Below are 144,179 nucleotides of genomic sequence, written 5' to 3' on the forward strand. Positions count from 1 at the left end.
ATTATTTGAAAATGAGACAAAATCAAGTTGAAAAATTGAAGCAGAAAATGCATAAATATTCATGATCGAAATTAAATTAATAATGATTAAAATGTCCGACAGCGGACAACTCGCCGTATGTTGTTTACATACACGACGGCGACAATCTGCAAAAATCTCAGCACTTACTGTAAGTAACTGTTGTGAAACGAAAGTGAATTCAGTGTGAATCAGTACTCAACGAAAATTTATCTTTAGGTAAAGATTGCAATACAACGATTACAGAACATAATTATAGCGATCGATGTACAGACGAACGGTACATTGACTTACATTTCTGAACGGCTCGCAGACGCTGGACGATTCCCGGTCCGGTTGCAGGTCTCACCGTGCTGTGTGTAAATACCGTACTCAGAAAATATAGTCGGCATCTTTACTGCCGCTCGCGTTCACAAATTTAGAACTCCGCCTGTCCCTGGTACTGTATACACGTTTTTGCAACTATGTGATATCATTTGGCTGGCGATTCCATAGAAAGATCACGAAATTGTCCACTAGAAAACTCCCTGCTCACACAAGTACGCAGCCGACACTGGCCGATGGTACTAAAATCTAACTTCGCGCCGATCAAGCCTCATGACGATAACGGAAGTGCGATCTATAAATCATTACGCGATTGATAATGTAGTCCCGTTTTTAAATGCTGGAATTGACTCTACATCTGCACCAATCCGTTATATTTCATACTTAATATAGCATTTAATTTATTAGTTTAATGAAAATGGTTATTTTTATGATAGAAAGAGTAAAAAGAGAGTAAAAATTCTTTCAGCACGAAGAATCAATATCAATGCGCGAAATGACCTTGATGAACCGTGACCGGAGAGTGTAAACATGTCGGCTGCTCGCAGCTGATACACAGGACGTGTTGGACGTCGGTGAAGCGGCGCTTTGAATTTTCGTACAGCGACTCGGGATTGAGTGTAATCCTAAATCTCAAATTTGTGCTCGGCAATACAACTCTAACGCTGAAAACATGGACAAAAGCCTTTTACCTCGACCCATGTTATCAGAAGGCGAGATTTTGTCAGCGGCATCGATGGGACAGACTGTAAGCTGCAGTGCATTGTACGTACCGTATACATATTACATGTACTATATTGATGGGATGAATAGCTTGGAGCACAGCCACTACTGTACAGATTTGCAGTAACAAAAGTCTACGACGTGTCCTTACAGACCATCATCAAACGCACATTTCGTTCGAAACTGTTTGCATTTTGGTATCATTCGCAGAAAATACAGGGTGTAACTTGCAAGACAGACAAGTCCCTGTTTCAAAAATTTGTTTCCCTAAAAATTCAGTTTTCGATCCAACCATAATTTACCCAACCAGATTGTCAAAGGGCACTTTTATTACATCATGTCACTACAGTATATACTATAGATGCACTCTATATCCATGCAATGCTTTCACCAGCATAACTGAAGCTGTTCATTATCTAGCATTACCAGTTATTATAATTTAAAAGTGGATTGTCTGTTATGAAATAAATGAACATAAAATATAAATGAAAGATCAATTTTATGTTTGCTTACACATGACTGGTCACGAAGTGCAACAGTACTCAGTGTGTAGTGTGTACTCCCTGGTAATGAAATAGTGGGAAATATGTCAATCATGTGTTGCTGCATATTTGCAGCAATAATCTGGTTTGCCGCAAATTTGCAGCAACTTAGTCGTTTACCGCAAATTTGCTGCAATGACTTAAGGGTTTGCAGGAGGGTCACATCTACCTGCAAACTTCTGCAACTCCTTCCTGCAAGCTATATGCTTGCTGCATATTTGCAGCAAACTTACGGCAAATTTGCAGTAGAAATAATTTTCGGTAAGGGCGTACACAACTATCAGTGTCAGAATGTCCAGTTGCAAAGCTTTCTAAGTGACTATAAGTAAAAAACAAAACTTTATGGAAATATTTGTGGCATTTTAAAAGTTCAATTTGAAAACACTGCCAGTGTAAATGTGGCAGTGTTATTTTTCTGAGTCCTAAGTAAGTCTTGCAGTTTATCAGTACAATATAGATGTGAAAAGCAATTTCAGATTGTATAGCGTTGTGATATCATAGGGCAAGATTAATGTATGTTTCTGAAAAAATCAATGTAAACTGATGAGATATGTTGTGGATTTAGTGCATTACAAAGGTCATTTCACTACAAATGTTTTGCACAACAACATTGTGCAGGTAAATGTGCCCCCTCCCCCCCCCCCCCCCCCCATGCACCCAACCCAGCTGAGAATTTTGAATGACCCTGTTGTAGCTTTTGACGTTTTGCCTCTGCCTGCAATTGATTGATGAGAAATAATTTCACTGCAATTATATATACAAAGTTGTGTATAAAATATGTTTATGGTGTTGTCAGCAAATTACCTTTCGCTAGCTTACTTTCAAAAAATGGTCCTACAGGTATAGAGATAACATAATGAGATATCATGAATTCTTGACAAATTTTCGTTTGACATTTACGCAAAACTTTTCAGCAGCTTGTACAGTAGTTTCTTCATGTATCATGCCAGGCCACAGTAGTGAATAGGGCTTGTTCCCAATGACATCACAGATCTATTATTCATATGCAGAAAGAAATATTTTTCCAAATTTTTTGATATGACTATCAGAAATCAGTGTACAATGAACTCAAATTATGATGCCATCTTTTTATTATGTCAACACATGAGGGAGGGATAAACAAAGCTGTATTTAACAAAAGCACTTTATAGTCTCTGAAAATTTTGTCAGCAGAACCAAATGTCCCACATGCAATGCCATGTTTGCAACCAACACAGCCAACATCTAAGTGTCTACCTTGTGTTAGAGCGCCACCATGGGCAGTTGACATACTAGAGAATAAAGTGTTGGGGGTTCCCCCTTGCCCTAAATACTACAGCATTACAGCTTGTGATGTTTGTGGATCTACCACTGAGATTACGCACTCAAGGACATCATCTTGATAACCAGTGCTGTTCAAGAAGTCGACTGGATTTCAGGAAGGTTAGCTCAATAAGACAGGTTAGGGACTGGTCGTTTCTTCGGCCTGGGGGGGGGGGGGGGCGGTGGATTCATGGGGGGGGTCACCCTGTTTTTGACTTTGGTGATAGGGGGGGTCACCATGTTTTTGAAATGCCCAATAGGGGGGGTCAGTGTGTTTTTGAATTTCAACACAGGCTCATCATTGCCTAAAATGCATCGTGTCAGCCACAAATTTCATCCACTTGCATTTTTCGGCGCGCCCTTCGGGCGCGTAGCTTTAATAATCAGACATATTTTTCAGCATGCCCAACTGTAACATATCAGGCATACATATATCAGAGATATATGTTCAATATTTTTCAGCATGCTCTTCAAGCGCATTACTTTAATATATCAGACATTTTTCAGCACAATTCCTGTGCATTACTTTAATATACAAGACATATATATCAGAGATATCAGGATGTTTCATATTTTTCTCCGCGCCCTTCGGGCGCCATACTTTAATAAATCAGAGATATATGCCAGAGATATCTTGATGTTTGCTAAGTGAAAGTGTACTATTATGAATCTGCATTTCATATGAAAAGCATGACAAATTCCTGATACTTTTCTGTTCTCTCTTTGAGAATTCAGTATGAGAAAGCAACATGCACAAATATCAATGTTACAAGAAAAGGTCATCTCAGACTCTGCACACATCAGATTTGGCTAAAATGCCTCTCTATGGTTCCTCAGGAGATTTAATTGGATGGCTGGCAAGTCTTAACACCCATCAAAGTTTTTGATTTACTGCTTTTTCCTGTTTGATATTAATGATTGACATCCATTTCTGTACAACAGTTCAGGACATCTGGTTAAGCATAGAAAGTGTGAAATACATTAACAGCTCATTCAAATGTACTGTATTCAAACTTTAAGATTGACACTTTGAAATTCCTATCTTACAACTGACATGCCAACAATTTCATTAAAACACAGAATGACATTAAAATATAAATGTATGTAAAATATAACATATAATATAAATATATATATATATATATATATATATATATATATATATATATATATATATATATATATATTACAGTATTATATTATTACATATTACAGTTGTCCGTGGGGGGGGGGGGTCACCCTGTTTCAAATTGGAATGGGGGGGTCACCCTGTTTTCAAAATTTGGAATGGGGGGTCACCCTGTTTTCAAAATTTGGAATAGGGGGGTCAGCCACTTTTTGACGTCGGCAAAAATAATCCACCGGACCCCCCCCCCCCCCAGGCCCGAAGAAACTGACCAGTCCCTTAGATAAAAAATTAGCATAAACTCTGATTGATGTATCTGGAAGTGATATTCAAGTTCTGCTAACTCACATTACATGTCCCCTAGAAAAGAATTGATTTGCATAGCTAATTTGCATAAGTGGTTTTTCTTTTCAAAGTTTCAGTGTTGCTCAAAGATATCTATATCTTTAGACATCCACACTCATCATCAAAATCATTCACTCAATACTTGGACAATGACTTAAAACATTCAATTTGATTTGTGTCATTTCAAGTGGTTCTCATTTCAGAATGTGATATGTATGTACATATTTTTACACATACATTCAGTAGCCAGTCAGTCAGCTGTTTTGTCAAAAGTTATACCTCCAGATTTGTGTGTCTCATGTTCTGTCAATCCAACCTTTCACTTAGGTATGCATGTATATTGATGGGCAGTGTCTAATTTTAAATGTCATTTCATTGTGATGTGTGAGTGTGTGGATTTCATAAACTTTTTTACTCTAAGATGGTTGTAAGAACATGGTGACTCAAACACTGCTCTCTGTTGATTAATTTACAGTCAATGATTGAAAACATGAAAGTTCTGTCTGCCTGTAGCCAAAATTTTAACCCATTGATACAAAATTACAATTTAGAAGTATCAATTTTTTCAAAATTTGTTGCAACTTTTACATGCTCATACAAAAGATAGAAGAACCTCAAAGTGCAGTGATTGCTTTTGAAATATGCTCTTTATTTCAGACAGAACGTAAATCAATTTAAAAGTTGAAAATGAAACATGTATGGTTGTAATGCATGTTGAGTTTATATGTAAAAGATAATTATTTTGTTTGTAGTTATAAAATTGTATTGATTCCTTGCTGCATTTCTTTGAATATTGACTAGTAAATGAATGACGTGACTTTGTGTAGTTATATGCATATACTGCTTTGAAGCATCCGAGAAGTACAAACAAAAAAATCTGCTGTAGGTTTTACATTTAAAATTCAAATGATCAGTGGGGCATGCAGCTGTTTATCATAGTAAGCTAATGCTGGTCAGGCCTATACTGATGTGATAGCTTGCCATGGTTACAGCTGTTGTTCTTGAACATCGGCAAAGGAGTTTTTGTGGCAGCTGACATATACCTGTTGCCTTGGTTACACCATGACTTTTTCAATACAGTTCAATGTGATATGTCACCATGATGGTAGTGATAACATGGTTGGTACACAAATTTCAATGTAGTTGACAAAAGATTAGCAAACGTTGGTAGCAGACTAGCCGTGCTCCACCCAATGACCCTTTTACCAAAGGACATAAGGGACATTTCCGTTGATGTCAACTGGTTTGACCTACATACAGGGAAGTGGGGGTAAAGAGATGAACAATGTAATTAAAGTACAAATGTGTAAACATATAGACGTCAATCTTTTAGGAAATGCATTGACACTTATACTGTATACTTTACTAATAGTGGTACAAATGCAAAGCCTTATACCGGGGTATATTGTTTCAAAATAGAACTGCTATAAGTATATCAAATTTCACTGTGTCAATGATATACTATACTGCAAAATGGCAAAGAAATGTATTGCCTTGTGATGTACCCATTGTTCTACTTAATGTTAATACCTGTCGTTTTCAAAATGTGCAAGTCTTGGTCTTTTGTTGAATTTCTAAATGTATTGGAAAAATTAGGATTGTGTTTACAGTCGTATCAGGAAGAATATACTCTTTGACACAGTCTTCCAAATGCTTTACGTATGTACCCCGTAGAGTGTGTCATGAGCTCAGCCTGTCTCTCTGTCACCTTGTCCATCTGTTGACCGAATTTGTGGACCTCATCATAAGTACAACAAATTTTACCAGTGTATAGTTGTGTGGAAAGGGCTTATTTTCGATCAAAACATTATATTTTTGTAAATTGCTAGTCTTACAGCTTTCAAAATTAGTTTGCAGGTTCCAAGGGCAAGCAAGCCACTTTCTATTTTTAGCTTATGATTTTGAAATTTGCACAATAAATCAAATGTTTACAATTTGTGAGAAAGGTCAATAAATGTATGTTTTGGTTATTCCATATTGATTTTGGGTGCCATTCATTGGTTCACTTTCAAAACAAATCTTTCTTGGTTACATTGAATTCTGTTTTCATTATCACAGCCTTATCGCATAGGGGACATAAAAATCTTACTTTGATGCATTCAACATTAGCAATACTTGTACATATTATTTGTCTTTGATGTACTTTATTATTACCTAACATTGGTGTAAGATGAGTCCATTGGAACAATTACAAGAATTAAATGAGGACTGCTTGAATTTTAGAATGGGGACAGATATTCAGACTTTCAAAGTTACATAATATGCTTTTGGTCTTTTACTTGTTGGCACTCATGAAGCTCACGGAAAAAACCTAACTTTTTACTGGATTATTTTTATAAGGCCAAATATTTCAAGTTTATCCATGGACTTAACACAGAGATGGCAGCCATTATGAATTTTGAATTTATTTCAATAGTACCAAAATTGTACAGTGACACCCCCCCCTACACACACCCACACACATATTTTTATTATCGATTTTAAAAGATAATGATTGAAAGTTTCTTCGAGTACAATTTGAGCAAAAGTTTAAGTCTTTTGATATTTGAAAGTGAATACTGTACCTTAAAGTGGCCATGTTTTAAAACAAGTTTATCTGTCTTAGGACCATTTCAGTGCATTACAGTATGTACCTTTTGACATCTGTAGTAACTGAAGACTTTTATTTCTTATCAGAACATGGATCCAGAGAATATGATCATTGAGACATTGCATGATAGTGAAGAGGTTGGCCCAGCTCGTGAAGAAGAAATTCCACAGCTGAGAGCAGATCCTTCTCAACATGGCAATGTTGAAATGTCAAGCCAGGAGGTCGCTCGAAATCTGTCTGGGTAAATCTTGTCTTTCAGTTATTCTATTGCCATGTATCATATTTTGTAAATGTTTCAATGTTTTCCCGTGGTCCCCTTGGTATTCCTTGAATACAAGTTAAGTCCTTTACATGTAGCAGTCAACTCCTCCTGGTCTTTGTGAGATTGGTTGACAACTGTTTCACCCTATTACCTGTTGTGTCCTGATTTTGTCATAGAAAACAAAACTACCAAACTTTGATGGTGGAAACGTTGAAGTTATCAGGTGTGCAAACCATGAAATCTACTGTGTATGCTGCCCTTACCCTTTTAATTCAATAAAAAAATATAATTCTTTCCTAATGACATGTATTGATGAAGAAGTTTGGTGTGCCTTACACCCGTGGCCACTTTAGTGTTGATCAAGCCTGTCTGGTGCAAGCAGAAATTCTGTCTGCAGAAGGGTGATAAAACGGTTACTTTATCCTGTATCAGTGGTGATAATGATACTACTATCAGTACCTCATGGACACGCCGATTAGCCTGAAATTACGGAGTGATTATAAAATACACTGTATACAAATGATGTTGACCACAGCATAAATTGCCCTATCAGTATTTAGTTCCAGGTAAAACTTATGTGTTTCAAATGCAGTCAGTGTTACAGAACATCACACATTTTGTGCCGATTTCAATATTGCAGTGAATGAATACCAACGATACTATAGCGTGTATCGTAAGTGTCGTGTTCAGACTTTGTTCAGACGCGGGAATTGAGAAAATGCCACTTTGAAAATGTTAGCAATTAAATTACAGACATCGCCCGTCTTGACTGCAAAACTTTCGAAATAAACATTCACTTGCACTAAGCCATGTTTCTTTCCTACAAACCGTGAATAAACTTACTCCAATTTCACTTGGTACGGAAAGGTAAGAGTAAAGTACAGTCGAGGTAGCATTTTACATGTACATGTATTCACATGTGTGTAACCATGAACGACACTTTTCTCATCCCGGTTGAAGGGAACCTGTCCTGATACATGTATATCTCTTCCAAACTTTTCTGGCTCCCTCCACGCTTATCTTAAAACGGTCGCTTGCTTATAGTACCTCGCTAGATGCCAAATTGCCACCACAATGTCTTATATTTTGAACAATCAAGCTGCCCACGTCCTTACTGAAGGATTTTCCCGTATGATATTCGCGACCGTTGTTATTGATGTTCATTGTCGGAGTGCAGACTTACAGCGTGTCTACAGTGCAGTGTTGTGATCGATTTGAATTGGGCAGGCGAGACATTTTAGTAGAACGTTATCTCAATCCTAACAGTGGGGTGCCGATAGTGAACCTTACATTTATTACACCTACCACCACTTTGTTTCGTTATACAAACAGAATTTCTGCTTGCACCAGAGAGGCTTAATCAACACTAAAGTGGCCACGGGTGTAACACGTGAATAAAGCTGTTTCATTTAGCTGAAAAATTCTCATTACCTCAGTCATCCAAGCACAAGCTGTTTCCTGTTATTGAATCATCACAATTTAATACAAAATGCACCATCTGAGAGAAATTAACCATAGGAAATGTCATAGTATACATAGCACATTTCAGTATTGTCTTTGACAACTTGGACAATAGCTCGATATCCTCTCTATACTCGTGTACTCAGATAACCCCAGTATTGGGAGAATATATAAGCCTGTATTTTCTAAAACGTACAAAATTTCTATTCCAAGAACACTTTAATTAATCAACTGTTATTTATTTATTATGTATGTATGTATGTATATGTATGTATGTACGTACGTATGTACGTACGTACGTATGTATGTATGTATATATGTATGTACTGTATGTATGTATGTATCTATCTATGTCTATGTATCTATGTATGTATCATGTATGTATGTATCTATGTATCTATATATGTATGTATGTATGTATGTTATTTATTTATTTATTTATTTATTTATTTATTTATTTATCGTGTTTTTAATTATTAGGGTGCATAGTGAGGGAATTGACCCAGATGACGATGAATCTGACCAAGTTGTGCCAGATTTCGCAGAACAAGATGGAACTGATTGCACTGACTCTGCACAAAGGAAACGAATCTTAGAGACCGATGTGGGTCATAGTAGTGGTAGTAGTATGTCTGAGAAGGTGTTGCTGCTGCCCATGGGGAGCAAGAGAGGGCCACCTGAGAAAAGATGGATGAGAGTAGAGATTCAGCTGATGAAAACACTGATATCAAAATTCAGTATGAGGCTATTGAAAAAATTGCCAGAGAATCAGATCTTGGCCCTGCATTTGCGTTAGGGGAAAGTTTTCAATCCTTGCCGTATCTTGGTAAACCATGTGATCCGGGTCAATCTGGGTCATCAATGGAGGCAAGTGAACCTGACCTTGCAGAGGAGCCACTCTTTGAAATTGAAGAGCCTGATAACAGTGTTTTCAGTCAGGATGATTTGGGTATTGAAAAAATTGCTAGGGAATCAGATCTTGGCCCTGGCTTTGCATTGGATGAAAGCCTCCAATCTTTGCCATATCTCGGTAAACTTTGTGATATGAGTGAGTTCTCCAGTGATGGTGGTGGTTTTGGTTCTACTGAACCTCATTGGTCCTCAGACAAATATGACAGGAAGTAAGATTATGTTCGTTGCTTCTTCCCCATATAAGTGAGACCAAAATTGACTTAGTGTGGTGTATGCCCTGTAACTTTTAATGTGATGATGGCACTACCGGTATGGGAATCCTGAATTTTATCATTATGTTAGATATGTTTACACTTCATGATGTGTTCTATGACATTGTCCCCTAGAAGCCAGTGGCACTTACTCAGTGACAGCTAGAATAACCACATTTACTCATAGGAAATATATCCCATTTACTTGAAGACCAATTTTTCACAATACCATCCTTGGTGGAGCCTGTTTTAAACTCACTGAGTCTCTTGACCATTAATATTTTTGGCAATCTCAAACTTTAAACCAGATTCATGTCACACATACTGCATACTGCTTCCAAAACACTTGGTCAGGTGGAAGAAAGGTTTTCTGGTCAGAGGAAGATAGTGGATACCAAAGACAAGAAAAAGAGCAAAAAATAGTGAAAAGAGTAATTATCAAAATTTGACTTTTTCAACAATTTAAAAGTATGATTCTTGACTCTTTATACTTGTCTTATTGCATGATGCACCCTCAATTGGACCCATTCCATATTTTTTGTTTTCAGATATGTTTTTGTAAGAATCTTCCCCTATGCCCCCAAAATACGAAACAGAATGTTGAGCTGATGACAAACAAGCACATGTGAACTCTCTGTGCTATAACCGTTTATTCAGTCAAAATAATTATTTTGAGTTACATTGATTAAAGATAATATAAGATTTTCACAAAATATCAGAATTTATGCCGCGAGTACATCATAAAACAGAGGTATGCTTCTTGGACAATACCAAACTGTGCGATGTATGAGGACATAAATCTCGGTATTTTGTGAATAACCTTATTATTATACACCTTTTTAGTCAATTTTCTGAGGAGAAGTCAAAATTATAGTGTTTTGAGGATGCCCATGCTGTGATGCATGATCATGAGCAGTCTTGGAATGCGTTCAAGTGCATCCTCTAAGCACACAGAATGAAACTTCAGCCCTTGCAGCACAATGCATGTGGTAGAAATTGTAGTTCGATCAGCAGCATAATTACACTCAATTCACAGGTTTTGGACTGACCAACATTCACTACGTGACATCCTGAAAGTTTAGATGTATATTTTTTGTGAAAAATGTACCAATGGTCAAATAGCATCCAATAACACCTAAAGTAATACCTTGTACTTACTGTCAAAGTTATTGGACCCTATGTCCTCTGATACTGAAGCTTTTACTGTATGACAAAACTCATATGTCATATACCATAGGTTACAGATGCAGGTGCATTATAATGATGCATTAGAGGACATTGGGAGTAATCATATGAGTTCACTTGTCATATGTATTGGGAAAAAGTAGGTTCCTGTAGTAGGGTATTGTCATGATGTCTGAAAATGTTCACAGTTGTTATTGCAATAAGGGCACAGTCTTAACAGCATAGGCATTCACCATGACAATAATTTTTGGAAGGACTTTTCAAAATTTGAACCAAAATATTAAGATATAGAGTGCAAATTAACAAGTAATGAGTCAAAATACCCTGGTAATATAAAAATAACAGTTTTGTTTGGTATTGTATAAAAGTTTAAAAAATGGACAGTGCACAAGGCATTGGAAAAAAAACCCACTCGTTTGAGTGTTACTATATTTAGACTGCTTCAGTCTAATCCGTCTGTAAAAGACAGTGTTTGTACACTTTGTATTTGTTCAGATTTGGACAATGGCATTCTATTTCACATACTGTAAATGTAAAGACATGAGTCTATTGATAATGTTCAAAGAGTAAGGTACAGTTCTTTTTCGTATGAAATCTCTTAATATGTTCACATGGACATTCGTTCCTAAACCTTCAATATTTTGTCAGTCAGTCCTGGTAATGTTCACACAATAAAATACCATGTCGCTGAGTAATTTGCCAATTATGAGAACAGTTCTACAGTGTTTTAACCCTTTCAACACCATGGTTTGTCCCAAATCCATTGTTTTCTATGGTAAAGTTGAACCTGTATACAGGGAACTGGGGATGAAAGGGTTAAGGGGACTATATTGCTGGATTTGTGTCGATGTCTTTGACTGATACTTACAATTGGGCCACAAAGGTAATGCCAAAGGATTCGAGATGCACATTTGCTAGTGCTTAATGATACTGTTGAGATTTGCCTATGAAAAAATGTCATATTACCATAGCTTTCTAGGTATTGCTGGAATATTGTTTTGATTGTTTGATTTGTAACTTGTTTAGGGTGATCTAATTTAGATTTTCTTCAGTGTTGGGACAAAATTATCATTACCCAAGCTGTGTCACATGGCACCTAATGATATGAGTGGTTGTTTGTCATTATCAGATTTTCATTTTGCTTTGACTTTTTAGTTTACATGAGTGTGAACTTACCAAGCATCCTTTGGTATTACCTTGACATATATATATATATATATATGTGGCATACAGTACAGTACCACAGAGTTAAGTATTGATATTATGATTATTTCATAAAAAAGTAAAAAAAAAACAAAAAAAATACTTTTTTTTTAAATTATTGAAGTATAGAATGGAGGAAACATGGCTGCATAAGTTGATGTAAAGTCATTCATATATTGAAAATTAAGGATCACAGTATTTGGCACCTTCATATGATACTTACGTGATAAAGTTTGATGACAATTGAATGCACAGTCTGTTGTTGAATATATATAACCCTCATTACTTACCCCAGTTGTTAGCTTCCATTTTGTCACGTGTATGTGAAAATTGGAGATTATCCTTTTGTACATAACCAAGTAGCAATTGTGAATGTTGTTGTGTAGCACATATGTAAAACTAATTACATTCAATTTCATGAAATATTTATCTTATTACTATACATGGGTGTAATATATTCAATGTGTAATGGTACAGAAAAAATTGTTCTTTATCGTATGTATTCTTTTAGTTAGTCTTTTCTTACACGTAGATACCTTTAATCTCTGCTTGTCTGGTTATTGTTTATTATGAGTTGTAAGCACTTTAACTTTTAGATTAACTTATTAATTTAATTGATTGCAATTAATTTTCTCTATCCTGTGATTGGTCACCAGTATGGAGTGATCAGTATTTTATATAAGAAATGTGACACTTAACATCTGAATTGTTATGGTGCCCCCTTCACTATGTGTTTGTAGTACAATTCTTTGGTCTTCATTGATGTCTTTGAAATGGGGGATGGAAAGAATGGCTATTTGACAGATCAAAATCAGTCATTGACATAGTGGTACATTGCACCTGTTACTTCCATCCACCTCAAGTATCAATCTTGACTCTTCCAGAGGTACTGAATACAAGTTACATTACGACAGTATTTACATATTGTAGAAAAATAATATATTTGCCATGGTAATGTGGCTTGTGGAGTTAACTCCACTAGTATGTGGATTACACACAGTTCTATGCCGAATTTCAATTTACTCAAAACAAATCGATATTTTATCGATTTAATTTTATATCAAAATCATTATTTTGTTGATTTTTTTTGCTCCATCTTTTTCTTGAAAGCATTATTTGAAAAACATTTTATTTTGAAGAGTAACTGGGTAGTTCTATAAATGAAAGCTTTTATCAACTTAGAATATTTTGATGTGTTTTGTTAATTATTTTGCTCCATGCGTGTTATTTATATACCTTTCCCAAGATCTTGGTAACCTTTTTTGCATAAGAACTCCATGCTTCTTTTGCAAATTTACAACAATTCAAACCTTTCTTGCATCCAAACACAAAGTTACATCATGTGAGTGTAGATACCTGCAGTCTCTTTTGCTATCATGAATTTACAGCTATGGTATTTTTCATTGAAGCTGTATTTTCAAAGTATGTTGATCTTCACATACTCTTGTGATTCCCTTGTTGTTCGTGTCGTCACCATATTATCTTTTCAATAAATAGTTTTGCCTTGTGTGAGTAAAAAAATAATTGTTGTGAATTCATTTACAAGCACACACAGGTATGATGTCACACACTGTGTGATATTACTGCTTGCTTGTGCATAGCGCCACCCTAGTTCAACACTCATTCCAAGAGATCCATGAAAAATACCCAGGGGTAATGGATGTCTGGTCAGAATCAAATGCTTTCAAACAAAAGTCCTCTCAAATAATTCACGTACCAAATCAAAGTTAGATATTACTTGCATGCCTGCTTTGTTAACTTAAATGATTATATTCTGTCCCACATTCAAAATAAAACTCAGAATTTATGGTCAAGTCTTCAAACTTAGTTAAAACTCACTGACTGGTGATCAAAGATTCAACTTCAAGATTTTCCAATAATATTGCAAAGTGATATTTGTAAATTCTTTAAAATGTAAAGAAAAATCAGAACTGATAAACTGGAGGCAATCATTGTCAGACCAGCTAGGTTGAACATGTTGTTATTTCATTCCTTAACTAAATAATATGCAATATCTACATGTATTTATGTTATCAACAGATAATGTCTTGAATAAACTTCGAACAAGATATTCATTGTATCTGATTAGTTCTGTGAAATATCCGTTTACTTTTTTGAATTGAACACTGAGGGCGCTGTTCTGTATGAAAGAGTCACAGGCTGTCATTACCCGGACTGTTCCACTTAAATTTAAGAATTAGGGGTTACTTCATTCCAATTTATTGATTATACCCAATAACCTTGATCTATAGATGAACAAGTGTCTTTGTACTGAAATTTGTGACAGATACAAAAGTATTTTTGAGTAAAATATACAGAGTTCTTCAAAACACAAGACCGACTTCAAGGGAGGGGTCATCCCACTGACCTGACCTGACCTGACCATCTGCAGCTGTATGTACATATGGGACACAACAGGTCTTTTGGTTTTCATAACATATCCTAACATCCCTTGATCGTATCCAAAATTTTAAGATGGCAGCTCTACTCAAATTGGTGACCTTGGCCGAAGCAGGATCATTGTACAACTGCCACATTGTAATCTTGCTAAAGAAGCTTTTCTGGAGCAAATGGTAAACAACACTAACAATAGATCCTGGTTTAACTGTTTAAGTGCTTTAATTAAAGACAATGGAATGGACTTTCTCCTTGATAAAGCTCCATCACGTAAACACCACAAAGTTATAACTGGATTAATGAAAACAAATTTAACAAACAATTATGAAGTCTTTTGGAAAAATTTGATTACTGATGAAAATAGTAAACTAAGAATGTATGCCAAAATAAAACGTAATTTTAGATAAGAACCCTACTTAACACAGTTACAAGGTGAGAAAAGAAAATTACTCACCAAACTTCGCATTAGCAATCATGATCTAGCAATTGAAAAAGGGAGACACACTGTTCCAAAAACCCCAATTACTGAAACATACTGCATTCAGTGTAAAACCATAGACCCTCGAGAAAGTCTGTCAGAAATACAAAGTCCAAAGAAAGAACTTTTTCAGTAAAATCAATTTCCCAAACGACAATACTGAAAATCAGCTTATTTCTCTACTAACAAAACAAGAGTTATCTTTTAATGAACAACTTGCAGATTATATTTTTACTTTATATAAATAAAGAAATACCTAGTTATATTTATTATTAGCTACTATTATTATACTGTAATACTTTATTGGAGAAAATTTTAACTTATTTTTGTATCACACTTTTATTGCCACAAATGTGATGTAAATCCTATATTTACAAGCAAGCAATAAAAATATTATTGTACTTGGGCCTCAGCCCAAGTACATTTGTTTTCATTCCGTGGGAAAAAACTATAAGGTATAACCATTTCTGGCTGAGACCAGGGAGGGCAAAATGTCTTGGCTTCATCTTTCTTGGCATAATAAATGGCGTAATGATGTTAACTGAATGGAAGTGCTGCTCTCAGCCAGTCTTGAATAAGTGAGATGTGAATATTAATGCTTCTCTATCTGAGTTTTTGCCACAAAATCTTCTGAATATAATCAAAATGTGCATCGAAATGCAACAATTAATGCACCCTCCGTTTCTAGACGATGGCACGACCCTTGCTACACCCACTGGACGAGCCAAAGTGGGAGGGGTAATTTCAGTTTGGTCGAACAGGAGGGCTCGAGACCAGACTTTAACATTTAAACTTGAAACATGTTTAATCACTGACAAGATGTGGACTAGTGTTAATCAAAATGGCAGCATGAAAAGGAAAGGTTTTATATCCCGTACACAATGAAAAACATTACGACTGGAAACTGTACCCCCAGTTGAGAATAGTAATGCCCACAGCGATGGAGAACACTTATCCTTGAGCTGAGAAAACCAGACCATCATTTCGAAATAGAGCTGCAGATTCGAGAAGCTCGTTCAAAATAGCTAGGTACACCCCATAAAGGAGTGGTTTCGAGTTTTGAGGGCAAATTTCGCCTCCTTCATTTAGAAATCGTACGTTTGTTTTCCCAGGAGAACACACCATTTGACACAAAATTTGCATGTAAAGGGGTCGCCAGTAAGCACGTGGTCAAATCTGGCATAGAAAACAATATGAAATGTTGGGTAAAGCCAGTCCAAAATAAACTGGTTTGAACTTTTGTGTTTTGTAATTTATACCACTGCAGTAACGTTAACATTACCTTTTTGACAACATCACACAATGTAATACGTTTTGAAACTGAATACTCCGACGCATTCTGTGTCTCCTTTGCTAAAAAATACGGTATGCCGATTACCATGTAAGGAGATGATGACGTCAAGACAGATTTGTAGTGCGTTTGGTCCTGGGTGGTGAACGAAGTTTTGTCAAGGTAGCTTGTGTATTTATTTCCTAAATGGGAGAGATTAGGGTCGATCTAAACGAAGGCCGAAGAATGTTATGATACTCTAAGCGAGCTGAACTCTAACGCGAATGGTTGGATAATTTGGAGGATACTGTCTAGAATGATCTCGTCTCATTAAGATTATTTGGCGGTCAGTATTGAATTTCAACTGCGTCACAAGTTTGCGAAATGAGTATTCCGTCGAACGGTCAACGAACGATATTTTAGAAATCTGGGGACATGGCACATCGCATTTTTATTTTAGTATTTTATATAGGAAGATTTGATCGCGAACACATTTTCACTTGGAGTCAACTACCCTGCGAACGATGCTGTGTGTTCCGCTACAGCTAATCGCCCCGCTCACCACAGCCCTGCAAAGACCCGTACGTAGGGTCGGTGACTTCAAATCCATTTGGGACTTGACGTAAAAGCCAAATTACTGCCGAAATTCAGCGTTCTTGGGCCCAAGTCGTATCCCAGCCTACCTCAGCTACTCGATCGCTTCCAAAAATGACAGTCTTTTATTCGCTTCTCGTAAATAACCGTCGATGTCGTCAACTCTCTCGCTAGCCCTGCGTGCGATGCTGTGTGTTAGCTGTAGCACATAGCATCGTACGCAGGGCTGGCGGTCAACATGGGGTCGCAGCCATGTTGCCTCAAAACTTATTTCTGTCTGCATTCAAAACTCAAAATGTCGGATATGAACCTGAAAAATCGATGCAATTTTGTCAAACTTCGGCGAAATTTCAGCCTATAGACAAAATTTCATCTAGGTAAGGTAAATTTACTGAAATTTGATCGACAAATAATCCTGAGCTTGAACGTGACAGCTCGCCTTCTCCGAGAAGTCAAGCATCCAGCTGCCCATACAGTTGCCCATATAGCCAGGTTTATGAGATTGTTTTCAAGCGACGGCGGCAGACCGTACGGGGCTCTGGATATGAACCTACCCCGGTGTAGCTGTAATAACTGTTGCGTTGTTTTTAGTGCCCACGGACGAAGTCCTGGGGAGTTATAGGTTTGGTCATGTCAGTCCGTCCGTCCGTCCGTTCGTGAACGCAGATATCTCAGACATGCCTGGTCAATTTCTTTCAAACTTTGCACAAGAATAGTACCCATCCCATACAGATGCACGTTGATTTGTTTCACAATGCGATCGAATTTGGCGGTGTTAGAGTAATTTTTAGTTTACACCTCCATAGACTCCCATGTATAAGGCAGTTCTCCATAGACTCCCATGTATAAGGCCAAGAAAAATAAAAATTTAGTTTCTCATCGTATTCATATTGCCTATAAGCCAAGAAAAATAAAATTTAGTTTCTCATCGTATTCATATTGCCTAAAGGATGCAGTGACACAGTTTTTTGTCCCCACGGATAAAGTCAAGGGGGCTTATAGATTGGGTCATATCCGTCCGTGAGTCCATCAGTGAGTCCATCGGTTCACGCAGATATCTCAGACATTTGACAAAATATCATGTGACCTTGGTGACCTTTGACCTCAAATATACATTATTGTCCATAACTCAGTAACCACAAGTGCTAAACCTTTCATATTTGGTATGATGGGACACCTTATGACATCACATATTGTACTCTATTAATTATGCGCATATCTAATTTTGAGGGAGCCAATAGAGCTAGAGGTCTGATTTTTGGTATGTAGGGATAACTCAGCAATACAATTTTTTTGAAAAAATGTCACGTGACCTCAATGACCTTTGACCTCAAATATGCATATTTGTCCATAACTCAGTAACCACAAGTGCTACACCCTTCATATTTGGTATGATAGGACACCTTATGACACCATATATTGTACCTCATTAATTATGCGCATATCTTATTTTGAGCGAGCCAATAGAACTAGAGGTCTGATTTTTGGTATATAGGAATAACTTAGCAATACAATTATTATGACAAAATGTGACGTGACCTCAATGACCTTTGACCTCAAATATACATATTTGTCCACAACTCAGTAACCACAAGTGCTACACCCTTCATATTTGGTATGATGGGACACCTTATGACATCACATATTGTACCTCATTAATTATGCGCATATCTTATTTTGAGCGAGCCAATAGAGCTAGAGGTCTGATTTTTGGTATAAAGGGATAAGTTAACAATATAATTTGTTTGACAAAACGTCACGTGACCTCAATGACCTTTGACCTCAAATATGCATATTTGTCCACAACTCAGTAACCACAAGTGCTACACCCTTCATATTTGGTATGATAGGACACCTTATGACACCATATATTGTACCTCATTAATTATGCGCATATCTTATTTTGAGCGAGCCAATAGAACTAGAGGTCTGATTTTTGGTATATAGGAATAACTTAGCAATACAATTATTATGACAAAATGTGACGTGACCTCAATGACCTTTGACCTCAATATATATATTTGTCCACAACTCAGTAACCACAAGTGCTACACCCTTCATATTTGGTATGATGGGACACCTCATGACACCACATATTGTACCTCATTAATTATGCGCATATCTAATTCTGAGCAAGCCAATAGAACTGGATGTCCGATTTTTGGTATAAAGGGATAACTATAGGGTAGAAATCTAAATATGCCCATCTAAATATTAGACATCTACCATCGAGAACAAAAGAAATTTGCTGTAATTTGAATATTAAGGAGTCTAAGCAATTTCCACTATAAATAAAGAACCCCTGCCTCAAACTCCACAAAAGTTGCTAGACATATTTTGCCATTGTCATGCCATTGCTTCGTTTAATAACCAGTTAATCAAATGCCTAATTGACAGGAGGAAATTCAAGACCATATTCGAATAGTAGTATATATTGTCCTCAAAATTACTCTATCACGGCCCAAGTACTCATTGCCTTCAGCAATACTGCCTTGTTATTATTATTATTATTATTATTATTATTATTATTATAAATGAAGGGACTCAACTAAAGTCTTGCAGTGATTGGAGAGCTACGAAACTGGTGAACCATAAACATGCATCAAATGCTGAATTTGCTTCACATTTGCTTGACATGGCAATTTCTGGGAAGAGGCAGTGTTATCAACAAGAGAGTGGCATATAGCAGATGGGATGACCCCCCTCTCCCTTTAAACATTCTGTCATAGAGAAACAGACCCTGACAGTGATGATAAAGCACCCAGTGTGCAAAAAATAGCCGTCACTCTTGCTGTTTTGAAACTACAGGGTCTTCTTGAAATAGAAATGTATACTCTTGGATATAGAAATGTTACTCTTGGGTATAACCTCCTAGGGTATACATGTCAAGCCCCAGTGATACTGTTTCTATGCACTTGTCACTTCCACAGGATATCATTTAATTCTTTTCGGACAGCCTCTATATAAAATTATGTGTGTCAGTAATGTTCCACACCATACTGACCTATAGAGAACTACAAATTCAAATCAAAACAAGATTGCCATGTGAACAGCGCCCTAATCATCACACTACGTGCAACAGAACAGACTGTTATAATTGCAAAATAGCATCAAAGACAAATTTATTAAAACATGTGCACGGTAAATGAAACTAAGTGCGTTTGTCCTCAACCCCCCTCCCCCTCCCCTAAACGAAAGTTTGGAAGTGCAAATATCCAACCAAGCCTCGTTCCGTATCTGCATCCAACAATCGGTGATGACGTCGCTATCACGCATTTCAGTGAGTGCACTACCGTTACAGTACTTCTGTGTGATACTCATGAAAACACTCTGCAATTAGATGCCACCAATGAGGCAATTGGAAGCTTTTGACCGGATTTGCAGTTTCTAATTCACCAAAACATATGCTATTTTCATCGCATCTCTATATTCACTTGGCACAGTATAATAGTCTGCAACTTTCTTAATCAGCCTCATGTTACACAGTGTTGTCAGGTAATTACAAACTTTTCCCAAAATAACCACTGCTGAGCAGTTTGAACCTATTTTAAAAATAGACCTGACACAGCAAGCTGTAACTTGGGTGATACAGAGGGATTCAGACACACAGCACCACTGGTAGATGTAACTGGGGTGATATACAGGGATCTGGGCACACGGCATGGGTATCACGGGTAGATGTAAACTGGTGTGGTACAGAGGGCTTTGGACCCACAGCATGGGTATCACGTGTACATGTAACTTGGGCGATACAGAGGGATTTGGGCACCTGGCACGCATACCACAGGGTAGATGTAACTCGGGCGACAAAGAGTAATCCGAGCATACAGCACGGGTACCACAGGTAGATGTAACCGGGACTACAGAGGAGTCGGGTAAACGGCACATGCATCACCTGTAGATTTAACTCTGGCAATGCAGAGAGATTTAGGCACACAGCATGGGGACCATGGGTAGATGTAACTTGACAGATACAGAGGAATTCGGGCACGTGGCATTGGCACCACGGGTAGATCAAGATACACAAGACTTCTTCAAATTAGTGATATCAAGCATTGCATCTAGCAAGGCACTGGCATTTATTATCAAGAAAGAATACAATTTACATATTCCACACACAACTTCTGAGATAAAAATTGATAATTCTTCTTAGACCCACTTGTTTGAAATTCTACATGACAACATAAACATTTTGTTTGAAACAACGGAAATGTTGATACATTTTACGACTACTTCAGACAGAATTCCATTATCTGAAACCAATCTGTTGTTGTTTTAATATTGAAAATACAGGCTTGAACACCAATGCATCAGTTAAAGATTTTGAAATAAAAAAATGCCCAAGATATGTTACCCTTTAGTTCTTCAATGTCAGCATATTTAGCACCATTTGAAAAACTTTACTCGATATCGATAAGCATACATTGTAACGTCACTGAGCTATACACGCTTTCAAGTCATATTAAAGACCTATGAATATCTTATGTAGAGTCAAAAAACATCATGGGTACTAATTTATAACTGGTGTATGCAATGCCTGGAGACTGATAAGAAATTAGCATGAAATGCAATAAAATATTCCACTTTATTTTTGTTTTTCATGGCATTCACTTCTGGACTTCTTCTCAGAGAAGCACATCAGAAGAACAAAAATCTTGGAATGATATGAATGATGATGAAAACACTGTTGTAAATGTGGTTTTAAACTAGTAGAAATTGGATTAAAGTAATACACAAAGCTCCGTATTCCTGTCACAATAGTGTCATGCATCTCAAAATCACAGCCAAACTCTAAATGCCAAGACTTTGTCTCTATCCATTGTTTTAAGCCTGACATTTGGACCCATCTCCTTTGTCATGGGGACATCTACATTAACCCTTTGAGCGCTGTAATTTTCTCCTGCCAGTTTTAGTGCAAAATTTTACCAATTTGATAAATTTTTCTGTAATTTTTTGATAATTTTGGACCAAATGGACATCACATTTCCTTTTCTACAGTTTTTTCTCAAAATTTTGGCAAAAATCTGAGAAGAATTGACTGGGATTTATTTTATAAAGGGGACAAAAATAGACTTTGGCGCTCAAAGGGTTAACTGTCCCTCAGGATATTAATCAGGGGCCTGAGGATCTACTGTTCTTGTTAAAAATTATTGTACTCTTCTGGGAATGGGTGATCGACTTACTGTGGTTCCAAGGGCAATCCCTTAAAAGTTTATAAATACACAAGCAGAAATTCCAGGGATCTTGTTTGCATAACAAGCTTCATAGGAGCTGGCTGTGTTAGGGATACATATTGTGGGATTTCAAACTGATGGTAGATGACCAGTACATGAACACATATACAGTTTTTAAAAATCATAAAGGACCCTTTGTAAAAAGAATAGGATGTTTTCTTGGAACACTGTGATCACAGTCAGCAATATACTGATTTGTTATAGGACTAAATCATTAGGGTTGCCTTTTTTCAATGTTAACCTATCACCACAGTGGTTTGAGCCAATCCCATTGTTTTCTAGAGTAAAGTTGGACCTCTAGACAGGCAATAGGGTTGAAAGGGTTATAGCCACATAAAACTATAAAATTACTACCAGAATCAAGATATGACAAACCATTGTTTTGAGTATGCCTAAATCTTTGACAACAAAAAGTGAAACACAGTGTCAGAACAGTTGTGCTCAAGGAAAGGTTGAGATGAAAATACTCATATCAGACTCTAGAGGGCCTCTGTCAATAGCAACTGGATTTCAGAAAACAACTTGCTTTTCAATACACAGTACTGGTAGTTATTTGACAGAAAATGATCAGCTCGCTCTATGCTATGTGTTTAATGCATACACATTAACCTGAGAACACCTACTGATTCAAATGTGAAAATCATCAAGTACTCTATGCTTTTTACAGGTTAATAGATGAAAACAGCGGCATTCTCCCTAAGGCGCTAACCGACCATTATCACAGATCCCATAAGTTCACAAAACAGACCGTAAGATTCGGTGGGAAAAAATGACAGATATTGTCATGGATATTCTCTTAATTGCACATCAAATGCTTTGAGGGATGCCAAGCTGTGATGCATGGATCGACATACTGACCCAATATACGGCATAATAGACTGGCAAATGGCTCGGCCTGAACCTTACATTGATGAAAGAGATGGCTTTTCATAGATGGGCTCATGAAGCGATGTGGAAAGTTCAATGACTGCCGAGAAAATTAACTGGCGACGGATTTTATCACATCAAATCTTCGAGCCCACTTCCCGGCTAGGTCATCAGATCACACAGAAAGGACTGCCCTGAAAGACCAATCACGGCTAAAAGGTGAACATTAACACCCCATTTGAACTGCACCCACTGCATCTCTTGTGAAATGAACAACAACTGTCACCTTTCAATGACATTTCAGTTAATTTAGTCGATGTAGGAAAAGCCTCATGTTTTACGAGCTTCCTTCAAAGTAAATATCACTGTACATTTGTGATATTTTGCTGGTAGTTTTTATGACATACCACATAATATATGCTTCCATGCATTGATCCAGGATTAATTTCACTATTTGCATGTGGCGTACATTTCATGAGCATTCAGCGTGTCATCAAGGAATTATTAAAATAAACATTTGCCTACATTCAAATTTATTCGTAGCAATTACAAAATGCAAATTATTGTATGCCTACTAGGGTATTCTATTATTCATTAACAATTTGCATTGGACAGCAGGCACTCTCTCTAATAATCTGTAGGATGTGTTGATCAGTTTTCCGAGATCCTAGACTTCATGGGTCTTTGAAATGTCCTATTTCCAACCAAATGCAAATAAATTTTAACAAACTCTAGTTTAAGTTTTTGCATGAATACTTGTTAACTATGGCTGGCAAGGAAGGTGGTCCTACAAGTGCTTTTAAACGATACAGGATGAAATTCAATGGTGGAAAGAGTAGAATAAAACGCCAATGCACAAAAATACATCTCAAATTCCTAAGAAAAAATGTATTCAAGTAGGCAATGTGCATTAATGAGCTTTGGGTATGGATATCAACAGATAATGAATCGTTATAAATGGAAAATATTTATCAGCATATCATGCAATGTCTGATTGGCATGTGAGGACTTGGGCTCCATGCAGGATGTACTGGACTTGTATAGAGCTCATGTGATATGTTATATATGATACAGGATAGCCCAAGTCAATGGCAACATTTGACAATAGACCAAATATATATGTGTAATATGTATACAACTCTTCTGTAGTGGAGCAATTGGTGCATAAGACAAGAAAAATTTATAGTTGATACACAGACCAAAAATCAGCGAAGGACATTGTAGCTTGTATAAACTACCATTCCTTGAAACATGCTAGACTGACACTCATCAGTTTTTCTTTTGTCTTTCAATCCATGTAACATTTAGGAATTTTTCTAGTGGAACAAAAATTCCAATTGTCAACTAGGCATTTTGTTTCATTTTATGTCTATCTTTCGTTGAAAGATGGAAATTTTGTCAGTTTCCTTTTCGACTGCTTCAACCAAGATCAGTGGGGAAAGTTTTCGTCAAATTATTTACAAATATACATATGAAAACTGGAGAATAGAAATATTATACAGACACAAAAGATGCTCAAAATTAAACTGGCTAAGAAAAGCAGGGATTAAAGTGGTATGATTTGCTACTAGACATATTGCTGTGAGTGATTACAGAAATCATTTACTGAACATGTAAGAGCAGAGACACAGGCATGCCAGGTCAGGCAAATAGCTGGCAAGTGAGAATTTTTCGTTTGTAACAAAATAAAACCACATTTTTATGTTATTAAACTTTGTTAATACTGCTTTGGTTCAGAGTACCAAGAAGAATCGGACTTTGTTGACCGGCTACAACTAAACAAGCGTAAAGTAATTTCAAATATGAATGTCGCTATAAATAACACAAGAATCACCAAAGAAGAAATTCATCAATTAAACCCATTCCCCCATCATTTGGTGTGAATCTCAGTGTGTATATGAATACATGAGTGTGTACACATGTGTGTGTGTGTGTGTGTGTGTGTGTGTGTGTGTGTGTGTGTGTGTATTGTGTATGGATGTATGTATATATATATATATATATATATATATATATATATATATATATATATGTGTGTGTGTGTGTGTGTGTGTGTGTGTGTGTCATAACTTGAATTATATATATATATGTGCCTGTGTGTGTGTGTGTGTCATAACTTGAACAAGTCATCGTTGATGACACAGTCCCCCCACTTGTTAATGGGTACTTTGCTTACAGGTCCTCAGAGAGGATAGAGTCCTCTTCATTAGGTCTGTGATAAAAATACTTTTGAATAAATTCGCTTGATACATGTCTGAGTTGTAGTTCAGAACATGAAAAAATCGTAATAAAATGGCCACATGTCGGCCATATTGGATCGTATCACAAAACAAATCAATGTGCATATGTATGACATAGGTCAATGTCCTTGTACCAAGTTTAAATAAAATCCGTTGTGATATGCCAGAGTTATGGCTCTGTACATGAAAAAATCGTAACAAAATGGCCGCACGGCAGCCATATTAGATCGTATCACATGAAAAATTGACGTGCATATCTATGACATTGGTCAATGTCCTTGTACCAACTTTGAATAAAATCAGTTGAAACATGCCTGAGTAATGGCTCTGTACATGAAAAAATCGTAATAAAATGGCCGCCTGGCGGCCATATTGAATCGTATCACAAAATAAATCGACGTGTATATGTATGACATAGGTCAATGTCCTTGTACAAAGTTTAAATAAAGTTGGTTGAGATATGCCAGAATTATGGCTCTGTACATGAAAAAATCGTAACAAAATGGCCGCCTGGCGGCCATATTGGATCGTATCACAAAACAAATTAATGTGCATATCTATGACATTGGTCAATGTCCTTGTACCAGCTTTGAATACAATCGGTTGAAACATGTCTGAGTTAAGGCTCTGTACATGAAAAAATCGTAATAAAATGGCCGCCTGGCGGCCATATTGGATCGTATCACAAAACAAATTGACGTGCATCTGTATGACATATGAAGTAATCCTTGTACCAAGTTTGAATGAAATCGCTGCAGGCATCTCTGAGATATCTGCGTGAACGGACGGACGCACGCACACACGCACGCACGCACGCACGCACGCACGGACATGACCAAACCTATAAGTCCCCCCGGACGGTGTCCGTGGGGACTCATTAAGCTGGCACCAATCAACTTTTACAGTGATTGTACATAATACACATAATGTACCGTCATTTCAGTATGCTAATTAACCTATCCCCTGTGATTTTAGAGGCTTTGACACCAATTTACAGGTATCATGGCAAAATATCAATCCAAGGGTTAATATAGGGTTTTTCTGTCATTTCTGCATAAAGCTAGTTGATTTGGATTTTCTCATAAAAGAACACAAATATACCAAATAAAAGCATTGTGCAAAATAATATCTTAAATATTCACAATTATGAGGAGTGGCATTCATTGGTTGAAAGAGATCACATGTCACGTACACTCAACATTTACACACATTTTTTCAGCAGTGAATCTCCAACCATCTCAAAGGTCTGGTAAATTGTTAGTGAATGATAACAAAGCCCATTATGTCCACAGAGATATATATACATTGGTCAAAACCTAAAAGATAATAGCATTTCAGTAAAGAGGGCTTCATAACACTGCCTTCTCTTATTGACATTATTTTTGTAAGGTAATGTGTTGTTACCCGTACGTTGGTGGGAGTAGGGTGTTCAAGTTAGTTTTGTTCCAGTCTTTATTGTTTTGCTAAAAATAAATATGTTTATTTGCTGATCTAAATCAAACACAAATGCTAACAATAAATGGTCCCTTTGTATTTCAGAGGATTAACACAAAACTCGGGGCAAATCCCAACCCTTTTCCTAAATGTTAATATTGGAATCTTGTTACAGAAATAGGCCTGCATGATTTCAATTTCTCACTGATTACTGTGGAGTCCAACAATTTGTGGAATTTCAGAGACCCAACAGTCAAATGTCACATACAACACCAATGGTAGCAAAAAGATTTTCAGAGAAAAAATGGAGTTCTCCGAAGATGCATTCTGTGTTTAAATACACTTAGTGTAGATACAAAAATGCCCAACAGAATTTTTTTAAAAGCATTGGTTGAGGTAAGTGTCTGCTTTTGACTCTCAATATGAACCTTGGGGAACAAAATTTAGTTAAGAAAACACAACTGTAAGCTTTAAATTTTTTTTGAGGACATCCGTGAAACTGTTGTTAAACAAAGACCGGTTACATTTGGAAGATTCAATTTCTTTCTGAAAATCCATTTACTAGATGTAGGATATCACCTTACATAGGTATATCAACCTTTCTTGTAAACCCCATAGACAGCTCAGTAAAACGGCTGCAAACAATACTGTAAATATACAATAATTACATAATTTTCACCAGCATTGCATGCGTAAGCATAGTCTATGAAACACTGAATATTCTGTTGAAAATAAAAACAGGATTAACGTGGTAGTCTCTTGAATATTGTTGCCAGGAAAGTTCCTGCACCATTACATGACAAAGACCTTCTCAGCTTGGTCTATAGTGTACAAGTCTTTTGTTCTTGGACAGGTGATTTTCCCATCATGCTCAGCTGCCATGGCTCTTAAGGACTACGGAGAGAAGAGATGGGACAAATGGAAGCTAATTAGCTGACACCAGAAGTCTGCTAAAAAGCTTTGTAGGAAGAATACGGAATTGAATGTGACTGTTGACCATGACTTGTATTGATCTCCACGGTAATTCATTACGCCATCACGCTCTGTGTAACTTGTCTCCTTGCCTCCTTGCATTGCAGAGTATCACAGTCAAGTATCTGTTAAGTTTATCATTTTCTCTCCAGAAAAGATGATTTAACTGCACACAACAATTACTCTGGTTCTAAGAGTTATAATGGTATAAAGTATGATCACTTTCTTTTCAAAACGTGTCCATTCTATTCCTACCCGTAGTTGTAAAGCATTTGGCGGCGGCACAGAGATTGTTACATTCTCAGCTCAAAGCATCACTTTTCACAGTAAACTTCAACACATCAATCATAGAGCAGTTATGATACTCTAAACAAGTACAATTGCAACAGCCACTTATATCCATTACTGCCCTCCTTGGCAGGTTGTCCTGGTAACTTGATAGAACATTTCATGCATAACAACAACAGGGATTTTTTTTCAATGAAATCTTGTTGCTGTGTACTGAATGTAGATTCTGACTTACATTTTCTCCATAGACGTAACCATTTGGTAACATCATTGGTGGATTATGTTCATTCATTACTTGTCCTTGAAAAAAATCAAAAATGAAAAAATATTTCATTTGTTCTTTTTAATGTCAGTGAACAGGCTCTGAATTTAGCTTTATAAGCGTCTTTGGGGTGGTTAGAGATATTGTTGAGTACGTATACAATATGTGTCTTTGATACAGAAATATGACTATCTAGTATTCTTGCACGGCAAAAAATTATGTGGAGAAATGATCAGATTTCACCACAGTCTGAACCCTGAAATTTCTGTGAACTGCAATTCTCAAAGCTTTCTGGACCTTCCAAAATAAACCACAGGGATAGATTGCATAACACTTTAATGTATATTTTGATGTGATCCCCTGATTTAAGGTAGTTAACCTGGTACATGGCAGGCACTTGGGTGTTGAATGAGGTAACATCTTTAAATATACATGTAATCGTATGGGAATTTGTGTAACATTTGAAAACATCCGACAATCTATGTGACAACGTTGAAAATGAAGGTGTGATACCATACACTACTGTTTATAAAGCTGATGCATTACATGAGAGAACAAATCAGAATCACTGAACCCACAAACCGAATCTTCATAGCTCAACAATAACAAAGCATGTTGTGCATATACGCTGTTCATGTCCTGTCCGTAATATGACATGTAGCAGTGAAATTACCACAGAAAGTTGTAACTATGTCATTTAAACCAGATCAAAAACTAACTTGCCCTAGCCATCAACCTTTGCACAGAAAACTACATGACTCTTCCCAAATTCAGTGGTTGGGGAGCTCAATTTTATCAATGGAACAATCTTGCAAATTTATGCGATAAAATGATGGAAGAATAATTTGAGATTTTACGAGCTGAATACAAGTACACATACCTGACAGGTAGCAAACTAGCCTTGACTGAGCACAGTGGGCAAAGGGCAGTGGCTTGGCTAACTCATTGAGATTCTTATTGCATACCGGACACTCTGGATTCTTGCCGTCCTCACGATAGCAGTGTCTGGAAGCTTCATTAAGGGTACAGATAACAATCAGCTTTGGTAAGCAGACAACGTCCCTCAGTCTGACAGATATATCAATGCGGCCACTCTGGACATTACGCTTGGCTTCACAGGTTCCAGTATTGACCAGGGGGATATTTTACTCTCGAATGCAACACTGCATTCTCATTTAAGGTATTTGAAGTGCAGAGCAGGTCACATTAAACATAAATTGTGTGAATGTCACACAAGATCTAGCTTTGGAAATGCAATTTTTTAGGGTTTTTTGCATCCCAGGGGTATCATCAGGATTTGTACTCATGGTCAATACTTGCTCTAACATCACCACTGCTGGCTTTGCACATTTAAGGAACGACAGAAAATTTACATTCCTCAAAGTTGACATTACAAAGAGTAAAGTCGTCCAGGTGTGCATATCCCTACATCTATCATTTGTGAAGAACTGTGTGACAAGTACAAAAACACACAGCCTACACTATAACCAAAACTTTATGTGGTCTGACCATTGAGTACGCAACAGCTTCTGACCTATGTGCTGTTTGACAGCATATGATATCAATTTGTATCGAAGCACAGGAAATGTAATTTTCTCTACAGTCACCTGATTTGGGTATCTCTTGCATATCACACTTGAACTTTCCTACTTTCGTTTAAAATTCTACCCACATGGTCACAACATATTTCTTCAGATGACTGCCTTTCTCCATGGGGGACTTGACCTGATCAACTGTAATTTAGACAAAACTTGTTTTTAATCCCTTAACGCTCACAATTCCTTGAGGAAGTATGTGTGGCGGCGACATGAAGAAAAAACTAGTGGACCGATCTGTTCTATTTGTAAAGGATACGGAGTCTTCAATGCAGCTAGACCGGATTCTAAAGTGACTGTAAATACTGAATTGGAATTCAATTGGTGAAGTTTGAAGTTATCATTTCTAAACTGCTCCACCAATAGTTGCCAGCGGGTAGAGTCTAAAAGTTCCTGTTGGTGTCAAAAGAGAATAAAAATATGTTTAATGATCAGTAACAGTATGATCTATATTGTATCAGCACTGTACAAAACTTGATGGCTGGAGTGTTGGGAAGTGAACTTTTACGAAAGTCCATGTGGCTTTAATTTCTTACTCAATGTATAAAACTTATACATGACAATGATGCATCATCTTGTACATTTATCACGACCTGAAATAGATCTGCATTCGTCAGTGAAAATAGGACTGGAGTTTGGTAACCTCTATGTATACCCAATTGATGAGACTCAGAATTAATGTGCAAACACCCTTAGACATACCTTGTGGATACTGTTATACATGTAATACAACCCTTTGTTCTATTTCACCCCGGTTCACAACATATCAACGTGACGAGGCCACAGAAAATAACCAGATTCTATCAATGGTTGTGAAAATACTGCAAAGTTAAACCGTCCTGGTATCATAAAGCATATGATGTTACACTCTAAGATTTCTATTATGAAAACAGTGGTTTTATTTTTCCGATATCCCATGTCATTTTACCACATTTCCACAATGTAAATCAACAGAATTATACAAAGAAAGTACAAAAATATCACCATACTTCATGAACAATTCACCTATGTTCTTACACCTTTGCCAATTTGAAACTATTCTGAGATTAAAATCTCACTACCTTGTAACACCCAAGAATAATTCAGCCAATTTGGTATGGCTATGGTACCAATATAATATGGTTTAATATCACCATTCACAAGGATACAGTGAGCCCTCTACACACAAGTTTCTTGACTGTCTGAATCAATTACAATACTTATAGACATTTCTGTACATCAGCTTCATGTAGAATTTTCTTTGGAAGGAGAGAACATTGTAACGCAAATGACACATCATATTGGCTTTGAGGGCACAATGATAGTATGACTGGCTCTGCTACATATATGGAAATTGCAGGAAAGGTTACGAAGCTACACTAAACCTGTGTGTGAATGACCAAATCCATCCTAAATTACAGTAGACCTTGTAAAGAATTACTCACCTTATATGGAGAGATCTGGGTATCAGAAGGGTAGGCGAGAAGACCCATGACTTTCTGCACTTCTGCCAACTGGTGGGTCTCCAAATTTGCAAAGAATCTGCGGGCATGCTTGATTGCTTCCATACGCTTATTACAACGTATGAGTTCCACAAATTCCTGTGTTCGTAGATTGAATTCTAGACAGCTCTGAAATGAAAGAACCAAGGAAATGGATGCACAGATTGAGAAACTGAGAGGCAATGGCAAGTCCTACCTGATGGGGGACTGAACTACATTTTCATATAATTGGGACATTCTTTCTTGAAAAGTATGTAACTTGTTTTTTGTTATTCGATAATATTTGGAATATACTTGTTTGATAAGAATAGATGTAAACATAGCATCAAAAGTATACAAATATTCTGAGAAAATTTTACATTGAACAGATCGTATCTTGCCTCTCTTTATTCTTGACACCAAAGCAAAAGTGCATTGTTCCAACCTTGTATCACACATTAGCATTTCAATGACATTTTAAAAACATACAATATCAGCAAGAGAAATTTGCTCACACCAAACAAACCTATCTTAAAGTCTTTGTTTTGAGACTAAGGATTGCAGGCATGTCTTCTGCAGTTCAACATGTTTCTTGTAAGTATGCCACCAGTATTTTAAAACCAGAAGTTTTAAATGTCTTGTGTATACTTTTAAACAAACATGTCAATATCTTTTTTGATCAGTAGAAATACTGCAGGTTGAGGAGATAACAGACTATTTCTCAATTTTAACTTCATGTTCGATAAAGTGAAGTTGCACATTGAGAACTAATTCTTGGATGTACTATACATACCTTGATTTTTCTAAGTTTTGACTTATTGTCGTGGCACCAGGCAAGACAGCTGGATGTTTCTCTCCGCAAGAGTGATTCTTCTACTTCTTTGGACACCATAAACAGTTCTATATTGGTTAAATCCTGGTGAAAATTATCAAAAATATTTTTGATTTACTTTTGGAAGTCCTTCAGTCACAGTCATCCGTAAAGTCATCATGCAATATCATTGGTATACAACATGTTTTTCTTGTTATACAACTTGTAATGTAACCTACATTGGGGCATGCCCTCTCACTCACAGCTGATAAACAGTTACATATTTTCTGACCACAAAGCACCATTTTTTGATCATGCGCCAACATCTTATCAACTGTTGTCCCCATGTAATTGGTAAAAGAATACAAGAGGTAACAGACAGCTGGGATTAGAATTGCTGTGAGATAACTATTCTTATCTCTTTGAGAACTTGCAGACTGCACCGACTGTATGATAAAATATGCTTGAAACCAGAAATTTTATAACATGTTATCAAACGTGGAAATCTGATAGAATAATACAGTAATTTAGTTGTCTGGTCTACTGATGGTGACATCCGTAGAAAGCACTACAATGTAGTATAAACAAAAATAAAACTCAAGAGATGGAGCAAAAATTGTCTAGGTAAAGCAATAAAACAAATAAGCACCACACTCAGTTATCGATAGATAAAAACAAATCTCGTATGCAAGATATAACTGTATCAGACTGAGTCGTTCTCCCATTTACAGGCAAAGTACAGTAACCAAATATTGACATACCACAATCTCTAAATGTTACATGAATAATAATTTATATTTAACACACAAAATGGCTTTGTTCATCCTGATGTTGCCTGGTGGGTTTGTCTGGAGTGACTGGAAGATACTTCCAAGTGTGAAAGTCAAACATTTTTCCTCTTTGTTTCACTGATGGAAATGTGCAGTTTTGTTTTGATAGTGAAGAGTCAAAGTTTGGAATAATTTCTCAATTTTTTGTATTTTTAAAGTAATTTTAATTCAGTTATGATTCAATACAGCTGTTCCTCAAGTTGGCAGGAAATTTAGCACTGATACCTGTTGTGTTAAAACTGTGCACAAACTATGTTACAAGAATGAACATGAACCTTTTCAGTGCTTCCTACCATTTTTATGAAAAAAATTTGACCACAAGTCGCATTCTTTCTCACAATTTGGCTCGGAAAGGAAATGGTTCAATGAGCAAAGTCCACGAAAATTTGCAGATATCTGACCGCTGTATGAACCAACAAATACAAAACATCTGACTGACAAAACACTCAGGAGTCAATGTTATCTAAATAGGTGATATAAATGTTTGAGGGGGTTGGTTTCACATTCACTTTGCAAAATGAAAAGAGTGCTTTGCAAAGACGGTCGTTGTATTTATGGATTGACGACACGCTGAGATCAAGCAGGATTTATAAAATCTAACAGGAATGGCCACTGAAGCAATTCTCAAGGACTGAAAGAATGAATACTACATGTGATAATAGAAATCAATCTTCAAACGATGATCCCTTTGCATATTAAAGACAATTTTCATCTCACCTTGATATCAGTGTGTGTTGCTAATTTTAGAGCTGTATCGTAATAACCAGCCCTCAGAAAGTACTCCACTAGCATCCTATCTAATCGTTTCTTCTTCCATTGAGCCACAGCACTTGGGTTTGGATTGTCATGGTCTTTTAAATGCTCAACACGCCGTTTACACACTTTCACACTCTCCTCTTCTTGAGAAATGCTCTCTTCAGCCTGCAAAGAGTTTGTGGCAACGGTGTTAGCCCTTGATGAATGCACATCACACCTTCCAAGGCAGATTCATTTTCTGGGGGCAGTTACAAACGGTGTGGTGAAAACACACCCAACACACAGCCCGTTGCGGCAGAGACCTCTATTTTGGTCAGAGCTACTACACAGACACATGGATGGTTGTTAATGATTGGGATAACAGTCTTTAGGAAACTACTACAGAACTGCCACTGAGTATATGTATGATGTCCCAGTATAAAGGTATAAGCATGTAAAATCACATAGAGAAAAGTGCAAAATTTACATACAATTTATGGAGGGATATTTGAGTAAAAATAGACCGAGATAGTTATTATGACCACTTGGAATTTTTTTCTCAAGTGGATTGATTTGAAACAACCTACAACAATACATCTCGGCTTCAAAAATGTAATATTAATGAGGTGTTGAATGACCATATGACTAGGTGAATGAAGCAAATTTAGTAAATCAAAGAAGTCTGTCTCTGTTTCTGCTTGGTGATTTTCATCAGGGCCTGAAATGTGTCCGTTACTGTTGCTAATTAGAATATGCATCAGACAGACGGCATAAATCATGCCAGATTGGCACTGGTCAAATTATAAACTGTTCATTGATTCCTATCTGAGACTGAGCCATGCTACCCATTCACTGCTTGTTTGCTTTGTGTTGAAAAGTGGTTGACTTTTAGTTGCTGGGTCAGTTAAAAATTGACCAAAAGGCAAAATTAGAGTTAACAAAATTATGAATGAATCATTGCCTTTTTGTATGAACCACGCATGGCTGCATATCTAATTTCTCTTCATTTGAAAATACCCAAAATGCCATTAATCACATAATTTTTTCAAGCCTTGGTCTGTTTATTTTCCCAGACGTATAAATTGTTTATTACACTGGCAGCTTGGCGAGTGCATGTCGGCATGAAATATTACTCAAACAGGATTGCAGGATCCTAATATTTCATAACTTTATCTTGATGTACTTCCATGGTTTATGTGCGTTTAATGACTGCAATACAAAACAACTCGAGGTTTGCTGCACAGAGGACTAGGCAGAACCTACCTTTCTCTTGAGTACAGACAGCTTATCAACCACTGAATCAAGCAGGCTGGCCACTGCACCGACTGTGACCGGCTTGTTTTCTAGGCATTTCTCTATTTCGTTCGTCACGTGGATAACATGGGAGACCTCACGGTCGATGTTCTTTTGTGCGTTTCTGAACTTCTTGTTCAGAATTTCATAGGGTACCTGCGAAAATGAAGATTAATACCTTGTGTAGGCAAAACATCAATACTGATAAACATACACAAATGTCTCTGAGTGATATTAATGGCAGTTTAGAATTTCATATTTTAGAGTCAGTAAGGCCCAGGTGGTAAGTCCATTCATCCATAATGAATCTTATCAAGGCCTGCATTCAACTTCCCTGTTCAGTGTGCAGTTTTTGACACAAGATATTGAGATATATCACCTCTCTGACAGTATCAAAGATTAGGAATATAGGTTGCCATTATGACGACCAGGAAAAATGACATGCTCAACTTCCATTGTTAAAATCAAAGGTCAAACCTTTTTGTCGGCAACTATTATTTTTTCAAATTATAATATAGACCCACAAAGTGCCTACGTGAGACACCTGTGTGACACTGCAAAACATGTTGCCATCTTGCATGTCATATATGAGAAACTTGAGTGAAATTTTAAGATTAAAACCTAGATGTCGACCTCCATATATCAACAGAACCATCTTTAGAGAAACACACATACAGAAACATGTACATGTTATATATGCTACATCTGTTTTTGATTTTAAACTTCTCAGAAAGAAGTTTGTTGATTTTATTACAAATTCCTTTCATAAATATGTATCCTTTATTTAGAAGGTTGGTCGAGTTAACAGTAATCACTGACATTGTGTCTTCTGAGGGAAACTCACAAGTACATTCCAGTATTTCTGCTGTTTCACGTTTAAAAATAAACAGACACACACTGACGCATGCATCTACTTGTACACGTATCCTTATTAGTGCGTTGAATCAGGAATGTTGATAGACAATGTGAAGAGAGTTTTCACTTGACTTCACCGATATGATTTCTGAATTTCCCGTAATACCACTATGTCTAGAAACAAAAATATTTGGTAACTAACGGCACTGCGTCTGCATGAAAACACTACACGTTTTATCTCTTGGGTTATCGATTTTTTTTTCTAAGTTTTCCCAATTTCTTAAATATAAAATTTCTTAACTTCCTGTTACAGTGGTGGAGAAGTATCATCGCAGGGTAGATATAAATCTTTCCTAAACTTCCTGTTTTTTAAGTTACATACAAATATTATAAAGTAAGTAGAATACACCGTATATTGGCTTCCTCTATGGGAAATAAGGCATCAGGTAATATAATGATGACAGGGGCAAAACATAAATTCCAAAATTGGTGGGAAGCACTGGTGAAAATTAATACACGACGCATGCTTCATGAATGGTGCCATTGATAAACAGACAGTGCTGAATGATTACGACATAAAAGAGTCATAAAAGAGTACTGAACCAGATCAGAAGAAATTTCCATTTGTAACACATGCCTTGAGCTGTTCTATCTCAGATAGGGACAGTATTGAAATTGTAGACTAGATTTCGTGTACAATACATGCAATATTATATATTTAAATATAAACCTGTGTGTTTTTTATGTACAGTGATGAAATGATCGAGATATTTGAATATGCAGTGTTTTGGTTGATTAAGATTGCACTGGTCAGAGTTTTAGTCTGAAAATAAGTATTCTGCACCATCAAATAGCATGCACTGAATCATGGAAGTCGGAGGGAAAATGGCTACATAATTTAGACATACATCAGGAAGGGGCACGAGGTCAATTGCTTTGGCCTTTCCCAAAGCATGAAAAGTTTAATTAAAAGGCTCTTCCCCATCTGCTGGTTTCCAGCTCTCTTAACAAAGATCTCGTCTGGAATTGTAATGTTCTGAAACAGGAGTAAATGCATACACACTGTCTCTATGCGTAGCAAGAGAAATACTGTCACTTGTTGCGCAAAAGATTTTCATTCAATTTAGCACATGTCCTTATAGATGGCTAAGACACTGGGCCCATTTAAAATATCTTTGTACCCATTCTTCTAGATCTCATCTGAGCACAAAAACGCATCTGAAATTCATGAGATTCTTTCATGGGTGAAATCTGAAACTATACCCTCGCACGGGTGGGTCATGAATATATGAAGTTACCATCAAACATATCTTGCGATATGCTTGCTTTAAGCAAAATCTAACAGTCATCATGACATCAGCAAAATTAGTGGCCCCTACAAAAATAGTACACAATACTATTTTACAGAGGTTTATTCACGTGTAATGAGTGCCATGTACGAAATCTGACTCTTGTTGACCCCAGAGGTGGAAGATCAGGCTTCTTACTGGCGGACATTTTCTGATTCATTTCAGTGACTGAAGGTGGGAGGACAGGGGACTTGAGGCTAACTAGAAATGTTAGTCAGCACTCCTTCAATTGACCATCAGGGAATGAAGTTCATGAAATAGCTGGATGCAATGTAAAAAATATGTTTAGAGTGAAAATAACAGCACTTTTTCCACTGATGACCTATCATACAATGTGTCACCCTGGCCCTAAATTACGTTTGTAAATTCTAAAGTGAAGAAACAGGGAACTACATGTGTACAGGACAAAAACATCCACACGGAAACAATCATTCAAAAAAGCAATAAAATTGAAGTTAGAATCAACGAAGAAACCCTGCCTTACCGAAAGGGAGTGAAAAACAAGTCAGAAGATTAATCAACAAAATGAGACTAGGTACTACAATGCTGCAGTGTGGTATAAAATCCTACAGGATTGGGATATAAAACAGAAATCACAATAGATGGAATATGCTACTGTTGACACATAATCTGGGCATTATTCAGAAGGCACTCGGGTAGCCATGGCTTATGTTCCCTCTGAAACAGGAAACAAAACATGATACCTGCCAAAACAGTTGACAATCAACACCGCATCAAACAGCTGATCAATAATCATTTAAATCATTTAACAAAGGTAGTGGAACTGCAGTTTCACACACAACCAATCAAACTCTATTGTACAGTTGATGGATTTCCCAAATACAAAATGGAATTTCAATGGCACAAAGCCAACGGAGAAAATTGTGTACATAAGAAATATTAGAATAAACATAACCTATTCGACAACACAAAAATCAATTTCCTTCAACATTTTATTTTGGAACACTGGATGGGACAGTGATATTTAACTGAAAATTAAAACAATTTTCAAGCATTTGACAAAGATTAAAGAAAGCATGCTTCAAAAGGTTATGGGAGAAACTGCTTACTATGTAACCTGCCAAGCTTCATGCAGCGTGAAAATACAACCAAAATATAGCTATATAGTGTCATAACTCTGCCAACACTAACTAAAGTAAATATGAACACCAATTGTTTGTGTTGTATATTGTTTGTTTCAACTGAATGAGTCTGGGATTTGTGTGTTTGACTCCTCAAACCTAACATCACCACCTCCATACTTGAATCTGAACACAGAAATATGGAACTGCCTACATGTATTTAGGGGAAAGGGGGGGGGGGCTACATAAACACATAATTTGCACTATAAAAATTGTCATGACATGCTTGAGTACTTGAAAAACTAAAAACATAATTTCATACAAGATGATGATGACATCACTCTCTTTTCACCTCAGACAACAAATCCTGTTTAATATTGCTTGTTTTCTACTACATGTATAGTACTTCCCCTTAACCCCAAATATCCCCCATCAACCCCCTCCCCTTTTCCTCATCCACTCCATACAACTCTGCCACATCTAAAATCTGATTCCTTTTGAATTTGACATATTTGCCATATGAATTTTGTCTTCTTATTGGCCAAATCCTAAATCCCAATGGGTGCTTTTTTGTCGTCCATCAACATCTCAACCAGGGTACCGTTTTCTTTAAAATTTCATAGTGTGTAAATCAATATCCTGCTGATGTAACTCTGATGATAATCGGGACCTCATATATGTTCAAACATGAATGCATAAAAGTTTAACTATTGTACCTTACAGATGTACAGATATTGAGTCAATGATACAATGCCAAGATATTGCCAGATACAGACTGGCCATCAATACCTTATCTTTGAATGATGTCTTACAGCACAGCATGCACAGAGGTCAAGAAAAGGCAGTTCATAACACAAAGCCAGGTTTAAATTATGAAAATTTCTATGACACATTGAGAAATTATTAAATATAACATTAAAATTCAGAAAGACTTTCTGTTCAGGGACAGCTATCATGGTAGATTTGATGAGGAAGAATTTTGATTCATATTGGGAGTCATCTGCTGGCATCAGACTTACACGCAACCTTTGGTCGGCCTTGGTGAGTCTTGACGGTAGATGGATTACGTGTCAGTCTTCTCTGTCAGTACTGGAGAGACTTAAAAAGACCTGGGACGCTATCAACACATCTCCCTTCATTTGCCTCCAGTTATAATATCCATTACAGTCGTCTAACGTACAGCGAACACATAAAATCATCTATGATCTCCCCTAATCTCTCAAGATAGTCAATTATGGCAAAAGTTATGAATGACATTGCTGTTTACATCGTCTGAATCACTAAGATCATTGAACAGAAAATTATATGGCATATCACATTATGAGAGCTATATTGACCTTTTTGTTCAGATTGATTGCAATTACAACTTTACATCACTGTTTTTATTTTTGACTGAGACTGAGAGAAAAATGCATTCCCACTCCTTGAAGCCAACTGTTGACAAATTGAGTTTGATTGTGCATGTAAAATTTTTTATTTCCTCCTTGCATCCTGTGGTCTTATCGTTTTACTTTATCATTTGAATGTACCTCTCTCAGATGTACTACTATACAGAGTTTTATAACATTTCTTATCACCACAAGATCATTTATTGGAAAACTCAAATTCTCTGTCGGGACTGGGTTGACATGGACATCAGACGCGTGCGACAAACTATGTAAATGAGGTACACCATAAAGTCCTAACCAACAAGGATACCCTGATCTCTACAGGTGATACCTTGAGACGTAAATTTATATGCTTTGCTAGAAAGTGTTTGGGCTAACAAAGGCCACATTTAAATCGGTGCTATTCGAAACCAACTCATGCACTCGCTGTAAATGTGGACCATGTAAATGGCTACTTTACTGTAGCACATTTCACACCTGGGTACAATATTCGCACATAAAACGAGGGTGCTGGCATCATTTGTCATGGCAGGAGATGTCTCCTCAACAACTTCAGAGAGGAAACAATCACTGCTTTGTCAAAGTGGGTGCAAATGCAAGAACATCAGAATTCAGACGGATACAGTTGCCCATCACAGGTGTGTGTCTCAGACCAGTATCATATTTCAACCTTTCCAATTCCATCATTTGCCTTTTTTCCCCAGAGGTCAAGGGTCATAATTGGGAACAAAAGGATTGGGTTAGAACCATGGTGGTGAAAAGGTTAAATATGTTACTTCTACATGACCTAGAAAGAAATTCATTTAACAGAGAAATTTCCTACCCCTGGCTCCCTGAATACATGTCAATTATCAGGAATAAATGCGGTTAGACCAAACCATAGTGCTGTATGGAAGATATGAGAGCCTTGATATCTCTGCGTTGTATTTATTCTGTATAATCCAGGCTATATCATGAGACATTCACATTTTATTTGTGTAAAATGAATCGTCAGGAATATATAATACTGAATTTATTAACATCAATGCTAGCCTATGCTATATCATGAGACAATTGCATCAACGGTGGCAGACTTGACTTTAATCTGTGTTCGAAATCAACTGTGTCCCGTATACTCTGAAATATTTCAATGGCAAATACAACAATACATTTGTCTGGTACAGTGTCACATGCTACAGGCATCACTGATTTGCTGTAGAATCACTGGACACCCACATGATAATGTAACTGATTTTGAATTGCTTGAGGGAGGGGGATGTGTAATATCCATGAATCATGGATATTTGTGGTTATATTTGTAAATGAATAAATGATAATGTAATGCTGGGCACACACAGTATGCATGATTGTTAACCACTGACCTGTGATAACACGGAAGTGAACTGAAGTTTTGAAAGTTTGAAAATATTTCATCTTTAGTTGACACGCTCTGAAACTTACAATACCAAGTAGGTACTCAAAGGATCTCTCAATGTTCCTGAACATGGATTTTGACTATCATCTTAGTTATCCCGTTATGAATAACAAATGCTCCTTTCATGATTTCCTTCAATTTGAACATATTTATCACAAAAAAGATTTAAAAAATTCATGCTTGCTAGTGTTTTTCAATGCAGTGTCCACATCATCAATTTAAGACCAATAAGATCAATGGGCTGTCATAGGCTTTAAATTAAAAATATGGATATCATTGGAACCAAAGAAAAAAAACAAAACAAACTTCCTCATGGTAGAGAGTGCCTATCATAGGCATTGCATGCATAAATGACTCTGTGGGTATTGAAACTGAAATTGAGTGTTTGTTTAAAGAGCTAAATAATATCCTGTTGAGCATGAATATTAACACAGAGAGCATTTTTGCATCAATCAAGAGTAACCTAGGGGGCCAGGTTCCTATCCAAAAGTTTGTGTCCACCATGGGCTTGTCGTCACAAGCATTTGTTGGGTATCTATGCTTTAATCATATGTCAGCCACCATGCATTATTCTCAAAGAGTGTGACTTACGTCACTGCCATTTTATTTTAAAGTTTTACTGATGTAACAGGTCACACAGCCACTTTATTCCATCAAAATGATACTCAACATGTTCACAAGGCATTCTCGCTAGCCAGAGCATGATTTCTGCTTCGTGGACCTGCGCAAAAATCAAGCGCCAAGCTATTGCTGTAGAGGGCCGTGTGGTTTACGACAATGTCACAAGGGCACACAACTCACTGTGCAATGGTAGTCCTAAAATGTAGATATTTCAGCTCCACCCCTTATACTTCACTATGTCATCTGTGTGTGAGTGATTTTTCATTCAGTAAAAGTATCTTACTTATGTCATTCTTGATTTCCTGAGGCTCATTATAATAAAAGTTGAGTTACGGATATACATTATTGCTTGATTTCATATCAAAAAACCATGAAAACCATGTTATCGGAACAGCACAATTTATTTTTTTGGCCTTATAAAAGCTGCTGGCAATTTTAGGTTTCTATTTTTTCAGATGCAAAAGTCATCTAAAAGTGATAAAAATCAAAATGATCAGTAGATATAAGGGTCAAATCAACACACAATTTCTTTTTCAGTTACACTTATTAACATTGCCTATTTTTACTATTTTTATTACTTTCACTTGATTTTACATGAGCGGTATATGTACAATATTTTTTTCAATGCTTTTCATTATAAATCAAAACTGGCTGGTAGGCTTTCAGTACAGCAATGAATGCTAACAATTTGAAGATTTTTTAGGTTTCTGCAAATTTGTCATTGGAGTGAATTTGAGCAAAAACCCTGCTCTTAAAACAAGTTGCTCCTGCCACATGTATGTCTTGGAAGTAATTGTAACTCTTTAGACCAGGCAAAATAAACAATTTCTGATAGCTTGTTTGAAGTAACTTATCATAAAACCACTGGAATATGAATGCTTTCCTGCTGGATCACAATTGTGCATAATTTATGATACCAATGCAAACAGTATATCCTGGTAACTGCAAATCGGCACTAACTTACACCGCTAAGTGGTATCAAAGACCATGTCTCACTCCTAGGTTTCTGGAAGCATAAAAAACAGTCTTCATAGGATTTGAGAAAGACATGTGCAGACAGAGGTAATACTACATACAACCGTATGCATCATGAATGAGAGAATGTGTGATTTGGAACAATGTTTTAGACAGGCCTGAAGCATGGGATATCCTCAGGTGTTTTCAGTTACTAGATAACTCACACTTATCTTTATTCATATTTCAAACATGTACATGTACATACTTGTCCTTACTGTTTACCTAACAGAAGTGGAGAATATACAGAAAACTGCATGATAAAAGCTTACACTGATTTCTGGTCCAATGGAGACAGAATCAAACTATAGACAGATGGTGATATATACTTGAACATACTTGTTCATGTGCAAACAATGTCGGGGAGGGGGTTGTGTAGTAGTAAAGCTCAACCATCTGTGGTACGTCCACGTCTTAACCTTTGTATCTGATGATGGTTTTACAGAATGTGAGTAAACATAACCTTTGTGAAAATCACACAAAACCATTAGGGGGGCTGTGACAAAACTAACTTATCCTTTCAGGAAATATTATGAGGCAATTTTTCCCAGTTCACTGATTTGTAACTGAAGGATTCACTACTGTGTTGTGAATGGTTCATACTGTACTCTGATCTATGGTTTACTTTTCACCATAGAAATTTGGTACATTCTTGTCATTTTGAAAGGTACAAGGTTGTCAATCACAAAAGAAAATGGAGTGGAATTGACGATTAAAAACAAAATGGCTGGTGACAGAGTCCCTTTCATGACAATTTTAACAGATTTGAAGTGCTGATTACTTAGCAGTGCTGCAACAGTTTGGGGCGTTGCTTTAGAACAAAAGTATCATTTCAGCTGTGTCCTCACATGAGCCCCTTGGTTTATGATGAACTTAAAACAAGTTTACCTGAGAATGCTGTAGTACCACCTTCCGAATTAACATGGTGATACACAATAGTTAGTTACATACCTATACTATTGGGGAAAGTGGTTGCCCACACAAATACTTTCATGTGAAACCATTCAAGGATTTTGGGCAGGACATAACCAAGACGAAATAGAATTCATTTTATGTGTGAGGATCTTTTTGGCCAGTGATGAGGAGTATCTTCCTCCATGCTGTTCATCTACATGTATGGTACCTTTCAGTGTAAGCATGCAAGGATGATAAAAAATCCACTTAGAATTTGGTAGTCTCAGTAATCAGTTTTGGTCTGTTACTTAGCCTGATGGACTGTTTTAAAGATTTGTTCAAGAGTTGCAGCAGTAGTATGCAATCAGCTGCTCGACAAGAAGAGAAGAACAGCAAACATTTTTCAGCAAGCAAATCAGAGGTCAGGTAACAAGATTTACTTGTCCCTATTATAGACTCTCCAAAATCGTTTTATTTTGGGGTCTATGTCCCATCATAGAACATTATCGACCTCCCAGTCTATATATACATAGTTGGTAAAACAACATCATCATTAATGGATAACTTAGCACTTCAGTCATCCATGTCAACCTGTTGTTGCAACATGCAACAGCTATTCTGTGTTATGAAGTTGTCATATAGTGAGTTTTGTAGTACAAAACGCTCGAAGACAATTGAGTATCGATGTACACCGACTCAAAAACGGGTCCTGAAGTCTGCACTGACAAATTTTTTTTAGTGTTACTATGGATGTAAAAGTATTTTTTACATCCATGGTGTTACTAGACCCTTTGAACGCGATTACTCTGCCCCACAGTAACTGTCCTTAGATTAGAATTTAATACAATAATAGGGTTTGTTTTCACGCAGTCCCTCAAACCGGAGTTCGGGGGCTGTTCTAAAGCAGTTCCGCCCAGTCTCATCTTAGGCTAGTTTCTTTACTTAAAAAAGACATTTTCTGGTGAATTTTAACACGACTATCCACCATTCCCTGCAGAAAGTCGTGTGCCGTTCATCAACAGGCTGATGGATCGTAACACGAAGGGATCATACTGCGCAATAATTACTTTGTGTGCTCTCTATCGCTCAATACAGTTGTTTTGGACAGCTCAGACATTCCTGATCTTGGTGATAAGTTATCATTTTGGTTAAAAATGAACGGCTGCAGACGGTCATTCATGACTAGCCCATAAATAGCTACTACGGGCAACATTTCTTCCTCGGTTGATTCAAAAGGACTGGTATTTTTTTGTGAAAAAGGGCAAACATTACCTTCAACGTTGAGTGTTCCAGTGCCTTTAGATCCGCCATATTGGCTCTATAAGACTAGCATTGTGGGTAATTTGGTAAGGGTGCCTTCATTCATATTTAGGGGTGTGCATTCAAAACACTAAAAAGTGTAGTTTTGGTATTAGTAAACTTTTGAAATTCTCCCGCACTTGGTTTGTGAAAAAGCAAAGAATTAGCAAGTAAGTGATTATATTATCAGTATTGTTAGATATATTTGTTAAATAATCAAAAGAAAGCATCCGTGGTTGCTAAAGTGATTTGCCCTCCTGGCCTTGGCAACCTGCCTTTCCTCTCATTCCCATTGATTTGTAATCATTTGGAGTACACGCTCTGCCACCATTTTACCACGATTTCTGCCAGGATCTTCTACCACACACAAAGACTGAGATATGTAATATAGACCGTCGCAGATTTTTACTGACTGTCGGTGGCTCATCTGAGGACGCATTTCTGAAGTAATTTGAAGACAAATTTAGCCGTTAGAGTGTCGAGTGAGCATCTAGCAGCGTTTGTTGTAGTGTTAGCGGCGTCTTTGTTTGCCCAATTCAAGGTAGGTGAAGGCACATAGTATGGTACTTCTTTTTGACTTTGACCCAATCTTTCGGCACGGTCTGCGCTAACTGTTGCAGAAATGCATGCCGAAGTCGGATTTTCCAAGCATTGGTTTCGCATATTTGTCGGTATTGATCGGAGCATTCAGTTCAGGCCATGTCGGTGTCGAGTACCAGCATGGATGTTTGAAGACACCAATTTTGTAGGAAGTGTGGCCCGAATCCTCGATATCACTGTACTAGCATGGCCTCGTTCGGTTTGTTCAAATTTCGCCATTCAACCAGCGGGCATGCATTGTGACCGGAACCAAGCAATTTGGCACGCCAAGTCACGTACAAGACTCTAAGCGTCTAGAAACTAAGACTGGGCATAAAAAGAAAAAGATTTAGTATCATTTTGTAACTGTCTGATCGCCACCGATATGAATCTTCATTCGCAAAAAAAGTGTTTCTATTCTTTTGTGCATGTGTTATGATTAAAATGCAAATATTTCTAACATTTTAATTAATCTGTCCTGTGACTTCGCGTTTCTTTTGTACGTGCTGTGGCACCGCTTCCTCGTTTTAATGACGTGTTGTAATTTTATGCCGCGATGGATGATGTATTTCCACACCAAAGTATGGAGGTAGAAGTTTCTTCCATGGTCTGCGCAAGGAAGGCCACGACAGTGGATAAAGGCATATTGATAACCAACCCGCAATGGGTGGCCATGGCCAAAAAGCCGCCTAACGTTGGAATATGATGCTTGTCAGTGATTATGATCGATTGCCAATCCTTCCTGCCATGCTCACATTAGGGTGTGGCCGGGCTATTGTTGTTAGGCGGGCCAGTTGTTGAGGTCGTGCAAAGTGACTAGTGCTTGGTACCAGACCCCATTTTTTCACTTCCATGGTTGATCTGTGAAAGCAGAAACTCCTTCCTCTAACCCACTAGAGTTATAGCACTATGAGTTGTAATAGAAACGGCACTGCCTCAGAACAGTGATATTTTCTCCCAAGTTTGAATGATTTTCATCTTCTTTACTGTGTGAGATTTTTACAGTAATGACATATGTTCATCAATGCCATGGTTATCTCATGATGAGTTATGATAAAATTACATATTTAAGGAATTCTATTTCCCAGTCTCATCTGAAGAACCTGTTTTGTAGAGAACCAGGTTTGAATCTTTGTGGAACTCACAACTGATTGAATTGGTTTTGAAAGAGTGCCAAATTTATAATTGATTTATGCCCATATTATTTGTTTTTAATATTTAGCACATAGCCTGTCTGGCTGGCAGTGCAGTCAGCGTATTTATCCAGGTCTTGTGACAGTGTGTGCTACCCCCAGCAGTGTATTTGCATATGTATTGTTCCTGGTGGTCTTATTGTTATGACCTCTTTACCAGGACCATCATTCCTATTCCTATGGCTTCTTTCCGGGCCTGTGTCGTTTCACAATTTCCCCTTTCCAATTGTGTCATTAAATGACAGGAAAAGGACAAGTTTTATTTTAAGGTGTTAGAATAGCCAGGGCTGGTGCACTGGTGGTGAAATAAAATGGTGTTATTTATAGTCCAAGAAATTTCATCCATACAAGTTGCTCATTTGTATGCAGGTCACAGTGTTGGTGTAATGCAAACACTTTTTATATCTTGATAATGATTACCTTTCTGGTAGGAGAACTCATCATTATGATTGTATTTCTGTTTCAAAAGTATATTATCAGTGAAAGTTTGTAGTAATTGTAATCTATCCAAGATGGTAGTTGTCGTCTTTGAATTCAGTGAAGCCATCTTGAAATGCCAGTTCATTATAAAGTACATGCATCAGTTTTGGGTGCTGTCGTTTCAAAAAGAGATTTATCAATTACATTTTAAGTGGCCCTCCTTATATAATAAGTTTGTGCGTAAGACACGACTGCTTCTATTTCTATTCTGCCCTTCTGTTACCAAGTATATCAGTGTTACTTTGAACACAAGCACCTTTGATTTGAAAGGAATCCCAAATTTTTGGAGCTTGTTAGAGGCTCGCATTATTTAAATCAGCAGAACTTCTCAATAAATATATGTACTTAAACATCATTTATCATTCCCTTTGCTAAGCATTTTTGGCATGTGCGAGTGGACATTTGCATTAATAAACCAATAAGAAGTTTGCCTATGAATAGCTCTGAGACGTGACCTGGTTAAATATCAAGCCAAGTTTGTAGGCGGTAGTTCTGTAAACAATTGTAGAGGATTGGAGTATAAATATGCCTCGCTATCGTTTTGGACTTTGTCACCTCGGAGTTCAGTTGATTTGGAAAGCTTTTCCTTTTAGAAAGAAGATAAGGGAAAACAGTGCCTCTTTGGAAATGATAAGAGTCACCTTTCACATCTTTCCAGTCATGAAGCATAAACAGGTATCTTTCAAGTAAAAAAAAAGATTCTTGGTCAAGGAATTCATGTTGATACATGTCTGCAATTGTATTTACAGGTGCATGTGCTTGAACAGTAATGCTTTTCCTTAAATCTGCCTCTGTATGCATTGAAATCTGGAAGAAAACCCGTGTCTAGTTTATTGATTGGAAGAGCAATGGTAGTGGTACCTTGGTAGGGTGTTGTTATGCCCTTAGGTGGTATAAGACTTCAACAAGCAAGGCTCAGTGTATTGTTTTGTACTGTGGTGAAATGCTACAACTTTATTCCAAGGCCATGTGGTACTTTCACTCCATTGTAACATAAAATGTTTTTATCTCTGACCTTTCCACAATTTTTAATGTTATGTCTGTTAAAAGAAAACTTCAACGATGACATACTACAAAGACCATAACCAACAGGAGACTAGTACAGTACTGTAGTTATTTATGGTCACCTGTAAAGAAACAAAGATATAAGGGATTGATTTAGAACTGATACTGAGTAATGTAAATGTATCAACCTTGCCCTTAGGCCGCAAATAAATGTTTATCCAATAAAATTTTTGGGAGAGGTCAGATAATGTAATCTTAGAAACCAAGTGTTGTTTCTAAACAATGTGAAAATTATGCATTTCTTGATGTCATTGATCATAGTAAGTGATAGTGAGAGGGAACGAAACCAGTCTTTTATATTACTTTGTTTTCAGAACTCCAACATGAAAGTTTTTTTTCAGGAAGAATGTTTCTGGCCTAGTAAGCATTGTGTTTGTGAATGTACCTGGTCATATGTACATTCCTGTTCAGAGACCTAAAATATCCTAATTGCATCAATGTAATAACCGTATTGATGTCAAAATGTAAATTATCACAGCAAAAGGAAATTTTGACATATCTGATGCTTCAATTACCATAATGTCACTGTGCATTTACAACGAATCACTGCATTCCTGTCCGGTGTACCGTTTCAGTCATTGTGTCAGATTTTCAAAATGTGAAAGCTTTCTGGACAGTGTACCTTAGTAAATTCACCAACAAAATTAGTGGAATTTCATCATTTATTTTCCTTGGAGAAGCTAATCAAGGGGGAAGTGATATAGCCAGTCAGACAAGAGACAGTTTGAATAACAATTCAATCATATTTTATTTCCAGTTGTGTTCAGTTTATGTTCAAAGGTGCCTGATTGATTTTTCAAGGTTTGTAGGTATATAATGCTACCTACTCATTGATATATTTTGACCGATAACATGACGAGGCATACCTGCTGTTGGGTGGTCATGATGTATGTATGGTTTGGCATCATGATAACATGAGTTGAAACATGCTGTGGAGTTTCCAATGCTATTGGGATTGAGGCCACCTAAAGGACAGATTGCAGTGCAAGATTGTGTGTTCTGGCTGAGTAAATTCTGATTGACTGGTAGCGTGAACTGCACCACGAATCACTTTTTCGTACACTCATGTCAGGGAGGCCGGCAATAAGTTTTCTGTAGCAGGATAGTTCAGCTGTCGGGTTTTGCTCCGGAACCATCAGAATGGAAAATTAACAACCGGTGAAATATGTAGTGTAGTTCATCAAGACCAGGTTGGTGGAAACCGCAGTTAATATATGCTGACTTCTGGGATCATAGTTTGCCTACTGAGTGCCACAATGTTATGTAGGTGCTCATATCATTCCTAAATGCCTACTTTTTATGAATACGACAGTATTATATGCTGATCGAGGGAAAACCTATGCCTGTCTGCCTTGTGATCTTTTGCTCAGACTCAATCTACATTTTTATCAAGTGATTCTCTGAACCTGTGCATCTCGAGATTACATTTATTTTCATTCATTACAATTCTATGTGTGAATTGAGAATGCCTACAAATGAAGGTTGACTTTATAATTGCTCGATCAACCAATTTGTTTGCCAGTGTTATCTACACGACATAAAATGAGGGCTATTCTTCATTTGCTTATTACTGTCATTCATGACTGACTGAATTTATCAATATTTACCCATTGCCATGACTATTTTCTTTTGCTATAAATAAATACATTGGTAGGGATGGCATGGCAGAATGTATGGTATGTTTTGCCAGGAAACTCAAGAACTTTCCTGTTATTTGATTGCAAGACATTTCTTTATGAAAAAATGTATCTGATCTATTGAAAGAATGAATCTTTCTTTAAAAATAATTTATTTCATCAAGAATAATTTGTAAATATTAGTGTGCTATTGTTGATATATCTTTCTAAGATTTAAAAGTTGGTTGTTATAATGTTTACATATATATATTGGTAATGGAGCTTCTAGATAATGTAGGGATTTATTTTTCAATTATCTAGTTTGTCAGTAGTTTTTGTCAATAAAAGTAAACTAAAGAAAAATCTTGTGGTACAGTTGTTTCTGACAGTATTTATATTTGTAGATTCTTTCTGCAGATGCAGTGACATTGCTTGCTTTCAAATTTTCTCGCTTGTCAGACTTTGTATGCTCTTCTGTATGAGAAAAAAGGATAAAATTGCAATGAAACCTCCACCAACATCCGATTGTGAAATTTCCACTTCAGTTCAAGTTATATGAGACCTGCTTTTGAAGCCCTATTATACCTTTCAAAGTACAGAAAATCAAGTCTTCATAATTAGGTCTTTTTCCATTGCTTACAACAACTTGTAATGTACTGCGTTAGTGCAATGGTATGTTTCTGTATTTGTCGAAACAAACATATCATTTCTGCAACTAGTTGAGAGGCCATGCTCCTTTTGGTCAGCAGTGACCAAAATAAGTCTGTCCTAGTATTGTTAGTAAGGGTTGGCAAGGAGTTCGGCAGGGTAAAATTTGCAATGTTCAGCAAAAAAAAAGGGGAATCTATTGCACTCATCAACAATGCCAGATACTGTTTGTCAAGTACTGTTTGAAAGATTCCAAGGTGTGCCTGATTAATGCTATGGAGACATCTAGTTTGAACATTTATCTTCTATAAATCATTTGGCAAAGTGAAGAAAGGAAAAAAAGTTGATGAAATGATCATCATACCACAAAATAATGCAAGCATAAAATCAAAATCTATAGGCAATTATAAACTTATTTGCATATTGTGAAGGTGTCGTTAAATTCTGTAGTTTGAACAAGCCATGGAACTGAAAGACTGCATTGTACAGTGAAGTGTAGTGTGTGTTCAAATAATAGGCCATTTGACTCCTACGTGACCTTCTTTTGCAATATTTTAGCTGGTGTATGACATTCAAAATGCAGTATTTTTTTTCAAGAAAAATAATTTTCGGGGGATTTAGCTGTAGCAATGCTCAACAGGAGTATGTGAATATGACTTGTTGAACTGGTAGGTTTATACCAATGAAAATACCAGGATGTTGAATTATGAAAATGACAAATTATTATTAGTCAGTCCCCTCCCACACTAGTTACCTCATTTTTTGTGTTCCGCTTCAAAGATATCAACCTAGATTTTTGAGATTTTAATCATTCCAGGTCTGACAGATGTACATGTACCTTATTTTCGGCTTATCAGTGAATGGATATTACCACTGGCAACTCTCGCTCTCTTTACCTACAAAACTACACCATTTCTCACATGCGTACCAATAAGTTCATGACAACTCAGGTTTATCACCCAGATGATCACAAGAAATGTTTTGTAATATTTATAGAATTTTCAAAACTTGCTATCGCTGTCTTAGTCATACATTATGTAAGCATGCCCAGACTTTGTCATAATGATAGTGTGACAGCTAATGTAGAATTCATATCACTGACCGTACTGCCTGGACATGTCTGTGCACGCCAGGCAATTGTAGGCAAGTATTTGTTTGACAGGGTCAGGGAAAAACTGAACTGTATTCAGAGGAAGTCCTCCATTGCCTCATTGACCTCTGGTCAAGGTCATCCTGACCACATGGTTGGAATGAACAATGTCCTGAGTTGTGGAATGCCAGTAGCCAATAATGATTTCTTTGAATGGTTACATCCTTGTCATCCTATTGGTATGCAAGCATAAACGCAACGGTTTCAGAGATTCTCCTGTTTCCTACAAGGTACATGTAACATGCTGTCTGAAAAAAATCAAGGAAGTGCCCTTGCCAAATTTGCTGTTCACAATATTTCCTCATGCTTTACCTGTCAGAATTTTAATGGTTGACCCTCTAACATACATTGATTGTGACAAGTTTGAAAATCTATATTTGTAATAATTTTTGTGTGCCAACATGATACTTCAAGATTACTTTATTCATGTGTAACAGGTTGAAGAAAAATTGCCAGCTTTAGGGTCATAAAGTTGCTTGCATACAGTACATGTGTATGTACAGGTCTGTCTGTGTGCCTTGACTTTGCACAGCTGTATGCTATAGACTTTGTACAATTTTAACTAGATTTTGTCATACTTGAAAGGCGTGACATTTTGAGAAGTGAAGGAATGAACTGTCTACATTGGCATTTAGATTAGGCTGCTCAAAGGCTACTGGTGTACAAGCACATGTATGTGTCACCATGAATGAGTCTGTATTTCCAAGATTGTTTACATCTGTATTTTTGTAGGTGTCTTTCATACAAGTTTTGCATGTTGTCAGGTCAAATTCCAATGCAGTTTATAGCCACCAAGGTTCATGATGGCCCAGTTAGTACTTCCTACCCTGTTGGGTATAAAGTACAACAGAGGTATATATTTAGTTTCCTGACAGAAGATATGGATAATTTTGGAAGCCAAAGCACAATTGTACTAGTGTACACTCCAAAATTGCTACACGTTTTACATGACATCAGTTCAGGACAGTGGTATTTTATCCATTCACAGACCAACAGGCAATATAACCAGCCGTGCAGCTGCTGACAATGTACCCAACAAAGTTTCTGCAAATGTTAATAGAAATCTTAGGTACACTGAATACAATTCACTGACAAGGAAAGTAGTACAGGTTCACTTTTCATCTCTGCCAGCAGTAGAAATCGTTGTTTTACATCAACTAACATGGTGCAGAATTTGTCAACTTGCCTTCGTTAAAACCCCAGGGATGGCAAAGGGCAGAAGTTTTGTCCGGCTTGCCGTTTTTGAATGTAAGAGATTGCGTGACCTGTGTGCTATTTACCGGTATGGCTGCACATTTCAAACAGGCCTGTGAATACCAAATGAGATCATTGTCATGCTTGTCATGTGCGGAGCTGTCCTCCGTCTTTTCAGTTGCAAACATTAACTGGCCGTTCTAATTCTGCCTTGCTGTCAGCCATTCTGCCTTTCAAGGTACACATAGCATTATATCATCTCAGATGTCAGGCTTAGCTCTCAAAACACATCAAATTCATACTGATTTATAGTTGTCAGGTTTTCTAAAGCTTCTGCACGTCACCCGCTCCAGCAATGAATGAGCTTGCAGTGTCACTCGAGATGGTAAAATATTGAAACTTCTTTTCATGTTGGTAGGTCTGCCGAGAGTGTAATATCTAACAGTGAAAGGACAACAAAATGTGCATTACAGCGGGAGTGAAGTAGAAATTAGCATTCGCGTCATCACATAGTCAGAGGATAATCTATTTCAGTGGTAACACTGAAAAATACCCACATTTACAAAATAGCTCTCCATTATAGGAAAATGATAGGCTGTGTGATTGAGGGTATTAATTTTATATGGAGTACAGGAACAGGTCAGTGGAATCAATCATAAAGATGCAGTTATAAAGGAAGGATGCTTGATAATACCAGTGTGCCGCTGAGCTGGCACGACTGGCCCTGGTGAGCAGGTGGGCTTTTCAGCATATTAAGTATGTAGTTTATCACAAATATGAATACATATTGAGCTGTTCCCAGCCCGACGAAATCCGCAGCAGCGTCTTGAGACGAGGTTTACGGTGCAGTTGGATGCTGGTCGTGCAGTCAGTAAAGTTGATGGCATTGATTCCCAGAAGAGGTGAAAAGTAATTCCTGGCGGAGCAAAGCCACTCAAGCACAGTGCTGCACTGTATTACCAGTCTTCAAGTCTATCTATTGAAACCTGTAAAATGATAAGCTAGGGGAAAGCATCCAAAATGTGGCCTTCCATTATGCATGCCTGGCTGCTTGCCAGATCCATTTTGTCATCTCTACGGAACTGATGTGGGTTGAATGATGTGGCTTGTAATCTAACCCAACAGTAATACGCATACACAAACCTGAGTCAGTTTTTAAGCAGCTTTCAAAATAATATAGTAAACAATAACACTTGCTAAATGCCTGCTTTGAAGTATTTATCTCTTTTTTCTAAGTGGAATTTAGGCTAATGATAGTGCATCTTCTTAATGTACAGAAATGTACAGTTTCCATGAAGCATGCAGACATTGTAATTTAAAGCCCTTTCGTGGTACCACATGAATGGGGCCACGACTTGTAAACGTTTTCAAGTTTCGCATCATTTGTGTACATCTCGCTGAGGTACTTATTGGCAACATGGAAGTAGGTCAGCGTATACAGTTTTAACCCTAGATACTGTTCCTTTGCCAGACCCATTGGTGTAAAACATGCGCCATATCTTTTGCAAGCTTTCCTCTTCCGGTTTTCTGAAAGTGAAAGTTGGATCTCAAAAGAACTTGATGTGGTGTAGCGTTTTGGCACTTTTTTGCTTTTGATCGAGTTTTCAAAAACTAATCTGTGGTTCCATTGTAGAGCTGTTTTTTTCTTTTGATCAAAGTTTTGAAAATCCAGTCTGTGGTTCCCATATAGAGCCCTGTTTGGTTTTCCAGTGCATCTCTGTGTGTGTACTTTCCGTGGCATCTACAAAACTTGATCAAAATGAAGAGTGACATTTGTCTTGTGATCAATGTCCCTATATACGCGGACCAGCCAGGTCAATAAATTAGGGAAAGTTCATAGCCCTACAGCTAATCAGGTCAAAGATTTTAAACAGCTTAGTACCTCATTGACAGTCGGATAAAGGCCAGGCAAAACAGGAAAGATTACAATATTGAACTGTCACTAGCAAAAGATGTGCATTCATTTCAAGTCTACTGAGATGTAAACGAGTCTTCACGACATGTGTATTGTCGACAGCTTTTGTTCTGCAAAATAAAGATGAAATTCAAATGGGGATGTGTGGTAGAATCTGCTATTGACGTTTCTGATGGGAACCAGTCATGAATGCTAATTACAGGTGACGCACATCCACATATCATCATCCCACCGCATCAGTGAAGAAGACCATTGCAGGCAGGCATTATTTGCTAATATCCCAAAGGTGGGCAACTCCGGTCCCTGTTGAAACGGTCCAGTCATTACAGTTGTCAATTTGTTGGTGTTGAAAGATGACTTTGTGATTGACAGTACTTTATTTTGCTTCACTGTGTGGTGTACTATTTGATATTGGATACATGCAGACTGTCCCCACGAAACATAACACTGCACCTTTGCTCCATTGTGTATTCCTGCCACTCTTAGAGCACTAGTAAGCATTGTAAACCCCTCATAATAAATCTTACTTGAGTTCAAATCTCCCTCAAATTGGTAAGAGAAGCATAATACTCCATGCTGTAGCAAATAAATTTCAATTTTATCGTAATGCTAAAAAAAATATGTACATAATTTATAGACATGTTTCTTGGCTCTAGTCAAGCTAGACAGATTTGAATATCTGGAATGGTGCCATTTGTAAACACAGAGTAATAGAATGAAGAGTTCAGTCACTCATGCTTTGATCATATCACAAGTAAACCATGACAGTCCTGTCTGTTGAAGACAGAAGTCACCGGGTCACAATGCAAATTTTACCGAAGTGGTACACACACACTGTGGCTGTATTATGAATCTAGACATGGATGTCTAGACATGACCATTATGGTATAGATGAATTCATTATTTTTGCATTATTTTTACTTCACTTTGCCCAAGATTTTTTATGGGCTCAATAAAATTTTCTGAAAATATTAAAAATGAATTCACTTAAGACTTATTGAAATCATTGATACCAGATTCTGATAAAGAATATCAATATGGATTGTAAAAATGTAATAAAAAGAGCAGAGATGCCCCCAAATTTTATTGGCATAGGTGTAGTGTTTTAAAAGTAGTGTTTGCAGTTTATAATGATTGTGAAAAAGACACTTGAATTCACAATGGTTCAGTCTGTGCTAATGCAAAAAAATATGATAGAAATCTTAGATCTATTTAGTTTTGTCAAGGAAAGTTCCCAGACATCCTCAAGAAAATGTCAGAAACTTTTGAAGTATGAGGTGCTTTTTCTATTTTTAGCAGCAGTTTCTTTTTCAAGCTCCTAAATTTGCATCACAAAGCAGACTTCCTTCATTTACATGTCCACTACAAGAAAATGATAGGGAAAAATGTCAAAAGTAGTGGCAGAGTGCTTGGAGTCCGTTCGGAATGTCACTTAAGTGCCATTCATTCACCGACTAGAAAGATGAGCTTGGATGATCAGTCAGTGGTGGATGAATTGCAAGGAATCTTTGGATAAAGTAGTTTCTCCTGGGTTTTACTTTTCAATGCATTCAGAACAGTGGTGCAAAAACAATTTGGTTTTTGAAAAACCGAGTCAGAATTTTTAATCAAGAAGATTTTTCCTTCTCACTTTTATTCTGCCATGTTCATATGTCATCATGAGGTCAAGTTTGTTTAATAAACCAATGAAGCATAAAATGTACCCTTTGTTGCATTTGAACAAAGACTTGAAAATTCAGAGACCCCTGATAACACAAATACTGACTATACACAATATTTACTGACCCTCACTGTAACGTTCCATGCCAAATACATGAAGGTGAAAATAAGTCTAGTTTTTCGCTCAATACTGCTTTTTACTGACTTGGCAGGTAGGAAAGTGATAGGCCTGGCAATAAAGAAATGATCATTTCCAAGATTTCGTGGGAGAAGGGTTCAAAGAATCTCATGATTGATCATGCTATTATATGTGTGATCATGTGCCCAATTAAATGTAACCAGTATTTTATATTGGTCAGTCAGACATCATTTGCATGTCATTACGCATGGTGCATAATGATATTTTACATGTAAAGACATCAAAGTGATTAGGACATCAGTACACTTATGTAGTTTAAAACTGAAAGCAAGCATTCATAGCAGGAATTTGAAAATCTGTGCAATATAGCGAGTTATTGCTATCAATAAAAATCTAGATTTCAAACTTTCAGATTAACTTTAGACATTTGTGATTATCCCTCCATGATAAAAGGAATTTGTATACCCACCTCTTCTTTTGATTAACTAGATTTAAGAAATAAAGGGGTCAAGGGGAGGAAGTGTAGTGTAGGGGAGAGAGGAGTTAAGTGGGTCCACATGTAATTGAGCCAATATATGTGCTTTACGTTTGTGGAAAAGCTTCATACCTGGGGAAAAAACAAGAGTGTTTTCTTTTCAGTAGACTTTGAAATTGAGATACTGAAGGATTCTGAAAGTTGGACTAAAAATCATTTGATGCGACTTTCCATGTTATAGGATTGTGTGTTAAAATTACATGGACCATGATAGCATCTTCCTTGTACAGTGTGATGTAATTTATGCACTTGGGCCAAGTACGCCTCTGTTAGCATTCATGATAGGTATCTGTTTACAGAAAGCCTTGGTGTCAAGGTCTCTCAATGGCAAATCCAATCTGTCCAAATGATGACTTTGGTGGTCAGTGACAATGACATTGACAAATTACCCAGCGAAATGATGAATCCCATGATGTTGGCACACTTCACATATGTCACCATAGCAGACATAAAACAGTACTACACAGTATGGTACTCTGAGAGACAGAAGGAAGTGGTTAGTGTAGTTATTAGATGCTCTTGTAGACATCCCTTTACATTGCATTCAGTTGTCATGTACTTTCAGTGCACAGTGACATGGTTTTACAGCTCTTGGTTTCATGCTCAAGTAATTCATACACTCCGTACTTGACCTTCTGTACATGGCATTTACCATATAAATGTCGTTTATTTGCTGTTTACCAATCTTTGATAGGTCTAAAAATGAATAATCTTTCTAAAATTGATCATAGAATTGACTGGTACTACACTGCATGTAATGAAGTTGCCAATTAGCATTTAGAAACCAAACAAAATTGATCAATGCAAAGTGCAGTGGTGTTCACTGAACAAAATTTAAATTACAATTTAAATTAATTGTACATATCTAAAATTACATCAAGAATATAGCATCTAGATTTCTCTATTTACATTGTGCATATCTTGAAAAATTATTTACCTGAAAATGTGGTGTCTTCTTTATGTAAACGTTTTGTCTTTATCAGGTGATTGAAATAATTGGTGTTGTGGTATAAATATGCAGATACTGAATATTTATGATCTTCTCATTAACATTCTACTTATGAATATTTAATAGTGTATCATTAACAATTTGCATATTAATAGTGGACAGTGTTATGTTAATTATCTTCCTTCAATTTCCCTCAATGTGACTGGTAGTGACCATTATTTCTCGTGGGAGATCATTGTGTAGTCATAGACTGGTTATTCCTCCTTTGTTTAGGATCACACAATCGATGAAGATGATTTCAAAGAATCCATTGCCACATGGGTACAATTAGGAAACTGATAATAAAACCAGGAACGGAAACTAAAAAGACATGAACAGCTCAGGTGTTTGTGCATTTGACCATGGAGGGACAGATAATTATGAAACAGTATGATATCAAGAGTAATTAATACAGGCACAGTTCAATATGAGACAAACAATCATTGGACTACATACAGGTGATATTAGGTTTTAAAATTAACATTTCGGATATAATCTATATACAGATGGACTTCAACATTATTTGTGGTAATCTAAATGAAAAAGTGGTGGCCATTACGAAATAAATTGCAAGGTCATAATTAGTTGAAATCTACCCTAATACCACTGGTGATCATTGAAATGATCATGATTGTTTTTACAAAATATTTGGTGATTCATTGTTCAAAAACATAATTGTTCAAAACTGTGGACAACATACATGTATAGCTTTTCATGTGAGATGAAACCTAACAGCCCACACATACATGTAGCCTGAACAGATTGAACTGAAAAACTGCTGTTTTAACCACAGGATGAGAAGCTTTAGTTCAATCACAGTGATATTAGGATTTTTGCTCAATAACTTTTGAAGGGGTGTCAATATTGCTGTGGTGGTTTCCGAATCCTGTACAGGAAACAACCAAATCCTGTACAGGAAACAACAGTGGTCAAAAATGGCTGCTAAATTTTCTCTGGTGGTCAAAAATGAAAACTGGTGGTTTTGACTCAAAAAAGTATGTAATATCAAGTGAACGGGTAAAGTATATCTGTATAGTGTTGTAATGGGTGAAAACATTTGTGCCTCTTTATTAAGTTACATCAAAATGCATGTATATTGTTAAAATCTTACGTACATTTCAATCATTCATAACACCGGTTACATAATACGTAATGCTTTGAATTGGAAACAACTTGTTTCCTTCCTAGTGACAAAAAACCTGTATAAGACACTAAATTCCACTGGGAGAAACCAGATCAAAGACTGCAACAACAGCTACTCTCACTTTCACCAGTACATGTATGTGACATAATCTATACACTGGTCTCTACAATTAGTCTAATCACTTTGCATATTTTTTTAATCCTGCCCAAACCTTGATTAATTGAAATCTGTTCTGCTCATGCAATAAATGTTTATTCCTGCAATCGAAATTAAGAGGATTTCATTGCAGACGAATAATTGGTCATGTTCGTGGGAATGTTGTATCAGAGATGTAAAAGCTATATTAGTTACCAGGAGACCGTATCCTTGCAACATAAGTGTAAGTCCATAATTTAAATATACCAAGATATTACAATCTGAATATTAAAGCACTACATAATTGTATCTTTCAATAATTTTTCACCAGTGCTTTGGTATATATTATGTATATTTGGAAATTTTGAATTTCAAGAACTGGCCCATCATGAAATCAGCTTCAGTCTTCCGCGTGGAGTTGTTCCTGTTCAGGATTTTACAAATAATGTAATGACAATTTTGCACAGTGTTTACTATACCGGTATGTGTGTTACCGCGACCTTTCAACTTTGACTGCAGCAAAGAATGAATTTACATGTACAGGGAAAACTGATAACAGCTTATTGGCAACTGCAAATACCACAAAAAATTTCTGAAAGTTGGCAAGTCAGAGTGATGTACCATATTGAAAGCTGGTACAAAGTGATTGTTTGACGATGTTCAAGTTTAACAAAGAACTACTCTCTTTACAATAATTACTGTATACAACTATGCTGTCAGTCTGTACATACAGGTATGTAGCACTATGTCTTGAAACCTTGTTAGTGATGTAATACAATCTTTTGCTTCTTGTCCCAGACAATTATGGTGAGACAGTCTGTAAGCATATTTTTAGTGTGTTTTTTATGCCCATTTATATCTTCTTGAATTTATACAGTAACACACTATCAAATAAATGACTTGCTCCCATAAAATAATGCACAGATTATTATCTGGCTTTGCTCTATATAAGAATGGAGTCTCCAATTGCAAAATTCAAGTGAGACCATAGCACAATGTTTAATCCAAATATACAAAACTGAGACGACAACAGCTGAAATCGTACACTTGACTTCCTTGAAGTAAAGCTGTTCTATAGCAGGCTTGATGTTTACACCAAGATAATCAACTGACGCATCTCTTCCATGCAATGTCAATTTGTCGCCCACGTTCGATCTGAAGTGTCATTTCAAAATTGTCCCAAACAAGTACATGCGGTTTTCTGCCAAGACCTATGTAATTTATGGCCTTGTTGTGTGTGACCCATCACACTTCAGTGAAACTCCATGTCATTGGCATTTCTCAAAATGAAAACAAAAATGTCACCTTCATGTCACAGGGCAGGTCGTCTGTATTCACAATACGACACGTACAAGGTTTCATGTTTGTACCAACAGACATGCAGATTGGCTTCTGACAGTTTGCTATGACATTGTGAACTGTTCAAGCCTTCCAGGTTCTATTTCAGAACAGTGTGTTTTTAGGCTATTTTAATGGTTTGATTAAACGTCCTTTTTGCAAGAGGGCCGTGATATATATATATATATATATATATATATATATATATATATATATATATATATATATATATATATATATATATATATATATATATATATTTATATATATATATATATATATATATTTATATATAGTTAATTCTTAAATACTGACCATATGAGTGTTTCAAAGTAAATGATCATATATAGATGGACAGACAGCAAGGACAGACAGACAGACACACATATATACACATACATACATACATACACAAACACACTTTCTTGTAACTTGCCAGGGCTACCCCTATATGGGTTTAGGCCTGAGAGGGTTAATGACACAATCCCACGAAAAAAAATGTAGCCTACAAATTTCCATTTGAATGTATTGAGATTGATATTTCAAAAAAAACCACGAATATACACATATTACTTTCAGGAACTCTAGCACATTCTCTGAGAGTGGCAGATGGAGTAAATTTGTATAATCATTAAGAGGACATCAGTAACCACAAAATTTGCCATCAGATAACTTGAACCCTACCATAAAACTATCAAAATAGTGTGAATTATTATTTTCATGAATATTTGTCCCCAGTTTGAGATCCAGCTGTATCCATAATGCCCTACCTCTCCACCAGAAGCTTTTAATCAATTGTAATGTAGCTATGTGAAAGATGATTTCATTTTTTCTCCATATTTGATCAGCGTCATGACATAATTTTCTTGCAGTCCAACTTTCTCTCCAGACTGCTAACTGGGTACCATCAATTGGCTTCATACGTGACATTGTGTTTAAAATTGCTGGTGATTATGTGAAACACTGGTGAATTTTTATTAACCCAGAATTTATTACTGCAGTTTATTATCACTGTGAAATTCATTTTGCTTGATGTGTCCTACATGATTATATGGATGTACAGAATATGATTAATATGCTCTGCACCACGTGTCACCCCAGTTCTAAGTAGTGTCTACTCCAGTACAATATCATATCATGCTAGAGAGTTTTGTTATCATCAGAATTTATAACGCAAATATTCAAACACTTTATGTTCATTGCCTTTTTTTTTTGCTTTATATAATACTATGTTCTGTTTGTTAGATGTGTTTTCTGTTATTAGGAGTAATTGTACCACTCTGCCCTCTGAAATTCCTCATCCAATGTCCGGTACATCAACAAAATCTGATCAAACATACCTGTACACTTTGATTGTATATGTCCTTTGTTTTCTGGGATTGCTTATAACATTTGATTTATAAAACAGTCAACACGGCCATTTTTCTCCTATACAGTGCCAACAATGTATTGTACAAAAGCATATTCCCATGCTATTATTATGATTATTATGTCCACTATTATTGAATCTGATTTTATCCTTGGGAGGGAAATCTTTTTTGATTTGTGAATCATCCGATCTCATACAACTTTGAATACCTAACAGTATCAGTATGAAGTGAGGGGAGGTTGTAGGAAGCCCACGACTTCCTGATAAGAGATCCTGCCCAACAATGTACACCACCTGTAAAAAGGCCACCTAGCTTGATTGTGTTTTGTACGTGCTGTATGATACAGTGACCCAAGTTATGATGGGAAGAATGTACAATATAATCACCATGTGTTCAAGCAGAAAGAGAAGTGAAGGTACTAGGCCTGGGTCATTTACCTATTTAAGATGATGGAAACCGATGCTTCGTTGGCTAAGGTGATATGGTGTGACCATTGGTTGACCCGTCTACCAGTAACTGGAAACCTCTTTAGGGAGAAAAATGTAATATCATAACCAGGAATGCTCATTTGTGTAACTCACTCAGTCACCAGATCATATTTTCTCCCTCTTTTGTCATTTCTTCAACCTGTAATAAGGGTTAATTATTGGAACAAAACAACCTTGAAATGCCACAATGGGTTTTCATCAGCGTCTCCTGAATGTGATGATGGAGTCTTTCTCCTGCTTATCATTGTGCAAGAACACAAAAGAAATCCTTCTGACCAATTACAGTTCTTTTCAGATGGTATGATTGCTTGGAATATTGTGAATACAATGACCGTCCTATGGCTTTGTGACTGTTCTCTTTACCTGGCAGGCCTTTGTGTACGAGTTCAGACAGACATGCAAGGTTTAGGTAATCAAAGGAATAGCTACTAAAAACTTGATAATTTTTCATTATATTTTGTAACATTGGCAGAGCAATATGATGTATGTGTGCAACGTCAAAGGCTTTGGCAGTCTTCATGCATGGCTGTCACAGAGACCGTTTTCTACACTGTGGTGGGATTTACAAATATTATCTGTATGCAGCTCACAAGCGCTAACAATATTTTTGTGGAAGCCATCTTAATTTTGATGTGGTACTAATACTTAGTGATTCTGACAATATTTCTGGGGGTTGTAATGATGAAATAATGCCACTGTTAATCAAATTTTTACCAGTTCTGTATCGAATGAATGTTGGTCCAATCTGCATATAGATTATATACAAACAAGGATTTGAAATGAACATTCATAAATGCCAAATTCATCTGAAAATTATGTCGGCAGATTAAATACCCAATGTGTAATTTATCATCATAATTCCATCATGATCCGAGGGATCACAGTGAGTAACTGCTTTTTTATATGAATTCAGAGCTGTTTGATCATCTCATGCTGTTAGTTTTACAGGTGAAATAATGTTAACAAGGTGAGGTTGGCTGATCAGAGCTAGACTGCCACTGTGTTTCTGTTCTATCGTGTAGGATATGGTTAATCAGATTAAGTTTACCAAGATACAATGAAGCTTAGCCGCTGGTGTGTACTGATGAATACGACACCAGTCACCTTTGTGTATATCAATAGGAGAAAAATATTAAACAAAAATTTTTATGCTGTAGATCTAAAATTCCACTTTGTTTAAATTGAAAAGTGGTATCAGCAGTCCAATTTAATACAAGCAGAGAGACATGTAGAACAAAATATGTCTTGAAAACTTGACTACCATGGATCAAATGGAATAAATTATCTGTCTCAGCAATGAATTGTTGTTGTGTGGATAAGCATGCGCAACAGTATTTCTACTTAAAAATCAGTTGCATGTATGTGTATCTGTAAATCTTTACTCCACAGTTCCATATTCCTGCGTATTGAGCCTTTGGTGGAGAATAAAAAGCTGTCACAAAATGAAACTGCTTGTCGAAGTCATTATTATGTGATTGTAAGATATCATCCAAGAAACTCCTGGTCATATGAAATTGTAGGTTTACAGAGTTTTGATGCTACAAAAATGGTCATCATTATTATGACATCTCATACAACTTTGATATGTGTTCGTTTACATTATGTTACAAGATTTTATGATTTGTGACTTCGCTTGACTTGAAGCATAGCAACATGGTAACCACAGCCTGATGCACAACTACCTTTCATGAGCTTATAATTGTGTGATACTCCCAGTTGACCATTATTAATTATAGCATGATCAATATTTTATTATGCAAGAAATGCATATTTCATGTTTCCAGAGGCATTTCTTTTCCAGTGGAGAAGCTGGTTTTCACTAAGCTTTGTACGCTGTCGTTCCATTCCTTGAAGTGACTCCGTAATTGCTAACAGTGATGTGGTTATTGTATGCCAATCATTTCCTTAGCAAGAAGGGTCTTTTGTGGCTTGGCAATTGCAGTGAAATGTCAGGGAATATGCCATCTTTAGGTAGGATATCAGTCAGTATTCCAATGGTCCATTGTTGAAACACTTGGTTCCATCACACATGTACGTGACTGCAGGGGCCACTCATGTACCCTATAGCCTATCTGGCTTGATGTCTCGTATTGGGATACATAAATAATGGACAAATCAATTTAAATAGAAATTAATTGGTTTCTTGAATTTTATAACAGTGTTTCATTTGTGCAGAATGTTGTAGAAAGGGTTTTACAAGTTGAAATGCCTTGGATCAGGCAGATATGTAAATTTCTGGCCAGAAGGCTTAAATTCGGTCTGCACTGATTGATAATTAGTGTATGTTTATTATTGTATGTAACTAGATGGGCAGACGTCTGTACCTTTTGAATGATGTACAAAATAAACTCCAGGCAAATTCAAAGAATGATAGACTTTATGGAGGCAGTTTCCTTTCTGAGAACAAAATGCCCAGTCTCGTAGATGAGATACTAATGTGTTGCCTGGTATAGTAAATGAATCTCAATGAGCTTGATTTACTGTGTGGCTCCCTGAAATCAAAATAGAAGCCTCCAATCCACACCGATAATGGCAAGTTGTGGTTGTGTATTCAATTGTATAGCCACAAGTTGTCTCACTGCACACGTCTGTCAACTTCAGCTGAACCTGTTCACCATACATATTCCTCTGCAAGGAATTAGGCTAGCCGTCATTTGTGTCAAGAAATTAGAGAAGTGGCATCTCGGTAGGTTGATAGAATATACCCGTGACAAATAATGGAGTCCACACTCCCGTTTTGATCTGTTCCTAAACTTTTAACATAAGATACGTGAACAGACCTGGTAGTGATGAGAACGGGATAAGAAATTGGATTTGGAAAAGCGTCTACAGAAATTGAAATGGTCACTGATGCACACAGTGCATGATGGAAAAGGAACTAGCATGCGAATTCATCCAGTCCATCAAAACAATTTGAGTGGCAGAGCACATGTTTCAACCATTTCACAATGCAAGTTAATTTCATTGATTTCTGTAATACAGTGGAAATTACAGATTGAGAGGGCTGAGGTTAGTTATATAGGTTGATAGGGCCGAGGTTTTCAGTAAAGATCAACGACTGAAACAGCATTTAATGTTTTCTTGAGGTCAGAACAGAAATAAGCCACCAGAGTAAGTTTTTCTGCGATGCATTGTACATTGTGTTGTTATATATGCACCTGTCTTCTTTCATTTCATGAGATAACCATGGAGTAAAATTTGACGTCAATGGTGCATATCATGCATACATGTATACATACATTGCCATTCAACCAGCCGCGCCACCAAATGTGATAGTCGCAGTGTTTCTTTCTGCCACCAGAATGTGTTACTATTCATCACAGACCTAGCAAAAATGGACTGCTTGAAGCGTTACATGCAGTATGACTGGTTTTTCAAAGCCACCATACAATCCCATTTTAAAGAGAACAACAAAGACCAATATGAAAAGCAGTTCTCTGTAAGGTACCTGTGCAGCTGTAAATTAACTTCTAAGTAATTTACTAAAAGAAAAAAAAATTGCCTACATGCATGCCATGTTATATTCCGCTGTTAGTTGGTTTGTGACAATTGCGTAGAGAAAACTTTAAAGGTTAAACTGTCAATCAAAGTATAGTTAAAGGTAGTAATCAGGCAATCAATCAGAGAACTAATGGTTTGTTTTCACCAAATTGATTAGTCTATCTTTGGTATTGTGATCAGAACTGGGCCGATATCTGATCAGATGGAGAGAAGCCTCTACTGCAAAGGGCAACGAAATTGCTTTTCCAGGTGTCCAGGAACTTCAACAGTATTTTGTATTCAAGTCATTCTATTTCCATAGGTTGATTTTGTTTGAAATCAGGGGGGCACTGACTCTTACCAGAGAGAGAGAAAGACTGGAATGGGAGAAATCGCTCCGAGGGAGACGGATCAGATAAGAAGCATGTTGGGCAGCACCTGAGCTAGCTTGTCCCAAAGCTGATCAGGCGCAAAGCCATTCCTTAAATGATTCAATAAAACTGATGGTATGCTGGTGGTAAAAGTTGCGCAGGGTCTGCAGGGAGCTGGACTCGCTGTCTCAAGGGGTCCCTTGTTAATGGAATAGAATAGTTTCAGTAATAGCATGGAGGACAGTGTGATTATCTTTGGAGTCAACCCTATCATTCCAATCTTGATAAACTAGCTGAACAAATGATGAGAAAAAAAGTTAATCTTCATGTCTGTACGGTGCGAAGTTCCAAGATATCGTGTTATTTTGGATTCTGAAACCAGATGATGTTGGAAAGGCCATTGGGGTGCAGCTTGCTACTTTTGACCTCTTGTGGCTATCACGTCCATGTAATTGCATTTCAGCTGTAAGATAACATATGATGAACCAGTTCTCATTGTGAGCAATACGAAAACCTATTTCACATGAAGGAACAAGCAATGAGATACGAGGAAAGAAATATTTTGGACAGAAAACTCTGCATATCCCACTGCCCACTGTCGAGGTCAAAGATTTCCACATGGATGCACCCCGGAATTGATCATAGAGCTGCACTAGGCGACTTCACTGTCAATTTTCGTGAAGATAAATACTTACACCCCACGTGAATTTCATTTCTCGTTAATCGACTTCATTGCGTGGTGAAGTCATTTTTTTCTCCGGCAACACCATTGTGGTATGAAATGTACCCTCCGAACGACGGCACGCACCCCTCCCATCCGCAAATAATGAATATGTAAGCTGATAGAGCAGAGCCGGGGTTAATCTCCAGGACAATCAGGAAATGACTTGGAAATTCTTCCAGGTGGATCTTTGTAATCCATCAGTCAACCTAAACGACAGATGACCTGCAGTATTCACAGTGAAGCCTTGCATTTTTTTTTTCCTGAAGGCAGATTTTTATATTTGTATTGTAGTTGAACACACCTGCAGATCACCCCAATGAAAACTATCAAGTTTCTGCTTGATTGGACTCCATGAAATATGGTTTAGATCCAGGTTCCCAGACTGCCTTGTTTACCCTTAGAAGTTAGAAAAAACCTATTTGCAGTGTTTCTCAAAGTAAACTGGTAGTTTATTAGTGGACTACTGTCAGTGGTAATCTGGATGGTTATCACTTGCTACCCTCCCCTTCCCCCTCCCCCTCACACATGTACACATGCAAGATTTTGTATCCCTCCCATTGATTCAGGACGTTATCAGTCTGTCCGGTCAGCCGCTGTATATTCATGTTTGCAGGATATAACAGGGATAATTATTAGATAACGATGTTTATTTTATCACTTATACATGTAGGGTTGATTCCTCATGTGTAAAGACATTTATCGAAGTCGCATGATGGCAGAAATAATATGATTACAAGAAATTTATGCTCTGTATCCTGTATTGAAAATGTTAATGTCAAATGTAATGAATAAACTGTGCAGCCTTATGATTAACATCAACGTAAATATGCCTAAAAATAGGCGCATGTGAAAGTGAAGGATTTGTGAGGTAAGGTCATGGCAGTGTTCTTGTGGTTGTTAGAAAACTGTGTTGATTGTATTCGTCAATAGTAAAGCACTTAACTTTTCCTCAGAGATATTAGCGAGTTCAAACCATTTAACCCCAAAGCAAGAGCTACAAACGAATAGACTCAAAAATCCATGATGGTACAATAGAGAACTACCCAGTCAGCCTGCTTTCCATAGATTTGCAAGCAATGAAAGACGGAACGGAAAAATGAAAATATTAAAATATACATTAAATGTCAGGAAAGGTCACCGGTAATATTTGATGTCAATACAACTAGAAATGGACTTTGGTATTGAAGTGTCTTCAAGTGGAATGAAAAGTGATTCCTAAGATGAGAATGCAAAACATTTATGTTAGGGTAGAGGACACTGAACAGCCGTCGCGTGTCATTCATGTTAGAAATGAGAGGAAACTTTAACCCTTGTTCTGTCAGGCATGTCATCCTCCTTCTGCCAAGTCAGTTAAAAGTGGTATTGAACCAAAACACATATCTTTACCCTCTTGGCATGATATTTTATAGCAAGTTTAGTCTGTAAAAATCCATTTATACCAGTAGTATCTCTGCGTTCAAGGGTTTTCAAATATTCAAGTCTTTGTTACAATGCAACATATGGGATCGGGGACATATAATACCTTCTGGTTCTAAACAAACTGACCTGATGGTGAAATATGAACTTGGCAGGATTTGGCATAAATATTTGTGATTGTGTAGCTACAGTTTCTCTTGGAGCAGGAAGTTCAACCCATTGTTTCCTGTGAACCAATCTTTTAAAATTGGATTCACTAGGTTTCATCCTTTGGCATTGATGATGCAGTCTTCACTTGCTTTCAAATGGATTGTTCAGTTGGATGCAGGAAACCTGCTGAGGTAACATTATGGTGTCTTCAGTTAGTTTACGTGCAATGGTATTACAGACTCGAAATGGGAAAATGTATCAAGCTCCATATGGCACAAGGATTTATGACAGTTTCCGGTTGTCAGAGGTTTGCATAGCAGGATATGAAAGTGATTATTTGATCTGTTCATCCCCAAATCCCTGTAAACTGGTCTACAATTGCCATTGATATCAGTGGGTTTAGGCCAATGGTGGTGAAAGGGTAAAAGTAAAACACCAGACCTTATTTGCATCAAGTTAAAGTTTGTTGGCAATGTCCTCTATCAGTGTGTTTTGTAAATACCTGTCCAGAGTGGTGACATCTATGTATTTTTTGCTCCTGGCAGGTGTTTACACATTCTGGCATGCCTCATTCATTCTTTTGTTTTGTATATCGCACAAAATTGCAATTCTTTGCTTATTACCCACACATGCGGGAAACCAAAGTATTAAATAACAGTGTTGGGGTGGAAGCCGGTATGCATTTTTCATAGAACTTGGAACCTGGTTCGCAGCGCTTCAGGAAATTGTATTTCCTTCCCAAACTTCAGAATAAGACACGTTGGCATTGTAAACTGTTCAACCTGAGTAATAAAAACTGTACCAGTCAACTGATATGCAGATTACCCTTGCAATCTTACCAGCCATGATAACAGTTGACCCCACCCATTCAATTCCAATTTCCAAGAAAAGTGTATTTTTTTTTTGCCCACAACCAACTGCAACTTGAGATAATTTGCACGTTCTCTTCCAAATACTGAACTCATTTCATATTAATCAACTTTTATTGAAACACACCGGTAATAACTTCATTGTTCTGTCATTCACATTGTCGTCACAACATTAATAAGCCAAATATTCTGGATATTATATCAGGGCGAAATGGACAGATGACGTGTGCACCACTATATGTCATGTTGTATGTCAAACCTCATACTTCATGTGGACAAGGTCAATTCTGACAGGCAGAATTTGCTGTTTGGAAATTTAATTTCGTGGCCAAAGGTAATGATAATTGATAACATATCTGATCTGGTGACACGATGAATACAAAATGAAGAGAAACTAAGCATTTATTCACGGACATGGAATTTATGATAAGTTGTCCACCAAAGTCAAACTGTAGCAACTGTTCTGTTACTGTTGCTACCAACCTGCATTTGTAACTGTGAACAAAAATTGATCCCATGATTTTGTTATTGTTGTATCAAAATACCCGCATAGACATTATATCTATGTATTTCTTCATGGGCATTCTACAGAGCTACTTTCATTCATTGAGGGGTTTTTTCCACGACAATCAAATTTGCAGGGCATGTGCATGTTTTTCACATTGTATCCTGTTTACATTTCTAAGAACTCTCACCTCATCTATATCAAGGTCAGCTTCATTAAGATTACAGAAAGGTGAACATCGAACAAGAAAAACATGTGAAAAGGACTGGCTTTAACCCAGATGGTTTTCAATCTTAGAGAAAGGAAAGGAGTGTGGGTGAAGACATATACGGAAGATGCAAAAGACGTTTTTGCTTGTGATGTTGAAATACAGGTATATAAACATTCATAGTGCATGTTGTTTTGTCCTTGAAGGCCTACAGTGCTGTCAACGTGGGTAAAATAAATACAGTTCATATGAGCAGAAAAACCAGAGCAATAAATTTTCAGGTAGATTGAGTTATTCGTGACGGACATTGCTGGAGTCAAAAAAGTATAAAATGATAAGACTGCTGTGGTATGCATATAGGATAAGCTTAATATGACTTTGAAGACATCCTTTTCTGGCATCATTTTGAGTGATATGAAACTTAACAAAAAATACATGGTCACCTAATGTCCTCCATTAACTCAATAATTCCATATGAGACCTTTGGTCAAGTTAGACTGAGATGACCTCATTCATGCATATGACCATTTTTTTTAGGAAAATTTCCTCACAAACCACTCGTTTTAGTGGCCTTGGCGTTTGATTTTTGACTTTCAAGGGATGTGTCCTTACTGAGATTTTTCAATTGTAAAGACATTTCTTTGTAATACAGCATACTGGAGTTTTGATGATTTCTGATATTGTTCTTTTTTATGAAAAGCCAGTTTAGAAGTACTATCTGATTTCTTTGGTATCAGTTCTGTCTACAGAAGTATCCCAAGCGTGTTCTAAGAAGACTACAATGTTTGAAGAGGGGAAAACAAAACTGCTAGAAGTGGTTTATGAAAAATTGTCAACTGTCATTATTTACCAGAATGTTTTCATAACCTTTTCAGAATGTATGCTTAACACACTGCTTAATTTCAGGAATGGAGTTCTTTATACTTATTTTTCTGTGTGTGACACATTGGAATTGTTGTACACTGTAAATAGCCTATGGGGAGAAAGCTTCATCATTAAAATTAAATACTGTAGCAATATGAATTGACAAGATAATATAGGCGAGTATGATAGAGATGGCCATAACTGTACACAAACATGGCTGTCTCTTGCTTTTCAATGGCTTGGATGAAATACCAATTCAAAGAGTCCAATGTTAATTCTATGGAGCATCATTATCAACAGTCAGTGGCTAGTCATGTGCATACCTTAGCCTAAAATATGTAGGGCTTCTTGAATCCCTGCTCTAATACTCAGGGCTATAGTTCTGTTGTTTGTCTTGGAGAGTTATTCAGTGTAGTTTAAATTTTAGAAAACAGCAGGTAAGAATTGCTCACAAAAGAATTGAATATCAGAATACATAGGAAAGTTTTTAGCAACTGTAGTTACGGTATAGTTCAATTTGATGGTTGCAGAATTCCAAGAAAATGTGTCTGACTTTAGGTTTGCACTCGTACTCAGGTGTTTTGGTGGGATGTTCTGCAAGGAAGACGACAGCAGCAGTTTGCATTTCATGCCGCTTGTCAACGAAGCGTAGAAAATGTCATTATGTATTCCGATTTGGGCCATAAGATTCCCTGCATAATTGATGAGTTTTGCTTAATGTGATTCCCAAACCATAACTCTTCATTGCCGTAATTGGTATCAGCTTTGCACATTTGTAACCATTTGGACTCCTTCTTCAGCCTGGTACTTTGCAAGCAAGCATGTATTTCTCAACAGTAATGCTATCAATTTGCACTAGTAACTTTCTGCTGACACATAATGATCAGAGTGACATGACTCAATATTCCTAATATATTTACAATTTTCAAATGATTTAACACTCTTTCAGTAGATATTTCAGTTTTCAACAATTGGTATCACAGAAATAGACCAACCATCTCCTGATGGTTCTCGTAGTATTATGACGAAAGTGCTATTTATGTACATGTACTACAGGTACATATACATGTAGTGAAAGCACTCTTGAATTGTAAGAGTAGTTGTACTTCAAATCAGAAAACTCAGTCACAAAGTGGAGCCACATGTATTTCATGATTCCCTAACGGCTAGATGACTTGATAGTGTTTCAGTTCTGCTTTTGCCATCCATTTCAAAAGTAAAAAAAATTATATGTTGATTTTATTAAATCAGTATGAAATACACCTGTGCATTGTTCTGATTGGACAAGAGCAGCTCTCTTCTGATAGGGTGCTCAAGCTATGGAGAAAATCACTCTTCTAGAAACACAAATGTTGATATATGTAATAGCAACAATGCCAGCCACAGGTGGGCATACACTTAGTTTTGGTACAACTTTCCTTATAAGGGTACAGCACTTGCTTTGTGATGTGTTGCACATCATACCCAAATCTCACGTATGTCTGCCAATGGAGGTGATTGCTGCTTAAAAATCGTAAAAAGTAAATAAAGAAAGTAAAGTGAAAAGAAGAAAAAGGTCAATGAAGAAAGCCCTGCTGTGCAGTATCAGGGTGATGGTGACCTGAGTGTGAAGCAAGTGCATCCCCTAATACGAGACAGTACCAGATGGTAAACGTATAGAGTAAAAGGATAGGAGTGACAATATCAGAAATAATGCACAAATACAGCTTTAAGTTTGCTACCATTATTCCATGCTACATGTTACTATCAATCGTAAAAATTAACTCAGTCTGGATGTAAGCAAACATGTATCCTTGGAAAATATCAACAACCATTGAGATTTGTCCTAGCAAAAATATGACTGACTTTCCAGTGTTCAAATACACTTTAAATGACAGATCTGTCTGGGTCAACTCTTCTTATTATGATGTGAAAGACTTCACGTGTCCTGGCTTTTAACCTGGTCAAGGAATGACAGAAAAAATGCTTTCTTCAAGCATAGACCTGCAAGTTTTCTCAAGGGTCTATGAGTCAAGTTAAAATATTTCCAAAATATCATACTACCGGTACTAATATAGTCATTCAGGGCTGTCAATGTTTTTCAGAATAGAAGGGTACAAGTGAAAGAACAGGAGGGTACAGCCTTGTGCGGAGCGAAGCGGAGGAAGGCGTGCGCGCAAGCGCACGCGGTTGGAGGCCAGGAGGGGGGTGTCCCCCCTCCTGAAGCTGAAGCTTTTCTAATTATTCATCTTCAATTGGTGGCCTGTGGTGGCACTTTTGAGGGCATTTTACTGTCAAGTTTATTATAACTGAAGTATCAAAAGTAACATGAAATTGAATCTTGTGAAATAAATTATGAAAGACAAACAGAAGTATTTCAGAGTTTATATGTTTATTGATACACCAGGTTATTATTATTTGCATATAAATTCTGTTGAATTACAACCTGCTTAATAAAGATCATAATCTGAACCATAATCAGAATCACTGAAGTACTCATCCAAGCCCAAGGCTTGTAGAGCAATACCAGCTGACAATACCTCAATATCTCAGGCTGATGAAACAGTAGCTTCAGAAACTACATCTGCAAAAACTATTTCTTCAGATGTAGCTTTAGAAACAACACCTGCAGAAACTATTTCTTAAGAAACAACATCTGCAGAAAGTAATTCAATAATTGTAATACGTTCCCATTCAAAAACAGCTAATCGTATTAGAATTTAAAAAAATCTTGTCCCCACTGCAAAACTGATGTCATAACGTCACGACAAAAAATTCCGATTTACATCTGGTTGATACTGCTGTAATTTTATTTTGTCTGTTTCAAGACCTCTCCTCAGAGTTACCGGCTATGAATTTCCAGTGTGAAAATTTACAAATGTAATGAGGTAAATACGAGACCATTACCAGAGACAATTTGAGTAGACGCTACGTCATACAAACAATTACATACTCAAGTTTACATCCGCTAATGAAATTGCGTGGCTTCGTTGTCCGTCGGCCTCTCAATCGACAAGATTGAGAATATGCTGATTTGTTTACGTAGTAAATCCTTGCGCGTGAAAGTATACAATCAAATCTTTTCTCCTGATGACTACCTATTCTGATATCCTTCACAGTAGTCCGAGTTTTGTCGAAACCCACGCTGGCCAAGTGGGTAGGCTCACTTCGCTTCATGCATGATATATCCATATTCAAAACATGGTTTACCGCCGTACGTGCAAGATACCGCGAAAGTATATAGTCAAACCTAGCCAAAGTTTGTGATTGCCCTAAACATTAAAAAATGTTGGTCTTGGTAAATGATTTTGAAGGATCGGAATACCGATATTTGCTTTTGAGGAAAGATTTCGGATGTCTGAAAATATTTACCGAACTTCAATACTCGGGCCTTCGAAACAACCACAGTACACAGCATGTACTACCGTAAGAATACATTTCATAGAACGGCGGCTTGGTGCAAACAAATTCAGTGGTAGTCAAAACTCACTAAAAATTATGTCAATCCCCACAAAGTTTTTTTTGGGCCGAGTAAACGATTCTTACTCATTGTAAAGAGTGTTCACGATCTGCAAACGGGAAAACAAATCAAAAATTCCAGTCGCTAAATACACGTAATGCTATGGCATTTGCTCAGACGCGGCGTGAAATCACATTGCATGCTATACCATTGATGGATTGAACCCCCGATCACTGAAATTCTTCAGGAAAATAAAATGATTTACAAATATGAACATTACTTTTATATCCAGAGCTAGTGTAAGCCTCTCGGGGTCTTTTTTTGGACCCATAAATCCAACGTGGCTGTCGTTCTTTTCGTAGCCATATCGATCGTGTACGTCCGAAAACCAATCAGAACACGCAAAGCTTTTTGACAGTACCGATTGAAACCAATCAGAAATCGGCTACCAACGAGCCTTAGGGGCTGCGCCTCTGTAGCACAGCGCGGCCAACGGTAGAATTGGGAAAGCATGACGTATGTAAAGATTATTGCAGGCCTTGAATAGGGAAAACAGGCGGCGGCAAGACCTGTGTCAGACGGCGATTTGCCGCCGGTGACCGGCCATAATTGACAGCCCTGGTCATTGTATACAGAAGCTAATAAAAAACTGTAACTCATCCAAAATTTTAGGAATTTTAAGTTTTGCCTGCTTCAATTTATTCCTCAATGATATAGATTTGTGATTTTAACATTACCATTATAAATGTCAGTCTCCAACAACATTCTCATAAATTACAATACATATTGGCAAAGAGTATCATAGCGTGTGATGTAAGTTTTCTGAAATTTGCCTTTCTGATTGGAGGCCCCATCTCAGCCATAATTGTGCTGTGCAAACAATGTATAATCAGTTAGATTCAATGCATAGAGTTAGTGTGGAGCTAAATCCCAAATTACATGGGCAGGCAAGTTGTGACAAAAAAGATATTGAATCGCTCGTAAGACTGACGGAGCATTTGTGAAATGTATAGACTCTGTCAACATCGTAACATCGGCATTATCTGTGATAGAAATTATCTGGCTTGAATTTGTACATGTTGTCATGCACACGTACGTGACAGATCACAAACGATGTAATCAGACCTAAATCACATTTCATGTAAGAGGGAAATTCACCTTGTTGCACGCCATGTCCAGATCTAGAAAAGTATTTTCGTAATGCTGTTAGCCGGAATGGTTGGTTTGATCAGAAGCGAAACAGCGTATAGGGGGATTCAAATTCAGGAAATAAGACCCACTGCTTTATTACTAGGTGTCCGTAACAACTTTTCCCAGCTTGTCATACCAGCTTGCTGTTTCAACAAGTCATTTATCGTGTCCTGTTTAAGTAATTTGTCACTTTGAGGAGTACTGACAGGGCAGTGTTCATTAGATTTTTTAAAGCTCAGGTGCATTTGGAGTTCTGTTGCCTTGAAATGGAATTAACAATCTGAAAAAATAAAGGGCATATAAAAAAATCAGGAAAATGTGATATCGGATTCTTTCTGATAGATAACAACTTTTCAATGGCAATATACATTATGTAATTTGAAATCTTTTGCTTCCCTTCCTAGTTCACAGGGTACAAGTTCATGCATTGAAAACAAAGTAATTAAACTAAGCAGTTTGTCATTGAAGGGAGCGTTTCAAGACTGATTCTCTTTTAAAGTAAGAGTTCAGCTTTTCTGATGATGAATTCGCAGAGGTATTGCCAGTGGGCAGTCATGTCCGTTTGTCCGTTGTAAAAATTAACTTAAAAAATTCTTATCATTCAATGTATTTCCAGCTTTCTCAACATAAACTTTTAACGATTTTTTGAAAAAAAGTATTTTAGATCATCAGCGCAGTGAAATGAGGAATCCAAGATGTTTTTCAGTAGGACTGTCTGAGGTTTCTGTTCTTGTCGCTGTGAAATATTTTCCACATGATGGTGGCAGTATTACCATAAAATCACCACAGGGGCGATTTTCTATTGCCCGTCGCTGACCTATCAGTACCGGGAATGAGGTCAAAAAATGAATGCGCCCAACGGTAGAACAGGTAAATCATAGTGGTTTTTTCCCCTTTAGTAATAAACACAACAGAGTGGTGGTAAATCACTCGTAGAGTCCGTCCTACCTCTATATAATTGTTAATCACTGATAGTGTCACCGATGGTGTATGATCTGAATACAAAGTCAAGTCCGGTCATTATGTTGATGTCCAACCTCCCAGTCTTGTAACCACCGAGCCATCAACTGTCTGGACTGGACTCTCCCACACTGCCGCATGTGTGTTGTGTATTCGTGAACCAAATCCGGTCGAGATTTGTTTCTGCCTTGGATTTGAGGAACCAGAGAGCCCAGGGTACTTGTTGTACCTGTTTCTCGTAGTGGTAGACTTTGCTTCACCCAGGTAATGTTGCGACTCGATGTCCGTTTCTTTGTCCATATCCATCTTGGGTCACACAGAAGGCATGTTTGTCCGAATGTATTATCATTTTAATCAGTGCACCAGGAAATATATTTTTACCATATCGGTAAATGATCTTTAGCTTGGCAGTGTCACCTGTCAAAATTTGAGTGAGTCGCTGTAGCTTTTATACATGTGAAGACCATTTAAGCGAGCTACCGGATGTCTTGGCAAACAATAGCATCCATGATGAAGCCGAGACTGAAAGGAGGGAAAAAAAAGACCTCTCCATTGTCAATTCCCATCACTGTCAGTTTCCAGTCATCCGCTGGCTTTTGTATTCTAACACATGTACCAAGGTCCGTCTGGGTCAACATGCGAGTATTGATGACCTGAGAAATCTAATCTTACTGAGTGAATTATAAGGAACTCTTTGACACACACGTTTCAGAATTCTGAATTATAATGTGGCATTTGGCTTGATGGTGACCTTTCAAGCATGGAACCTTTCCTTGATAACTCGATAGGATTACAAAACCAAATAATAAATTGCTCACAAATCTTAGTGTGTGTGAAGTTTTCTTTGAAAATAAAATCAAAACTGGTGTCTTTTTATTGATTACACACTGGTTGCCCTCCAGGTAAAAAGCCTTTTCAGAAATGAAGGTCTTTGAATGGCCATGTAAGTATGCATTAAACTCTTGTTTCTTTGACAAAGCCAATATTCACTGCTCCCGAAGAAAATGTGTTCGACTTCTCAACCATATGATAACACACCTAGTACATTTCAGTAGTGTATTTTGTACACAAAATTTTTTATGGTTTTGAAAGTATATTAAAGAGTTTGATAGGAAGGCTGAAATTCCATAGTTTTAATTCAAATACCTGCTAGACTCCCAAGTGTTCAAAAAGTATTTGTGTTTTATGAGTAAATGCTAGCATGAATGCCACATATACCAGAATCTGACAGATTTGTTGTTCAGGTTTTGAATTGAGACTTATAAAAAATAATTGAATTTCATCCAAGTGACATTCTCATCTTTATTTGGGATTTTGTTTTCTGTTAATATTTATATTTTTACATGTATTTTTGGACTGAGTGTCGAGGGAAGTGACATGATATATAATGTTTGTTCATTGTTGTCTGATGGTGACAGTGGCCAACACAGCCTATAAAAATCCAGACAGGTTTTTAGTCTCCTGGGCATCAGCAACTTCTGACAAGAAAATTTGATATTTCTCATCATCGTTTGATGAGATAATGACAGTCCTGAAGGGTGAGTCATATTCCTTGTGCAATGCAGGGCTTTTAGGGAAGAAAATTTTTTAAGATAATACAACAGAGTGGTTGGAAGTCACGCTGAGATTAGTGATCATTGTTTAGTTAATGTTTGGATGTTGAAATTTACATTAATTTCCATAATTTTTGCTTAATAATACATGCAGTGAGGCAATTATGATTGAGCAAAGGTTGTTCTAGAGTGAGATTGTGAACTGGGGAGCAGAGAAGTTTATTGTCTATGTTTTTGTCCCCTGGCCAAATGCATGGTAAAAAAATTACTGCTGGTTTAGAAGCAGATTCCATTAGTGACCTCTATGTCTTACAAGCTAAATGGGAAAATTGGTAGTCATCAGTGGTAGTGCTGCGAGTTACACACAACTGCCGTTAATGCACATACTTTCAGATCTCAAGCCAAACAATATCCAGGCAGCGTATACACAGTGATGTCCACAACAGCCAACTTCTCCCCGAAAAATTTGACAAACTGTGTCTTGTGATCAATTTCTCAATTTCGCGAAACTTGACATTATTTTGATTTTGTGTGCAGGGTATTGCATTTAGGAGGTCATTCATCGGTGACAAAGTGCTGAGACAAATTACGCTGTGCATCATTCACAGAGAGACTAGAGTGGGTGGAGTGGGCTATTTCCTATTAACCTCATTATAAATATGCTGGAAATGTGGCCTAATGATCTTTTCTGTGAACTCAGTTACATCATGGTTGTGCTTGGAAAAACATTTCATGGAAATGATGACCTAAACAAAATGCTCTCTTTTTGTCTCCTGGGAGCTGCATTACCAGCTGAATTTTTGTTGGAAAAATTACTTGATGTACTTGAAGATCAAACTGCACCTTGCACAAGTTTCATTGATTTGATAAGTAAACTCTTCAGTGCTCATCCATCAACAGTCTGAATTTTGTACTTCTTTTGAGCTTGATTTATTAAATTTTAGAGATATCATGGGCAGAAACGAAAAGTTGGTGATGAAAAAGGATTTTATATACTGTGCACATACCATTGCTGCTGTTGTAGTGGAAGGCAGGCAGATACTTTGTGCTACATGTCTATGGGATATTCTTGTCCACTTACCGCATTCATCTACATATTCTTTGATATTGGTTGTAGTCCTTGATATGTATGTTGTATAGTCAAACCTTTTGTAGTGATCACCCTGACGGAGTGGTCACCTCCTTATATTGGTCACCTTGTGGCAGTCCCGTAACATTGTACATACTAAAGGCTTTCTACAGAACAGCCACTTCTTGTCTGTGAACAGTTATCCATTTAAAATTGCTCCAATTTAGTACAAACCTGTGTATAGTGGAAAGCTTATCTTACTATAAGTGACATAAGTAAAAAATGCTTCGACTGGCAGCAAGAAATGAGTTTATTTTGACTGATTTTATATTACAACTCTTTCAGAAATTAAATGCATGTTTTGTGTTCTTAGAGATGCATATTGAATTTTCTTATCACTGTTTTCTTTGCCTAAATTCATGACGCAGCACACCTACAGTAATGCCACACCCACTCCCTTATAGAAAGGCCATCTCTATTAAAGTGGTCTCTCTTTCTTGGTCCCTTGAGTGGCCAATATACCAAAGTTTGACTGTATTGTTCATTGGTTTCAACAGATTAACCCTTTCACCACCATGGTTTGTCCCAAATCCATTGTCTTCTATGGTAAAGTTGGACCTGTATACAGGGAACTGGGGGTGTTACCAGTGTTTCAATGATTGCTGAATGTGGGACATTGACATACTTTTCATTGAGTGGTAAATCTGACTACAGGGCTTTAGAAGATGAGGTAGTTTTACAAGTAAACAAATTTGTTTGGATATCTGGAATTAGTCTGATTATTGTCTTTATCCCTCTTATAATGATTAGCAGAGGATAACCTTCACATCACATCACTTCACATCTACATCAGGGCCAATATGAGCGATGTGGATCTGTGAGATGTACATGGATTAGAGAGGTTACGTTGTGTGTAGTGTAGAAATGGAGATAGCAGTGTATATATGTTATAAATCTAAGTACATGAGAACATGTATCTGGGATAGATGTGCTGCAACAAAAATCAATGAATTGAGTAGGCTGAAATGATGATTATCTGGCAGATGTTGAACAAATAGATCAGTCAGAAGCCTAAATTTCAACAACACGCATGTGAACCCTGTAGAAATTAGTAAACCTGGTTGTCCTGGTACACAATTGGCTTTGACTCATAGTACTATAAGTACAATAAGTGCTGTATGAATTGGCTTTGACTTATAGTACTATGAGATGATGAAATTCTGCAGGAATATGTAAAAAAATAATTGTGGATCGTTGAGTTACTTATTTCTGATTTTGAGTCATGAGTATGTAAGTTAATGATTTTATCAACTGGTCTTGATGAAATCTTAATTCAGTATTTTTTCAAATAGAAGTCTCTCACATTTGTACACAATTACATCTATCCATCAGATCATGTAGTCTGGCATAGATACTGGAACACGCCTGCAAAAGATTAATCAAACAGCAGGTGATCTGCATTAAAACTGTAGAGCTAATTTGAATAATCGTTGGAGCCTATCATTCTCACCTTTCCACTGAAATATGCCATGCCATTTCCCTGTTTGGTGTATGATGGCTGTCAAACAAATGAAATCTTTCTATCTTTTGGTCTGCTTTCTCATATCCTTCTATCTGTGAATTTGCATTGCGTCTTAGAGCTGTTATTTGAAAAAATAAGGATTTACTGTGTCATCTCTCCTTGGTGTACCGATTTTATCACATATCAGTTTGTCCTTGCCAGATTCTCTGAAACAGTGTATTCATAATATTGCAAATAACTTGATCAAGTCAAAGTATGGTGGGAGATACATTGGGAATACTCAGTTGTTTTTGTATCGTACACGGCACATCTATATATACAATATAAAGCTTAATTATATAGTTTTCTCAAGTGTTTCATACACTTTTATTGTTGTTTTTTATTTCCTATGTCCTTCTAAATATTTGATGCTGTAGGCACTGACTGAATGCAAGGAAGCTTGTTGCTTATTGATCAAAGATAATTTGCAGGATGGGAACGTCCGCTAGTGGGACCGTTCAGGAGAATAGTGATCAAAGTGGCGCATGCCAGCTACCTAATTTGCATGATCCTCCCACCGTTGCTCTGGGCAGTCTGGGGCAGGATTCGAGGAAGCCTGCAAAGTGTGGCACTTGGTATTCAAGGCCGGTGAGACAGCCAAGTTAATTTGAAAGGCGCATCAATAAGACATCCATCATCCTCTGTAGAATATATAGAGGTTTTATCTGTGGTCCCTGGAGATCAAGAGGAGAAGAAATCAAGAAAGAACGTGATCCATTAAACACAATGATTACTTCTAACAGGTAGTTTCTATGGAAGATTGATTGGTAAGCCTAAGTGTGGCCCGCTATAATGTATAATGCAGCCACCAAACACAGAAGCCGCCACTACCTTTTCAGAATCTGTTTTTCCTCTCCCTTGCTGTGTTGTTACCCTTCTTGAAACAAATGACCTTACACAAGCAGTTGTTGCTCTGCACTACTCTGATACTTTGAGAAACTTTATGTGTTCCTCCTCGGTGGCTGTTGAAATACATATTGCCAGTCTGCACGTTGTATGATAAGATGTGAACACGATATGTATCCCGTAAGAATCCGTTATCAATGTCACTTCTTGGGTACAAGTCTGAAAAGTTCATACAACATGTAGTGGTCTAGTGTTGACTTCCCTGAAAAAAAGTCTGCTGTATAAGACATTTGATTGCAAATACAGGATTCTGAACTACATTTTGTTAATCACCTTTAGCAGTCTGTTTAGGGACTTGAGATATACCTCTAAAATACAGCGTACACACGCTCAAATCTTTCCTGCCTGGAATTTAGGTATGGTACAAGTTGGTTGTACTTTGAGTGCTGTAAAGGCAAGTATGCAAATGAGCCAATTTGTAAACATAATGAAGTGCCACAGTTATGTGTGACCCAGAGCAAACATGTTTTGTATCAGTTAAACATTTCCAAAGTGGTGTCAGCGAGAGACCCGCTTATCTATCACAAAAGGGTTTTTTCCCTCATTCTCTGCTGATTTCAGAAATCAACAAGTTGGCACCCACATTAACATGTTACTCTGTAACATCCGGTACCTTTTCCGCGGCAAGTGAAGACCTTTAACCCCATGATCCTTTACCAGTACGTGGGTACTTTGCCATTGTAATGTACAAGTATGAACGTGTCTGCACGTGTATTCATGCCAGTAGGTACAATACAAAGTATAATCTCATGTTTTTGAAAGAAAAGCGTACGAGTTTTTATCAGAATAGTTTAAATGTTTTTGTGATTTTTTTTTAGGGAAGTTGTATATTAACTGTGAACTTAAAGTACACATGCTGAACATGTATGTTATTGTAGTCAATTTGAGTTGTTAGCTTGACCAGACTGTGATGCAAACTGTACAATGAATATGCATATCGGTTCTTTTGTGTGATAATCATTAATATGTACATGTACCTGTATCATTTCCTCTAACCCTGCCACTGATAATTTATCAACCCCTGCTCCTATTCAGTGCACGTGTAAAGAAAAGCCGATCGGAACACTCTCATGGGGCCGGCAAATACTGTACTGGTTGCAGGGCAGAATTATTCTAGCAAAGACAGGTGTCTGTGCTTGTGATAGTTTTCAGCATTGTGCAGTACATGAAGATATCAAACCACATGAAAGGAAATTTAGTCAGCGCTAGGCGTGATTTCTTTGTCATTGAATTTATCAAAAATGCTTCATGTATGTTATAAATATAAATGTTGACAGATAGACAAATAATAGCATAATAAATTTTGATGATATTATCATAATGTTATTCTATAAAATAAATATTTTCTCACTGTTTATTTTTTTCCTTAACCCTTTTCCTGCCAAGTTCATATTTCACCATCAGGTTAAGTTGAATGTAGTGAACCACAATATGTCCGAATGGTACATTTTATTACAAAAACTTTTGAAGGCCCCTGAAAACATAGATCTGTACATATGATTTTTATGGACCAAAGCCGCCATTACAGGCCTAGTCAAGTGGGTGAAAATACATGTGGTTTTGGCTCAGTACTTTTTTGATTGACTTTGCTGATGGGGAAGTGATACTATTTGGCAGGAAAAGAGGTATATTTAAGTGTTGAAATAAAAAAGTATTGCATACTGGAAAGAGAGAGTTTGAAAAAAATTGAGCATGTGAAAAATCGAATATTGCATAATGAATGCAGTTAGTATTGAAAGTAAACTTGTTTCTTGATGCCAAATTTTCAGAAAATGGTGGTTTATCATGTAGTCAGTGCTTTTGTCCTTTTTCTGTGCACTTTGACTCATATTGGTTATTTTGAAAGATGACACTTCATCTTGAAGTCAGCAACTCTGACAGAAGTCATGTTGGTATTGGAGTATCTGCCAATAAACAAATGGTGGCTGAGATTTGGCATTCTTTCAATTCGCTGTTAAAATTCATCTTGGTCTGGTAGTATGTATTATATTTATGGAACACAACAGAGTCACCACGGATGCATGCTTCTCCAGCCTACAGACGTCGAATCACATCAAACACTGTAAACCTATCAATTCCCTCTGAAGACTAAAACTCTTACAGCCCCTGGTTCGCTACACGGCATATAATCTCTGCCCTACACTGATGTACTCTCAGCAGTCTGGCTTAGTCGGGCCTGAGGCCAATGTGTAGCTAAACCAGGCCTCATTGACTGCACTGATCTGCTGAGCTTGGCCACACCAAGTCAAACTTTTTGAGGGCAGGAGAGGGACACCTTGTGTAGCCAGTGGTGGGGTTCAGTCTGTGTGATGGTGGGAATGCAGTAAAAGCAAGATTTATTCAACCCGCAACGCCATAAGCAAACTCCCATATTCCCTCCACAGAACAGAAGTGAAACTTCCCTTCAAAAAGGTGGAATCAAAGGCCAGTATTTCAAATATTGATAACGGCTTTATATGTGCCTGAGATATTCTGGCTTACTTCCTCTCAGTTTACAACCACCTCTCAATAATTTGTGCCTTTCACCTATAAATTTTGATATGGAAATAGAAGTCAATCTTTGAAATATGTAATTTTGTAAAAAGGATTTCGCTGCCAGCACCACGCTAAATGGCCCTAAAATGTAATCTTTCAAAATGGTTGCGAGCGGACTAACTTAGATGGCATAATCACTCATCAAAGATTGTTGGTGTTAGGAAGAAATTACGGTGTGTATGCAGAGAATAAAAATCGTAGTCGTGTACCCTCTGGAGACAATGTTAACACTGACTTTTCATAGACCTATTTTATGACTTCCGTAGTGGCTGGTAATAAGAATTGCCTATCGCTGCAGATCCATCACGTCTAACAATATTGATTCCTTTATTTTATGCATCTTGGCAATATCTTCATGCGATTTTAATGATTAATTTAGACCTGATGAATAAAGAGTGGTATAGTCGGGGAATTGTTTGTCACCATTTAGCTTGGAGGCCTTCAACACCCCCAAACACAGCTTCTCTTTGAATTCAAATCCATTTAGCTTTCCACTTTTATTGCTGGCGTGCTCTGCAACTGCTCACACCAGGCATCTAAAGAGAATTACAGTCCAGGTTATTTATGCCAGTAATTGTCAACAGTCAGTCATTTGTCCCGGTGGAATATGTACCTTGTTCCAAACACGATGAAAAAATTTTCCCCGACAGCGCCCAGGCAATAAGTACTAAAATGTAGCACCGTCGACAGCTCGCGTTATTAAGGTGTTGTTATATATTATTTCACAGTGGCGTATTTACCCCATGATTAATATTCTGCCTTGATACCTCAACGCTTTTCCTTCATGCTGTGCCGGCCTATTTGCTGTTTCATGCCATGTTGCATCCCAGACTCGTAATTCTGCCTTTTTCTCCTAAAGTTAACACAGCCATTCATGATTTCATATCCGCCTTTTAGTTTTCTTTGGGTGGCTAGTATTTCACCAACCACCAAATTGACGCAGCCTTCCCATCCCACCCTGTCCCCCATCTTAGCCATAAGCTATGTGTATCCCTACATCTGTATTTGTCAGCTAGCGGAACAAATTTGAAATTTTTTTTTTCCAAATGATTAAAAAAAGAAGAACGTGTCTGAGGCAGGTACTCATGCAACTCCAGGCAATAAAGTACCGTACTTCAGGAATGATTATTTGGTGCAGAAAATCATCAGATCTCCAACTAATTTGTGGGTTTTTACAGTTCACACAGATCAAGTGAAAGAAATTTAATTTAATGGCGCTGTCATTGTTTCCATAATGGATAAAGTGTTTGGGGAACATTCGGCTGACCTTGCTATATTTTTCATGTGTGTGTGGAAATCTTTGTAGTATTTGTACGAATGTTCCTAGCAGCAATACACTTGTAAGGTGTTCCTCTGTCATCAGATTGGCCAAATTCCAATCCTGTGTCTTGTAGTACAGTTCCTATAGTTTTGCGAATTGCCCATGTAGAATTGTAAAATGTGACAGCAAATGAAAATCTGTACTTGAAAGAAAACTGAAACTCTGAAGCCATCAGTGTTTATTTAATATTCAAGTCACCCACTGTCTAATGAAATGCAAGAAAATAAGACTGAATGAGTCCTGAGAACGTAATGGGAAATCAAAATTTGCATATTTTATTACTTGGTTTAATATTGCTGAAATATTTTTTAAGAAAAATACAATAAAAGTGGTATTTCTTTAGTCATCCCTTTACACCAGTCTTTTGAATTTTGTATAGTTCTAAATGCGAATGATATGTAGCATTTTTTGCATCCCCAGGAAAAATCTGGCAATTTATTATCGGTTGTAATATTCAAGACAGAATTCTGCAGGTAGTTCTTGCTAAACCCAGTTCAAATGAATGTGAACTATCAGTATGAAACTCAGAGAGTAGCAGATACAATGTCTTTGTGATAATAGTTTTCTTGTGGCGGGTTTTATTTTATTTCGAAGTGCAACGAGATGCACAAATATTTGATTTGAAAATACAGCATAGAGTGATCACAGTATCAACGTGCCCTATTTTTTTGAAACCGCATTTTTAATGGAATGACAAGTTGCTTATGAAGATCAGGAAAGTGTTTTTTTGCTTCAGGATTAGTTATCAACAAGGTGATAAAGAGAATGATGTAAAAATTGTACTCCTTGTTGATAGTGTGAAAATCAGGATTGTATTAAAACTTATTATAACTTCACTTTAGTCGATAGATTGATACATCCTTTTTAATGCCTACATCTGAATATTGTTGTTTTCCAGTAAGATACGTCTTCCTTTCCAACTATTCAAAACACTTGATTTGAATTTGTATTTTTGATAAAGAATGCATCTTTGATGTTTTATGTAATACCGCAGGACATTCAACTATTAAGTATTTGATAATGCATTGTTATATTTGACGTGCACGAATTCACAAAAACACTATCAGTTGATCATAGGGGACAGCATGATGCCATTAAGTTGCGAAATGTTGATAGATGTGAAAATGAACAAAATATAAGAACGGGCTGATTTGTTTATGGATCCTCTGAGGTTTATTGTCATAAGAACAGCAGACTTCACAAAAGATGGATTTAAAACATGAATAGCGCATCTTTCTTTTCGGAAGTTTCATGGTTGATGATGATACACTGCCAGGACCACCTGAGCTCATATAGAATCTCATGTCAGGGTATTATTCACTCTCCGGATAAGTACCCACCTGGAAGATGTGAAGCTTTTTCTCTCTCTCTCTCTCTCTCATCTACTGTCACGTCATCATTTCTGAGTCCTACATGCTCAGCTTTAACTTACATGTAGCGCACCTCTACCCCACTCTCCTCAAGCTTTCAGAGTTTATAAACACAAGAGCGTCGATAGTATTGTTTCTTCATTAACCCTTTCAGTGCTGTAATTTTTCCCTCCAAAATTCTAGTGCAGCATTTTACGAATTTTTATTAATTTTTCTGTAAATTTTGTGATAATTTTGGACCAAATGTCCATCACTTTTCATTGGCTACAGTTTCTTATCAAAATTTTGGCAAAAATCTGAAAAAAATTGACTGGGGTACATTTTATACAGGCAACAAAAATTGACTTTGGCGCTCAGAAGGTTAAAACCACGTCCACTTCCATAACATCTTGAAACCATTTGACCTTTCGAAATACAAAAAATTTACCTTTTTATGGCAAATTTTATTCCCATGGTATTGTGGTCACTCAAATGGCTTTCTTTTTTTTACCTTGGATCATGATCACCTAAATGATGTCAATTAATTCTATGACATCACAGAGAGTATAAAAATTGATTGATAAATCACAAAGCTCACAGCTTATGTAATGCAGCTGCAGGATAGCAAAATCTATCAAACAAGATACCATAAAAACAAATTTCAACAATTCCATGTATATTAGTATGTATCTATATAAAGTATAGCTGTGTTTGACCTTCAATGTTTTATTTCTTGTGAAAAGCGATGTTTACAATAGCACTTTTGTCACATTAAAATATGATAGCATTTTGTTTTCATTGATTTTCAAGTAACGGAGTGCCTGTATTGAATGACTTCTGTACAGCTTGTTGGCATTTCCCAAAGACCTCCACCACCTGTAGGTGGCAATTTCCATTTTCACTCACAGGAACCGTTGAAAGAATGCTATTGTGATTAATGAGGATATTATTACAACATTTGCCAGTGTCATTATTTATTTTACCTTAAGTAGCAGCCATATCATACCTAATAAATGCCGCATTTGACCTTGCATCCTCCAAGCCTTGGTGAGATACTGCTGAACTGTATCCTAAAGGCTCTTTGGAAAAATGAAAATGTTTCAAAACAAATAAATAAGCAGTGAAAGACAATAATTTTTGAGCTTCCACTTTTGCTCCCACTTAAATAAATTTGACAAAAATCACAGCCAGTAAAAATAGTAGTTTGTATCATATAATGTACATATATTTACTTGAAAAGTCAATTATGGTGACAGACTACACTTTAATATTGAGCTTTTACCCTTTCCTATATTCAATCTCATAGTACATACAAATTACAGTGATCTTTCATGGCATATAATACTTTGAACTTGGACAAATGTATTTCAGTAAACTGCACTATATTTGCATAAAAAGATGCTTGCAAATGATGAAAGTTGCCTTGCTGTACGGTTATTTTCCTATCAGTCTGGTGTTAATGGTTGCGTTTTTGTCTCCATGTCTCATGATTATTTGTTCACCAATTAACATGAATGAATAAGACTGATGATTTTCAATATTTTTTCTGAGAATAGATGCAGATTCCCGTATCCCCTGCATCCTGCTTCATTCACTTGATGTCTGCATGCAACGAATGCATCAGTCATTTGGCAGCATTAGGTTGGTAAACAGAATTCTGTCAAGTAAATATATTCTGACAACTCGGCTGGATGTTTGCCTATCATCGATGGCCTTTCAAAACTGCACCGAGGCACTTTTGAAATTTTGATCAGTGCAAATACAAATTTCCCCACCAGGAACAATGGGGACCAGGTAAATGGTTTTCAAATAAGAAACTCAATTGTATCAACTGTCAATCTTTTTGGAGTCTGTCTATGTTTTCCTCATTTAGCGTCGCTGTCTGTGACATCCTCTTTCTGTCTGTGCGTAATAGTCACAGGATACCTAGGCCTGTGATTGGCAGTGCAAACAATAGCCTGCTGGAGAATTAGTGTATGGGGTTTTTGCTTCCTTTCTGTGACTGCCTAACTTGTCACTTATACACTGTAGTGTGAAATCACACTTCATTTGGAATTTTGTAAGCGTATTTAGCCGACACAAATTGCGCCAATTTATGAGTCTCGTGTGAATTGGTGACGGAAGTATGATGAATCTGTCGATAATGGACCATGAAATTTCTGAGTTATTCTACATTATCAGAATGAAAAATAAAACATGGGCGCAGTTTTAGGCATTTTATCACAATCTTATGTGGTGTAGTAATTGCTGTAATGATTTTGGTAATACACTGGTACTGTATTGATGTATATATTCAGATCAAAGTAGAGTAAAAGCCACCAGTGGCAGTTGTGAACCTTGTACAATATATATCTGTATGTGTATGTGTGTATCTATATGTGTGTGTGTGTTTGTTAATGATAGTTTTTCTACTACTGTATTAGGATGTTGACCGTTGCGTTGTCTATCTTTTTATACCACACTCAAATCGGAATTCCTGTTGGAATTAAAGGCTTTCAGTTTCACAAGAAATAAATGTAGCGAGAGCGTGTACACAAAGCAGTCATTTGTGTGTTTTTTGTAATAGGTAACTTTCATGATTTCACGTGAACAAATGCAGGGAAAAAAGTCAGCTTGGGAAAGAAATGGGTGGGGCTTTTTTTTGTGGCTGAAGGATTTAGAAAATGCGTCTTGTCACACCTGGCCTACCGAATGAACAGGATTAGAGCAGGCAAATTTTACAGGTAATTACGGTATGTGTAAACATGTTGAGTGAAAGCAGAGCTGCGGCGAATTACCTGTATTGATTCAGTTACCTAGGGCTTGATCAGATTACAATTACTCAGACAACTAGGATAAAATGGTAAAAGACACCCATGTCAAGTCTTAGCCCTGGATGAGTAGTGTTCTACAGCGTTCTGTCGTGTTGTCTATCAAACACCCCAGGTCTTCATTTCCTGTTCTAATATTTGCTTACCATTATGCATCGCATCCGATGAGTTCTTTTTCTCCCTCTGGTCCCCGTTTTTTCGATATGGTGCTGAATTTACATACTTTCCTATTGTCAGCGGATGGCATCTCTGTGTACACGCTGTGTCCAATGTAATAATCAGCGTTCTTCGCCATTATCAATTACCTGGTTTTTAGCAAGCGTTATTATACATCTACTGCCAATAATTTTGCATTCACTGAAAAGGCTGCTCAGAACACACATTCTGTAATGTTGATCATTTCAAGGAGCCCCAAACAGCGCATATTATGGGTGCCGTGGACTGCTCAGACGTTTGCCTTGATTTGACTTTAACTGTAGAAATATCTGGCAATGGAAATAGAAAGAAAATGTTGTGGCATCGCATCAAAATGGTCACTGTTTGACCTAGGTCGTGCCCAAGTGATAAATGTAAGATGTATAATTATACTGTTAATACAAAAATATTGCATGGTTTACATAAGGACATAAAGACTATGCATTGCTGTTCTTTCCGCTTTGGCCAATACACAATGTGAAATGGCCTTTCGCATATTTTGCAGTCTTTTTGTAACAACCTTATATTGTACTGATTTTCTGACTGTTCATTGTAGCCAATCAGGCGACATTGGATAAATGTTCTTGTTTTCTATATGTAGAGACAAACAATAAACAAGGAACGATTTTTATGATATAAACATATGCAATTTTGGTCATTTTCTTCTGAAGTGAAAAAGTTATCAAATCAGAAAGACGTTATCAGTCCTTTCTCAACTGTGGAATGGTGGATCATACAATCTGGAATGTAATGGATCTGTGACAAATGAGCTTCAGTAACAAAATGCAAGTTTTCCATGTTATTAAGATGCGCAACAGGATCAACAAGGATGGGTGACAAATGAATGTCCTTGTTCTCCAAAGTGATGGTTTTCAGCTATATGCAAAGTGTGCTTTCAGTCTACACGTATTTCCATAGACTTCACCATCAATATTCATTGTAGTTCATCAAGGTCTTATACGTGTGTGTCATTGTCAAGGCTACCATTTGTAAATGTGCAATAATGTGGACGTCAGTATTCAAGCCACAGCGTCTTATTTCAGAATTGAGACTGTTCTTTGTTCCCAGTAAGTCTTGGTTCAATCTTCAGTGCCAACTTTATTGTATTGGTATTATCACGTTGGCAACTACAGTTTTGTTTCAAGTATTGGTGAGGGAAAACACCTTACCAGTGGATAGTACAGTCTCGCTGTGTTCAGCCAAGTTGTTTTTCCTTGACTTTGGAATAAAGGGTGACAATTGCAGTTTTGCAAGATAATTATGCTCAACTTATAGTAATTACATGTACAATGTATGCCTGTTTTTCTCAGTATGTGTTTATGAAAAGCATATTTTCTGAAATATTTGTTTGCTGATTTTTAACCTCACATTTGGTATATGTATATATACAGTCCCAAAGAGAGCATATCTTATAAGGTGAATCAGTCTCATTTGCATCTCATTTGCATGTCGTTATGCATGTATGTATGTCCAAAAAAGCACAGTGCTCAGTAAAGGTATGGATGAAGTAGGGCCACTTAAGCCTAGCTCATTCTCAATATAGCCGGTACCACTGGTACAAGCTGAAACAGATATTTTGACAACTAGGGAAACTGCTTCTCCTTTTGCTGAAGGATGGGGAGCAGATTTCCTGCATCTCATATTTAATTAGACCAGACATTGTCCAATTCCAAGGTACGCCTGTGTGATGAGATGTTGTTAGCAATGTACACCCAGTTGGCGCACTGTGGACACATAACAGTTGGCGGCCACTGTACATTGTACATACCTACAGGTGGTGTGGAGTGCGTGAAATGGCTAGCAAGAGTCATCTTATCTGATACATTTACAGCATGATTGAAATTGCCCGCCCACAGACCATTATAAACACGGTTTATCATGCTGATATATCAGTATTATTTCAGGATTTTGAGTTTAAGTGAAAAAAATTTGTTACGCATAAATAGAAAGAATGGTTATCACTAACTAATCAACTCTGAGTATATATAGGTGCTGGGTTTTGTAATTTTATTTGTAAATACTACTTGTAGTTGGAGCAGGCTGTAGGAGACAAAATAGGAATCATTTTGCCATTCTGATAAAGTCTTTGTGCTGCCAAGAATTGGTAGGATGGAAGGTTTTAGGGACATAGGCTTTTTTAGTATGTGTTATTAGACGCCACTCCTGCTTCCTTCCGATGATCAGCTATCTATTATTGCACAGACTTATTTGGTCCTTGCAAAGGGGAAAAAATCTCATGTGAATCAGCTGGTATTGGTGATTTGGAGATTAAAATGGGCGAGACATTCAATCATGTGAAGCAAACGAAAGCTGAAATGTCCCATCTGCTTCACCGTGTTCTGAATGCTGCAGATCATGCCTAGCGAGCTTTCACTGTACCAGCTTTGCCGGTAATACGAGTGAGCAAAACCCGGCGCTGGTATTTGGTTTTCAGTTGCATATTTTTCCATTCGGCAATTTCCAGTACCTGGGACTCTATGGAAATCCCAGGAGTGTCAGGCACTGTTGCCAGGGGTGTTTTTTTCCATGTTGTAATTGCATTTGGACTACAGCAATTGTACCGCACCTCTTGACAATTATTTTTAAGTAAAGGGAAAGAAATACACTACACCGCAAGTCATATTTAGACTCCGGAGTTACTTGATTTAGTCATTATGTTTGATTGATAATGTTTTGAATATTTGTAATTTTAAAGTGAATTTTCCATAAATCATCACTTATGATATCTTTATTTGTACTCTTTTGCTAATGTATCAATTCTTTGTCTCTCTGTGTGTACTGCCGCTCAATTTTTATCACGTAAATGGGAGTGGTTTTTGCTGTTCCACAAACTCGCTGTGCAGACTGTTTTGTTAAATAGTCAAAAGTTATATAGTGCCATATATGATTGTCTTTTCAGATGTTTTCATCAAACGTGTAGTTTGTAACAACAGTGTTTCTCCTCTTCTGTTGTCGTTACAGATAGGTCTGTTTTTGCGTCATGCCTACAACATGTGGGTTTCCTAATTGCAAGTTTCGTTCACGTTACAAGGGATCAGAAGACCCACGACATTTTTATCGTGTTCCAAAGAAACCTGCCATTTTGCGTGAAAGGTGGTTAGAAGCTATCGGTAGAACTGAAGAAACTATTGTTGGTCAGGTAGGAAGACAAGATTAAATTAAAAAACCCCACATCTGTATTATGTACATGACTTTAATTTTTGTTGTGTGTATATTCAACATATTAAGTGGACAAAGTGTCTTTTTAATAGCTTGAAGTCAATCAAGAACTACTGAAATCTCAGAAATGTGTGCGCTGTCCTTTTGAAATATACTATACGAATTAGGGAAAATTGCATTCGCAAATTTGGTTGCAGTTCTGCAGATCCATGATTAATCGTTGGATGTACACATTCAAAACTCTGTTTCTTTGTGTTTACTTTGAAATTTTATTAATTACATCAGCCAGATGCTCACAAATAATGAAACCAAAATAGTGAAAAAATGTATTGTCATGGAAATATTTCTTTCACCAGTCATCAGTGAAAAGTTGGGAATATTTCCACAGTATTCTTCATCTTTCCATCAGTAATATTCACATACCAGACATTGTGTCTGCCAAGCCACGGGCTAAGTAATTAAAATATGGTGGACCAAAGTATAATATGCCCAGTTCAAGTGCTTCTTTCTACTCTGAAATATGAAAATACTACATGTAATATCATGATTTGACTAGGGAGGAAAATTGTTGGCGTCTAGCTGATGTCATTATGATTGTAATTCTGTATGTCTTGGAGTTTTGTCAGCTGTTAACAAAGGTGGGGGCCAGGGTTCACAACCAGGGCTAATATACGATATACCACAGAACAAAGGAAATTCAGAAATTGGGAATTTTTCCACCTTGCATCATGCTGAGAACATACATTCATCAAGAATGTGAGGCTATTTTTTGGCAGCGTTTTCAAATGGCAAAACATTTCTGGTTATGGCAGTCCCAAAACAAAAACACACTGCAATTTCACCTAATTATGACAGTTTTCATGCCGATTGCAGTACATCTGCAAAATATAAAAAAGAACCATATTGCCCGATTTGTGAACCTCGAGGCTTAAACCTCAGTAGATAAACACTGCTTTGATGCTGGTGATGGCTCTGTACTGGTTTTAGGTGGCGGGAGCTTCTAGCTTTTGGGTAGGTGATTTCTTCAACTAATTCTCTTTCCCCATCCCTTCCTCACCTATTGTCCTTTCCTCCATCTTCCAAAAAAAACAAAGCTAGCCGTGGCTGGTATTGGTTCTTACTAACACACTTCTTCCTGGCTGGTAGGTAAACCAGGTGTTGGGTAACTTTCTGCTGGTGCTACAACTTGAAGCGTAGTGTAGTCTGCCTAACAAACTGAATCCAGCGGTCCTTTTCCTTGATATCGGTTGCCTTCCTGATCTTGCCGCTTGCGCCTTCCTTGCCATCCCTTGGGTAGCACTAACATCTGGATGCCCTGATGAAAACAAGTTTAAACTTTTCCTTTAACACATTATCTTTAATTTTGTCGATCATGTTGTGTCACGTGATTAGGGCAATATCTTGAAAATTCTATTGCTGTTTGAATTATATGTTTTATTTGCTTATTTAGTTTTTATGTAATCATCAATCCCCGAGAATGCTCTACTGAAGTAATCATTCACTGCAAAATGTAAAAGGACAATAACTGATTTCACTCTTTCTTTGTCAGAGAGTACATGGCATTTTGCTTGTGGCAAGTGTGATGGGAGCAACGTTTACTTATCTCCAATTCAATCAAACTCGGAACTTCAGTGAAATTTTCAAGCCCTCTCCTCTCATTTAAATCTTATAATTCTCGCCATGGGCGGATTAATACCGATGGGTAGGGGAATGGCAGATCAGGGGTTATCATGTTTTGTGCGGAGAGAATAAAATAAGAAATTGTACCAACTCTGATTTCAGACCCGTGATGACATCGCCAAGTAGTTTCAGAAACCATTTTATTAAAGCTTTGACGTCTACAGCTTCTGGTCTGTCATGAAACAGGCAACGTCAGTCTATTTGTTTCTCAGAAACAACAGCAAGTAAACATTTTCTGTAGATGAGTTGCTCTCTCACTTAAACTCTCACCGAAACCAAGTCAGTTCCTTGACAAACAGACTTATTATTATTTGCCAAAAAGGCCAGTGAACTTCTAGTCACTTTACAAAGTTACTGCAAACATTTTCATCCTTCAGAATTTTACTAACACCAGTTTCCAGATATCACTAGCCATTGACATTTGTGAAATTAATGTATAGTAGAACAGTTTATTCAGTTGTTCCTGTAGTGGCATGATAACCTTTGCTCTGTAGGTACCCAAACCCTAAGTCTCACTAAACACCTAACATCTCCATTCTAATATGGTACCATAATAGAATGAAAGTAGAGAAAATATGGGGTGGGATAGCACAGTACTTTGATGTTTTTCTTTCTTTATATGATTTGTTACTTTTTGAATCAATTTTTGATTTATTTGTGTTCTGCATAACATAGCACACTGCATCTCTTGCCATCTTGGCAGGCATATCTGTGAATTTTCATTTTATGCAATCAATTTTTATCAGTTTTCAGAAAAGTCATCAGTTTTTAAAGATGAATTGTGTTATTTTCATGTTCTTTATTTTGATTATGTTTATATAATGTATTTCTTTTCCTCTGTTATTGCATGTGAACTATTGCACTGTCTACATTGTGTATTGCTGCTGTTGTTGTTCCTTGAAAGCACACCGATTCATTTTATGGCATATTATATGTAGGGGCCCTGCTGAACAACTAAAGAGAGTCCGTGACAAGAATCAAGTGTAGCCGAGTGATATTATTGAACAGGTGGTTCCTCCAAACCTATACAGGTACTACCCCAAATTGAGATCATTCTGGTTCAGATAGCCTAGAGGAAGTGGCAAAGAGAAAAATAAACAAATCACGACAAAAAACAGTAAAAAATTTATGATTTTTACTTGATAAGATGTGACACTTGACTAAAATGTGTTACAGGGAAGTCACAATGTGACTCTGACCATGGGAAAGGCTGCAAAATTTTCTTTTTGCCATTTCCAAATTAGTAGCCCACTATTGCTGAACTTTCTGAAGTTTTGTCAGTAGCTAGTTAGCAGAGAAAGTGTTAGGGGTTTTGTCATTTATTTATCAGTTGTCTGTCATGCATGTGTCATTTGTCTTGTCTGGTGTCACTGTTTTTTAATCTGTCGGCTTTGCAGTACTTTCTCCAAGCTTTGTCGCTGTTAATAATAGCTCCTTTCAAAATTTGAGTTTGGTTTCTGAACTTCATAGTTTTTCAGTAGGGAAGTTGGACCTACACTTAAGGGTCAAAGGTCAGCTGATAATATCTGCTGAATATCATAATTTCATGGACATCTACTGTCACCTTTGATCGTGTCAGGAGGTACACAAAGAGATGGGAAGATTCAGAGAAATTTAAATGAGTGGAATGATGTAATTGCATTTGAAGATTGCATTATAGCATTTACACCACCAAAAAAATGCATGTTGCTGATCTATCTGTTCATCTGAATCCAGCTAAACCAAGGTAACCGAATATCATAAGCGTGCCCATTTTCGGAAGTTACTTCTTAACTATAGGTTAGGATGGGTTCCCTCAATGGTGGCTAGACTGTTTTTACCATTTCTATACGTTGGCAGTGGAATAATCTTAACAAGGATAAAGGTCATTGGATGACATTTACTGTGTCATCGCACATGGGCCATGACAGTTGATTGTGGGTTTTTTTGCAAAATTTGAGGGATTATAGCCACATAAATCACCTTGGAACTAATGCAGTATTCCTGACTTTTCCCACCTAAAGGGCAAGTCAAGCCAATCATGAGTTAGAATTTCTACTGTCCATTCCCCAGAAAGAACAGTGGCTTCATTCAGGCTGGTTATTATTATTATCATTTCCTTTTCTTCAATAAAGGAAAGCCTTTGTTGAAAAAGCCAAATCACTTTCTACAAATCTTAATCTTAACTCCAACTACCAGGCTTTTGTTCTATCCTCAGGTGTTTTTAGAAACTGCGTACATATATCATATAAAAGGGTTAGAGGGACAAATTCGGCCAGTTTTCATGAATTTTGTTTGATGCGAGATACTGCATATATTGTTTGACATGTCAAAAGATACGGAATGAATGGTGACCATGAATATATTCGACCCCGGTTTTAGACACGGTCAATGAAACAATCGCGAAAATGAATTAATGGTCATGACCATTAATTCATTTTCGTGATGGTTTCGTTTATTGTGTCTAAATCAGAGTTGGCCGCATTAAAGTATGTTGAAATACCAAGTGTCAGCTTTGCGAACACAACGCACAGTGTACAAAAATATGCAATATTATTGTTTACAAAGGTATTCTTGTCTGGACTACCGTGGAATTCATTTGCCGACAATAACATTGGATGTAACCACATACAGTTTGTGTTGACAAGAGCTGAATACTTGGCATTTCAATACTGAGGTGGGGAGTAGAGCAAAACGGTATATTTCACAAAAAGAACAAAAACAATTGGAGACACATCAAGTGTTTCAGCTAATGTTGCTGTAAGCTGCCAATAGTAGGCAACTAAAATGAACACAAACAATTGACAGCCATATTTGATTTATGTTTTTAAAAAGAACGAGTAAAGTTTAAAGAAATCACTGTGTTAGCAGGTTTACCTAAAAACAAATTGTCCGATTTTAATTCTAAACGTGACTCCTGCATTATCTTGAAATATTGATAAGAAACACAATAGCAGAGAAGGTAGGAGGGGCAAAACCCTGGGTTTGAAAATTTCCCTTTCAAGACTAATTTTGAAGATATGTGCATTTGTTAACTTCAAGATAGATAGGCTGTAATGGGAACTGCATTATATTTAACCCTTTGGGCACCTTAATTTTTCCCAAAAAAATATCACGGCAACATTTTACCAACTTTTATGGATTTTTCTGTAATTGTTTCCATGTTTTTGGACTTAATAGATATGATTTTCACGGGCTACACTTTTTGACCAAAATTTTGGGAAAAATCAGAAAAAATGTCTATATCTGAATGAAATTGTTGGTGTTATATTGTATAAAGGCAACAAAACTCGACTTTGGCACTCAAAGGGTTAATAAATACTACATACAGGATAGACGGACCATTGCCAATGTAGGAATGAGGAAATCAGTCTAGCCTCTTCATGTACATGCATAGTCAAAGGTACACATCCGTAAGGCTGCAGTGTTAAAGTGCAATTTAAACTAATGTACGACATGGATGACCTCAAAGCCAAGGTAAAATTTAGCTAATTTTGTGTTGAGTTTAAGGACTGGTTTCTCATAGAGCTAAATTAAAGTATGTATCATTATAGTATTGCACTGCTCTGCAGTATCAGTGACTCTGCCAGCGTCATTAAGGTGAGTGGCATTGTCGTATTTCTTCAAGACCTTGTGCTCTTGGCAAATTTCTGGTATCTGGAGAGCCTGGGCATTTACCACGGAATGACGGTAAGTTGTATTGAAAATTGCTCATATTAGAAAGATAGTATGGCACACAGCCAGATACAGAGCAAACGGATTAGCTTGCATGGAATTTTCTGTTTTCTATAGCTGTCATTCACTGAAGCTTCCATGGTCATCTGCCAATTTCCTGTAAGGTGGTGTGGAAATTGAGTAAGCATACCCAATCAATGGCAAGGCGCAAAAAATGTGTATTTCCATCTAAAGTGAACATCAGTTGATCCATATTAAGTCTCGGGAATGACTGTCTTGTTCAAAAGACTTGCCATAAAAGTGGAGATTTTTTTTGAAACGAATGTCTACCAAGTCATCCATTCATTGTGGTTCGGGATCTCATCTCTTTATTTCGTTACCCATGGCAACAGGTAGTAAACACAGGCACTCAATCAGTGGCCACATTCACACATAATAGGATTGTTCAGTGATCATCTACAGCTTCTGACTATCCTATGAAACCATTTTTTTTCACCCAAATGTGCTGTTGGCCTCTTCCATATCAGTTATTAGCCCAAAATATCTCAAATTGCTCCTTTTGCAAACAGTTTATGTCAATGTAGTCTGTTTGATACCAAGTGGCCATGATGCTATTTGTTACCAGGCCTAAAATGTTACTAAGTTCATCACTGAAAAAAAAATCAAAAGATATGTGTTTGAGGTACCCAGATGAGAAGCAATGTCATACATTAGTTTGGTATATAGTACTCACCAAGATGATAAAATGTCTCAAAAATCTGGTTGTGTGGAGCGAAAAGCTCCTCTACATATTTTCAGGCTGTTTCTTTTTCCACCTCTCTGTTTAAGTTCTTACCATTCCCCAATTCAACCCCTCCCTAAATCAAAGTATTAAATACTAGTTCATTGCACACACTGTATACAACCCAGAGAACATACAAATCAAGTTTTCAGGTAACATGTTTTGTACTACTCCTCTCATTTTCTATGTGTTTTTCTCCTTGATCTTGATGGTGTTTTATGTTGTGTTGTGATTGGTAGTGTGAGTTTACAGTGGTGAGATTAGTATTTAGTGGAATGTAGTTGTGGAATAGTGAAATCTAGTGCTTATTTAATGTTTCTAATTTATTCTAATTTATTCTAATTTTTGCTACATTCGCAATAGTTGATACATTCTTCAGTAGCAATAGTTCATACATTGTATCAATAATTTGAAGATGTCATAGGGTTTCTGCATATCACCTCTGCACCAGAGACAATATCAAATTCTGAGTGCATTTTTATTTCTCTACAATGACATAGAAATTATACCTGAACAGGAAACAATTAAAACGTATACTGAGGCACATCTGAAGAATAGCGTATTCATTCTTCTAATGAGTATTGCCCTATTTGTGCTGGGGTGCCTCTTATAACAAAGAAATAGAAACATACCCCCAAGGGTTATTTTGAATTGTAATAGAACTTACGATGAATTCAGTATTCTTCAGTTAAGCCACAAACTGAAAAGTGATAAAACTGCAGAAGAGGCAAATATCTTTGCAATGGTCGTGCTAGACAATACAAGTAACTTTGTTTCATTTTCAACTCAGTTACGTATTTGTAGTTGTCATTTTGTTGGTGGAGAGAAACGAGAAGGTGACGTACCAGTGCCTGATCCGGAAGTCGATCCACCAATAACAATAGACATCTCCTCAACGAAACCCAACTCCCCTATGGACAAACAGCAAAACAGGAGAAACAAGAGACCAAGAATGTCCGTCGAAAGAATTGTTGAAAGTAAGTACTCTATACTGGAATGTAGAAGTTTGTGTGTCAGCAGAAAAAGGTGGCAAAAGTTTTGCTCAGAAGAAAGTTGTGTTAACAACAACCATTTGACCTGTGCATGATTCATTGAATCATATTGGTTGTTACATGCATTTGTATGGGTATTTCTGTTTTGAATATCAGCAAGCAAGTATTGCATATGATATCTGTTAATTTGATTTTTACCGTTTTCCACTCATTTGTGAAGTTCAATGATATGTATTCATTTTGTCGCTATTTGGAAAAATTAGCTGCCTTTTCTGTGACTGTCATAGATGTACACATCTCAACAACATGTTTGCATATTGCTCTACCTTCTCAGTCTCAGTAAGGCTGGGTGCAAGTGTTTTACATGCTTGTTAATCAGAACTGTAGCGCATCACGTATACACACCTCACTACCTACTTGCTGGAGGTTAAGGAACGGAAACAGTCTTAATTTTTAACATGTAATTCCCTTGCATTCGCATATCATCTTTAGCTTTTGGCAAACACCTTGTCTATAGTGTCAGCATTTGTTCACTATCAGAACACTATTGGAGGCATGCTTCCTGAACCTCATGTCTTCTCAATAGAAAATTTAATGATTCAAAGTCAGCAGAGGAATTTCTTCAAATTCCAATGTGTCAGCTCTGTAGCAATACTAGAAATGGAGACAGCAACCTAGGAAGACAGTATTTCAAAGGGAATCATTTTTTCAGTGGCCTGTGGTGTTTAATAGCTCTGGAAGCACATTGAGGTCTGTATCTGTGTCTGTGCTTTGGAGACCACTTCTAATATTTTTTGAGAAAATAATGAGTGGGACACTTCACATGATGAGTCATGTAGATTAGTGTTGTTATTCTGTCTATGTGTGTTTGCTAAAAAGATAAACACAGTAAGGATATTCTAAATTATTCAATCAACTGTTGCTAATCTAGACCAGTGGAATGGAACCAGATGTACAAAGGTGTACTGGGTCGCATTGTTTTCACTGGCTTTGCTGTGAAATGAAAACCCTTTCTACAGAGGTCGAAATATCTGTTCTTTATTGCTACACTATGTTACAAAATCAAAATCAACCATTATGTATTAAGTCGTTTTTGTGAAAAAAAATTTTGGATGAAGTGATCATGAAAGTAACACGAGTCATGAGCCAGTGGTGTCTCAGGACAAACCAATCAGCTCTGCTTTATGGTAACACTAATAATTCTTCACATCAGTATGACATGATAAATTGCATTATTTCCACGACATTTTCTATTCATCAGATATCCGCCATCCAGCTGTAGGTACCAACAACCCCATGCATCCACGCCCATTGGTAGCCTTATTGGATGGGCGTGACTGCAGTGTTGAAATGCCCATACTGAAAGATGTGGCCACAGTTGCTTTTTGCGATGCCCAGTCAACCCAAGAAATACATGAAAAGGTTAGTGTGACAAATATTCTCATGTGATTTTATATCATAGATATCCAGTGAATGTGAGAATGAATCAAATTACATTTGTGTATTCATCCATAATAGTAAAATCAACCATGGGAGTAAATTTAGTCATTCTGACTTTGTATCTAAAATCTTGAAGCTAACACTTTGTAAAAAACTACAATCCTTTGTCATTTCTAGTTCCAACTCATCAGTAATAGTCTGTTATTCCAGGGTATGGCAGCTGGCAGTGTGCGTTTTCCATTTCATCTGTTACAATCACGCTGCCATGGGATGCTAGATGAATACCACTGGGAACAATACACTACATTCTGCTCAAACAGATATATAGTGACAGTAGAGTTTACCAGTATTTGGTAGACTCACCTGTTGGTGGCGCTCTTACAACAACCCATTCTTGTGTTCAGATTAGCTGTTTATATTTTATAGTTTGCAAGTGTAAGGGAAATTCACCTGTAGGTGGCGCTCTTACAACAACTCATCCTTGTGTTGACTGATCAGCTGTATAACCAACTTCATGCTTGCTGTTACAGGTTTTGAATGAAGCTGTCGGAGCTCTTCTCTACCATACCATCACTCTCACAAGAGAAGACTTAGAAAAATTCAAAGCTCTGCGAATCATTGTTCGCATCGGAGTTGGTTATGACAATATTGATATCAAAGCTGCTGGTGATTTAGGTAATGATTGTCTCCCTGTATCTTGGGAGCTTTTGATAAAAATACTAGGCATAATTGTGCTACTTTTGACTTATAACAACATTAATGTACATGCTACTGATGACTTTAGGCATAAATGTTAAATTTCTGTCACATTCGTCTGTGAAGCAAACTGCAAAACACAACTGCAGGATCAGATTTGTTATCCCACAAAATACAATATAATGTATTATGACTGCAGACAAAACTAACTGCAGAAACAGTTTTGTCAGCAGTTTTAATATCCCAGAAAACTCAACGTTCTGTCTCAGGAACTGGAAACTAGTTTCGTGAAAATGTAAACCATGATCATCGTCAATTCGGTGTGTGGCAACATTGACATCAAAACGGCTCAGTAGTGTGGTAACATCATGCTATCCGTTGAGTGAAAGCAGGCATGTTTATCAGGAAAGGAACTATTAAACACATTGTACCATCACTATGCTAATTAGTCCCCACGGACACCGTCCGGGGGGACTTATAGGTTTGGTCATGTCCGTGCGTCCGTCCGTGCGTCCGTGTGTGCGTGCGTGTGTGCGTCCGTGCGTCTGTGCGTCCGTCCGTTCACGCAGATATCTCATAGACACCTGGAGCGATTTTGTTCAAACTTGGTTCAAGGATAGTACCCTACCTCATACAGATGCACGTCGATTTGTTTCACAATGCGATCAAATTTGGCCATGTTAGAGGACTTTTTAGTTTTCACCTCCATAGACCCCCATGTATAAGGCAGTCCATAGACTCCCATGTATAAGCACAGGCGACCCATAAAGTATTACTGAGATTTTCACACTAGTTTTCACCTCCATAGACCCCCATGTATAAGGCAGTCCATAGATTCCCATGTATAAGCACAGGCGACCCATAAAGTATTACTGAGATTTTCACACTAGTTTTCACCTCCATAGACTCCCATGTATAAGGCAGTCCATAGACTCCCATGTATAAGGCAGTCCATAGACTCCCATGTATAAGGCAGTACATAGGCTCCCATGTATAAGGCCAAGATAAATAAAAATTTAGTTTCTCATCGTATTCATATTGCAAAAAGGATGCAGTGACACAGTTTTTAGTCCCCACAGATAAAGTCCAGGGGCTCATAGATTGGGTCATGTCAGTCCGTGAGTCCATCCGTTCACGCAGATATCTCAGACACTTTGACAAAATGTCATGTGACCTTTGACCTCGAATATACATATTTGTCCATAACTCAGTAACCACAAGTGGTAAACCTTTCATATATGGTATGATGGGACACCCTATGACGCCACATATTGTACCTCATTAATTATGTGCATATATAATTTTGAGCGAGCCAATAGAGCTAGAGGTCTGATTTTTGGTATATATGGATAACTTAGCAATACAATTTTTTTGACAAAATGTCAAGTGATCTCAATGACCTTTGACCTCAAATATACATATTTGTGCATAACTCAGTAACCACAAGTGCTACACTCTTCATATTTGGTATGATGGGACACCTTATGACGCCACATATTGTACCTCGTTAATTATGCGCATATGTAATTTTGAGCGAGCCAAAAGAGCTAGAGGTCTGATTTTTGGTATATAGGGATAACTTAGCAATACAATTATTTTGAAAAAATGTAATGTGACCTCAATGACCTTTGACCTCAAATATACATATTTGTCCAAAACTCAGTAACCACAAATGCTACACCCTTCATATTTGGTATGATGGGACAACTTATGACGCCACATATTGTACCCCATTAATTATGCACATATCTAATTTTGAGTGAGCGAATAGAGCTAGAGGTCTGATTTTTGGGTTAGGCATAACTTAAAATTTTTTTGACAAAATGTCACGTGACCTTGGTGACCTTTGACCTCAAATATACATATTTGTCCATAACTCAGTAACCACAAGTGCTACACCCTTCATATATGGTATGATGGGACACCTTATGACGCCACATATTGTTCCTCATTAATTATGTGCATATCTAATTTTGAGCGAGCCAATAGAGCTAGAGGTCTGATTTTTGTATGTAGGGATAACTTAGCAATACAATTTTTTTGACAAAATGTCACGTGACCTTTGACCCCAAATATACATATTTGTCCATAACTCAGGAACCACAAGTGCTACACCCTTCATATTTGGTATGATGGGACACCTTATGACGCCACATATTGTACCTCATTCATTATGTGCATATCTAATTTTGAACAAGCCAATAGAGGTAAATGTATGATTTTTAGTATATAGGGATAGACTATAGGATAGAAATTTTTTGACAAAATGTCATGTGACCTCGATAACCTTTTACCTAAAATACACGATTATGTCAATAAATAAGTAACCACAAGTGCTATGTCCTTTATATTTAGTAGGATGGGAGACCTTATGACAACACATGCTTTACCTCGTTAATTATGCCCATATATAATTGTGGGAAAGCCAATAGAGCTAGAGGTCTGAATTTTGGCATATATGGATTAATTAGCAATACAATGTTTTTTTTCAAAATGTCACGTGACCTTGATGACCTTAGACCTTGAATATGCATATATATGCATAACTCAGTAATCACAAGTTCTTTACGCTTCAATTTTGATAGGATAATAGACCTTAAGATGTCACATCTTGTACCTCATTTATTATGCACATATGTATTTCTTGGCTGGCCAATACAGCTAGAGGTTTGATCTTTTTTCCCGATTTAGAACCATAACTTAGACATGCCTCTTGTTTCAAATTGGGAACAATGACATAGACCTATGTGTCCATAGATCTGAACATATACACTTTAGTGATACTTCTTAATGACCTCATTTCCCTGCCCCCTCAAGACTAATACTCCTATTACAAGTGGGGACTATGTCATTGTCAATGACTTGTTTTCGCATGTTTTGTCCTTTATCTTCATGAATTGCAGGGGTGGCAGTATGTAATGTACCGGGCTACTGTGTTGAAGAAGTGGCAGACTCCACCATGTGTATGATTCTCAACCTCTATAGACGCACACACTGGCTAGCTGAGATGGTCAAACAGGGCAAGAAGATATCCACAGCAGAAAATATCCGTGAAGGAGCACATGGTGCCACTAGAATCCGTGGTGAAACACTGGGAATTATAGGCTTAGGTAATGTGATTCTCTCTTACTTTATAGTGCTACATGTTAAATGTGGCATTTGATGGACAGATGAACCTGAGTAGAGGCAGATAAGGTTTTTAGGAGCTATGGTCAGTGTTTTCAGATGCCAACTGTTTCTCAACATATACTGGCAAACTTGTCTGAACTAAATGCAGATGTAACTTCCTCAGAGTCAGCAGTAGATTCAGATTAAAGGTGGAATACTGTGCTAAACATGTTCTGAAATGTCACACCTCAGTTTGATCTAACCGCTTTCAACAAAAATGTCTGTACGATGGCATTGTCAGTAATGTTATCAGACATCTTGTCTTCTGCATATAGCCAAGTGGTGCCTGAAGAATGTAATTAGCAATCCTTTCACTGTATGATGTTTAGATACTTATTACGTCTGCTATATCTGGTTTCATATCCACTGCTATTAGCTTTATTGATTATCTAATTATGTAGACTTGGTTTTTCTGGACATAGTGTCTTCATTTTCAAACATACAGTTTGAGAGGTAAAGATCGCTGTGCAACTCAACCAGTTATGATTTCACAAAGAAATGGTTCTGGTAACAGTGTAGATGTTTTAAAAGATACATATTGTGGATGAGAGGTGTAAAGTAGAGATGAGTACACTTCTAGAACAATGTGTATACCAAATAAAAAATGTGCTCCTTTCAAACTTTGCATAATGTAATACTGTCGTCCCATTTGTACCACACATCATCCAAAACTTATGTCGTGATTCATCAATTTGCAGTTTGGTAGTGTGTGTCCTTTTTGCACTGATACATGCTAACAGGAACAGTTTTGGACAACCATTACTTTGATAAGTTTGAAAGTGCCATCTATGCGTGCACACATAGATGGCACTTTCAAACTTATCAAAGTAATAGTTGTCCAAAACTGTTCCTGTTAGCATGTATCAGTGCAAAAAGGACACACACTACCAAACTGCAAATTGATAAATCACGACATAAGTTTTGGATGATGTGTGGTACAAATGGGACGACAGTGTGCACACATTCAGAAAATGTAAACAAAGATGGCAGTGGTATCTGGGACCCATACATGAGATAGCAGCAAAGTCTCTCAATATTCCCATAAGAACAATGGATGAAGTGTGTAACATAACACATAATGACTGGCCTTATTTGGGTAATAGCATATGTTCATTGTGTTCTGTATTGGTGTGGTCATTTCAATTTAAAAAACACTCTGAAAATATCAAGAACGTAACAGCATAGTCTGTGATGTCATGAAGGGAATTATGATGTGGTTTTCTAGACAAGAAAATGGACATCTTAATCACAAACTTTACCCAAGGCAGTTGTCATCTCTGTATGACTGTGTCACTCTTTTGTCCTGCATGGAATATGCAACAAGATATCCTCACAGATTATGTGTATTTGCCATGTTGACATCTATATTTCTTACAGCCCCATCAGATGAATCTTTTTTCATTTTACGTACCAAAAAAATGCCATTTAAAAAACACCATGTTTTGGATTCCTATTATTTAGCCATATTGGTGATTGATTTGGTCGATTAAATTCAGTCACTTACATATATATTTGTAGCTGCTATATTTGATTTGCAACGTGAAAAATTATTTAGTTGTTAAAATCATTGCCAATGTTTGAAAAATTTCAGTGGTCACACTTCAGTAAGCATTTTTGCGTAAGTTTCATTTTATTTCAAACCAGCTTGTCAATAAAGACGCGAATAGATACAGCTATTAAATGGGGTTTAACCTATAAATGTTTTGTTTCTTTTTCAGGCCGGACTGGGTCAGCTGTAGCTCTGCGTGCCAAGGCGTTTGGCTTCAATGTTATTTTCTACGATCCCTACCTCCAGGAAGGTATAGAGAGGTCACTGGGTCTTACAAGAGTCTACACTCTACAGGTAGATATCTTATCACTTCCCTTGAAATTCAGTGACTCAAGATGGCATAAACTCACTTTGTGGAAAATCAAAACTCAAAATTTGTATAATCTACAAAAACCATAATTTCAATTTGAGAAATGTATCAAAAATCAGAACAATCATTGTCCAGCGTAAATTATGAATCTTATATTAACCATGTGGGCTTTCTCTTTCTTCGACAGGACTTGCTATTTCAAAGTGACTGTGTATCATTACATTGTAACCTGAATGAACACAATCATCACCTCATCAATGAATTCACCATCAAACAAATGCGCCAGGGAGCCTTTCTCGTGAACACTGCACGTGGCGGGTTAATTGACGAGAATGCTCTGGCCAACGCCTTGAAGGAAGGACGCATTCGCGCTGCCGCTCTGGATGTCCATGAAAACGAGCCCTTCAATTTCTCATCAGGCCCATTGAAAGATGCGCCAAACCTGATCTGTACGCCACACTCTGCCTGGTATAGCGCGCAGAGTTCTACAGAAGCTCGTGAAAGTGCCGCGGGGGAGATCCGGCGTGGATTAACCGGCAGAGTACCTGATAATCTTCGTAATTGTGTCAACAAGGAATACTTGCTTGGCAATAGCCAGTGGCCAGAAGCACCTCATCCAGATATGAACGGCGGAGCAAGATATCCGTACGGTCAGGTTCTCATTCCGCCAACTCCGCCACAAGTCAATCCAATTGAAAATCACGGCCCTGCCGGCACACCTCACAGCGTTGCACCAGCTGGACATACGACACTGCCAATCTGAATCACATACCCCCATCTCAGAAAGTGGAAGCTGAACAATAACAGCGTAACGGATATTCACCAGTGGAAAAATACTTGAAACATTGTAATTCTCTACATAATTGACGATATAATTTTTTCCTTCTCCATATGATGTATAGTGGATGTGTCTTAATGTACTAATGCATGGACTCTGAAGAACACACTCCGCACACCGTTCACCGTTTATTTATATGCAAAACAAGGATCATACCTAGTTCACTTCATTATGTACTCTGTTGCAAACCAAGAAATACAACGAAGAGAAAAAAAACTATTCAATGCATTGATTTTGGCCAGGACGTTGTTGTAGCAGTTGCGAGCATACTGTTGACACCAAAGGAGAACAGTTATAGTGGACCTGAACAGTCCCTGCTCGTACACGTCTACAACAAGCACTGGGTATCACTTGTGTTTTTTTTGAACACACAAAAAAGCAACTGAAATGGTGTCAGTGTACTACAGAGGCACGGAGGACTGGTCAGGTCATGGAAGTTCAGAAATATTTTTTGCTCAGAGACAGAGACTCTCCATGACGAGTGCCAAGACTGTCATCTCAGATTTGCACAGAAACAAAACGAACCGGGGGGAAAAAAGGACGGGGATATTGCTGTGGCCAGTGCAGTGGCTGCAAATTGACTGAGTGCAGCAGATGGACAGAAGATTAAAGCCTCATCTCCTGACTGAATACATCCACAGTTGCTGTGTACGGCTGATGAAGCTGTCCCTTCATCATCAGCATCAAAAATATTTTACCCCCCTCAGAACAGAGACTTCACAGCGCTACTTCCATTATTTAGTTTAGTTTTTTATCACTTTTGTTAGTTATCGGCGGATATCTTTGCATAATTCCGTAGACGTTTTTTTATTGCTTGCACTCTAGGCTCTGTAGGTCTGTTTGAAATTAGTGTTGGACTTCAGATATCGGCTGTGAATGATAATCCACAAAACTACCTCTTTCAGTCTTTGTTGGTCTGCTGTCCTTCCGATCTTCTACACAGAAAAGTATCACTTGGAAAAATCAGTAGTGTAAGATGAAGGAACCTCTTTTTTTTAAAAGTCGTGAAAAAAATATTATGCCATAAACACACATGGCTTCCATTTGTACGTGTGATTTTGGCATCAAAAAAATTATAAAAGTATAAAAAACTTTAAAATCTTTAAAAAAAAACACGAAACAAATCTGAAAATAACTCTTGCCGGTATCAGTCCGAAGCAAAAACAGGGAAAGACAAACGAATGAAGTTGGTAAGATTTTCCACATCATTCTCCAAATTATCAGAAAGAGACCAAAAAAAACCAAAGATTGTGTTTTCTAAGAAAAAAGAAGAAAAATGGAAAATTTGTGACTTGCCTTCTCCTGATCATAGTGTTTGAATTTTGAAAATGTTTAACAGTAATTGTGATGTCTTTTGGAGAGCTTTGTACCAGTGAACTGTGTTCTAGTATTTTTTTTTTCCTTTTTGAGATGATTAAGAAAAATTACGATATTGTACAAGTAGGTGGAGCTGTTTCGTAGATACATTCATTCCAATGTCTTATATTCTCTGACTAGTGGAAAATTCTTAAAAATAGCAAAAGGTTATATCTTTATAGGTGTATTGACTCCTACCCTTCCTAACCATATCAAAAACACCAACAGTGACACAGTACATGGTATGTATCACTGTTTTTAGCCACACAACTTGTACAATTGTAGGCTTAAAGAAAGATTTGCAATGACGAAAAGTACACCTAATGGTGTACAATTATACAAAGTCTGAATGAAAATATTTTTTGTTTATGAAAAATTATTACTTATGACAGTTACGCGGAATACTGAAGAGCACCAGGGAAATACGGAATTCCATGGATCAGAAAGGTTTTTTTTATATTTGTAAGACTTTGTTGGCCCTGAAATTTTTGAGACTATATTTTCATTCCCAGTACACAAGATAAGTATCACCCCAAGATTGGCATTAAAAGACTTGCTACCTCTGTTTCTTTTTTGCTTGCTGTAGAATTTTTTTTTTTACTCCAGTAGAAATGTTCCCAATGTTTCTTGATCCAGCAGTTGTAGATAACCAAATTTACTTTCAGCTTATCAAATGCAAGCTGTAGGTCAGGTTCATAGAGAGTTAAAAAAAATCTGCTGCCACAAGCATGATTCTCCAATTTCTCAACCAATTTGTAATGAGTTAAAGGTACCTGACACAGCTTCATATCACAGATTGGTCCCCCTATCACACCGCTCAAGATGAAGTTTGGGCAACTATTGTAGAAAACTTGCCTACATCATTCTGAGCAGGACGTGGAGCCAAGTCACCTGTAATAACATACTTTCGACATTCTTCATCAAAGATTGGAGATATCATGTTACTAGTCATCATAAGAGTGTACCCGTTTTCTGCCTCCAACTTTACTGAACCCTCAGGAAAAAAAATGCTTGTTTGTAACATTTCTAGCAAAGATTTGACCATTTCAATGAAATAATGAGGTTTTGAAGGCTGTAAAGTCGACACGTGCATTATGTAAATGAGTAGGGTTCCCAAGCCAACATGACCTCATTGCGGAAAGCGGGTAAATTACTGCGTCCCAATTGTTCAGTTGTTGTCATAGCAACTAGGCTGGAAAGTGTCACAAGTACAATAGTTAAATTTCTGGGATAGAACTCGTCAGATTTTTTTGAAATTTGTTGCATCATGATACAAGAAAAGTTTTCAATTCAAAAGTGGCATGTAGCAGTTCACATGAGAAATGCATTTCAACTCATCCACAGTATGTAATCATAGGTATGTAATCGAATGAATCGAAGTTGTAGATTTCGTGTCCATATCAAACACTGACACTGTGTGACTGAGAAATACACACCTCACCAAGATGACACTTGACCGGCTAGCCTATGAATTTATTCCAGATATCCAATTGCCTTCTTTTATAAATTAGCTTTATCTGTACAGAAACACAGCTAGCAATACTGTTATCCCTCTGACAGAAGATGTGTTCCATTAGTCTAGTCTTTGCATCACAATTTTTGAAGGACGGACAGAGTATCCATATTTTCTTGTCATTCTATTATCCCTACAGATGTTCTAAAGCAACACCTTCAAAGCAAGAAAGTGTTACAAGACTTTTCAAGAAAATAAAATGACTGGAATATGTATCACAAATTAATAGAATTGAATTTAGGAAAGAATGGCAGTGATCCAATCCCCCATCAATGAATGTGAAGATAATTTTTGTATAGCATTTCTCAGGAGAAACACACAGTAATCTTAGTGTAGTGTACACACTTGGGCATCATTGCTGGTGATGCAAGAAGTAAGTGGGTAACATAGTCCCTACCAGGCCTTTTCCAATTTAAACATAGGAATCAACAGATGCAGTCGCTCTGCCATGTCAGCCATAATTTAGAGTTTGCTTAGCATACAGAGGAAGGTAGTTTTATCGCACAAGAAAATGATAATAACATTGTTATCTTTTGATATCCACTGAGGATCACAGGACTGTGTCCATTCAACACTGGTGTAAAACAGCGTAACTCCCAGTAAATGGGTCTCTCACTTCACTTTTTATGTAGCCACAGACTCACTCCGGCCGTAGAAATGACTAGTAGTTTATCTAGAAAGTAAAAAATCCAATAGAAATCTACCCTTGTGGGAATCACATATCAAATTTCTGCAAAGATGAAAACTATTTTTAGCATGGGGAGAGACTGGATGACAATAATGCCCAGTGTTGTTCTCCTGATATGCTCCAACTACACTGTCAGTGTTTAATTTAGAGATATGATTTAGTTTTTTTACACAATCACACAAATTTTCCTCTCCAAATTCTTTCGGAATCGACAGGTTTTCCCATAAAAGGTGCTTCATAGCAGAATGAATTCTGAGTGAATTCAGATCCATGTGACTTTTTTCCTTGTTAGTTTTTCTTACTTTGGTAGCATTAGTTTAGGACAAAACCTTTTGTTTTGATAATGGATGTACAGTTAATTAGAATGGGCCCAATGCTTTGACGGTACTTGAGATTGAAATGTTGTAAGCCCTCAAGCATACAGAAACATTTCTTTACTAGGAAGTAGGATGTTTTTTACTACAAAAAAGTTGCAAAAGTAAATTTAAAATGACAAACATCCTTGATGTGTTACATCTCTGGATCCTAAAACAAGTGAAAAACTGGAAGGATATATCTAGAATCACCTCCACTTTGACAAGCATTGATGATGCTCTATGGTAGAGAAGATATTTTCTTATGTAGTAAGCTGTCATTTTTATTAAGATGACAGTTTTAGACATTCTGGTGGAGGTTTTTCAAAATATGTGACAGTGATTCGTAACAGAAGTGTATTTCCCGTGTGTCAATCTTTCCACACATATTTCCATTCTATTCCTGAATATGGTAACAGCCGGGAAAAGTCACGGGTTGTAATCCAGTGTTGGTAATATCTGTAACGTTATAAACACCAACACCTGGTATTCACAATTACTTGCAGTTTTTCACTGATTATTGTAACAGACAGGAACCCAAGTAGTTTGAAAAGCATTTGCCGAGAGGCTTCCAAAAAAAGTCCTGAAATTGTTAGCTTTTTGATCCTCAAATCTGATCTAATGTGTTAGCTTTTCTTTCAGCCTTGAATGCAGGGTAACAGGTCTCATGTACCTTATTTGGTAAAAGGGTCAACATCAGGTGAAAGGTCAGAGGGCGACAGACTTGTGTGTCCAAGTCACATATATGCTCTCTGTTAAGGCACAAGTTTTACTTAACCTGTAATCCCAACAGTCCTAATTCCTCATATTTGGAATTAATCATTTTTTAATTGAAATTTGCAATTTCTTGCTTCCCAAGCATGTGTAATATAGATCTTGCTTTTTTCTACATTTCATAAGATTTAAAAGCAGTTATGGTTAGACGCCAAGACTTTACAAGGTTGACCTGAAAATATGTAGTTGTTCTTTGTACTTGTAGGATTGATTTAGTGGCTACACGTTTTGTTACTTAATTTTGGCAGCATTTTGTGTAGGTGAATAAAGATGTGACGATATTCTGAACATTGTATTTGTGATCACTATTTTGTTATGCACTCATTTGCATGGCTGCTCCACAAGCAGTGATGTGTCCATGATTTTTGGAAGACCTACAGTCAAGGGTCCATTATGATATAACACACACCTCAAAGGAAAAAAATACACATTTATTTGTGTAATTCACAAGCAACAAAAACTATATTCACAAGGTTACAAAACTGATAGCTTCACTTAAGCACTGCCTTTGAAAGTTCCAAAAATTATTTGTTCCTGTAAAGAAATCCAATTTCAGCAACAGAACACTATCCATACTTAGTAAACACTATGGTAGTTTATCTGAAACCATCGGCCCCAGTCTAGGTATGGGGGGTGTGTTCACTTCATGGTTTGATAAACTGTTGACAGCCTCTTGTGCCATTGTGGCCTGCAATTTGAACATTTGGCTTGGCACAAGTGCCTTCGACTCGTAGGTTTGGGACAAGCATACTCCAGGGCACCTGCCACAGTGGCTTTGTATTTTAGGCAAAGAAGGCATGAGAGACCGTCGACAGTCTAGTTTTGATATAAAACTGATTACCATAAATGCTGTAGGTTAACGTAGTATGCGCCTCGAAAGTCAAACTTTGCTCAGACTATAAGGAATATCAACCATGCTCTTTCAAAGTCAAGATTAAAAATCAGGGGTCACCCTACTAATTTTGGTATTAGAGAAACAAATGACCCACCATTTTGCAATATTTGAAATTCAAAATGGCCACCATCCCTATGTCTAACTCTATGAAGAAAATAAAATTTTCGATTTTTGAAAAACTAAGACAGTGAAAAGCTTCCTTGCATAAAGAGCTTTAAAATGAACCCCCACAAGTGTTAGATCAGAAAAGAATTGTAAAACTTTGACTGTGTGACTATTTGTCCCCGAGGCGCATTCTACCTTAATACATGTAAGGATAATATGCTAATCAAACCTGAACATACCAACATTTATTTCAAGCACTCCTGGAAACTTTTAAACCATGCTGTTTCAAAATCAAGAATTAAAAATTAGGGAACCCTGTTCAAAGTTTAGTACTAAAAATACAAATTACCTAAAATTAACCAATATTTGAAAAACAAAATGGCTGCTATGAGGAAAATTTATTTACAATTTCACAAAAACAAAGCCCTGGAAATTTCGTCTTCTCCACAGGCTTCAAAATATATTCAAACAAACAGCATTTACAGCAAAGTATTATAAAAATTTAGAGTCCAAACATCAAGGTGCATTCTACCTTAAATGAAACTGACCACAAACACTCAAGGCAAAAATACCATTCCTTATTTGACATTGATGTATTCAGGTAAATATACCATAGATGCATAATAGTGTCTTTTGTTCAGACAGCTATGGCTGTGTAGCATTATGCACAGTGTTTTATCCGTGTACAAAAGGAAATTACCCTAATCTTAGTACATGCCAATGAAACTGATAAATAATAATTAAGCCATTTAAAATTACTGTTTTTATGACAAGACCATCTCTCCAGGTTGCCCTGTTTTCCCAAACTACAAATATATATTTTGAAATAAATTGCATTTCACCAGACATGTTTTCATTAAAACAGCTTAATCGGCATACTTTGTATCCCGAGCGTAACTTCCAAGTACATGAATTATTACAAATGCGACTTGAAGGGAAAATGTTTTTGTTTTCTCAGACTGCAAGGAATAGAAGAAACAAAGAGAGATTAGATTTGCAAGTCATTTCTTAAAAATCACAGATTCACCATTTGGTTGTTCAAATGTTGGACATGTACTACTTGTATATGTATGAATACTGTATGAGTGTAATACCATAATTTCTTTCTTCAAGTTCTACTTTGTGAAAAAAGACTTGAAAACCCCTCTGAATCAGAATGTCTTGACAATTGCCAAACACGTTTGATTCTGTAGTTCTTGGAATCTTGGTACATAAATGCTGTCATTCTTTATAGTTACCCCACCACTGGCAATGTTTTTTGAATATATGTATGGCAAAGGTGTACGTCTTGTATGTACATGTACTTACAAGGCAAAGTTCACGACCCGGTAGTTCCGGTCAAGGCCGTTCAGCTTACCCAAATCATCTTCTGACAGCTTGAAGTCAAATACCTGAAATAAGAAAACAAATGATCGACTTCTTACACCATGATTTTACTAATCACTTCCAAGAGAAGCAATAAACATTTCATTTGCCTGGATTTAAATTATGAAAGTATTTACTTATGTCCTTAAAAAATTTTAAGAAAGTGAAAAACATACACAATACTTATAAATCAATGCTTTATTTAAAAAGAATAGTGCCACAAATTAACAAATATAGAATTGATCACCTGTCAAAAATGTAATAATAGCGACTTTTCTAAGCATACCTGAAAATTTTCTTTGATTCTGTTTTCATTAACACTCTTTGGAATGACAACATTACCACGTTCAATGTGATATCGGATTAAAACTTGTCCAGGTGTCTTGTTATAAGATTTTCCAATATCAAGCAACACAGGATCTTCAAGAAGTCTTGGATCATTGTCTTTGAATTTCCTGTAAGCATGAAAGCAAAACGGTAAGACAGTCTACCTAAATCTGAAATTTGCATCCATTAAAGCATCTAGCTCCCAAATCAGAAGAGAAAAATATCTCACCTATGCAGGTAAGCACCTACTAGTGCGTCAATGTCAAGTCTAGTTGACAGAATATCGCTTTCTGTTAGTCTATCAAAATATTTGAACCGTTATTTGATCACACGAAACTTTTCATCTGTTAACACTTAATGGTCAGGAGAATTTTGATTATAGGAATGTAAGTTTAATTGTGGACAAACTTACCATGGTCTCCCTGGGCAACCAAGTGGACTGTATGCTGTCAGGACAATATCATTGCTTTTGCAAAAATTCATCAGTTTCTGTTGTGTCAAATATGGATGACACTCCACCTGTAAATTATATAGGTACATGACCAGGATTAGCTTTAATATGCAAGACTTTGATGAGAGTGATGGCAGACAAATTTTATTTTTAGTGGTTGGTTTGTTATTCAGCCACCCAGCTTTGTTCTGATTGGCTGCTAAGCCAGGCAAATCTTGCAATGATTGGTTATTTAGTCAAAGAACTTTGCACTGATTTGCTGCATTGAGTTATTTGGTTGTCTTGGTCAGCTGGTTGATTATGCATGCCATACAACTTTGTACTGATTTTCTGCTTCACTATGTAACTTGCACTTATTTAATGCCTTTGAGCCTGGTAACTTTACAGCAGTTGACTTTTTGGCCTGGTAACTTTGGAGGGATTGGCTTTTTTGGCCTGGTAACTTTGGAGGGATTGGCTTTTGGCCTGGTAACTTGGAGGGATTGCTTTTGGCCTGGTAACTTTGGAGGGATTGGCTTTTGGCCTGGTAACTTTGGAGGGATTGGCTTTTGGCCTGGTAACTTTGGAGGGATTGGCTTTTTGGCCTGGTAACTTTGGAGGGATTGGCTTTTGGCCTGGTAACTTTGGAGGGATTGGCTTTTGGCCTGGTAACTTTGGAGGGATTGGCTTTTGGCCTGGTAACTTTGGAGGGATTGGCTTTTTGGCCTGGTAACTTTGGAGGGATTGGCTTTTGGCCTGGTAACTTTGGAGGGATTGGCTTTTGGCCTGGTAACTTTGGAGGGATTGGCTTTTTGGCCTGGTAACTTTGGAGGGATTGGCTTTTGGCCTGGTAACTTTGGAGGGATTGGCTTTTGGCCTGGTAACTTTACAGCAGTTGACTTTTTGGCCTGGTAACTTTGGAGGGATTGGCTTTTTGGCCTGGTAACATCGGGGGGGGGGGGGGGGGGGCCTGGCTTTTTAGGCATGGTAACGATTGGCTTTTTAGCCTGGCAACTTTACAGCAATTGGCTTTTTTGCCTGGTAACCTGGCAGCGATTGGATTTTTCAGTCTTGTAACTTTGCAGCAATTGGCTGTTTAGAAATGTAACTTTGTAGTGATTGAAAAGTAACTCGCAGTGTTTGCTGTTTGGCTATGCAGATAACTGTGCACTTATTTGCTGCTTTGTACATATTTGCCGTTTGGCATGGCAGTGCCGTACCGATTGGCTGCATGGTCAGGCAGATAACTGTGCGCTCATTGGCTGCTTTGTACATATTTGCCGTTTGGCAAGGCAGTGCCGTACCGATTGGCTGCATGGTCAGGCAGATAACTGTGCGCTCATTGGCTGTTTGTACATATTTGCCGTTTGGCATGGCAGTGCCGTACCGATTGGCTGCATGGTCAGGCAGATAACTGTGCGCTCATTGGCTGCTTTGTACATATTTGCCGTTTGGCATTGCCGTTTGGCATGGCAGTGCCGTACCGATTGGCTGCATGGTCAGGCAGATAACTGTGCGCTCATTGGCTGTTTGTACATATTTGCCGTTTGGCAAGGCAATGCCGTACCGATTGGCTGCATGGTCAGGCAGATAACTGTGCGCTCATTGGCTGCTTTGTACATATTTGCCGTTTGGCATGGCAATGCCGTACTGATTGGCTGCATGGTCAGGCAGATAACTGTGCGCTCATTGGCTGCTTATGTACATATTTGCCGTTTGGCATGGCAATGCCATACTGATTGGCTGCATGGTCAGGCAGTTAACTGTGCGCTCATTGGCTGCTTTGTACATATTTTCCGTTTGGCATGGCAATGCCGTACCGATTGGCTGCATGGTCAGGCAGATAACTGTGCGCTCATTGGCTGCTTTGTACATATTTGCCGTTTGGCATGGCAATGCCGTACTGATTGGCTGCATGGTCAGGCAGATAACTGTGCGCTCATTGGCTGCTTTGTACATATTTGCCGTTTGGCATGGCAATGCCGTACTGATTGGCTGCATGGCCAGGCAGATAATTGTGCGCTCATTGGCTGCTTTGTACATATTTGTCGTTTGGCATGGCAATGCCGTACTGATTGGCTGCATGGTCACGCAGCTGCTGACTGATCAGCTGCTTTGCCAGCTGGCTGAACGGTTATGCAGCCATACAACCTGATACTAATTGGCTGCAAGGCCAGGCAACTTTATACTGATTGGTTGCATGACCAGGCAACTTTGCACTGATTGGCTGCATGACCAGGTTAATTTTCACAGAGTAGCTTCTTGTACTAACTGGTTGCCTTGCTACATTTTAGCACCTTATCAACTCACCTGGTTTACAGAAACTGGGTGTTTAGCCACTGACAAAAGACGACACAGTTGTTCCTCATTGAAATTTGAAACACCAATTGATTTACACAAACCTTCATCAACTAACTTTTCCATAGCCTGCATCCATAAAAGAAAAGAAATTTTGTAAGTTTAATTACCACCCTATTGTTTTGTACTGCTATTGTAATATTCTGAGACAAGTATCAGCAGTTATATATCCTTGAACACCTGCAAAAACGCTTCCAATGATCATCTTCAACTGGCATGATATTAACATAACAACAGTGTTTGCTAAGGTTATAGATATACCACTATGATAACTTTGCTTTCCATAATACAACTGCATTGATGTAACATGGGAAATCTCTATAGGACTTAGGGAAGCCTGTCGTATTTGCAACCTTGCTGCTATTAATAAATCTGACTTGTGTATGTCTCAATATAGTTGCAACTTTTCTTAAAGTATGAAATCACATCATTTGCTAAATTAACGTACAGTAGAACACTATTGCAAACAGTGACAATTAGCTCCATTGCTGTAAATCATGGAAACAAACAAGTACAATGAGCATGCACATTTGCAATTTATTTTAAATATTTAATTGCATTTTATTGAGCAAATCATTCTAAACATGAAACACTTCAGGATGCTTGAAAGTATCATTCTCTGTATATGGAATGCCTATCTAGTTTGAACAATCTTGTGATATATATCATTGAGAATCGAACAACCAGCATGGTCATATTGTGCTTCAGTTTTATTAATATTTTGCCTTTAGTTCATTTGCGTTTTTGAATTACATGCAGTATCCATTTGAATTATTTTCCACTAACCAATCCTTTTATCTCATAAATCCTAATCTATCATTATAAGAAACGAATGCGGATGAATGAAAATTGTTGAAAAGAACATGTTTCAAAGAGCTGTACATATTTGCTGCTCTCCTACACCAAACTACTTAAGGATGCGACTCAGGTTCATTGACACGTATTTTCAATCCTCATTTTCACATAGAAGAAGTGGTCACACACCCGACATGTGGTACTTTTTTATCTGCTCGGTCACCGAAGAGTTCAGAAAATTTGTTAGTTTTTCAAAAACAGTGTGCATACTTTACTCAAAAACACGTGTTTTTTAGTTTTTTTTACTCAAAAAGTGTAAGTATAAATCTCCAATCGGCCTTGGTGATCTGTTTACTGCAATCGACGACTGGGAATACCGGGCAAAAAACCGTGTCCCGGATTTTTGAAATTCGCTTTTGTTTTCGCACAATGAGCCTTCAAAGTGTCAACTTGATGATTTTTGCATAAATTATCGGCCTTTGTTCACGTTTGTCAAGATACCTTCACTTCACAAAAAGCTGTTCAGAGGATTTTAAAAGGTAACCAGTAATGGATGTTCGGCACCTGCATGGATTGTCCTAGGTTTTGTTGAAATGGCTTGAGATCTCTTTACTTTACGTAAACAACCAAATGAAATCACCCAATAAATTAGTATACTATTTACTGACCTTCCATGTATCAATGTAGTCAACATCATCAAAGATAATCTTACCAGTTTTATCCATCGGAAGGATTTGCTTGCTAGGCTTATGTGAAAAATACAGAAGAAAATAATTAACCGTTGATAGGTAAGAAGCAAGATGATCCAATGGTTGCAGTGATAGATATACAAATATATTTCTCCTGACTAGGAGGAGGATGTGTTGTCTCCTTTGTCTTTGGCCCGTAAAAGACAGTTAATAAAAAGTTGATACAGTAATAGGCTTCCCGATGTAGTTCACAAGCTGTGCCCCACTCACAGACCTTTGGCCAGACGTTTTACATCTTTCTAGCTACTAACCTATATCAGTTAGTTCTAGTCATTTTGTACACTTTGTCCCCTTTTCATTCACACAATGAGTTTATTTTTCATCTAAGAAACACGAAACCTTCGAGAAGAGATTTTTAAAATTTGATATCTTTCATAAAAGCAGATAACGATTGTCCTTCAGAGTTTATGATATTCTTAATGATATAAATTGCCAGTGTGTACTTTCCATTAAAACAGACAACACATTAATGAATTCAAAGCTAAATCAGTAAACAAATTACGGTATGCACAAATGATAATACTTTGACTCCTCTATTGACGCGACCATCCATTAGAACAGACAAACCATTCATCAATACTTTTTTTCAAAAAACATCCGAAAATACTTCATTTTTTCATATTCAGTACTTGCATTAATTCTGTCTTACCTGTAGAGCTACAGGCGCGTGAATTAAAAATAAATCCAGATATTCAAGCTGTAAGTTTTTCAGTGACTTTAAACAGCCTTCTCTCACAAGTTCTGGTCGCATATAGGTAAGCCACAGCTGTAGAGTACCAAAGAAAAAATGTAAAGAATGCCATCGTACATGTTTAAGTGAGTCACGAAATATTTCACTCCTGTTTTCTCCGATCTTGAAATGCATTCCAAAAGATGTTTTGCACATAAACAATTTAATTTGTGATTTCATTTTGACGAAGTTTTTGACTTCACATTTATATTACAACGTTTTACCTTGCTTGTGATGAACATTTCTTCCCGTCGAACAGTGGCAGACGTAAACTTTTCCGCAAGTGCCGTTCCGATTTCATGTTCATTTTCATATGAGAAGGCGCAATCAATATGCCGATATCCGACGTTGATGGCGCACTTCACTGCTTCGTAGACTTGCCCTGGAGGGGACTGCAACGCAGATTAAATTGCATGCGTTTGAAACACGGTCCCCCAACAAGGGAGGGACCGTGGTCGAATGTATCTGTCTCTTAAGGTAGCGGTAAAGGCTATTTTTGCACCAATTCTTTTCTCAGAGTTAATGTCAAGTTTCAAGTGTTAGAATCAAGATATTTAGTTCAAATTTCAGGATAACTCCCTTAGTTAATACTTTCTCCAAAAAATATAAAAATTGTATGTTTGTAGCCATGATTTTGAAATATGACACCAATCAATATTAAAATTTAATTTTTCATATTTTTTTACATCTTTGAATTTAATAATAAGATATATATATTACCAAATTAGTTATAAATATGTTGACACTATTAATTGTAAGATTTGTACGGCAGGATTTGTAAATAAAATTTGTTTTTATGATTTTACATGAGTTTACATATCAAAAAATTATTAAAAATTCTTTCAAATTTCAAAATGTGATTTTTCAAAAAGTACTTCAAATACAGGAAAATTATGCCGTACAAATCTTATCTGTAACCTTGTTAATAGGCTGTAAAAATTCCATGTCCATATCTCATTTCAAAGGTTGGATTTAATTGGTATAAAATTATGTAGGAAAAACTGTTATTCTGTCAAAATTGTTGAAAACAAGCCATATTTGCACCCCTCTTTTGAAGTCAAAGAGCAGTCTTTTTGGTTAATCTCACTTTTGACACCTCTTTGACACTCAAAGAATCTAAAAATGCATTCATAATAGCAGTCACGCATTCTGAATGCAAGCACTGCCTTGTCAAACTTTCCTAAAAAACAGTAAAAAATGACTTTCCTTTTCAAACATTTTTTAAAAGCTAGGGGACCTCTACCATACTTAATACACTAAGGACTCCCCAACTTCCTCTTATTTGGTCAGTTTTTCAGAAGTTTCAATGGGCTATAACTCTGCAATGCTTATGACCCCAAATGTCTAGTTTTTTTATTCCACAGAGAATGTTGACTTCTTTCATGTTTTAATAGTTTTATTGAAGTTTATAACTGACGCTCTAGCCTTTACCGCTACCGTACACAGTACTTCAACAAGAGACTAGTGATTAAATTCAAAATTGTCATATTGCGTAAATCGTCCTCAAATTCATGATTGGTGGCTGTAAGAATGATATTATGCCCACTAAAATTCGTCAATCATCTCAATACGTCACACCTTGACTATCAACACTTGAAGATTGGCGCGAAACTCTTCTGAGCTACATTGGTAAACGAATTACCGAAAAACAACTCATTTTCGACCCCCATTGGTGTTGACTACCCCTATTCTTCGGAAAATAATTTTCCTTTCACCTTTAAATATTCGGTCATGGGCGGAAGTGAAAATTTCGGTAACTCTGATTAATTCGAGAGGATTGGGGGTCGCACTAAAAAAATCTCTTTGGTAAATGAATTGCTCGAAAACATCAGTGCTATCGGAACAAAGCTTGCCAGTTGCTGTGCGTTCTTGCCGTCAGCGAGTGAACTTCAAACGAATTCCAAAGGTACAGTTTTTCTCGCACTATAATCATGATCACTGAAGCCACTTTATAATAAATTGATATCGACTTTTGGTATTTTCACATTGTAACTTGTGTTTCTACTTTCCAGTGTCAAACTTTAAAGTTTCTAAAGTTCCCGGAATTTAGATATCAAAATGTATCACTCTTTTGCTCCATTTTCCACTCTAGGTTAGAGCCTACAAGCACTCTAATACGTGAATCTAGCCTGCAATGAGTGTCGTTTTTAGTGTGCAACAACACTCATTACTGTAAAGGCTGCTGTGATGATCTCGTGTCCGTCGGAACAGTTCCAGTATGTTGATATACCGTATGTTATACCACACTGACTTTGTACAATAAATATCTAGTCATGTTGGCCCATATGGGTGAAGTTTATGGTTATGTACAAATGACTCCAGCTGACAACCCTGTAGCTACCGGTATATGTCTTTACAAGTTCCAAAGGTCAAGGTACACTGGTAATGATATTTCATATAAAGTCTGTGGTGACGATTATTTCTTTACTTACCTGCCATGTTCCGAGACCCACTTGTGGCATCATTTCACCCGTAGCGAGTTTAATTACCTGTGCCATCGTGGACAAAGGACACAAGGCGGACGGAACTTCAAATAAACGCGTCGAGTTGTCGATCGCGGCTGCTGAAGGTCCCATCGCATATACATACACACGGTAAATAAAACTGCAGCCCAACATCGGATAATGAACTGATATGTAAAGTTGATGTTGGGTTTTCGTTGGGTGTCAAGCAGATTTACATAATTTACACAAGCGTATAGTCTCCGAATAACTTCTTTCGGTCTTATGATGACGAAGAGGAAACACGATTGGAACTAATTTGGGATAATTGGATTTTCTTATTTTAAAATTTCTCAAAAGTGTTAGGTGCTCTTTAGCTGATTGTTGCAATATTACAAATTACTCATAAAAACAAGTGTGTAACTTAAAAAGGAAAGCAGATGAGCTTACATTTGAAGATCAAACAGACATTACTTCACCACCCAATTATCCCAAATTAGTTCCAATCGTGTTAAATCTCTTCCGTATTGGCATTGAGAACAGTATTCAGTAGAAGTCGAGAAAAGTTGTTCACCACCGAAAAACAGTGTAACTACAACAATTTGGTAACGAATATTTTATACAATCAGCAAGAGCTGAGCATATGCAAATTTTACAAGTCCCAAGGGTTTAAAATGTGAATGAAAATCGTTTGTTGGCATAATAATCGTACCAGAAAGCACAATTATTGCCACAGCGTCTAGACCATCGATGTGACTTTCTAACCACAATTATGCAAAATTGACACAATGTACAAGTAGACTTCTCAGTAAACATCTTAATTTGCAAGAAATGTACATTGTAATGCGCCTTTTTTGAACGGTGATCGATATCGTGCAAATAACAACAATTTATCTGATCATACCTCGTAATACCTAAAATTTATTTATTGGCACTATCATCATGCATATAATTTACCTATTGGCCTATTCCCAATAGACTGACCAACGTGCCGACTGTAATGCCAACGTTAGATTTACGATATTGTTCATTATCATGCGAAACATTCTATGAAAGGCCTTATTGATAAAATCGTAGAAGGGCAAAAAGCAAAATATTGGCGAGATCATCATGACTCGATCCTAGCTTGAAATTAGCGAAAACTTACCGTTATTTGCGAGATGAACATTTCAGGACGTGAAAATGATGCCTTATTGGTGACGCTAGTGAGTGAGTGCGACCGAAAAGTAAAGTTTTACCACTGAAAACAAATGATTCCATAAAACGGAACACTGATGGCGCAGAGAAAGGTGGTTTTATAACACAGTGGAAATGATAATTAAAAAAATCGTTATCTATGATTGCTCCTACGGCACTGTCGATGTTTGATGTTGGCGCCCTGTACTCATGTAATCACACACTTATTTCTCTCTCCAACTCCTTTTTGAACCGACAGATTTCCCAATTTTCTTACTTTGGGTAGCACTAGCAGTAGCAGCATCAGGTTACGGCACAAGTTTTATTTAACCTGTAACACCAACAGTCCTAATTCCTCATATTTGAAATTAATCATTTTGTAATTAAAAATTTGCAATTTCTTGCTCCCAAGCATGTGTAATATCGATCTTGCTTTTTTCATTTCATAAGATTTAAAAGCCGTTTATATGGTTATAGATACCTGAAAAGATACAGTTGTTCTTTGTACTTGAATAGGATTGATTTAGTGCAATAAATTTTCTTGCAGCGCGTTTTATGTAGGTGCAAAGATGTGACGCTTTTCTGAACATTTTATTTTGTGTAATCACTGAGAGTCGCAGTGAAGGCCGCACAAGAGAACGAGAGTAATATTCAAGCTCACCCATGACATTCTCATAATAAGGCGTGGCTTTTCCATGATTGTGCAAAGAAAATAATCTCACATTCACAAATATAATTCAAACGTCACAAAGACTATACTGGCAGGGTTACAAAAAATGACAGATTCACTGCGGCAATTCCTTTGAAAATTCCAAATTTTGTTTTTAACTATAAAGTGTTCCTGTTAAGGTATGCGCCTCGAAAGTGAAAGACTTAAACTTTTGATCACTTTTTCCTTAAGGAATCTTTCAACCATTCTCTTTCAAAATCAAGAGTAAAAATCGGGGGGGGGGGGGGTCACTGTGCAAATGTTGGTACAACAGAAGCAAATAACCCAAGATTAACCGATGTTTTAAAATTCAAAATGGCCGCCATCCCTGTCTTAACTCTATGGAGAAAAATACAATATTCGAATTTCGAAAAACTAAGCCGGTAAGATCTTTTAAATGAACCCCTCCCCCCCCCCCCCCACAAGTGGTCTTTTAGAAAAGAATTGTAAACGATTGAGAGTCCGAATGTCTGTCCCGGAGGCGCATTCTATTTTAAGAAATTCTTTGTTAGGAACAGAATACCATCTGTGCCTAAGCTCTCTGTGCTCTCCGATGTTGGGTGACCGATGACATCCAGGCAGTGAAAGAACAGCCAGTGCCCGAAGCTTTGAGGATAATCCAAAGCCTTTAAGGTCGAGCTGCATGTTGCCAACAGTTTTTTCGAAGCAATATTTCTCATCAAAGATGACAAGAAAACCCCCTTATACTGTATATTTTCAGAAAGCAGAGACTCTAAAGTTTAGTATGGTAGCGGTAGTTTACTCGAAAGATGAAGTGGGTGTATATTGTGGGTGAAAAACCTCAAGTTTGGTATCAATGATAAAATTTAATTTAAGTCAAAAACTTGACACTATATTTTCTGAAATATAACATTTCACTTGATAGAAGAGTATATGTACAAAACGACTATTTTTTTGCATTATCTAACCTCCATTCTAAAATTGTATGGGTTGCAAGACTGACACACAAAAAAGTGATTAAAATCATGATTAGCAAAATTAAAATGCCTCTTATTCAAAATGTAAGAACTTTATTGCCAAACAAAAATTAAGTTTGTTATATAGCATTTACAGAACATTGTGTGAAAATTTCAGAAAATCTGACCCAGCCAGAGTGGAGTTAATTTCTTTGGAAATCTTGAAATTGGAAGAAAAAAGAAGCCAGGAAATCGGGTGATTTGTATACATTTGCATAAATTAACACATCATGCAACTTACAATTGTTTGACGAACTAAAAGGTACACCCAACCAATATTTTAATCTCGGGTTGACAAATTACTTAAAATTGAATGAATATTTGCAAAAAAGTGATTTTTGAGCAAAATTCGCTGTGTTGGGTGCAGCACCCCCTTAATGTGTTTTCTGCAAACTAAACTGAGCAACTGAATTACAAATACAAAGCAAGCCTCCATGGCTAGAGATCCACATGTATTGGGAGTGGCTGTCGGATTGCGTAAAAAGATAAAAAAAGTCCTTTTCCTATTAGATAAATCATAGACCCTCGAGTTTTCTCGATGGTCTATGGATCAAATTTTATAGGTATATAAGAAAGATATACAAATTACATAAAATTTACCTATTTATTGAAATTTAAAATGGCTGCTGTCCCTGTGTTTATTTTATTTCTGATTTTCACAACAACAAGATCCTTCAAATTTCATCTACTCAAAAGGCTTCAAATTAAATACATACAAACAGCATAACAGCTAGCAGCCTATTGTGAAAACTTAGAGGTTGAATATCTGTCACAAAGGTACCTTCTAATGAAACAAACTTCTGATCAGAAACACTCAGAGGGCTGCAAAGATTGATATTATATATTGATGTAACCAGATACATAAATAGGTATGGTATCTTTTGTTTAGACGACTGTATGCTGTAATGCATCGCCCTCATTTTCAATCTGTGTAGAATAAGACGTGACGTCATTTTGGCACTCAGCAAAAAAATATGTATTATACTTATATATAGAAATTGATAAGCTATTTTTCAAACTCATTATCGAGTTTCATGACTAGAGCTTCTCCGGGTTGTCTTCATAGTAGTCATATTTTCCAAGACTGCAGATATTTATTTTCAGATGAATGACATTCCACATGACAATTTTTAATTACAGCAGCTTGGCAATTTGTATCTTGAGAGGAGTAATGTAAGTAAATGAATTGTTACTGTGACAACTGACACTCAAAAGGGAAATGTTTGTGTTTTCTCAAACTGCAAGAAAGAGGAGAAGAAACAAAGAAAGATTAGATTTTCAAATGGTTATTTAAATTTGGATTAAAGGGAATAACATTATTTCATATATAATACTAGCAATAGGTGAGCACATGATCTTCTATTTTGCATAGAACCCTTGTCACTGACAATGATTTTTTAGTGTGACTGTCTGTGTATGCACAGCAAAGCTGTACATCTGCTAACTTACAAGGCAAAGTCCAAGATCCTGTAATTTTTGTCTAGGCTGTTCAGCTTGCTCATATCATCTTCTGACAACTTGAAGTCAAATACCTGCAGAAGAAACAAAACACAAAACTGATTTGTCTTATTATGATTGTACAAATCACCATCAAAGTGGAGATACATATTTGTTATGTTCATTAGAATTTAAATTCATCACACTAACTTACAGAGTTTTGAAAATTTAAAGAAAGTGAAAACGAACACAATACTGATAAATCAACAATTTTGAAAAGCATAATGATGTAAAATCACAAAAAGATAAATCATAATTTGTCAAAAAGCAAAAACATGGCAACTAATTAATTCAAAAGCATACCTGAAAGTTTTCTCCGATTCGGTTTTCATTGGCACTCTTTGGAATGACAACAATACCACGTTCAATGTGATATCGGATCAAAACTTGTCCAGGTGTCTTGTTATAAGATTTTCCAATATCACACACCACTGGATCTTCAAGAAGTCTTGGATCAGTGTCTTCAAACTTCCTGAAAGTGTGAAATGAAAACTGCAGATAGTCTACTTGCATCTGCAATTTCCATCAATTTTAGCAGCTTTCCAACTTCCACATGACAATTATCTGACACTAGTATTCCCACCAGGATGACATTATTAAATCTGCTTTTGCTACTCTAGTCAAAATATATATATATAAACCGTTACTCAACCTTACATAAACTCTCCCATCTGCGATTATTTAAAGCTCTATTTGCAGTATCTGTTTTGTATATTCTTTAATAAAAATGATTTAAATCGAATGTAGCTTAGAGTGCTTTATAGCGAAGTGTGATGACAGGATGTTTTTCAAACCTTGGCGATAAACACACAACTTAGATTTTAACAGTTAAGATAATTTTCAAATTGTACCTCAAATATGGCTGCTGCATTGTGGGTATGTTAAAGGACTGAATTTAATCGACCAGATCCATCACCAAGGATTGAAATAGTCACGTTTTCAAGGACGATATGCTTAATAACTGGAATTCAAAACATCTTCCTGAAGATTGGATGATTTCTTTTGGTAAGCAAAATGCATAAGATATAGCTAATGGGGTTTTCTGATGGTCAGAATTTTGATTATGCATTAAAGCTATCCGGACAAACTTACAATGGTCTCCCTGGGCAACCAAGTGGGCTGTATGCAGTGATGACAATATCATTACTTTTGCAAAAGTTCACCAGTTTCTGTTGTGCCAAATATGGATGGCACTCAACCTGTAAATCATAAATTAAAGTATCAGCTTGAGGCACTGCCAAAAAACTTTGTTGATTGGTAATTCAGCTACCATGGCCTAGCACTGATTGGCTACTTAGTCAGGTGACTTATCACTGATTGGTTATTTACCACAGCCTTTTGCACTGATTTGCTGCATGAATTGTTTGGTTTTGCTGGCTGGCTGGTTGATTTATGCGGCAATATGGCTTTGTACTGATTGGCTCTGTAACTCACGATAACTTGCATTTATTGTTTGACCTGGTAACTCTGCTGCGATTGGCTGTTTGGCCTGGTAATGCTGCTGCGATTGGCTGTTTGGCCAGGTAACTCTGCTGCGATTGGCTGTTTGGCAAGGCACTGTTTTGCTGTTTGGCCATGCAGTCAACTGTGCACTGATTGGATGCTTGGTTATGTAACTTGCACATAAAACTACTTGGTTGGACATCTTTGCACTGAGAGTATGGCGAGGCACTTTTTGAATGATCAGTTGCTTTGCCAGATGGTCGATTGGTTTTGTAGCCATGCAACCTGATACCAAGTGGCTGCATGGCCAGGCAACTTTGCACTGATTGGCTGCTTGGCTAGTAACTTTGCACCGATTGACTCTTTAGCCTGGAGGGCAACTTTGCACTGATTAACTGCTTGGCCAGGAACTTATTTGCACTGATTTACTGCAAGGTATCTATTCACTGAGTGACTGCTTGGTAATGAAGGCATTACTTTGCACTACTTGGTAATTGCTTTACTACATTTTAGCATGTAATCAACTCACCTGATTCACAGAAATTGGGTGTTTAGCCACTGACAAAAGACGACACAGTTGTTCCTCATTGAAATTTGAAACACCAATTGATTTACACAAACCCTCATCAACTAGCTTTTCCATGACCTGCATTCGCAATATGGAAATAATTTTATTGATTTTTACTCAGCATTCTGAGATATTTCTCAGTAGTTACAATTGCCTTATACAACAGCGCTCCCAATGATCACTTTCAACTGTCATCAGGTCATGATATTTACATAACAGCAGTTTTTTTTACTAAGGTTAAAGATTCATTAGCAATATGAGTTGGATACCATTCTAATAATTTGACTTTACTTAATATAACTGCATTGACATATAACATAGAAATCTCTATAGGACTATGTAGGGAAGCCCTGTTGTGTTTGCAAACATACTACCATTAATCTAACTTGGTGTACATGTCAAATGTAACACCTCTAAGTAATGCCTGAAATCACATCATTTACTGTAGCTCCCATACCAAAACCTTAAATACGATTAACAAACATGGTTCCATTTTGATTTCTGAACTCTGGAACCTTGGAACATGAGCTCCTCGCATTAAATATTTGAATACATTTTGTGGATTAAATCTTGGTAACCATCAAAACTTGAGATTATGCTTAACCCTGTATATGAAATACCTATCTAGTTGGAATCTTCTTATGATAAATTTCTCTAAGAATTAAAGCAACCAATATTCAGTCATATTTTCTTTTCAGTTTGTTGATATTTTAGCTTTAGCTCATTGAATTCTCAACATATCATATCCAGTTGAATTTACTATTCCCCTGTAACTATCACTTTTATCCAATAGATACCTAGGCTACTTAGGAAACAAATAGGGATGAATGAACATTTGTTAGTAAGAGCAATTATGTTTGGGTTTTTTTAAATAACTGTAATATTCCTGCTCTCTGTATGGAAATCAAACCACTGGAAGTGAAAAAGCTGTTCAGTTATGTATGTATTCTGACAACATGGCTTTGTTCATGAGCAGAGGATTTTCAAAGGTAATCGGTAACATAGGTCTGATATCTGCATAGATCTTTCAAGGTTTGATTGAAATGGTTTCTCTTTACCTTAAATTAGCGACCCAATGAATCAAGGCCAATAAATCAGCGTACTAGCAACTCACCTTCCATGTATCAATGTAGTCTACATCATCACAGATGATCTCACCAGCTTCATCCGTGGGGAGTATTTCCTTGCCAGGCTTATATTGAACACAGAGAAGGAAAATGAACCATTTGGTAGTCAGAAGTAAGAAACTCAAGGAGGCACAGAAGAACAATCCCTCCCAACTGGAAGGTAAACAAGGTTTCCATTGTGTTGGCCAGCAAAAGACAGTGAAAATATGTTAATTTTGCGAAGATATCTGCATTCCACTCAAATCATTTACTAAATATCCGAATGACAAACCCTGGTTTGGTAAGAATATCAGACATAAACTGAAAGCCAAGCTTTTGGCTCACAAATCGGGTGACCAGCAAAGTTACAAGCAAGCTAAGTATGATGTCAGAAAAGCTATATTATCAGCTAAACGACACTATAGAGATAAACTCGAAAATGATTTAACAACAGGTAATCCCAGAGATCTGTGGCAAGGAATTCAAAGAATAGTTAATATCAGACCAACATCAAAATCAACAGCAACCGATAACAAAAGCCTCACAGATGAATTGAATGTTTTCTACAGTCGTTTCGATATCCCCGATAACGCTCTGAGAACTCAGGAAATCAATATTATTAATACTAATGCCACTAGTGTTTTGTCAATATCTGTGCAAGATGTTACTCGTATGTTTTCGAACATGAATGTAAGGAAAGCGAGTGGCCCAGACAACATATCACCACGTCTATTACGATCATGTTCTGATCAACTTTCGGAAGTTTTTGCTGGTATTTTTAATTGGTCTTTAAACATTTGTAAGGTCCCAAATATATTTAAGAAGTCAATCATCATTCCAGTTCCTAAAAAGCTACCATCACTCAGCTTAATGACTACAGACCTGTTGCGTTAACCTCCATCATCATGAAGGCATTTGAACGTCTGGTTTTACAGTACATAAAGTCTGCTCTTCCTTCTTCATTGGACCCTTATCAATTTGCCTACCGCAGCAATCGTTGTGTTGAAGATGCTGTTTCTATTTCCCTTCACCATGTACTCAGTCATATTGAAAAGGCCAACTCTTATGCCAGAATGCTCTTTATCGATTACAGTTCGGCTTTTAACACTATAATACCTGTTAACCTTTACAATAAGTTACTTTGCCTTGGTCTTGATAACGCACTCTGTAAATGGATTTTAGATTTCTTGTCTAACCGGCCCCAAATGGTCAAAATGGGGTCGTTTCTTTCGGAATCTATCACTTTAAAGACAGGCGCCCCTCACGGACGTGTCCTATTCCCTATGTTATACTCGTTAGTCACACACGATTGCGCCTCATCCAATGATACTTCTCTGATTGTCAAATTCGTAGATGACACGAATGCTGCGGGTTTCATTCTCAATAATGATGAAGCAGCATACCGAGACCAGGTGGACGCGGTGGTCGATTGGTGCGATCATAATAATTTGCAATTGAATGTAAACAAGACAAAAGAGATGATATTTGACTTTAGAAAGAAGAATAAGATCGATCACATACCATTGAGGATTCTTGGCAAAGATGTTGAAATTGTTCACACATTTAAATTCCTGGGTACACTGCTATCAAACGACTTAAAGTGGGATAATAATGTCGATCAAATTGTCAAAAAAGCACAACAACGCCTCTATTTCCTTCGCCGTTTGAAAAGCTTCGGTGTTAACAAAATTATCCTAAAGAAATTCTACCGGGCCGTTGTCGAGAGTGTCCTTACATTTTCGATTACGGTTTGGTATAGTGGTACTACTCAAAAGGATCGCGCCAAACTAAAAAGGATTATTAAGACAGCAGCTAATATCATCGGCGATGATCTTCAGTCGCTTGAGTCGCTTTTTAAGACCCGCGCCATTAGGAAATCAAATTCCATAATTAGAGACGTTACTCATCCAGCACATACATTATTTGATTTGTTACCGTCAGGCACTCGATATAGATCTATTAGGACAAAAACCAACCGTTTCAAAAATAGTTTTTATCCAACAGCTGTTCGGCTTTTAAACGATTTGTAGTGTTACTTTTGGTGTCTTCTTTAACTTGTCTGTGTGATATATGTTATTTGTTGTTTTATTTTTGGCCTGAGCTCTGCAGATCCACCCCAAATTCCATTGTATTTTCGTTTTTATACACATGGTCTATTGGTAATAAAGTGTTATTATTATTATTATTATTATTATTATTATTATTATTATTAATGCTGAGAAATTGACGCACTCTACATTCATGCCTTGGATGTCAAGCTATGCCTGCTTCAAGAACCTTTGGCTGAACATCTTCCATCCTTCTAGCTACAAACCTCTATCAGATAGCTCAAATATAGATATTTTGTGTACTTTGTTGACTTCTTTCCAACAACATATCTATTTTTCAACAGATAAACATAAAATCTTCCAAAAAGAGACATTAAAAATTAACCTGTAATTTATTGAAGGAAAATTGAAAATACTTCACCTGTTTCTCTCTTACCTTTAAAGCTGCAGGTATATGCATTAAATATAAATCCAAATAATCAAGCTGTAAGTTTTTCAGTGACTTCAAACAGCTTTCTCTTACAAGTTCTGGTCGCATATATGTTCCCCACAGCTGTGGAGTGTCAAAGATAGATGCAAAGAATTTCATCATTTAAGTTAAATGAATATTGCACATCTTATACCCTTTGTTTCCTCCTATCTTGAAATTCATTTCAAAATATTTTGCGGGTTGATTGCATAACTCCGTTGTCACAAAAAAGTTTGTCAAATAATATTTATACCATCCCGTCATTTCTCACCTTGCTTGTGATGAAAATGTCTTCTCTTCTAATTGTACCATCATTCAACTTTATAGCAAGTGTTGTTCCAACCTCATGTTCGTTTTCGTATATGGAGGCACAATCGATGTGGCGATACCCTATGTCGATGGCACTCTTCACAGCTTCTGAGACTTGGGTGGGAGAGGACTGCAAGAGGAACAACATGCAATATTGTCACATTACCACACAGATGCACTAGGCATTATTTAGTCAAAGAAATATTGTATTAATATGATAACTATGGAATATCAATAGTATTTATATTATTAATAAAACTTTTGGTACTATATCAGGGTTGAGCTTCCTTGGTCTGCAATACTTTAACTCAAGTGTTTCAGTAAATATTGCAGTCATCTGCAAATCGAAACTTTTGCCGCAAGTTTGCAACTTCATTGAAATTGTTATGATCAACATCATGAACAATATTGAGCACAAATTAATTCCAAAGTTCATTAAGTATACAAATGTGTAATCAGCTAAATTGAAAATACTAATTTTTCGTTGACTGTTTTCACCATATCACCACTTTAAGTGTAATCGCCTTTGGTCAAGTCCTTCAAGTGTTACATGCAAAACTGTGAAAGCTCATTATATATGCAAATTATTAATTAGCTGATAAGAAAACGCAAAATATCTTTCACTAATACAATATAATTGTCTCATCAATATACATAGTAAGTTTAATAAACTTTTGCACAATCCTTCCAGTCTTATGTCCCTAACTCAGAAAGTTAATTAAAAATATGCAAATAAGTAACTAGCTGGTGTAAAAATGCTAAATGACTTTAAGTAATATTAAATCATAGTATCTTCAATGCCCATGACATTTTTTGTTTACAAATGCTAACACAACTTTCATGAATTTTATATCATAGTACACCCAATGTACATACAAGTTTCGTCAACTTTGATCAAGTCAATCCAGATATATATCTTAAATCAGGAAAGTTTGTTAAATACACAAATCAGTAATAGGTTAGATCTCAAAATGATTAATGACTTTCAATGATGTTATATCATAGTATCTCTAATGTACATATCAAGTTTCATAACCTTTGATCAGTCAATTTTAGACATATATCTCTAATTAGAAAAATTTGTCAAATATGCAAATTAGCGATAAACTGTGACAAAAATGGTAAATTATTTTCAATAATGCTATAAAAGTATCTTCAATTTAAATAGCATATTTCGTCAACTTGATTGTCAATTCAGATATATATCCCTAATTTGGAAAGTTTATTAAATATGCAAATGAGTAATTAACTGATCACAACATGCTGAACAACTTTCATGAATAATATATCATAATATCTATAATGAACATAGAAAGTTTTGTCAACTTTGATACGGTCAATTCACATACACATCCCTGATTAAGAAAGTTTGTTAAATATGCAAATTGGTAATTGGCTGAAGTAAAAATACTAAATGACTTTCAATAATGTTACATCATAGCATCTTAAATGTATGTACATGTACATAGCAAGTTTCATGAACTTTGAGAAAGTCAATCCAGATATATATCCCAAATGGGGAAAATTCATTGAATATGCATGTAAGCAATTAACTTACATGTCATCCCTTATATTTTACTGCTGATCCTATTGTGATCAATATTTGTAGCAAATCTCAGCAAATTGTGTGCTGCCTTTCTCATTGTATAAAATATGCGAGCCACTAATCAGTTCTTGCAATTTGCAAACAGAATACAGATTTGATTCTGATCCGATTAGCTGTTCTTGAAATATGGAGCCAAAAGACAGACAGACAGACAGACAGTCAGACAGACAGACATTGCTGTGACATTAGCTCACGTATGTGAACAGGTGAGCTAAAAATCACCGGATATGTATGAATTGCACTTGATATAATTAGTCCAAAACGGATTTACCAATAATATTAATATTTCATATTTATGATATCACTATTTCTTGGACTATTCACACCTAGTGCACCTGTGTTGCCACTGTAGAGTGAGAACTCAGTCTTCAGCGTAAATACTAATAATGACTTCATAGTAAAGACTACAAGATGTGTGGTATGGTATAGTATAACAATTACAAGGATGCTTGCAAACGTTTTGACGCTTCAGTACAGTTGCATTTATCTAGACAAAGACGGTAGAGGGATCTTCCCCCTCTACTGTCTATGATCTAGATTAGGTTTGGTACTTTGTTTTCAAATTTCCCTTTGAAGTCCTAAACATTAATTAGTTTGCAGGAACATCTGGCAGACTAAAACAACACCGGACTCAGCAAGCCGTCTGCTGGAAATTGCTTTATTATCAGCAACTACCGAACAGTAACAGAGCTTGACTCTGAGAACAGGCAATTAATCAACGAGATATGACAACAGAATAGCGTGGCCTAAACGCAAGCTGATAAGTCTTAGGCCTTATTATCACCGAATTAGATTAATGCCATTGCATATCATAAAATAAAAATACTTTACAGTTCAGCGTACTCACAATGATCATTGTCCTCAATAAAAGAGAAAACATCGTGGATGTTTTTTATTTCACCAACCTTGGACTGTACCTTTTCAACATCAGAAATCAAAGGAATTTGCATATTTCAGAAGGTTACCTTGTTGACCAAACCGAATAAGGTCAGTGACTGTTTCCTACGTTTATAGTTACTGGAAGGTGTAATTTGCCGAATACAAACGAGGCTACAATTTTTCATTGCACAGAAAATGATGAAAAACTAAACTAGCACAAAACCAATATCAGCAAGGACTTGGGAAGAAATGAAGTAGAGACCAAACCACGGGCGCTAGCGCTCGGCTCAATTTACCTATTTAAAGGCCACGTGGTTGCAATATTTTATCACGGCCGTATGTAAAGTTTCTGAGCCCAGATTGCGTTCAGCCTGAGTGGCCAACCAGCATTGAAAAGTTTAAGAAGCCAACGTAAAGGACGTCTGCAATATATATACAACAGTCGTTTTTTGATAAAATGACATTACCTGCCATGTTCCGAGACCAACTTGTGGCATTATTGCGCCAGTCGCAAGCTTAATTCCTACTGCCATTGTGAATCATTCAAAATCGGGCGCAACTCAACTTCGAAACGAGCCCAACGAAATAAAATAACGAAAACGATCCCAATAGTATTGAAAACGATCCGAAACGAAGCAAATATGGGTCAAATAGGTACAGCCGTCATTAAAATCGTTGGAGACCGACCTTTGGATTGTGACAGAGCAAACATTTCACAAAGCTATTAGGAGACCATTGCCAATACATCTAGTGCAAAGTTCATGGTTGTGGTATTATAATTCAAATTGATCCTTTAGAATGAAGGCTTACAAACACAGCAATCTATTACATGTAAACCCATCATAGTGGAATGAGCATGTGGCGTGTTATAAATACGTCTAGTCCCCACCGGATCGACAAAAGTGACGTCAGAGGGTATTTTTTTGAACAGCTATTTCCCTAGGGAAATAGTTCTGGCCAAATTTGGAAAAGTGCCCGGTCACGTGACCGTAGTGTCGTCTGCAGCTTTGCAACAATGGCGGGTGACTGGAACGTGATGCGGCATCCAGGATAGGTGACGACACATTCTCTAAAACAGATTTTCCAACATTTTCCAACATTCCAACAGCGTAGGAACTTGAATAGCTCTGCATGGCAGGGCTGTGTGTTACCGGCGTTATACGGCCTCCCACCACATACGCCGGTAACACACAGCCCTGCCATGCAGAGCTAGAACTTGAACAGCTTATCGACGGAAAATATTAAAGTGCAACAAAGGATGTCGCTAGGTATGCTTAGAATATTTTTTGAAAGAAAGTGGTACCACGTACAACTGACACCGCTGTGGAAACATCGCCCAGTAAACTTGTCACAATGGATTGTTGCGGTACAAAATATCAAAACACATTAAAAACTATATAACAATACAACATGAGCATGTGGTGAGTTATAAAACTCCTATAGCCTGGTCTTTACTCGGGCTATAGCGCCCGTCTATTACCCCTCGTGGCCGTGTGTTACCAGAAACACATCGCTATAGGCCGGCCCACCCCTCGGCCTACGGCCTTGGGGAATAGCGATGTGTTTCTGGTAACACGCGGCCCCTCGGGGTAATAGACGGGTGCTATAGCCCTCATGACCAGGCAATAGGTGTTTACTAATGGTAATTGGTGACATTAACACAGTGAGGTATTTAATCTGTCATTATGGATTGCTTGAATATAATCTCCATTAATGTCAACGGTTTTCGTGATAAATGCAAACGTAGAAATTCTTTCATTGGATTTAACGTCAAATAAAGTAGACTTATGACTCTACAAGAAACATACATTACACCTGATTTAGCAGAACAAATCCAAAAGGAATGGGGTGGAAAGTGTTTCCATTCTTTCGCTATAACTAATCACGGTAGAGGCGTTCCAGTACTTGTAAATCGTGGATCAAAATGGGGGCAGAAAACCTGACCCAGCCATCTCGACATGTGTTAAAAATTATATTCTGTAAAACTTTTAAACTGATCGATATTTGGAGAACGCAACATCCAAACTGCAAACAGTTTACCTGGCGTCAAAACTCAACCTATAATAGCTTGTCGGCTCGATTTTTTCTTACTGTCGAAATCGTTAGAACGTGATCCCGGACGTTCTGAAATCCTCTATAAAACCATGTTTTCTTTCCGATCATCAGGTCATTTTTCTTAAAGTAGCCTTCACCTCTGTTGAGAGAGGACCGGGTCTCTTTCGATTAAACACCACTATTTTGGACGAAGTGGGATACATCCAAGGAGTGAAAAGAGTGGTATATGGCGCGTAATCAAGGCCAATATTCGAACTCCCAATTTTCAACTATCGAACTCAACATTCAACATTCAAACTCCCAATTTTCAACTATCGAACTCAACATTCAACATTCAAACTCCCAATTTTCAACTATCGAACTCAACATTCAACATTCAAACTCAACATTTGGGATTCCTATTCCCCATTTTCAACTTTCGAACTCCACATTTTCAACTATCGAACTCAACATTCAAACTCCACATTTTCAACTATCGAACTCAACATTCAACCATCGAACTCAACATTTGGGATTCCTATTCCCCATTTTCAACTTTCGAACTCCACATTTTCAACTATCGAACTCAACATTCAACATTCAAACTCCACATTTTCTACTATCGAACTCAACATTTTCAACTTTCGAACTTCACATTTTCAACTTTCGAACTCAACATTTGGGATTCGTATTCTCCCTAGGCATCCCTAACTTGCTTCATTGTAGTTACCCACGTTTTTCCTTCTGGGAATACGTCAGAACGCGTCATAGTACGTCATATGACGTTTCGGAGTTTTAGAGTTATTCCTATGTGATGTTCTAGAGGGTCCAAAAATATGAACCGGAAACACTTGTGATGCTATAACTTCAAGATTTACCGCCGACCTTCGCCATCACTTAGGCCTAATTCTATGGCGCGTAATCAAGGCCAATATTCGAACTCCCAATTTTCAACTATACAACTCAACATTCAACATTCAAACTCCCAATTTTCAACTATACAACTCAAGATTCAACATTCAAACTCCCAATTTTCAACTATACAACTCCACATTTTCAACTTTCGAACTCCCAATTTTCAACTATACAACTCCACATTTTCAACTTTCGAACTCCACATTTTCAACTTTCGAACTCCACACATTCAACTTTCGAACTCCAGATCTTCAACTATGGAACTCCACACATTCAACTTTCGAACTCCACATTTTCAACTATGGAACTCAACATTTTGGATTCGTATTCCCCATTTTCAACTATCGAAGTCATAGGTCCCCCTAGACCACTAGCCAGCGAACACAAGCCAAAAAGAGCATACATATAGTCAAATATATGGAAATCCGGTCACGACATGCGACATGCGACCTGCGACTTCAAAACTGCGACCTGCGTCCTGCGAGTTTGAAACATGCGACCTGCGACTTCGGCACTTAGACCTAGGTGTAACCTGCGACTTCACAACAGCGACCTGCGTCCTGCATGTTTGTCAAACTGCGACCTGCGACTTCACAACTGCGACATGCGACAACAACTCGTAACGTTTCATGGTGTTTTCACGCAAGACGCCTTCAATCTAATACTGAGGTATTAAATCGGAGGCGTCTTGCGTGAACTTTAATCCTTTGAGCGCCAAAGTCTATTTGTCCCCTTTATATAATAAACCCCAGTCAATTTTTCTCCAATTTTTGCAAAAGTTTTGGGAAAAATCTGTAGCCAATGAAATGTGATGTCGATTTGGTCCAAAATTATCAACAAATTACAGAAAAAACATACAATTGGTAAAATTTTGCACCAAATTTTGGTGGGAGAAAATTACAGCGCTCAAAGGGTAAAACGTTGAAAGGAAATTTAACGCACAACATCGTTCAATTGATAAGCCATTGCTTTCGCTTTGGTAAATCGTTCACCAAGTCTGGCAAAACTCAATTCATTTACACACCAGTTCACTCATTTTCATCTGGAGAGAGAATTTTATGACGGAAATATTGACAGTCCGTGTCAATGCATGGAAAATAATATGCTACGTGATAGGCATTTATATGTTGATATTATAATTTCAAATTATTTTAGATATTCTTCGTCTGCCTTACCTCGCTTCTTTCCTTATGTTATCGACAAACCTTTTGATTTTCAGATATCTCTGGTATTTATCCTCATTTCACTGTGGTATAACCATCTAGCTGTCTGTTTAATTCATCAGTTGTCCCCACCTGTATCATAACTGCGTCAGTGTCATTGCAAACATTAGAATTTTCAGTTATTGCCGTTCATTTTCTAACATTTCCAGTTTTGTTCCAATTCTCAAGTGATTGATCATCGGAAGTTGCCATCTTTTCATCTAATTTAATTTTTACTTTTTCGTCAAAAAATCGAATTGATCCAACTTTTGTTCAGTTGGAAAAATAAAAATATTCTTACTGGTTTACTTCTGACTACATTTGTCTACACAAATAACATATGCAAAGTAAAGCAGTTAAAATAATACTGATATTGACAGAAGTACAAACATATTTGCTAACCATGAATAGCCAGTGACCGACTTTCTTTATATATAACGCGAGTTAAAACTGTAAAACAGGACATCATTAAACCCTCCTACAATCCTATTTTCAGTGTTTAAGCCTAATATGTACATACTATAATATGCACATATTATTTTTGTGTGTATATAATATTTTAGATCATGTGGGCAGAAAAGTTCCAGAAACTAACTCTGATGTAGACGTTTAAAACCCTATTGCTATTGCATTATTTCAGATCAGTTTGCCTTTCGTAAGGAAAATAAATTTGTGCTCTTCGTTTGTGGAATTCTCTACCGTCACACCTTCGTGCACTTCTATCGCTGGTTGAATTCTTTCGCTGGCCGATTTTTGCGTAGGCCAGCGGTGCGAAAATTATGCTTTGGTCGCGAGAATGCGGTAAACCGGCTGTTTTAATACAGTGCAATGGTGTCCCTCGTGTTTTTCGGGCTCGTGTTCAGAGCAATGGCGCGAACAAATCAAGAATGTGTCGCACTTTGACAAACACGCAGGACGCAGGTCGCTGTTGTGAAGTCGCAGGTTACACCTTGGGGACTGGTCAGTTTCTTCAGCCGGGGGGGGGGCCGGTGGATTCATGGGGGGGGGGGGTCACCCTGTTTTGACTTTGGTGATAGGGGGGGTCACCATGTTTTTGAAATGCCCAATAGGGGGGGTCAGTGTGTTTTTGAATTTTGACACAGGCTCATCATTGCCTAAAATGCTAGTGTCAGCCACAAATTTCATCATTCGTTGTATTTTTCGGCGCGCCCTCGGGCGCGTGACTTTAATAATCAGTCATATTTTTCAGCTCGCCCCACTTTAACATATCAAGCATACATACATCAGAGATATCTGTACGTTCCATATTTTTCAGTGTGCTCTACAAGCTCATTACTTTAATATATCAGACATTTTTCAGCATGCCCTTCAGGTGCATGACTTTAATATACAAGGCATATATATCAGAGATATCAGGATGTTTCATATTTTTCGGCGCGCCCTTCGGGCGCCATACTTCAATAAATCAGAGATATCTTGATGTTTGCTAAGTGAAAGTGTACCGTTATGAAGTCTGCATTTCATATGAAAAGGATGACAAATTCCTGATACTTTTCTGTTCTCTCTATGAGAATTCAGTATGAGAAAGCAACATGCACAAATATTTCACAATATATATTTGATACAGTGACTTATTTTAGAGATAGAAAAATGACAAGATATCTTTCCTTCTCATTAATGCAACTATTTTCCTTTTTGTCACAGGTTTTCTGTAGAAAGATGCTTTTTTATGAACAAAATAATAGTTTAAAAAGGCAGTTTTTGTCATTATTAGCTGTGCTTCTATGGTTTCAATGTTACAAGAAAAGGTCCTCTCAGACACTGTACACATCAGATTTGGCTAAAAAAGCTCTCTTTGGCTCCTCAGGAGATTTAATTGGATGGTTGGCAAGTCTTAACACCCATCAAAGTCTTTGATTCACTGCTTTTTCCTCTTTGATATTAATGATTGACATCCATTTCTGTACAACAGTTCAGGACATCTGGTTAAGCATAGAAAGTGTGAGATACATTCACAGCTCATTCAAAATACAGCTCATTCAAAATGTACTGTATTCAAACTTTAAGATTGACACTTTGAAATTCTTATCTTACAACTGACATGTCAACAATTTCATTAAAATATAGCATGACTATTTAAAATATAAATATGTGTAAAATGTAAAATATATATATATATATATATATATATATATATATATATATATATATATATATATATATATATATTTTATGTCCATCTTTTTGTTTTACCTATGTCGCGCGCCAGGGGGGGGGGGTCTCCCTGTTTTCGAAATTTGGAATAGGGGGGTCACCCTGTTTTCAAAATTTGGAATAGGGGGGGTCAGCCACTTTTTGACGTTGGCAAAAAATAATCCCCCGGCCCCCCCCCCCCCCCAGGCCGAAGAAACTGACCAGTCCCTTGGTGTAAATACCGAAGTCGCAGGTCGTATGTTTCAAACTCGCCGGGCGCAGGGCACAGTTTTGAAGTCGCAGGTCGCATGTCGCATGTCGTGACCGGATTTCCATACAAATACGACTTTAAAAAATCGTCGGTGTCATTTTACATGAAACTACTTATCACTTTGTTAGGAAGTCCCAAACACATGGTGACCTCGCAGTTAATTTTGAACATGGACGACACCGAGTTCGTTCGTGACCACGTCAGTGGTAGTTTGTCTAGGCTGCTACTTGACCTTGACCAGCCCGACAGACGGGGAGATGTGTCACGTAGGTGTGAGAGTCTTGTTAGACTTTTGTCACAGTTAAGTGGCATTGGAATGTGTAGTGAGCGTATTGTTCAGCTAGTGCAAGCCGCTCAACGTAAAATACATGATGTTGAACATAGTGGTCACGGTGTAATAAAGGGAAAGTGGCTTCACACATCAGCCATCTCGTCTTGTATGTGCTTTGGTGTGTTTAGTGTCTGAGTTGTGTTTTGGCAGTAATAGTGTGAAAATTAACAAGCGAGTTGTTAATTTTAAGCCATGGCGAGCCACGCACGCATGCTCTTGATTTTTCGGATTTTGCGTAGGTCAGCGGAGCGGAAATTATTGCTCTGGCTCGCGAGAATGGAGGCGGTATCGCCCAAACTTCGTGTAATAACCCCTAATTACTGAATTACTGAATTTATATTCCATATTTTGTTTTACCTTTGTCGTGCACGGGGGGGGGGGGGAGGGTCACCCTATTTTCGAAAGTTGGAATGGGGGGTCACCCTGTTTTTTCGAAAGTTAGAATAGAATAGGGTCAGCCACTTTTAGAAGTCGGCAAAACATAATCCACCCCAAAGACGAAGATACTGACCAGTCCCTTATTGAAAGTTGACTCGGACAACAGAACAGAGTTTCCGCCAAGTGACAAAATTTGGAGGTATCTACCGGCGAGATATGTGTAACTGCAAACATCGAAGTTCGTAAGACGTAAACATTGACGACCAGGATCGGGATTGACGAGTTGACCCCGGCGGAGACCGGTGTTGACGGCCCGTAATTGTGACTACATACTTCTACCTTAGCTGTGGGTCCACAGCTGTGGTGTTTTCAGACGGGATGCGTCAAAGGCAGGAATCCCGTCTGAAAACACCACAGCTATGGACCAACAGCTACTTATACCACAGGGGACCAGGAAAAACAAACAAACAAGCAAATAAACAAACAAACAAAAAATAAACAGACATACCAACAAGCATACAAATACATAAATCATAAACACAAAGACAAACAAAAACAAATAGATAAACAAACAAACAAACAAACATACTTACAATACAATAGAACGTTGAATAAATACAAACATACAAACAAATAAACAAACAAATGTATACAAACACCACACATGCATATATAAATATAATATATATATATATATATATATATATATATATATAATATTTATATAATGTGCATGTGTGCATACATTTGTTTATTTGTTTGTATGTTTGTGTGTGTGTGTGTGTGTGTGTATAATGTATGTGTGTGTGAGTGTTAGAGACAACAGCATATTGATAAAAGATTGAAATGATTGACTGAACAGCTCATGCAACATATTCAACATGCGACGGCAGCACCACTTTTCCGCCATATACATACACACACAATGT

General features: G+C 37.1%; 4 protein-coding genes and 1 long non-coding RNA gene across 8 annotated transcripts in view; 1 reads left to right on the forward strand and 4 right to left on the reverse strand.

Annotated features, from left to right (window-relative positions):
* LOC139120486 (uncharacterized) overlaps nt 1-1,503 on the reverse strand; it is a 1,776-nt gene extending 273 nt beyond the window's left edge. The window contains exon 1 of the long non-coding RNA XR_011549108.1: nt 313-1,503. This is a non-coding gene — a long non-coding RNA (uncharacterized lncRNA). The remainder of the gene's footprint in view (nt 1-312) is intronic.
* A 25,272-nt stretch (nt 1,504-26,775) lies between these two features.
* On the reverse strand, nt 26,776-44,974 carry LOC139120489 (E3 ubiquitin-protein transferase MAEA-like). Its single transcript, XM_070684945.1, has 9 exons — nt 44,894-44,974; nt 34,975-35,160; nt 33,694-33,897; nt 32,129-32,251; nt 31,300-31,485; nt 30,135-30,268; nt 29,161-29,285; nt 28,254-28,318; nt 26,776-27,652 (listed from the first exon to the last, which is right to left on the reverse strand). Exons 1-9 carry the CDS (start codon nt 44,930-44,932, stop codon nt 27,551-27,553), a joined length of 1,164 nt encoding a protein of 387 aa, XP_070541046.1. The 5' UTR covers nt 44,933-44,974; the 3' UTR covers nt 26,776-27,550.
* A 251-nt stretch (nt 44,975-45,225) lies between these two features.
* LOC139120487 (C-terminal-binding protein 1-like) lies at nt 45,226-113,271 on the forward strand. 2 transcript variants are annotated; one of them, XM_070684944.1, is made up of 9 exons: nt 45,226-45,461; nt 92,994-93,171; nt 95,810-95,902; nt 100,097-100,283; nt 101,560-101,720; nt 102,269-102,413; nt 105,338-105,544; nt 107,321-107,445; nt 107,649-113,271. In XM_070684944.1, the coding sequence occupies exons 4-9, from the start codon at nt 100,220-100,222 to the stop codon at nt 108,222-108,224; spliced, it is 1,278 nt and encodes a 425-aa protein (XP_070541045.1). In that variant the 5' UTR covers nt 45,226-45,461; nt 92,994-93,171; nt 95,810-95,902; nt 100,097-100,219; the 3' UTR covers nt 108,225-113,271. The 2 variants fall into 2 exon arrangements, with proteins under 2 accessions (XP_070541045.1, XP_070541044.1); XM_070684943.1 differs by lacking the exon at nt 95,810-95,902 and having other exon boundaries at nt 45,255-45,461.
* Nucleotides 113,272-114,109: 838 nt separating this feature from the next.
* Nucleotides 114,110-123,339, reverse strand: LOC139120490 (aldo-keto reductase family 1 member B1-like). Of its 2 annotated transcripts, XM_070684946.1 has the most exons (9): nt 123,170-123,339; nt 120,962-121,129; nt 120,657-120,773; nt 119,927-120,004; nt 118,416-118,532; nt 116,088-116,194; nt 115,635-115,803; nt 115,292-115,374; nt 114,110-114,942 (listed from the first exon to the last, which is right to left on the reverse strand). In XM_070684946.1, the coding sequence occupies exons 1-9, from the start codon at nt 123,311-123,313 to the stop codon at nt 114,900-114,902; spliced, it is 1,026 nt and encodes a 341-aa protein (XP_070541047.1). In that variant the 5' UTR covers nt 123,314-123,339; the 3' UTR covers nt 114,110-114,899. The 2 variants fall into 2 exon arrangements, with proteins under 2 accessions (XP_070541047.1, XP_070541048.1); XM_070684947.1 differs by lacking the exon at nt 120,962-121,129 and having other exon boundaries at nt 114,754-114,942.
* A 2,723-nt stretch (nt 123,340-126,062) lies between these two features.
* Nucleotides 126,063-136,673, reverse strand: LOC139120491 (aldo-keto reductase family 1 member B1-like). 2 transcript variants are annotated; one of them, XM_070684949.1, is made up of 9 exons: nt 136,433-136,673; nt 133,443-133,610; nt 133,139-133,255; nt 130,663-130,740; nt 129,510-129,626; nt 128,630-128,736; nt 127,841-128,009; nt 127,490-127,572; nt 126,063-127,278 (listed from the first exon to the last, which is right to left on the reverse strand). In XM_070684949.1, exons 1-9 carry the CDS (start codon nt 136,496-136,498, stop codon nt 127,230-127,232), a joined length of 954 nt encoding a protein of 317 aa, XP_070541050.1. In that variant the 5' UTR covers nt 136,499-136,673; the 3' UTR covers nt 126,063-127,229. The 2 variants fall into 2 exon arrangements, with proteins under 2 accessions (XP_070541050.1, XP_070541051.1); XM_070684950.1 differs by lacking the exon at nt 136,433-136,673 and adding an exon at nt 135,934-136,004.
* Between the last annotated feature and the right edge of the window lie 7,506 nt (nt 136,674-144,179).

This window comes from Ptychodera flava, chromosome 20, assembly GCF_041260155.1.
Source record: "Ptychodera flava strain L36383 chromosome 20, AS_Pfla_20210202, whole genome shotgun sequence".
Classification (NCBI taxonomy): Eukaryota; Metazoa; Hemichordata; class Enteropneusta; family Ptychoderidae; genus Ptychodera; species Ptychodera flava.

Coding starts and splice junctions, on each gene's coding strand:
- LOC139120491 (XM_070684949.1), bottom strand. CDS start 136,498: ATGGCAGTAGGAATTAAGCTTGCGACTGGCGCAATAATGCCACAAGTT. Junction 133,611..136,432: donor TTGGTCTCGGAACATGGCAG/GTAATGTCATTT, acceptor TTCCTCTTGCAG/TCCTCTCCCACCCAAGTCTC. Junction 129,627..130,662: donor ACTACATTGATACATGGAAG/GTGAGTTGCTAG, acceptor TTGCGAATGCAG/GTCATGGAAAAGCTAGTTGA.
- LOC139120490 (XM_070684946.1), bottom strand. CDS start 123,313: ATGGGACCTTCAGCAGCCGCGATCGACAACTCGACGCGTTTATTTGAA. Junction 120,005..120,656: donor ACGCGCCTGTAGCTCTACAG/GTAAGACAGAAT, acceptor TTTTCACATAAG/CCTAGCAAGCAAATCCTTCC. Junction 115,375..115,634: donor GAATCAAAGAAAATTTTCAG/GTATGCTTAGAA, acceptor TTCTTATTTCAG/GTATTTGACTTCAAGCTGTC.
- LOC139120487 (XM_070684943.1), top strand. CDS start 93,013: ATGCCTACAACATGTGGGTTTCCTAATTGCAAGTTTCGTTCACGTTAC. Junction 101,721..102,268: donor CCCAAGAAATACATGAAAAG/GTTAGTGTGACA, acceptor TTGCTGTTACAG/GTTTTGAATGAAGCTGTCGG. Junction 102,414..105,337: donor CAAAGCTGCTGGTGATTTAG/GTAATGATTGTC, acceptor CATGAATTGCAG/GGGTGGCAGTATGTAATGTA.
- LOC139120489 (XM_070684945.1), bottom strand. CDS start 44,932: ATGGCGGATCTAAAGGCACTGGAACACTCAACGTTGAAG. Junction 35,161..44,893: donor TGGAACACTCAACGTTGAAG/GTAATGTTTGCC, acceptor TCATTTTCGCAG/GTACCCTATGAAATTCTGAA. Junction 33,898..34,974: donor TGTCTGTACTCAAGAGAAAG/GTAGGTTCTGCC, acceptor AACTCTTTGCAG/GCTGAAGAGAGCATTTCTCA.